The 144179-nt window shown below is 44.7% G+C and overlaps 2 protein-coding genes and 1 pseudogene across 3 annotated transcripts in view; all 3 read right to left on the minus strand.

The window, feature by feature from the left end:
* The window catches only part of LOC308530602 (cell adhesion molecule CEACAM1-like), a gene marked incomplete at its 5' end in the record, with an annotated part of 19882 nt that extends 6337 nt beyond the window's left edge, over window positions 1-13545 (minus strand). The window contains 3 exons of the mRNA XM_081107312.1: window positions 3188-3547; window positions 11106-11242; window positions 13310-13545. Coding sequence (XP_080963438.1) covers window positions 3188-3547; window positions 11106-11242; window positions 13310-13545 — 733 coding nt within the window. The remainder of the gene's footprint in view (window positions 1-3187; window positions 3548-11105; window positions 11243-13309) is intronic.
* Window positions 13546-22466: 8921 nt separating this feature from the next.
* On the minus strand, window positions 22467-31596 carry LOC308530603 (cell adhesion molecule CEACAM8-like; the record flags this gene model as incomplete). Its single annotated transcript, XM_081107313.1, has 6 exons — window positions 22467-22642; window positions 23603-23881; window positions 25296-25550; window positions 25956-26234; window positions 30303-30662; window positions 31533-31596. The coding sequence occupies 6 exons, from the start codon at window positions 31594-31596 to the stop codon at window positions 22467-22469; spliced, it is 1413 nt and encodes a 470-aa protein (XP_080963439.1).
* Window positions 31597-39186: 7590 nt separating this feature from the next.
* On the minus strand, window positions 39187-104828 carry LOC308530604 (E3 ubiquitin-protein ligase RNF14-like; annotated as a pseudogene). The gene is made up of 3 exons: window positions 104675-104828; window positions 40277-40511; window positions 39187-40055 (listed from the first exon to the last, which is right to left on the minus strand). The product of its transcript is annotated as an E3 ubiquitin-protein ligase RNF14-like (transcript).
* Window positions 104829-144179: the final 39351 nt, after the last annotated feature.

Here is a 144179-nt window from a genome sequence, read left to right on the forward strand (position 1 = left end):
GGTTAACATGCATTTCCACTGAAGCCTCACAGTCCAGGGTTAACCTAGGGATGAGTAATGATGGGCCTCCCCATAGTCCTTATACCCTGAGAGGACTGGTCAGGGTAGCCCGGAATGGGGTGTCTGAGCAGAAACAATACACAGGAGACCAGAAACAAGTCTGGTGGTGAGTTTAGTACCCAGGCTGCAGAGCCATGAGGTGTGGCCATCTTCCCAGGAGCTCACTGGTGACTGCCATGAGACAGGAACCCCAGAAAGATGTAGAAAATAGTGAGGGACGGCGGGAGCTGGCTGGCAGTGGCAGCAGAGCCATGTTCTCTGCTTTTGGATCTTTAATGTCCTTTCTGCCACTGCAGAGGGCAGGGATCCTTCCTCAACATGCAGGCAATAGCACGTACAGAAGGGGGCCTTGTGGAAGGTGGGGGAGCATGAACTTGCTGAAGATATGGCCCTCATGGGCCATTTTTGTTTGGCAGTGATGAGACAGATTCTGTGTTAAATTGTGAAAGAGTATGTGGAAATCACTCATGCCCCAAAGTTCTAAAGCCAGTTTTTGGAGGATTCTCTGTTAGAGAGCATGAAGGTCATAGACCAAGTTCTTCCATCCTATCAGGTCACATTGTGACCAAAGGATGAAACCACAGTGGGCTTGAAATGAGGGACTCCCTGGGATAGAGAGAAGGTGAGTTCTTCTAAGAGAATAGATGTGATGGAGGGATGGGAGGGGGTGAGTCCAGGTGTATCTGCTGTATAAAGGGAGGGATGACACCAGATTGGTAAAAAGGACATGTGTCATGTTAGTAAAGTTAGGGAGAAAGTCCCTCCCTGTTTCTATGGACAGTCAGGCAGATGGGGAGGAGCCCCCACACTGCATGTAGCATGTGTTTTTCCTTGTCTTTCTGTCAGGAAACAACTGGAATTTAGTCAAATTCATTCATATTAGGCAGCATAAAGAGAAAGTAGAGTGGCTGGTGGATCTCACAGTCTGAGAGAATCCCAACCTGTGGTCAGGGTATCTTCATAAGGACACACGTGTGTGAAACAGGCATTGAACCAGTCAGATGGTGCAGGGTCACCAGGCCCATCTTGGGAAGGTCTCGGGAGCCAGTGGAGGAATGGGAGCCTCACACCAGGACAAGAGTGTGAGTCACCAGTCAGGGGTGAAGTGAACCCATGAGCTTTGGGGACAGAGCCCTGTCCTTCTGCCTTTGACTCTCTGGTTGAGTCATATAGAGAGTAGGTCAATGGTTTATATGTCCCTGTCATGTGCCTGTTCTTCTCCTTGTCCTCAGGGGTGGAAGGAGCCCTGGATGGGGACCAGCAAAAGCTCTTTCACCTGTTGACCTGGGAAACTGGCTCATGATGGAGCCAAGGCTGTTGCTCCCACTGATTTCTGTGTCCTTTCCTATTTTCCAGAAGGGTGGGCCTGGACACAGTTGTTATCAGGACAATCTGGGGAGACTGCATGGTTGTGGAAGTAGAGTAGAGCAGGGCAGTGTGTCTGCAGTGAAAGAGGAGGCAGATAAGGGACACAGAAGGAGCAGAGAGAGCCAGAATGTCCTTGGAGAGCAGTGGGGGTCACAGGTGACTTCTAAAGACCCCAGGGACCAAGAGCCCACAGCTGCCCCTGGGCAGGAGCAGTGAAGCCTGGAAAACCTTCCCCAGTGGAACAGCCCCACAGTCACCAAGGGACTTGGCTCCTGAGGAGGCTTCAGGGACAGATGGTCAGAGGGATGGACATGGCTCTCAGCACCTGCAGGGACAGGGAACAGGTGTGGCCAAAACCTTTTAGGACTCTGCATCCAGGTTCCATTTTCTGTAGCAATTATGCATCATTCATTCATTCATTCATTCATTCTGTCATCATTCACCATCATTCCTTCCCTCCTTCATGAAAGAGCAAGTGAGTGCTGGTCCCTGAGCCCGTAGCAGGTGCAGGGTGGAGAGTGAGAAGCCAAAGTCCTTTCCTTCATAGCTAGTGGGAGTGACTCCAACACAACAGGAAACAAATATGTGGTTTCAAGTCCAGTGCAGGGAGGGGTGGATCAGTAACCTGAGAGGTGGGCCTGGGCATTCCTAGCAGTGACTCTGAATGTTATTGTAGGTAATTTGATTCTAGAGTAAAATTAATTTTGCATTTGCTTAATCACCAGACCAGAAAATCTAACTCAAGCTGGGGCCTGCTAAGAACAAGCACTGAACCAATGGATGGTCTCAGGGTCCACAGACACCTCAGACCCTCGTGGTGGAGGAGAGGATGGGCTGTGGCTGTGCATGGACCTTGCTGTGTCTGTGGGAGCCTGATTCAGTTAATGTATCACACTGTGCCTCCGTTTCCCCTGAATAAAAACAGAACAAATGGTAAATGGAGTCTGGATTACCATGTTGTCTGTGAATTGACTTTAAAACATCCCTGAATACTTGACCTCAAGCCCAGTATAGAGGCGACACTGACTTAAATGGCCACTGCCATTATTTGCCTCCATGAGAGAGAATTCCTGGGCTGAGCCCTGGTGGACAAGGAGCTGTCAGGAGCATCTTCTCTCCTCTGTCCCTTCCTGGAGACCTGACCTCCCTCTGGAGTCTCCTAAGTCCCTCAGAAGAGTCAGTTAATGATATGGGGTAATTTGTTCATCTGTGCTCTCCTGACACCGCCTTAGCTGAAGGACTAGGCGCTGTCTCTGTCCTGATGTGATCTTGGGTCTGAGCCCTGGCTGGTGAGCAGTAGAGCCACTGCTCCCACCCAGCCCTTCCAGGAGGGCTCACCAGATTCCCTGGAGTCAGGAGCCCTGGGACAGGTGTCTGGTAGGAGTTCCCAGGCTGAGCTTCTCTGTGAGGATTCCAGGGTCCCCTCAGACCAGGGTGTGACCAAGCTCTGCAGGGTTTTCTCAGTGTCATGGTCATGGGGAGGGGCCCAGGGGCTGGACTGAGACTCTGCTGAGTCTCCCTCTGCTGAGTCACTCCCATCAGACTTCTCTCTGTGGAGAATGTCTGCAGGGCTGGGATCTGGGAAGGGAACTCTGATCTTAGGAAGTTTGTTTACACTGTGTGTGACCTGCACTAAATGTTCAAATCCATCCTGGAACATGATGCAGAGGGGGATGGAGGCAGAGTCCAGGGCTGTCAGTCCTGTGTGTGAACTAGAATTCACCTACCCGAACCCAGAGGTCAGAGAGCAATCACTCACGGTATACACGGAGCTGTCCAGTTACTGGTTTGCTCAGAAAATTTTTGTCTATGGCTAGTAGGATATAGTATCCTGTGTCCTTCCGGGTGACGTTCTGAAACAGCAGGGATCCATTGGGATATATTTTCTCTCGATCACTGTATGCAGGTCCGTAGGTAATTTTTTGAGTGTCTATTACATATGATACAATTTGATGGTTGCTGTCCACTATTTCTCCTTTGTACCAAGCATAGCCTCCAAGATTCCCAGGCAGGTTGTGGACACGGAGAAGCACATCCTTCCCTTCGGCAGCATTGGGCGGCACTGATTCAATAGTGAGCTGGGCAGTGGTGGGCAGGCTCCAGAAGGTGAAGAGTGTGGCTAGGAGGGAAGAGAGAAATTGATCAAGATTTGGAGCTATGTATTGGGATGGAGAGATGAAGCTTTGGGTCTTCAGCTGGTCTCTTCATCTTTCAGCCTTGGTCAGAGCATGTGTGTGTGTCTCCTGTGGTCAAAGTCAGCTGTGTGACCACCAATACTTCAGCACCTCTGCCCTTATTTCCTCTGTTTTGAAAACTGTTACCCAGGTGTCTGCCTTCAAACTTCCTGTTGACACTCAGGGATGACCTTAGAAGATACCTTTGCTAACCATATTCTCTACCAACCTCTGTCTTCACTTTCTGGCCTGTCCCTGGGCTGTTCCCTGCACGGCATTGTGGGGACCTGACATCACATCTACATCTTCCCTTGTCTGCTTCCTCCCCATAGAACATGAGCTTCATTGGGGCAGGGGCTTGTCTGATCTTATTGCACCCCCAGTGCCTGCAACAGGCTGCAAGTACCTATGAGTGATTGTTCCAGGATCCTGCACCTCCTGGATGTATCTGCCCATTTCTCAGCTTGGTGGTAAAGACAATGTTTACTGCTCCTGGTTAAATTTTCTGTCTCCTCACATAAATTGTTATTATCAAAAGTTTTTAGCCCTAGCCAGTTTGGCTCAGTGGATAGAGCATTGGTCTCTGGACTGAAGGATCTCGGTGTGTTATTGGTCAAGGGCACATGCCGGGGTTGTGGGCTCAATCCCCAGTGGGGGGCGTGCAGGAGGCAGTCAATCAGTGATTCTCTCTCATCATTGATGTTTCTCTCTCCCTCTCCCTTCCTCTCTGTAATCAATACAAATACATTCTTTAAAAAAGTTTTCAGCATTTAATTCTCAGTGATGAGTAAGTTGGGAAATGAGCAGCCATTAAGGTTTTCCTGTCCCTCACCACTTCCACATGATTTTCCTGTTGTGGAGTCCCCTCCCCCATCCTACTCTGCTCCCCTGTCTTCTCCCCTAAAGTCCAAACAGAAGCCTTCCCCCTCCCCCCTGTTTTCTCTGAGAGCCTGTGCTCCTCAGGAGTCACCAGCTAGCCTGTGCCTCTCCTCCTCCCACCCACCACCAGGTAGTTGTCCCCTCTCACCAGCCAGCAGGAGCCCCTGCCTGGGGACAAGTCCTCTGTGGGCAGGGGCTGAGGAGGACTCCATGGTGTCTGATGCCTGCTCTGTCCCTCGTTCTGTGGGGAGATCTTGGATTCCAGAAATGCTCACAAGCACCGCTGTCCTGGTGAGTGGGTTGTGCTGTTCCTCCTCCAAGTGCACTGAGCCTCCTCCTGGGCCAAGATCACTTCCCTGGTCACATGAGCCAGGGGCGGGGTCTGTACCCAGGTTCCTCCCTGCCCTCCCATTATTCCTGCCTCCCCGTTTCTTTCCTCTATGTTTGCATTCCCTGTAACTGCTGAGGCTTCTACCTTCTTCCGCAGTGACTCCTCCTTATACACACACACACACACACACACACACACACACACACACAAACACACACACTCACACACACCTTGTTTGTGTAGTAGGCAGTTAGGCCTGAGCAGAGAAGGACAATAGGCCAGTAGGGAAGGTCACCAGAATGGTCACCAGAAGGTCACCAGGTACCTAGCAATGTGCAAAACTGGACTTGGACCTTGCCCCCTTGGTAACCTTTCCTCCCTGAGCATACCCTGGTTTTGCAGTTTAGACCCTCTGACCTTTCATATCACTGGTTATGTGGTTCAGGCCCTCCCCTGACCTTTCCTCCCCTGGCATGTTCTTAGTCATGTGGGTTAGATGCCCTTAGAGGGGGAAGAAACTAGAGGACATAAGAATAGCCCTTGAGCATTAAGCCCCCAGGACAATGAGGTTCTGACTGGCATCAAATACATCTCAGCTTCAGTTGTATTTCAGCTCCAGACCCAGAAAAGCAGCAAAATCGGAAAGTCTGGACATAGCTGACGTCAGGATCTATTGCATTGACTAATGACCTTCGACCCAAAAGGACACACCTGGAAAGCTGATGAATATTTTATTGGGATCCTCCCCTGAGACCTCCAGACAACTACACTTATGAAGAAGGACCCAGTGTGGCTCTTTCTCTCTGGAACACATCGTGGCTGTCCCCACTGCTTCTTTCCTCAAGGCTCTTATATTTGTTCTTTGTCCTAAGCTCCATGGGTCCTTCTTTTGCTTCAGTGACTAGTTTCCTGAGCCCATTTCTGCTACATCTCAATACTACCCCTGTGACTTTCTAAATAAACTCTCTCTTATAATTTGAGTTCTTGACTCTGAATTCTTCTCTTAGCTGAACTCAAGAACAGAGGTTGCTGAACTGAGAACACATCTAACTCTGCAGGTTAACACCTGGTGCCATGCCACCGCTCACAATTGGACAAACAGAAGCTTGGGGTGTATGTATCCAGGGTGTCTCCCACAGCTCTGTGTGGATAGCACAGTAGCCTTCCCACCACCTTCTCTCATCTCCATTTGGCTCTTAACTTCAGAGCAGAAGCCTGGGGTGACATCATGAATTCTTGTCACAGGGATGTGACCCCGTTGTGTATCATATTGTCTATGGAACTTTCTAAAGATTCAATGCCCAGGGGACATCTTAGAAATGCTGCTTTGGCAGCTGCCCAGCTATAGTAGATGCCCAGCCAGAATGAGAACCCATGATGTGGGGATGGGAACTCCCCTCCCCATCTCCTGTGCATTGGGAGGGACTGCAGGTCCTGCTAAAAATGCAGATTTTAACTCATGTGGATGAAAGGGGCCACATGTTAACATGAGAAGCTCAGGGAAGGCCTGCATGGTGGTTTTGCAAACTCAGAGACCTAAAGTAATCACAAAAGATGGTCTGAAATTAAACTTTAACTAAAAGCAGTTTTGGTGGGTAGTTACATCCTAGGTTGGTATCTTCACCGACAAGGTCTACCGTTATCTTAACTGAGCCTATCTGTCTTTTTTGCATCTATGATGACATATCCTTGAAATGTCAGAGTAACTTGTAACTTCCCTTTTCCCCGACACCCTGGGGCACAACCTAATGTGCCTGGGCACCAGGACAGATACCGGAAATTTCTTCATTGTTATTGTTATCATGTTAGTTGTTGACTATTAACTATTAACTATCCTGCACCATCTAAGTACGTGTCTATCGTTTTACTTTTTATCCAATTCCAGAGGTTTCTCCACTTTGCTTTCTCCTGCCTCTCTAATCTTTCACCAATGGATTGTGTTTTTTTTTTTTCACCAATGGATTTTATGTAACCCACCTACGTCCCCTCCTATGTTTGCAACATATAAAAATAGGTGAAAAAAACTGCCATTCTCTGGAGCACTATCCCAACTTGTTGAGATACTGCTTCCCGGCCATTGTCGACAGTTTGTCTTAAATAAACCCACACAAAATTCTTTACAGGTTCACATGTCTTTATGTTAACATTACTTGGCGTATTCTTGGCAGGATTGCAAAGAAACCCACCCAGGACCTTCCAACAGACCCAGACCCCGTGCTAGGACCCAGCAAAGGGCCCATTGAGCCTGCTGGTTCCTGTGCAAGTGCTTCACAGAAATGGGAAGATTTAACTAGAAAATATCAACTTAGAAATGGCCAAAATGCAGTTGTTTTGGGGTACCTACATTAATATTTTGCATGCAGAAATTAGAAAAATGCTGGCTCTGAAGTGAAACTGAAAGACTATATGGGAAGCATATCTTGATTTGGAAATTAGAAGCTTCTAAGGAGAAGCACAGAAAAAATAATTCTTCCAGTAGAAGGAAGGAAATTAATAAGAAATTTTAGAGACTGTCTCAGAACTGTTTGGAAGTTAATAAATGCCTACACCCCATTTCCCCCCCTTCCTTTCCAACCTTCCTTGTCTGGACTTGCCCTTTCCTCTTCCTTCTTTCTTCCCCTCCCCTCTCCTCTGTTACCACTGACTTGAAGGAAAATGAGAACAGGAATTCTAACAGCTCCCTTTGGCAAAAGCTGGTCTCAGCTAGAGAGGAACTAGCAATTATTCCCGACTTTATCTGGGACCCTGATGGATTCACAAAAATTTCACTGCTAGAACAATCCTGTCTATTCTGACCTAGTCCAACTAATACAGCCACTGGTTTCTGAGAGCAAGGCAACAGGATTACTAAATAAGGTCTGCTGTGCAACCGGAGAGGAGTCTTTTGCAATAAAAAGCAAGGTCACCATGAGAAAGACTGTTTAACAAAGAAATCTGAAATGTGATTTACAAAGAGGAAACAGAAGGAAACATAGGGTGGCTCCAGGACTATGAGAGGGTATTTTCCCCTTCTCCTTACTAATATGTTAGGAGAAATTGAAATTATCTTAAAAGGGGACATTACTAAGGCCCTTGGAGTTATTGGGGCTACCTTATCTGTTCTTAACCCTACCCGTCTACCTTTCCCACTCCCTCAGAGTAAAGCTTCTGTACAAATGGTAGGGGTGTCTAAGCAACCAATGGCTGTTTTAAAATCAGAACCTGTCCCCTTTCATTTAAGGCCCTGGTTGGCAAACTGCGGCTCAGGAGCCACAAGCGGCTCTTTGGCCCCTTGAGTGTGGCTCTTCCTAAGCCTTAGGCGGACCCTAATTAATTTAATAACACTGTACCTAACTATATAGTTTAAGTTTAAAAAATTTGGTTTTCAAAAAAAATTTCAATCGTTGTACTGTTGATATTTGGCTCTGTTGACTAATGAGTTTGCCGACCACTGAATTAGGGCATGTTAAGGGGCAACATAATTTATTGGTCAATTCGGTCCCAATTCACCTGATAGAGATTTTAAAATCAGTGATGCCCACATGTCCCCCCCCCCCAACTCCCCATCCCCCCCTCCCCCACCGGCCCAGAAAGCTAATATGTATTTAGAACTAAATTAAACAGATTCTGAAACAAAAAGGGAAAATGATTTTAAGGGAACCCCCAAGAGGAAACTCATCTTGAGACTGACCGAATGTTTGCTAACCATCTCTTCATTATTAACTTCCATGAGAGTCAGAGAGAATGCTTAACAGGAGACCTGCCCTACTCAGAATGGCCCAAACAGCCAAGCCGAGAGACTTGCAGAGATGTTTAACCTCGGCTTGCTGCACATGCCTCTGTAGATGGGGAACCAGGCACAGTGCCGTGAGAGTCCCCTTTTCTTTTGGGGTACAAACGCTTAACTGGGAGAAATTTGACTCAGGTCCCCCAAAGGGAAAAAAAAGGCTAATCTTCTTTTGCAACATAGCCTGGCCCCACTATAAAGTGGACAATGAAGAGGTTTGGCCAGTTAATGGCACCATTAAGTTTAATGCTACCCTGCCTGCAGCTAGACCTGTTTTCACATTCCCAGGGAGGTGAATGGAGAATGAGGCCTACTTAGATCAATGTGTCTTTTCCATTCCTGTAAGCAGTTATGAGTCAGAAATGGCACTCAGCTATATGCTACCTGTAAACCAGATCTCTCTGTAATTGCTACAGAACCTCAGAGAAAAATATACTCAAATAAAAAGAAATATTTCAAAATGGATGAATTAGCTCGTCCTTTTGCCAACATTTGCCAATCCTTGAGGGATTAAAGTACTGTCCTTGTTTTACTGTGCCCTGTTTTCATCGTCAGATGTGTGGTTCCAGAATATTAAAGTCCACTAAATCATTTTCCATTCCCCTATTCAGCTCAAAATGCTATAATTGGCTTTCCAAATCCAAAGTCCCAGGACCTTTGAGATGCAAGTATCAGGAACTCTGGTCTGGGTCATTTTAAAAATAAAAATCTCTATAAGCTGGAATTACAACTGAAATACAGAAAGACTTCCTGAATAATGAATGGAAAACTCACAGGAGAGAATCCTGATACCCAACGACCGAAGGTGGAGACTGCATATCAAGGGACAGTTAATAGAGATTGGTAGGAGGGGCAGAGGCCCAAAAGGACTGGCAGGACACCCACAAACAGCAACTGAAGTCCTGGAGAGATATCTCAGCTGTGTGTGTGTGTGTGTGTGTGTGTGTGTGTGTGTGTGTGTGTGTAGGGGGGCTGGAGGTGGGTCGGATGCCACTATGAACTCTGGGATCTAATCCCCAAGCTGGGATCCCCAGCAGAGAGCACCAAATCTGAGGGTACCCACATAACATCTAGCTGTGAAAACCAGTGGGGTGCTGTCTGCCAGGGAGTGGCAGCTGAAAGTTTGGGCACCTTCTTGAAGGGCCAATGCACAAAAATTCCCTGTGGAGTCACCCACCTTGTGCTCTGGCAGAGGACAGTGAAGAGGACTGGAGCTGTGAGAGCAGAACCCAGGACTGGGGGCTCTGGGGATAGAGCTCAGAAGGCAGATACCCCAATTTTCCTCAGCTGAGTCATTCTCTCATGCAGTGGAGGACATCTTTCCCACATACACATTTGTCTTGTGTAGGGGGAAGACAGTCGACACACCATATTGGAAAACACCTTCCCCTGCGGCCACTTAAGACTTGCAAATAAAAAACAATAATGAGGTGCCATCTCACACCTGTCAGAATGGCTATCATCAACAAATCAACAAATGACAAAAGCTGGTGAGGATGCAGAGAAAAAGGAATCCTCATGCACTGCTGATGGGAATGCAGACTGGTGCAGCCACTGTGGAGAACAGTATGGAGTTTTCTCAAAAAATTACAAATGGAACTCCCATTTGACCCAATAATCCCACTTCTAGGAATATATCCCAAGAAATCAGAAACACCAATCAGAAAGGATATATGAACCCCTATGTTCATAGTAACACGTTTACAATAGCTAAGGTTTGAAAACAGCCTAAGTGCCCATCAGCAGATGAATGGATTAGAAAACTGTGGTACAGCTACACAATGGAATACAATGCTGCTGTAAAAAAGAAGGAACGCCTACCATTTGCAACAGCATGGATGGATGTAGAGAGCATCACTGTAAGCGAAATAAGTCAGTCAGAGAAAGATAAGTATCACATGATCTCACTCATTTATGGAATATAACGAACAACATAAACTAATGAACAGAAATAGAGCCAGAATGGGAAAAGTATTTTAGAATATAATATCAGTAATCTTGTTATTTGCAGATTTTTAATATTTCCTACAACTTTTGTGATATGATACTATGTTAGTACAGTTTTGATAATATTATTATACTTAAAATTGTTTTTTTTGAAATATTGTTTACTGCATGCAATGTTATAATATTTAAAATAATTTTTCTTGAATAATTAGTGTTGATTGGACTTAACATTATTATATTTAAAATTGTTTTTCTTGAGATATAAAATAAAATAAAATTTAAAATGTCTGGAAGATAGCCACCTAAAGAAATAACTTTTAACTTATTTCAACTATTCTTTTCTAAATTAGTAAATTTTAATTAAGGTTATTGAATTTCTAGATATTTTGAAATAATATGAAATACTGAAACATTGATTGCTAAATAAGCCTTTAAATTTGCCTGCTTTTGTCTTTATTGCCTAAAGTCGGACTGACAGCTTAGGCCCTCTCCCCACTGGGAGTAGGCCTAAGCCAGCAGTAGGACAACCTTAGTGCTGCTGCAGAGGCAGGAGAGGCTCCTGCCACCCTGCTGCACTCACCAGCAGGTGACTCTGGGGGTGAGAAGGGGTCCTCTGAGTGATGACTGGTGATGGGGTCCACCTTCTCTCTTCGGGTGTCACCAGCCTGGTTTCTGCTTCCAGGGACAGAGTCCCAGGACCAACAGTCTCGGTAGGACCTTCAGTGAAGGGGGTAGAGGGTGTCTTGCGTGTCAGATGGGGGGCGGGACTATGGTAGGAAGTCCTGTGGCTGTGAGCTCCCTGGTTCTTGAGGTAAGTGATTTTGTTTTTAATAAATAATATTCACTTATTTATAGTTATTGTTAAGTAAAGTTCTTTTTTAAACAGGAACAAAAACACAGTAGGGCTTTGCACAAGTGGAATTTCGAAACAGTTGGTTTGTATACATGTCAAAATAAGTTAGAATGGAATTCATTCAGGAGTTTCCAAGTCCCCTGAGAAGCCTCACACCTCTTTTGCAAAGTTTGGGGTTGAGGGGCGAAGATAGGAGCCTTTGCAAGACCACCCTCCCCCACCCCCGTCTCAAATTGTGAGTTGTGCTGTCCCTTTCCTTAGCTTTGCCCAGGTCCAATGCACAGGGTAGGGGGGTTCAAGTATCAAACTCACTGAAGGTCAGCTGATGGTGGGGCTGCAGGTGGGAAGGAGAGCCCCACCCTGGGGTCCTGAACCTTCTCCCTTGGGTTTCCAAGACTAAGGCCACTGCACTGGCTGGAGGAGGAGGAGGAGGAGGAGGAGGCGGCGGAGGAGGAACAGGGTTCTTTTTGGTACCAGGGAAGAGAGACGTGTTGGAAGAGGTAATTGTCAGGGATGATGCTCTGAGCAGGAGAAAATGTCTTCTACAGTGACAAGATCACTTCCACCTGAGGGTCATTGTGGCGGGTTCCTGGGCGCTGGGGGGCGTGGGGTCTGTACAGCACACTTTGGGTGAGGCTCTGTGGGCCCCAGCCCTCTCATCTGTTGCTTAGTGTGAGCTGTAGCAGAGAAGGAGGGGCCCTGGCTGCCTGATCCCATGCCACCGTGTCCTCCCCTCAGTCTTGATCACAGCCAACCTGAGGCCGGGCTTGGCCCTTCACTAAGGTACTGCCTTGGAGGAGCTGCGTTGCAAAGTGGTCCCCCACCCCCAGCTGTCCCCGCACTTGGTTCCTGGGCTGAAGTTGGTGGCTTCACCTCCTTCTGTGCCTTTGGGGACAGCTCTGCCCGCCCCTCCCCACGGAGGCCTCAGGAGGCCGGTGGGCAGGAGTCTGGGCCCCTGGGTCCTGAATGTGCTATTTCCCTGTCTGGGGCCTGCGGCATCCAGTTCCAGGGGCAGGAGCCAGCTGGGGACAGGTGAGGAGGGTGGCTGCCCAGGGAGCTCTGGCCTCTGGTGGGTGATGCAGAGAGAGTCACTGGCAAGTTCCTGGGAGGGAGTTGAGGGCCTGCCCCACTGCCTCCTCCTGATTCCCACCTGCCTCTTGAGCCTCCCTGCCATCATTGGCCCCCAAGACCAGAGCACAACCCCTGGAGTTTCCCGGGCCAGGCAGATCTACGTTAGGGGGCACACAAAGCACACATGAAAGCTTCCCTTGGCAAAAAGAAAACAGTCTCCATCAGAAAAGGTTATGGGCAACACAGTGTTGAAAAGGAAAAATCTACACTAATAAAAGAGAAACATGCAATTTGGTGTCACTCCACTACATCCACCAGCCAATCAGAGCGACTATGCAAATTAACCCAACAAAGATGGTAGAAGGCAGAGGCCCTGCCTGCTCTGGGCCTGGGCTGTTCCCAGCCGGGGCCTCGTGGGTGGGAGTGGGCAGTGCTGAGCAGCTAGGGCTCCAACACATCTACAGGCAGGCAGGGGAGAAACAAGGCCTGGCCAGAGTGATCCCTTCTTCAGTGTCAGGGCCCCTGAGCAGCCATCACGCGGCCCTGCCCACACTGGCTGCCCCAGCACTGCTGTGCCTGCAGACACCTGAGAATCTGAGCCCTTGTGACCTGTCCCTTCCCCACCCTCCTACAGCAACAGGCCCAGGAGATGCAGACCTGGATCCCCAAAAGCCTGTGGGCTGGGCCCGGTTCACAGCTGAGGCCAGTGTTACCATCCATTTGGTCTACAAGCCCCTAGTGGTGGGAAGAACTCAGTGTCGGGGGAGGGCTCTGCACAGTGGGGCAGTAGCTCATTTCTCAGTTGCAGGAGCACAGCCCTCAGCTCACAGGTCTCACCCCCATGCCCAGGACCCCCTCACCTGGTTCTCAGCAGCCAAGCTTTGCTATAGCACGTGGCAGTAGGCTCCATCATGGCCTGCTCGGTGAGGACGCTGGCCACAGTGCTGCCGTCCATGTCCGCGTATGCATAGGCATTCTCCTCGAAGCCCTCCATCTCCTGCTGGCTATCAAGGTCCAAGGAGGTGGTCCCTGTCAGCTGCATCATGGGGTCTTGGCTGTCTAGGCCGATGTCCATTATGCTCTGCTTGACCGTCATGGCTGGCTCAGGTTGCCTTGAGGTTAAACTTGCTGGAGCAGTAGGGACACTGGAAGGGCTTGCTGCCCCCATGCAGGTGCATGTGGCCCTTGAGGGTCAGGATTTTAGAGAAACCTCCCCTCTCTGCGTCTGTTGGCTGAGCCTGTCCATGTGCTCCCTGACCCTTGGTGCAGCCTCTGTCCTCTGCCTGGGGGACTTGCTTGTGGTCCCCCTGCCTTCCCCATGGTGGTACAAGGCAGGGATGGGGAGATGCACAAGGTCCCTGAGAGAGCAGGTGCTCCTAGCCCCCTAGAAGGAGCCTGTGGGACAAAGGGGACACATGGGAGGAGCCCAGAAGGGTCTGTGTATGGAAATCAGTCTCCTTTCCCATCTACTTCATCAAAGCTAAGTTCCTATGTTAATTTAATGTTGTCTGTGTGTTCTAATGTCGCCCCCTGGAGGGCGTAAGGTGACCTGCCGCTGCATCAGGGATGCTGACCAGGCTCCAGAGGGTGGGAGCTGACCCTGAGCCCTGGGCAGGGGTGGGCTCTGACCTCCAGGCTGAGTGGCCAGTCACTGTGGGTTCAGGCTGCATGACTTCACCCAGGACAGGGTGAGAGCAGGGAGAGGGTGATGGTTGTCCAGGGGACTCAGGGTTCAGTGTCAGGAGAACTATACACCCAGGAGGAGCTACCTGTCCCTGAGGTTTCAAGGAAGGGCCTGGTGAGGGCTCCTGTGGGGCTTCCAGGAGAGAGTGCTAGCCTGGGGCTCTTGATGTCCAGGATGCCCTGTGTGTCCCCATCACAGAACTGGGCACTGCATCTAAGTCACCTGTGTGTGGGACTGTCATCTGCTCTAGGCCTCCCCACGGGCCCAGGATCTGGAGCAGCTCCACATGGACACTCAGCAGGGGATCCTGAGGGTCCCTCTCTTAGGGGAGAGGAGGACCTCCTGGACCCTCAGCCCCTCAAAGGTGGAAGCACCCCAGATGCTAGGTTCTCCTGACCCATCCTGCTCGGGAAGTTCCCAAGGACATCATAGGCTGGTGAGATGTTTTCAGAGACACAGTCAGGTGACCCCACAGATCAGGGCCTTTGGGCACAGGGATTTGCCCCCAGACTTTCTTAGAGGTGAAGGTTGGCTCCTTCCTCCTGTGGTAGTAACTCCATCTGGGTCTAGAGTTCAGAATTTGTGCCAGGTCAGGTGTCACTGAGAAGAGGAAGGACACAGGCTGTCACCAAGACCCAGCCTGGGGAGATGAGATGTCACTCACCAGGTAGAGGTGGGGAGGGCTGTGATTTTGGAGGAATGAATGGGGGTCTGACTCCTCACTGTTAGGAGACCCCTGCCCTCCCTTTTTGGGACAAACAAGGGCACTTGCTGTCTTCCTCCCATGCTGACAACCAGGCCCTGGCCTCTGGGGAAATGCTCTGACCACAGATGTCACACGTGGTAGGATAAGAGGGCAGATTCCAGGCTTTAATTGTGTGGTTTCTATCATTTACTTAATGGTGTCTGTGAAGCAATGTGAGGGTGCAGACAGGCAGAGCTGGGTATCCATATGGCTTCTGTCTCATCCTCACTGAGACTGTCGCTCGAATGAGGCTTCTGTTCGGAGTCCCTGCCTGGGCACAAGGACTGACCTTCCCATCTGTCATCAGGGGTTATCTTAGATGCCAGCGCCCTGACTCCGCCTCCCGCTCTCACTGAAGGGAATGCCCAGACTCCTGATTCCCTCCTTCCTCAGCACGGCCTCTGTGGCACAAGGTCCATGCACTCAAAGTGACAAGTGACCAAATCACAGGCCTCAGCAACCCTCCGGACTTCAGAGGCAGGTGCTGGGATCAGGGCCGCCCCAAGGGAAAGGGCCTTCAGGTCTGAGTAACCACCACCTGTGGGGACTGGCAGGTGCTATCATGGTGGGTGGGATGTGGTCTCAGGGAGCACCCAGGAGCTTCCCTGAGAGCTGAGAGCCTGTGGGTGCTTTCATGCAGTGATTCGGTTTCCAGAGCTTCCTGCTGTCTGTGGACAGGCCTGAAGGCCCCGACTGAGCCATAAAGAGGGGCTGGACTCTTCCAGCCTCGGGCCAGACCCAGCAATCAGTGCCGGTGGATGCAGGGACATCAGGGCTCAGGGACAGCATGCAGGGCACACACCTCTGTCTTGAGGGCCAGGGGAGCTTAGCAGTTACCTCGCCCTTCTGCTGGTGGGAGGTGCTGGGATCTGGGTGAGTGCCCAGAATCCTCCTCTCATTTTGCTTTACAGATTTAAAGTGATAAAGAGTAATAATTCCCACTGACAAACAAAATAAGTGCAGAAGCATGGATACATGGACCAGATCTCAGAGGGAAGGGAGTGGGGGCAACTGGAAGAGATCAACCAAAAACCATATATGCGTAGCCGATGGACACAGGCAATAATGGGGTGAAGGCCTGTGGAGAGGTGGGGGCCAGTGGAAGGAGAGAAAGGGTGAAGTGGGGGACATCTGTACTACTGTCAACAATGAAAATTGTTTTAAAAAATGTAGGTAGCCTCTTGATAGAAGGGAACTCTTACATCATTGTAAAATGAAAATAATGCACTGGAATATTCTTTAGAGGAAAGCCAATAACAATTTTCCATTTATCAGTAACTGTGATGCAGGTTAAAATTTTCAAATTCATCATCGATAACGCTTTTTGTAGTTTAGCTCTTAGGAAATGGTGAAAGCCTCCCATGATCCATGTTTTAGTTCAAGAATGTGAACTTTATGTGGACCCTCCTGTGATTTTAAGCATTCATATAGGTCACCTTCTGTGAACACTAATGCCATTTCCCTCTGTCCGTTTGTTACTCATCCCTGTACAGACAGAGTCACATTCTGCCTTGAAAGCATCTGACCACCATTGAAAAGAAAGTGTCCAGATGCTTCTGGTTGATGATGATGCCCCTGAAGGTGGAGGTCTGTTCAGGGTGGGCCAAGGCAACAGTTTTTGAGAACTTTCCCCTCAAAATTACCAGCAGAAGGTACCTGCCACATGTTGGGATGGAGGAAGGACAGAAATAGAGGTCTGTAATTTAGGTATCACACCCTAGAGTGGAAAACAGATTCTGCCCAGAGTGTGAGAGGTGGTGGGAGGAATGGTGACACTACACAGAACCCCATCCAACCCCTTAATGAGGGAACATTAAAGGTCTTGTAGTTCAGAGAGGAGCCCAGAGATTGGGACAAGGGTTGTCAGCCCACAGGTGCTGGGAATGAGACCTGACACTGTCCATTTTGGGGGCATAAATTCATTTTGAAGTTATGATGTCACAGTGTATGATTCTGAAAATATAGATAAACTCCTATGATATAGTTTTTCTCTTAATAAGATGTTTCTTCCTAATGATATAAATGACTGAATTTACTGCTAAGATGCATGAGATGGTAAGAACTTCAGAGTAGGCTGTCTAATGGCATGACATATAGATTTGTTATGATTATTTTCTCTTCCCAGTGTCTACAGAATTTTCCTCACCCGACTTTCCAGTACAACCCACTGGTGTCATTCTGATTTATGGGCATACCCTTTCACAACCCAGTCTTCCAGCCGGTGAGCTAAGGCAGCCATCAGTCATCACCTCTAACTATGCCTCCTTCTGAACATGAATGTGCCCTCTGTCCAAGGTCAGCCCCAGTCTGTCAACTCTCCTGCCCCTTTCTCTCCTCTTCTAGCAGGAACAAGCCACTAGAGGGCACCCACACTCCTCCTTGAGCTCCTGGGGACCTTTTCCATCACCTGAGACAAATAAATGCATGTGTTTTTACTGCAACAGCCCCACCCTTCAAATACTCTTTAGATTTGTTCAAGGTGTAGCTCGTGCTTCAGACATTAGGGTCTCCAGGGGAGCCCCTCACATTGAGGTGTGGCAGCATGGTCTGGTGTCCTGGAACCATTCCCAGGGCCTAATTTATTGTAGAGGGAGATGGTTCAGAGGCAGTGGGTAATATAGGATAGACACCAGGGCCCAGATGTTCCTGCACGAGGGGTGGTCACAGGGGACAGTGGTCGTGAGCCTGTGGCTCTGAAGGCCTTGCCACTTACTACCTGTGCACATGGGCCTTGGCTGGGCTGCTGTGAAATATTTCAGACTGGGCCTTCCTCAGTGGGCAGTGGTTCCTCCTGGGTATTTCAAGATCCTTCCTATTGAAGAATGAGAAGAGATGTGTTATTGGCCTTAGAGAGTCACATTTTTTCCTAGAGCTGGAAAGCATCTGACCAGCATTAAAAAGAAAATGTCCAAATGCTATTCATTGATGATAATGGCACTCACGGTGGAGGTCTGCTCACCGTGGGTGAGGTAGGTCTCTCAGCACCTGAGGGAGCAGGTGGTGTCGGGCTTCATTATCAACTTCAGATCAGGACCCAGGAGGTGGGAGGGTGAGGACCTCCCTGCCCCCCTGCACCCTCAGGACACCACTGCTGGGCTGTCTGTGGGGAACTCAGCCTCCCCTACCCCTCCCTGCAGTGCAGGACAGGGACCCAGAGCACCTTCATGTAGAGTGGACCATGAGGAGCCCAGGTGAGGGCGGGCAGGTGGACATTAGGAGAGAGTCTTATTCCTGGAGGTGGGAGCTGTGAGATGAGGGCCAGCAGGAGGCACACAGCCTGCTTAGCGCCTGCAGCTGAGTCAGTGCGCCAGAGCGTTTTCTCTGCAGAATCCAGCCTTTTCCCTGCGAACATTCCATTACCTCCCCTTCAGTGCTCCCAGCTGAGGCCTCAGTGCTTCCCCATTCAGTCCTGCATCAACTCTTTGTCCCCCTCACCCTTGGGCAGCTCTGTCTGCCCAACTACCCAGTCCCCCCAGGGCTGCAGAATGGTCATTGCTGCCCCTGACCCCCCAGTCTGGAGGTGCAGTCCTGCCTTCGTGCTCAGCTGTGGGACCAGGCTCTCAGGCTCCATGTCCTGATTACCATCACCTGCTAGGAGGTGGCAGCAGCTGAACAAGGGAGAGATGCAGGGACAATTGTTATCACCTTGTGTGTCTGCAAGTGGACATGAGGGGAAGGGTGCTGCGGCAGGGGAGAGGGGAGGCTGCACCAAGGAAATGATGGAATTTCCTGCTAATTTAGATGCTGGTAGTGTGTGCCTTGGGAATTTAACAGACAGTTCATGGATATTTTCTTGGAGATAGATAAGAAGGTAGTTGTAAATCAATATATGGGTCCTCTCTCTTTGTTTCTTGATGAGTATGGCTAATGGTTTATCAATTTTGTTTATCCTTTCAAAGAACCTTCGTTTTAGTGATTTTTTTGTATTGTTTTTCAGTCTCTAATGGTATTTATTTCTGCTCTACTGTTTATTATTTCCTTTCTTCTACCTACTTTGGGCTTTTCTTGTTGTTCTCGTTCTAATTCTTTAAGTTTTAGGGTTAAGTAGTTTATTGCTTTTTTTTTTCTTCTTTTTTTTTTTTCTCTGTGTGTGGTTTTTTTTTTAGGTATGCCTGTAGTGCTATGAACTTCCCTCTCAGGACTGCTTTTGTTATGTACTGGAAATTTTGGGTTATTGTGTGTTCATTTTCATTTGTTTCCAAGAAGTTTTTGAGTTCTTTCTTGATCTCGTTGGTAACCCATTTAGTGTTAAATAACATGCTATTTAGCTTCCAGGTGTTTGGATGTTTTGGGGTGCTTTTACTGTAGTTGATTTCTAATTTCATTTTACTGTGATCTGAGAAGATGCTTGATATGATTTCAGTCTTCTTGACCTTGTAGAGACTTGTTTTGTGTCCTAACATGTGGTTTATTTTTTTGAATGTTCCACATGCACTTGAGAAGAATGTATATTCTGCTTTGTTGGTTAAAATGTTCTATAAATGTCTGTTAAATCCATCTGATCTAGTGTGTCCTTTAGAGTCTCTGTTTCCTTGTTAAGTTTTTGTCTGGAAGATCTGTCCAGTGATGTCAGAGGGGTGTTAATGTCCCCTACTATGACTGTATTGTTGTCAATCTCTCCGTTAAAGTCCTCTAGAAGATTTCTTATAAATTGAGGTGCACCTATATTGGGTGCATATATGTTTATCAGGGTTATATACTCTTGTTAGATTGATCTTTTTATTATTATGCAGTTACCTTTGTTGTTCCTTGAGTTGGCCTTCATTTTGAAGTCTATTTTGTCAGATATGAGTATTGTTCCTCCAGCTTTTTTTTCTTTTCCATTTGCATGGAAAAAATTTTTCCATCCTTTCACTTTCATCCTGTGTCTGTCTTTTGTTTTGAGGTGGGTCTCTTGTAAACAGCATATAGTTTGGTCATATTTTTGTATCCATTCAGCTACCCTATGCGTTTTGATTGGAGTATTTAATCCATTTACAGGTAGGGTTATTATTGAGAGGTACTTATTTATAGCTATTTTAATTCTGTATGGCTAGGTTTCTCTCTCTGTTTCTTGTTCTAAGCAATCCCTTATAGCATTTTATTCTTTTTTAATCTCAAGGGAAACTCTTTTTAATATAATAATGTTAAATGCAATAAACATAAATTATTCAAGAAAATGATCTTAAGTATAATAATATTACATGAAATAAACATTAATATTTCCAGAAAATAGGATTTTAAGTATAATAATATTATCTATAATGTATAACATAGTATGATATCACAAACATTGTAGGAAATATTAAAAATCTGCCAATAACAGGAGGACTACTATTATATTCTAAAATATTTCCCCCCCACCAGGCTCTATTTTTGTTCATCAGTTTATGTTGTTCATTATATTCCACAAATGAGTGAGTTCATGTGCTGTTTATCTTTCTTCCACTGGCTTCTTTCGCTTAGCATGATGCTCAGAGCTGGTTCTCTGGCGCAGGCCATATCCAGGGTCTGGGGTCTCAGGTCCTGGAGGAACTAAGAAGCCACGTCTGCTCTGGGGACGATGCGGCAGTACACCTCTGTGTTGGGGTGGAGTAATTCCTGTCACAGAAAGAAGAGATCTCTGAGCCCTCAGCCTCCTCAGAACCAGTGCTGTGGGGCTCTATGGGGCTGACTGTGCTGGGGTGTCTGTCCCCGGGCACCTCCCTCCCCCCACCCTCTGTTTTCACTTTTTATGCCCTTTTCTGAGGCTGGAAGCACAGCCAGGGCTGGGCTGGGGGCAGCTCCTGGGGCCCCTGGGATCTGCAGAACAGAATGTTCATAACCCAAACTCACCTCGTAGATGGGGCCTGTTGTCCTGAGGTCGGGTAGGGGGCCCTGTGCAGTAGGGAGAGAGGGCATCAGAGGACAGGGAGGGAGGGTTTTTCTCCGCAGGACTGACAGCTCTGCCTCCTGAGCAGCTGTCTTCCCACCTGTAGCCCAGCACCCCAATTCAGCCCACACTGCACGCCCTCACCCTCGTTAGTCTGGGACCCAGACTGTTGTTCCTGGTGCCAATTCTGCTCCATGCTGGACTCCAGGGTTCCCCTCAGACTCCATCCTATCCTGTCTACCCCTGATGTGAGGGCCCCACTAGGCCAGGGTGGGGCTCCCTTTGTGCTGGCTGTTCTGGGGAAGGGGTTCTGTGCTGTGTTGAGAGTTTGGATGATGCCCCTGCCTGGAGGGTGGGTCGTTGAGGCCCTGGGTGGGGGAACAGGGAGGAGATGGACTTACCGGGAAGGCAGAGGTTCCAGAGGGACCCTGGCCTGGGAGCAGAGACAGCAGGCGTTAGTACCCAGAGGGGAGGAAGCTTTGGCCTGTTCTCCCAGGAGGGGATGGTTCTTTAGCTCCCAAGTGCCAGGGGTGGAAGGTCATCTCCTAGGGTGAGACCCTCTGGCCATTTCAGGGTCCAGTGAGGGAGAGGTGGTGAGACATGCCACAGCCTAAAGGTCAGGGTTGACTGGTGATACGGGGTCCCCTGTTCAGAGTGGTGATGAGAATCCCCCTTGAAGCCCTGGGAAGGGTCAGAGGCTGAGAGACAAGGGCAGGGTGGACACTGTGGGGCAGGCCTGGGGGCTCCAGGCTGAACAGACACTCACCAGGGGTGGCCGCTGGAGGTGGGTGCTCTCGGAGGCCATGCGGGTCACTGGCCCTGGGAAAGGTCAGACTTACTTGTGAGGGGTGCAGGGGAACTTTGGTGTCACAACAGGGGGCAAGGAGGGTCTCCTTTCCCAGCAGAGGGTGGAGGCCTCTCTCCACTGTTTAGGGGGGATGGGCCCAGGAGAGGGGAACTGAGGCAAGGTGTTAAGGACCCACGTTGACCTGGGCCCACAGGGGAAGGACCCACAGGCAGATAGCGGTCTGCGAGGAGTTACCAGGGAAGGGACTGAGGACCCAGGACAGGAATCTACCCTGAGGGTCTGACTTAGTGGAAAGGTCAAGGTTGCAGGTGGCAGCAGTGCCAGCCTCATGTAGCATCTGGATGAGTGTGGTACCATGCTGTGGCCAGACCTGCCCCTCGGGCTTACAGAGCTACACTGTGACAGTGGCCTGTCCTGTCTCCATCCACCTGAACTAGAGGCAAAAACCACAGCACAGTCTCTGCTGTCCTGTCCAGGCCAGGCTTCCCATCTCACAGATCAGGATTGTGGTTACCAAACTGGCTTCATGGGGGCATTTGACCCACTCAGTCTGTCCAGGCTCTTCCACCCTCAGCTGTGTGGCCTTGGCCAGGATGACTTTCAGACCCTGAGGCAGCCCATCCCCTCACCTGGGAGGGTGGACTTAGATAAACAACAGGAGGTGCTTTACTGAGCACTTACTACCTGCCGGCACCCCTGCAGGTGTGTGGAGGGAACCAGGACAGTCCAGAGGGCACAGTTCCTTAATTTTGCCTCATTTATAGGTGAGGAAGCTGTTGAGGAAACCACCCTGGTCAGCAGCTGGTGAGGGAGGAGCTGGATGGAGGGAGTTAGGGGCCTCCATGGGGAAGCTGGGAGGCCACAGGGAGCCGGCCCAGAACCCTCTGAGGACGGGGTCTTTGTCCTTCTTGCCTGGGCGCCGCTGGGGGTCAGCCTGGGTCAGGGGACAGGATTAGGGTGATGGTGAAGGAAATGCCATGGTACCTCCTCGTCCTCCTGAGGTACAGGAGATAGCCCAGGGAGGCCCCCAGAGCCACCACGACGAGGACCCCGATCACGCTGCCAACGATGGTCCCCACAGAGTAGCCTGTATCCTTTTGTTCTGCTGAAAGGAGAAGGGAAAGGGGGAGGGGTGAAGGCCCAAGTCCACTCGGGGGAAACCAGGAGGGGCCTTGCAGGGGGTAGCCTGGTGAGGGAGGAAGGAACTGCCCCTCAGTTTGTGTTGTTTGGCAGTGTCAGTCCTCCTGACATCCTACTTCTGGCGGTTGCATCATTCTCTGGTTTGCACATTTGAAACCTTCCATTTGCTCTACCTTTTCATGTACTCTCACACCCACCATTCCCATGTCCTGGTAATTATCCTCTTAACTCCTCTTTCCCTCACATATTCTGTCTCTTACTCCTGTTTCTTCTTTTCCATCACTAAGGACAGTTTTAGCGGGCATCTTACCTGCCAACTCAGTGCTAACGAGTAATAAAAATGTGCTGAGTGTTTTCAATGGTCCAGTAGGGTGGGAAATACTCTACTTTCATGTCATCTGATCCTTCCACCTCCACCAGGGACGGGGGTGTCACCCCTTGAGCACAAACAAAATCAGGGATGGGAGGTGCTTAATAAATTGCTGGAGTCACAGAACCGGTGAGTGATAAATGACATTTTCACCAAGTTCTGCTTGACTTACAGCTACTGACAACAGTGTTTATAAAAATAACAATAATAATTGGTACACTGACTGAGTCCTGACTGAGCCTGACCCTGTCTGAGGGCTTTATTCTCATTAACCTCACAAGAATTATCCTAACAACGGTGTTTAGGTCCAGCTGTTTTATTCCAGTTTAGAGATGAGGAAACTGAGGCTCAGGTGGGTGAGAGACTTCCCCGTGGTCAGACAGTTTATACTCATAGAACTGAGGCAATGATGAGATTAGTCTAATTCTAGGGTCCGTACCCATGTGCTCTATAGGCTCTGAAGGAGGGCTCCCACCTCCTCAAGGCTTTCATCCATCTCACCCGCTGCCCGTGAAATATACAAAGAGCAAGTCAGAGAGGTGGAGAGTCACTTACATTGCACATCCAACCTGAGGGGCTCACTTATGCTGGAACTGACGGGGTTGAAGACCTCACACTGATAATCCCCAGCGTCCTCCCTCCTGACGGGGTCTATGGTGAGGGTGCTGTTGTCCTGGGACAGCTTCATCCTGTCCGTGAGCAGGAGACTCTGGTTCTTGAAGAGCCACCAGATGGAGATGCCCCTGTCATTTGTGAGGCAGGTCAGGACCACGGCGTCCTTATGCTCTGTGACTGTGGCATTGCTGGCTCGGATGGAGGGCTTCCCCACGGGCTCTGTGGAGAAACAGAGGAGGTGACTGACTGAGAGTGGGCTCCTTCCCCAGAGATCTCAGCCAATCACAGGCCACAGTGATCTCTGTAAAGGTCACCAGAGGAGGACTCTGACCTCTGCAGGGTGAGGATCTTTGTTCAGGTGACAGTCTGTAAGGAGAGGGCTGTACCTCCCTCATCCCTCCAGATCACCTCAGGATGACCCCTGACCTTTCTCCCTGGACATCTGAGGTATTAGCACTGGGAGCCGTAGACCGTGTGTCCAGCATCTTCATCACCAGGTGGCATTTTCCACCCATTGACTTTTGTGTGACTCTTTCCATAGTAGTCTGTGACTTTCTAAATAATCACATCCCCTCTCTGGTATGGTGGCTATACATAGAGATGGGAAGGCATTTCCTTTTGTTAAATAATTTATTAGAGAATATAGCCCAGCCAGTCTTCATGACCTTAGGACCGGGAGAAGTTTCAATCTAAAGGATTTCTCAGTCTGAATAGGACTTTCACTTTCTGGCCTGTGGATTGAATATCACAAAGAAGGAAATTCCTATAGAGAAGTCGTCAGTTTTAACATCAGGCTGGTACTCTTAGCTTACCCAGTAAAGTACACACTTTGTGGCACTGTTCCTATTGTCCGAGGAATCTACCTACTTGAGAAGGAAGCACCACCGTTTACTGCTCTCCATAGGAATGTCACATAGGCTCATGTCGCACAGTGTTGTACAGCTGGTGACTTCAGAGCCAGGACACACCTCAGAGGGGTCTCCCTTGTGGCTCACTCTCTCCCCATTTCCATGCAGCCTGGTCTGAGGGAGGCCATGGTGTCGATGGGTGACATGATTTGGCCAGTCAGAGGACAGGCCGCCCATGCACCTTCACCACAAACCCATGTCCCACCACAGAGGGCACAGAGCAGCCAGTCACCAGGTGAGCCTGGAGCAGAGCAGGGAGTAGGGGTCTGTCTTGCTCTCCCCCTCCTCAGAGGTGCTTTCCTCCTTTAGTTTTGGGGGGAAACGAAGTGAGCTTGTTCAAAGCCTTGTATGTTCCTTGTAGCACATGGAGCAGGTAGCAGACAGGAGGTGAAAGAAGGAAAGTGTTAGTGCCAGAAGAAGCAACTTGACCTTAAGGACCCTTGTTTTTCCAGGTGGAAAGCTCCCTCCCTCCACCACTTGACTCTTTCTGGGGCTGAGAGAACCCCCTCTTCACTTTCCTAGGCTGGACCCTGGCTCTGCCATGAGAGATCAGAATAGCAAGGGAGGAGAGTCTACAGAGATGCAGTGGGAGGGTTCGGGGGAAGACTGTGATTTGCTTGTATCCATGGCCACTGGGTGGGAGACAACACCCTCTAAACTCCTTTCTAAAAACCAGACAGACCTGCACCCCACAGCCTGGTTCCAATGGTCCAGGAGGCACTTACCAGAGACTGTGATAGTCTTGACCGTGGTCCTATTGAAGCCAGTGACAGAGTTGTGGGCGAGGCAGGTATAGGATCCACTGTCATGTGCAGTGATGTTGGGGATAAAGAGCTCCTGTGCGGGGTGCTGGGAACTCCCATTGATAAGCCAAGAATACTGTGCAGGTGGGTTAGAGGCTGCCTGGCAGGAGAGGCTGAGGTTTGTCCCACGTAGGTAATGGGAGTCTGAGGGGAAAATGGTGGGGGCGTCCGGGCCATCTGGAGCAAAGAGAACAAAGCCACACATGATGTAATCAGAGGGAAGGGGAAGGTCTGGTCTGTGTAAGGGCCACACTGTCCCTCTGAAATGGGTCACAGCCTTGTTTTAAAATGTCCCACCCATAGCCCCCTGTGCTCACTGAGCCTAAGTCAGAGACATTAACCTGTTTGTACCATGAAAGCTTGTTAACCCTGAGCCTCTCCAAATAGGAGTATCCTATCCCTTCTCCGTCTTCGCTCAAGGCCAAGCCTGCCCATATGTGCCTGGGACAGGAAGTTATGGTCACCCTGGGTGTTCAGAGTGTGGTGAGTGTACATGGACCTGGGAGGGATGGATGTAGCCTGGCCTCTGGCAGTGTGGATTTGGTGAGTAGCCTGGCCCAGGCAGGGACAGAAGTTACTCACAGACAACATTCAGGGTGAATGGGTCACTGTGGCCAGCACTCACAGGGTTCCGGGTTTCACACTCATAGGGTCCTGTGTCTTTCCTTGTGACAGGGAGTATAGTGAGAGTCCTGTTGTCCTTGGACAGCTGCAGCCTGGCACTGGCCGGAAGACTCTGACTGCTGATCAACCACAGGTAGGTGGTGTCCTGAGTCTGAGGTTCACACGTTAACAGGACAGCTTCCTTGTGCTCCACGGGGAGGGAGTTGTTGCTTGTGATGCTGGGTTTGGGTAACTCCACTGTGCAGATAACAGAGAGAACATTGCCCATTGAGTCCTCCAAATGCTTCTTCAATCAGAATTGGTGCCTCTCAGCTAACTTGAGTTCTTAAAGAAATAAGGCAGCTCTTTGCATCACAAGACAAACAAATGCTGAGGATCTGAGCGCTCAGAGATTGCAAGGCTGCCTGCTCTATGTCTGGGAGAAAAATCACAGACTTTCTCAGGTGTCAGATAACGAGCAGAGTTTGATCACAGAGAGACACAGGACTGGGAGTCAGAGACCACCCGGCACCTGCCCTGGTTCCTCACTAACCAGCTGACTGTCTAGCCCAGTGGTCAGCAAACTCATTAGTCAACAGAGCCAAATATCAATAGTACAATGATTGAAATTTCTTTTGAGAGCCAAATTTTTTAAAACTATATAGGTAGGTACATTGTTATTAACTTAATTAGGGTTCTCCTAAACTGGCCTTTGCTAAAAACGTCCTCAATCTGACTGAGGTACATTCACTGAGGTCGACCCCTTCCAACTCTCCCATCCCCACTGGTCTTGTATACTTGTTTCGTCTATCTCCTTTTGTTCATCCTCTCTATATGTCCAAACCATCTCACATACATTTCTCAATCATCGACACTACATCTTCTTTTACTCCACAACATTCCCTAACATTACCTTAATAAACTTTACTTAAAGTTTTAAGTCAACTTTGCACTGTACGTGTGTGCCCGCATGTGGTATTTTGTGGAAGAGCCACACTCAAGGGGCCAAAGAGCCGCTTGTGTCTCGCGAGCCGCGATTTGCTCACCACTGGTCTAGTCGACCTTGGGTCTCACCTGGATGTGCAGGAGCTGAGTCCCCTCCAGCTACACAGACCTACATTGCTGGGTCGAGATGTGTTTCCACTGAAGCCTCACAGTCCAGCGTTATCCTAGAGATGAGTAATGATGGGGACCCCACAGTCCTTAAACCCAGAGAGGACTGGGCAGTGTGGCCTGGAACTGGGTGTCTGAGCAGAAATAGTACATGGGAGACCACAAGCAAGTCTGACAGTGAGTTTAGTACCCAGGCTGCAGGACCACGAAGTGTGGCCATCTGCCCAGGTGTTCAGTGCTGTCTGACATGAGACAGTGACCCGAGAAAGGGCAGAGCAGAGTCTAGGAATGATTTAGAAAAGAGTGAGGGACGGTGGGAACTGGCTGGCGGTGGCAGCAGAGCCAGGCTCTCTGCCCTTGGTCTGTAATGTCCTTTCTGCCACTGCAGAGGGTAGGGATCCTTCCTCAACACTCAGACAACAGCACGTACAGAAGAAGGATTTGGGGAAGGAGAAGGAACATGAACTTGCTGAAAATATGGTCCATTTGTGTTTGGCAGTTATGAGATAGATTTTGAGTTAAATTGTGAAAGAATTTGTGAAAATCATTATTCATGCCCCAAAGTTCTAATACCCGTTTTTGGAGGAATTTCTGTCTAGAGAGCACGAAGGTCATAGACCAAGTTCTGAAGTTCAACCAGATCACACTGTGACCAAAGGAGATGCCACAGTGGGTTTGAAATCAAGGACTCCCTGGGATAGAGAGAAGGTGAGTTCTGCTAAGAGAACAGAAGTGACGGGGGATGGAGGGAGGGCGAGTCCAGGTGTCTCTGCTGTGTACAGGGAGGGATGACACCAAATTAGGAGAAAGGACATGTGCCTGTTAGTAAAGTTAGGGACAAGGTTTCTATGGACAGTCAGGCAGGTGGGGAGGAGCCCCCACCTGGGCCTATGGCATGTGCTCTTCCTTGTCTTTCTAACTCATGAAACAACTGGAGTTTAGTCAAATTCATTCAAATTGGGCAGCATCTGAGAGAAAGGAGAGTGGCTGGTGAATCTCACAGTTTGAGAGGATCCCAACCTGTGGTCAAGGTGTCATCATAATGACACACGTGTGTGAAACAGGCAGTGAACCAGTCAGATGGTGCAGGGTCACCAGGTCCACCCTGGGAAGGTCTCGGGAGCCAGTGGGAAGAATGGAGCCTCACACCAGGACAAGGGTGTGAATCACTAGTCAGGAGTGAAGGGAGCCTGTGAGCTTTGAGGAATGAGACTTGTCCTTCTGCCTTTGACTCCCTGATTGAGTCATAGAGAATAGGTCAAAGGTTTACATGCCCATGTAACGTGGCCTGTTCCTCTTGTTGGCCTCGGGAGGAAGGAACCCTGGATGGCGGCCAAGCAGAAGCTCTTTCTCCTGGTGACCTGAGAAACTGGCTCATGATGGAGCTTGGGCTGCTGCTCCTACTGATTTCTTTGTCCTCTCCTATTGCCTGGGAGGGTGGTCCTGGACACAGGTGTTAGCAGGACAATCTGCACAGTGGGGGAAGCAGAGCAGAGCAGGCCAGTGTGTCTGGAGTGAAGGAGGAGGCAGATAAGGGACATGGAAGGAGCAGATAGAGGCAGAATGTCCTTGGTGACCAGTGGGGATCACAGGTGACTTCAAAGACCCCAGGTACCAAGAGCCCAGAGCTGCCCCAGGGCAGGAGTAGTGCAGCCTGGAAAACCTTCCCACAATGGAACAACCCCAAGTCACCAAGGGACTTGGTTCCTGTGGGGGCTTCAGAGACAGGTGATCAGGGGGATGGACATTGCTCTCAGCTCTTGTAGAGACAGGAAACAGGTGTGGCTAAAACCTTTTGGGACTCTGCATCCAGGTTCCAGTCTCTGTAGCAATTATGCATCATTCATCCATTCATTCATTCTGTCATCATTCACCATCATTCTTTCCCTCCTTCATGAAAGAGCAAGTGAGTGCTGGACCCTGAGCTGGTAGCAGGTGTAGGGTGGAGAGTGAGAAGGCAAAGTCCTTTCCTTCATAGCTAGTGGGAGTGATGCCAACACATCAGGAAACAAATAAATGGTTTCAACTCCAGTGCAGGGAGGTGTGGATGGGTAACCTGAGGGGAAGGCCTGGGCATTCCCAGCAGTGACTCTGAATGTTATTGTAGGTAATATTATTCTAGAGTAAAAATTAATTCTCCATTTGCTTAATCACCAGACCAGAAAATCTATCTTGAGCTGGGGACAGCTAAGAACAAGCACTGAACCAATGGCTGGTCTCAGGGTCCACAGACACCTAAGACCCTCGTGGTGGAGGAGAGTATGGGGCTGTGGCTGTGCAAGGACCTTGCTGTGTCTGTGGGAGCCTGATTCAGTGACTGTATCACACTGTGCCTCCGTTTCCCCTGAATAAAAGCAGAACAAATGGTAAATGGACTCTGGATTACCATGTTGTCTGTGAATTGACCTTAAAACACCCCTGAATACTTGACCTCAAGCCCAGTATAGAGGAGACACTGACTTAAATGGCCACTGCCATTATTTGCCTCCATGAGAGAGAATTCCTGGGCTGAGCCCTGGTGGACAAGGAGCTGTCAGGAGCATCTTCTCTCCTCTGTTCCTTCCTGGAGAACCTATCTCCCTCCAGAGTCTCCTAAGTCCCTCAGAAGAGTCAGCTAATGATACAGGGTATTTTGTCTACCTGTGTTCTCCTGACACCACCTTAGGTGAAGACAAGGCTCTGTTTCTGTCCTGATGTGGCTCTTGGGGTTGAGCCCTGGCTGGTGAGCAGGAGTAGTGCCACTGCTTCCACCCAGTCCTTCCAGGAGGTCAAACCCAAACTGACACAGGCTCCCCAGGTTCCCTGGAATCAGGAGCCCTGGGACAGGGGTCTGGGAGGGGTTCCCAGGCTGAGCTTCTCTGTGAGGATTCCAGGGTCCCCTCAGACCAGGGTGTGACCAAGCTCTGCAGGGTTTTCTCAGTGTCATGGTCATGGGGAGGGGCTAGGGGCTGGACTGAGACTCTGTTGAGTCTCCTTCTGCTGGGTGATTCCCATCAGACTTCTCTCTGTGGAGAATGTCTGCAGGGCTGGGATCTGGGAAGGGACTCTGATCTTAGGAAGTTTGTCTCCACTGTGTGTGTCCTGCACTAAATGCCCAAACCCAACTTGGAACATGATGCAGAGGGGGATTGAGGCAGAGTCCAGGGCTGTCAGTCCTGGGTGTGAAGTAGAATTCACCTACCCGAACCCAGAGGCCAGAGAACAATCACTCACCGTATACACGGAGTTGTCCAGTTACTGGTTTGGTCTGAAAATCTTTTTCTGTGACTAGTAGGGTGTAGAATCCTGTGTCGTTCAAGGTGACGTTCTGGAACAGCAGGGACCCATTGTGGTATATTGTCTCTCGATCACTGTATGCAGGTCCATGGGTAATTATTTGAGTGTATATTACATATGACACAATTTTATGGTCGCTGTTGTCTGTTTCCCCTTTGTACCATGTATAGCCTCTAAGATTCCCAGGCAGGTTGTGGACACTGAGAAGCACATCCTTCCCTTCGGCAACATTGGGCGGCACTGATTCAATAGTGAGCTGGGCAGTGGTGGGCAGGCTCCAGAAGGTTAAGAGTGAGGCTAGGAGGGAAGAGAGAAATTGATCAAGATTTGGAGTGATGTATTGGGATGGAGAGATGAGGCTTTGGGTCTTCAACTGGTCTCTTCATCTTTCAGCCTTTGTGTGTGTGTGTGTGTGTGTGTGTGTGTGTGTGTGTGTGTGTGTCCTGTGGTCAAGGTCAGCAGCATGGCCAGTTATACTTCAGCACCTCTGACCTTATTTCCTCTGTTTAGAATACTGTTACCCAGGTGTCTGCCCTCAGACCCCTGCTGACACTTACGGGTGTCCTTAGGAGATACCTTTGCTAATCATCTTCTCTGAAGACCTGTGTCTTCACTTTCTGACCTGTCACTGCTCTGTTTCCTGCATGGCACTAGGGATACCCGACATCACATCTAGATCTTTCCTTGTCTGCCTCCTCCCCATAGGACATGATCTTTATGGGGGAAGGGGCTTATATGATCTTGTTGCACCCCAGCAACAGGCTGTAAGTACCTGTGGGTGAATGAGTGAGTGTTGCAGGGTCCTGGGCCTCCTCCATTTCTGAGCTTGGTGGTAAGGACAATGTTTAGTGCCCTTGGTAAAATTTCCTATCTCCTCACATAAATTCTTATTATCTAAAGTTTTCAGCATTCATCTCTCAGTGATGAGTAAGTTGGGAAATGAGCAGCTATTGAGGTTTTCCTGCCCCTCACCACTTCCACATCATTTTCCTGTTGCCGGTCCCCTCCCCCATCCTACTCTGCTCCCCTGTCTTCTCCCCTAAAGTCCTAACAGAAGCCTGCCCCCTCCCCCTTGCTTTCTCTGAGAACCCTGTGCTTCCCAGGCATCCCCAGCTAGCCTGTGTCTCTCCTTCTCCTATCTACCACCAGGTAGTTGTCCCCTCTCACCAGCCAGCAGGAGCCCCTGCCTGGGGACAAGTCCTCTGTGAGTAGGGGCTGAGGGGAACTCCATGGTGTCTGCTGCCTGCTCTGTCCCTCCGTCTGTGGGAAGAGCTTGGATTCCAGAAATGCTCACAAGCACTGCTGTCCTGCTGGGTGGGATATGCTGTTCCTCCTCCTATGCACTGAGCCTCCTCCTGGGCCAAGATCACTTCCCTGGTCACATGGGCCAGGGGTGGGGTGTGTACCCAGGTTCCTCCCTGCCCTCCCCTTATTCCTGCCTCCCCCTTTTTTTCCTCTACATTTGCTTTCCCTGTAACTGATTAGACTTCTACCTTCTTCCCCAGTGACTCCTCCCCATGTACACACACACACACACACACACACACACACACACACACACACTCACACACACACACCTTGCTTGTGTAGGAGGCAGTTAGGCCTGAGCAGAGTAGGACGATAGGCCAGTAGGGAAAGTCACCAGAGTGGAAAGCCCCAGGTACCTAGCAATGTGAAAAACTGGACTGGGGCCTTGCCCCCTGAGTAACCTTTCCTCCCTGAGCATACTCTGGTTTTGTAGTTTAGGCCCTCTGACCTTTCATATCACTGGTCATGTGGTTCAGGCCCTCCCCTGACCTTTCCTCTCCTGGCATGCTGTTAGCCATGTGGGTTTAGACACCCTTAGAGGGGAAATGAACAAGGGGACCAAAGAATAGCCCTTCAGCATTAAGCCCCCAGGACAATGGGGTTCTGACTGGCATCAAATACATCTAGGTCGCAGTTGTGTTTCAGCTCCAGGCCCAGGAAATCAGCAAAACCAGATGAGTGGGGACATAGATGACATCAGGATCTACTGAATTGACTAATGACCTTCGGCCCAAAAGGACACACCTGGAAACCTGATAAATATTTCATTGGGATCCTCCCCTGAGTCCTCCAGACAACTGCCCTCAAGAAGTAGGACCTTCTTCCAAAGTAAGAAGGAATTTGGCTTCTGAGGCTTATGTCTTAGTAAGAAAGGCTCTTCTCCAATAGTTCCAAGAGGGAATTTTTGGTTTACTGATGGTTCCAAATGCTCCCCAAGTGACAAATCCTAAGTGAAATCTAGTTAGGGGAGTCACACTTTTACAACTTTATCCTAATTCACAATATAGGAGTTTAGACTTGCAAAAGCATCGTTTTGCAAGTATCTTAGATAATTACTAGTATAGAATCAGCATTTTAGAGCTCAAGGGTTAAAAATCCTCTTGTAGGAGTCACACTACATAAATAGGAATGCTACTGAGGGGACCTGCCCGAGATGGGTTCCAAGGCCTTATTTCCTCCCACCCCCTTAGTTCCATGATAAAGTATGGAAAGTTAACCACTGCTTGACCTACCTAAGGTAAGTTAACGCTCAGGGAACCTTTTCCTGGTTCTTGACCTTACACAAAGGAAAGAACCTATGGGGCCTTGAAAGTTAAATCCCTTTGGACCTGGAAACTAGAAACATTTTATTTCAACAATGTAGTTTAAGTACTTGAATGTCACAATGTATGACCAAGGTTGGAGAAAATGTTCTTCTCCCAACTTTTATAGGGTGTGATTCTTAAATACTTTTATAATGTTCAAGGTATATACAAGGATATGTATTGTAACAATTATGGGTGTGAATTTTCTTGCAAAGATTATAGTTTCTGTGTTGTGTGTTTCCTTCCTACGTCCCACGTGGGTCGGGGTTCAGGAACTGGTAGCAGAGCTGCACACAAATGAAAATGAAAAGACAAGAGATAATTTGAAATATTGGGGGACCAGGCGGGCAAGTCCAACTCAAGGGGAAGGACTTCCTCCTGTGCTCAGGCCTCACCAAGCTTTTATTGATCTGGGATGCACCCATAGCATAGCCCTTAGGCAGGCGACCGCTGGCAACAGGCAGACCAGCCCATCAGGAGGATTTACATAATAATAAATGGGGGAGTAGTTTCAGCTACCACTGTCTGGACAAACGGAGGTGACGCCTAGCTCTGAACTTTGCTAGGGCTTCAAAGGCAACCTGCCTTCTGGGGGTTCTCTGTCTATGCTTATCAGATAGTGAAGGCAATAAACAGTTTCCCACATTTCTGTATCTTGAGAAGGGAAATATTTTCATAAATTGTTTTAATTTTATAGGTACTAATAAAGTGAAAGAACCCTCCCCAACCCCCCTCCCCCCAAAAAAAACACACACAAAAAAACAAGAAGACGGAGAAGTAGAACACATTGCAGCTCTTTCTCTCTAGAGCACACCTGTGCCTTTCCCTACCCCCTTATTTCCTCAAGGCACTTATCTTTGTTTTCTTTCTCCTAAGCTCCAACGGTCCTTCTTTTGCCGCTGTAACTAGTTTCCTGAACCCATTTCTTCTACAGCTCACTTCTTCTACCTCTGTGACTTTCTAAATAAACTCTCTCTTATAATTTGAGTTCTTGACTCTGAATTCTTCTCTTAGCTGAACTCAAGTACCGAGGCTGCTGAACTGAAGGCCTAACTCTGCAGGTTAACACCTGGTGCCATGCCACCGCTCACAAATGGACAAGCAGAAGCTTGGGGTGTATGTATCCAGAGCGTCTCCCACAGCTCTGTGTGGAGTGCACAGTAGCCTTCCCACCGCCTTCTCTCATCCCCATTTGTCTCTTATCTTCAGAGCAGAAGCCTGGGGCGACATCAGGAATTCTGGTCGCAGGGATGCCACCCCTTTGTGTATGGTATCATCTATGGAACTTTCTAAAGATTTCAATGTCCAGGTGACACCTTAGAAATGCTGCTTTGGCAGCTGCCCAGCCAGGTGGATGCCCTGCCAGAATGAGATCCCATGATGTGAGGATGGGGAAGCCCCCTTTCCCCCTCTCCTGTGCACAGGGAGGATCTGCAGATTCTGACTCAGAAGGTGTTTGGTGGACCCGGCAGTCTCCATCTAACAAGCTGTCAGGAGATGCTGATCATACTGGCCTGCAGAGCACTTTCAATGGCAAGGTTGATGGGGACCCCTGCTCCCTAAAAGGACAACCTACCCACTTAATCCCAACCTTGGACTGTGCTGTGTCCTGGCCATTGGTCTGTCAGGACCACACAGAGAGCCCCAGGGATTCCCAAACCCAGGGGATTATTTATTTGTGTGACACAGAAACCCAGCTGGGCACCACACCTTCCCCGAGTTCTCAAACTGCTGGGAAGGTTGGATTTCCTCCCAGCAGGAAGGTCAGAGAGGTGACTCTGGGGGTGAGAAGGGGTCCTCTGAATGATGACTGGTGAGGGGATCCACCTTTTGTCTTTGGGTGCCACCAGCCTGGTTTCTGCTTCCAGGGACAAAGTCCCAGGACCAAGAGTCTTGGTAGGCCCTTCAGTGTGTGTGTGTGTGTGTGTGTGTGTGTTTGGGGAGGGGGGTGTTGGGGGGGGGGCAGAGAGTCTGCGTGTCCTGGGAGGAGCGGACTGTGGTGAGAAGAGGGGACTGTGGTGGGAGGTCCTGTGGTTGTGAGCTCCCTGACTCTTGAGGGCCATGATTTTAGGGAAATCTTCCCTCTCCGTGTCTGTTGGCTAAGCCGGTCCATATGCTCCCTGACCCTTGGGGCAGCCTCTGTACTCCACCTGAGGAATTTGTGGTCAGCCTGCCTTCCACATGATGGTAAGAAGCAGGAAGTGGGGAGCTGCACAAGGTCCCCACTCTCCCTGAGAGCAGGTGCTCCTAGTCCCCTAGAAGGAGCCTGTGAGACAAAGTGGACACATGGGAGGGTCCCAGAAGGGTCTGTGATATGGAAATCAGGCTCCTTTCCCATCTCCTTCATCAAAGACAGGTTCCTATGTTAATTTCCTGTTGTCTGTGTGTCCCAATGTCGCCCCCTGGAGGGCATAAGGTGACCTGTGTCTGCATCAGGGATGCTGACCTGGCTCTAGAGGGTGGGAGCTGACCCTGAGCCCTGGATAGGGTGGGCTCTGACCTCCAGGCTGAGTGACCAGTCACTGTGGGTCCCAGGATACCCGACTTCACCCAGGACAGGGTGAGCACAGGGAGAGGGTGGTGGTTGTCCAGAGGACTCTGGATCCAGTGTCAGGAGAACTACCCACCCAGGAGGAGCTCCCTGTCCCTGAGGTTTCAAGGAAGGGCCTGGTGATGGCTCCTGTGGGGCTTCCAGGAGAGGGTGCTGGCCTGGGGCTCTGATGCCCAGGATGCCCTGTGTGTTCCCATCACAGCACTGGGCACTGCATCCAAGTCACCTGTGTCCCTGACTATCATCTGCTCTAGGCCTCTCCATTGGGCCCAGGATCTGGAGCAGCTCCACGTGGAGACTCAGCAGATGACCCTGAGGGTCCCTCTATTAGGGCATAGGAGGCCCCTCTGGAACCCTCAGCCCCTCTGAGGTGGAAGCACCCCAGTTGCATGGTTCTCCTGACCCATCCTGCATAGGAAGTTCCCCTGGACACCATGGGCTGGTGAGATGTTTTCAGAGACACAGCCAGGTGACCCCACAGATCAGGGCCTTTGGGCACAGAGATTTGCCCCTTGACTTCCTTTGATGTAAAGGTTGGCTCCTTCCTTCCATGGTAGTAACTCCACCTGGGTCCAGAGTCCAGAGTTTGTGCCAGGTCAGGTGTCACTGAGAAGAGGAAGGACACAGGCTGTCACCAAAACCCACCCTGGGGAGATGAGATGTCACTCACAAGGTAGGTGTGGGGAGGGCTGTGATTTTGGAGGAATGAATGGGGGTCTGACCCCTCACTGTTAGAGACCCCTGCTCTCCATTTTTGGGACAAACAAGGGCGCTTGCTGTCTTCCTCCCACACTGACACCAGGCCCTGGTCTCCAGGGAACATTCTCTGACCACAGATGTCACAGGTGGTAGGATTAGAGGGCAGGTGCCAGGCTTTAATTGTGTGGTTTCCTTCATTTACTTAATGGTGTCTTTGAAGCAATGTGAGGGTGCAGACAGGCAGAGCTGGGTATCGATCTGGCCTCTGTCTCATCCTGACATTGTTGCTGGAATGAGGCTTCTGTTCAGAGTCTTTACCTGGCACAAGGACTGGACCTTCCCATCTGTCACCAGGGGTTATCTTTGATGCCAGTGCCTTGGCTCTGCCTCCCGCTCTCACTGCAAGTTTCCTCATCCTCAGACTCCTGATTCCCTCTTTGCTCAGCATGGCCTCTCTGGCACAAGGTCCAGGCACTCAAAGTGACAAGTGACCAAACCATATGCCTCAGTAACCCTCTGGACATCGGAGGCAGGTGCTGGGATTAGGGCAGCCTCATGGGAAAGGGCTTCCAGGTCTGAGTAACCACCATCTGTGCGGACTGGCAGGTTCTATCATGGTGGGTGGCATGTGTTCTCAGGGTGCACCCGGGAGCACCCAGGAGCTGTCCTGAGAGCTGAGAGCCCTGTGGGTGTTTCATGCAGTGATTCAGTTTCCAGAGCTTCCTGCTTTCTGTGCACTGGCCCCAAGGCCCCAACTGAACCATAAAGAAGGGCTGGACTCTTCCAGCCTCAGGCCAGACCCACCAATCAGTGCTGATGGATGCAGGGACATCAGAGCTCAGGGAAAGCATGCAGGGCACACACCTCTGTCTTGAGGGCCAGGGGAGCTTAGCAGTTACTTCATCCTTCTGCTGGTGGGAGGTGGTGGGATCTGGGTGAGTGCCTGGAAGCCTCCTCTACTTTTGCTTTTCAGATTTAAAGGGCTAAGGGTAATAATTCCTACTGACAAACAATATAGGTGCATAGGCATGGATACATGGACTAGATCTCAGAGGGGAGGGAGTGGGGGCGACTGGAAGAGATTAACCAAAACACATATATGCATAGCCCATGGACACAAGCAATAATGGCGTGAAGGCCTGTGGTGGGGTGGAGGCTGGTTGGAAGGGGGGGGGGTGTCGCTGAATGGGGGACATCTACTGTCAACAATAAAAAATGTTTTAATAATTGTATCTAGCTTCTTGATAGAAGGAACTCTTAAATCATTGTAAAATGAAAACAATGCACTGGAATATTCTTTAAAGGAAAACAACCATTTTTAATTTATTAGTAACTGTGATGCAGGTTTTATTTTTCTAGTTCTTTCTTTTTTTTATAAAGCAATTTAAAAATTATTTTCATTTTTAAGATTAAGCATCCTCATTGAGAATCCAGAAACAGTCACTGCTGACCCTTTGGACACACATACATAACATGGTTAAAATAATTCCCCAATTTTCAGTGACCAGGTAGGAAAAAAGAACATTTTCATAGCTGAAGCTGAGTTCTGCCCCTTTTCAAAAAAATGTTATTTTGCTACCAAACCACTCAAACCAAAAGGAAAGACAATTTTTTAAAAAGCCAACAAAACCGTGAAATAGGGATCTAGGCAAGCCAAAATAATCCTCCAAAACAGTGCTGTTGCAAAAATAGGGGGAAAACCAAATTCCCAATGCACACTAGAGAAGACCTATAAAAGGAGTTTAGAAAGTTAGAACTGAACTACAATAGTGCGGAGTTTAGAAAGCCCCTAATTGGAAACTCAGCTTGTTCAGCTTGGGAATATATAGGCTTTCCCTTACTCAAGCAATAGAAATAAAAATATGAGCTGATGGTGTTCATATTAAAATTGTCCTTACCAACAGGTTGGGTGAGGGTAAAAGAGAATGTAGAATGAAAGGTGTCAAAGACTGTTTTGAATCTAGGCTCTATTGCTCAGGAAAGCTGAACAGGGCTGAAATTCTTCTGAGCCAGTATCTATACTAATAAAAGGGTAATATGCTAACTAGACTGGATAGACTGGGCAAAGTCGAGGTCCCAGGTGCCTGTGGCTGCCAGAGGGAGGAAAGCCTGGGTCCTTGTTGCCTGCAGCTGGCCGGAGGAGGGAAGCCTGGTTCCTGGGTGCAGGGTCCAAGGCAGAGGCGGTTAGGAGTGATCAGGCAGGCAGGTGAGCGGTTAGGAGCCAGCAGTCCTGGATTGTGAGAGGGATGTCCCGGATTGCGAGAGGATGCAGGCCAGGCTGAGGGATCCCCGCCCCCGTGCATGAATTTCAGTGAACTACTTACCACCTGGTATATCTGTGACCCATATTGTTTGTGGTATTAAAGAATATTTTTTAAATTATAAATTTCTATTCTGAAAAGCAGTAGACCAAAAAGATACTGGGCCATCCAATCAGCTATAAAGGGCTCCCTCCAAAAAGAACTTAGCAGAAATTTAGGTTGGAAGAAATGTAACATGGAGTAGGTGAGATCCGGCTCTTGGTACAATTTTAATAAGGCTTCTAACCACCCCAGCCGTAAGGAGACTCCCACAGAAGTTTAGAGGGATGCTTCTCAGAGATAAAAAGGTCTACAAGTTGAACTCTTGACCTCTCTCCTTACCTAAAGCTTGGGGAAGAAAATAAATATTTAAATTTTTAACTATTCAGTTTTGGGAACATAGTAATATTTAATATTCTTTAGTTTTCATTTTCTGAACCTTTGGCTTATAATTTTCTCAATTATGTTACATTGAAAAATGTATGAATGTGCCTTAGTCAGTAGTGCCACATGAAAATGTAAACCGCGTTCTTCCTTATCTTTTACATTGGAAGAGTGAATGAATGGTAACCCTAAATATCCTGTGAAGTTAGTTGATATATTCAGCAAAAGATCAGGGCAAACCATTTCACTTCCATGTCTTGAGCAGGAGGAATGAACTAGTCTTCTTCAATCTCATCTTCCCAAATATATTCATCAACATCCGCAGCATAGAACAACCAGTTAAAACACCGGGAAGCAGGATCAGTGAAATGTTTATAAGGGTTTGTGTTAGGTGGAGAGAACCCATGCAAATCCAGCAGAAATATTGCATACAAGCAGCACATGTCATCATGTTACATCCATCTAATTTCTGCAGTGAGCTTACATGGAGAGATGCCATGGTAGACCACTCTACATAAGGTACAGAAGGCAAAATTGCAGTGGGAGCAGATGCTCATTGGTACAGCCAGGCTCCTGCATCAAAGGCAATTGGCAGCATGGGTGGGGGCAGTACACCACATCTGCCATCAGGTCCAAGGTAGACTGCAGAAGAAGCCGATCATAATGGGCAAATAACTCTGCTTCTACTAGCTCGTTGACCTGACCACTGAAGGACACTTGGGTTCTGGACAATGGAGGCACTGAACTTGACCATCTTTGATCTGGATTTCAAAGTACGAGTAGTCCTTCAGACAGGCCTTGCAGTACACACGCCTGCACTCCAAAAAATGCATGCATTCACTACTCAGCTTCTCACGGAAACAGATATTGCACAGGAACAATTCACTATTAAAGCATTTTATCTGCTGAGCTTGATCAAAGTCCAAGATTTCCTGGATCAGATTTGACAATGATTCCACGTCCTGCACGGCTCTCTCATCCTCAACTTCCTCTTGGTCTACAGCAGAGCCAGCTGCTCCTCTACAATCTAGCTCTGTGTTGCCAGAGGCTTGAGCCGTCCTTCTCTGCAATTTTTTTCTGAGAACCAATTCTGAGCTCGAAAGGAGAGACAATATTCAGGCACTCTAGGGCAGTGATGGCGAACCTATGACACGCGTGTCAGAGGTGACATGTGAACTCACTTTTTGGGTTAATTTTTCTTTGTTAAATGGCATTTAAATATATAAAATAAATATCAAAAAAGAGAAATCTTTGTTTTACTATGGTTGCAAATATCAAAAAAATTTCTATATGTGACACGGCACCAGAGTTGAGTTAGGGTTTTTCAAAATGCTGACACGCCGAGCTCAGAAGGTTCGCCATCACTGCCCTAGGGTCTCTTCCTTAAGAAACTGCATGCAGGCAAACAGGACCCATCGCCACGGTGTTCTTCCCACAAGTTGCCTAAGTGCTTGCAGAGAGCAGCCAGCGCTCACAAATACCTTGAAATTTTGTGGCAAGTCCAAGTAGATCCTGGTTTCTCCACCTTGGACAGACTCTGCTTTTCTAAATTCATCTCCATCATAAATACTCGCCAGGCCCAGCAATGCATCCTCCTGAGCTTCTCATCTTCTGCCATTTAATTTTCTGAGGAGCTGTTAGTAATAACAAGAAGAAAATAATACGAACACTGCAGTCTATTTCAGTTCAGAGTCTGGAATTCATGCAAATATACCATTTATTCCCCAGACGGTGGAGATGAGACTGCTGAAGTTGATAAGAGGGCAAGATATGGAAGTCATACTGGATATACTATAGAAATGCTGCCATCTACACCGGGGAGCAGGCCCAAGCCTCGCTACCTGCCCCAGCGCTGGGACACGGTGCTGTGCCGCCTTGTGAGGTCCCAAAGGAGCAGGGCCTGGACTGGGGCGGGGCGCTGTCTGGGGGGCTGAAGCCCACTGAGCTGCCCGGACCTGGCCTCCCTTCTCGGTCTCCCTTGCCTGGAGCGCTGGCCCCACTGTTCCTTCCGGTCTCACTGTTCCTTCTGGTGACCCCACCATCCCGGCCCGAGGGTTCCGCCCTCTGTCCTAGCCCCGAGGCCCCTCCAAGCCTCTGGCCCCACCGGTCCAGAGATGCCCCGCTCAACCTGCGCAGCGCCTCTTCCCTCTAGTTCATTATTATCACTTTTGTAGTTTAGCTCTTAGGAAATGGTGAAAGCCGCCCACGATCCATATTTTAGTTCAAGAATGTGGATTTCATGTGGACTCTCCTGTGATTTTAAGCGTTCATATAGGTCACCCTCTGTGAACACTAATGCCGTTTCCCTCTGTCCGTTTGTTACTCATCCCTGTACAGAGAGAGTCACATTTTCCCTGGAAAGCATCTGACCACCATTAAAAAGAAAGTGTCCAGATGCGTCTCGGTGATGATGATGGCACTGAAGGTGGAGGTCTGTTCAGGGTGGGCCAAGGCAACAGTTTTTGAGAACTTTCCCCTCAAAATTACCTGCAGAAGGCACCTGTCACATGCTGGGGTGGAGGAAGGATAGAAATAGAGGTTGGTAATCTAGGTATCACACCCAAGAGTGGACAACAGATTCTGCCCAGAGTCTGAGAGGTGGAGGGAGGAATGGTGAGGACACTACATAGACCTCACCCAACCCCTTAATGAGGGAACATTAAAGGTACTGTAGTTCAGAGAGGGGCACAGGGATTGGGACAGGGGCTAACAGCCCACAGGTGCTGGGAATGAGACCTGACACTGTCCATTTTGGGGGCATAAATGCATTTTTATTATTATTATTTAAAATTATATATATATATTTTTAATATATTTTATTGATTTTTCACAGAGAGGAAGGGAGAGAGATAGAGAGTTAGAAACATCGATGAGAGAGAAACATCGATCAGCTGCCTCCTGCACATCTCCTACTGGGGATGTGCCCGCAACCCAGGTACATGCCCTTGACCGGAATCGAATCTGGGACCTTTCAGTCCGCAGGCCGACGCTCTATCCACTGAGCCAAACTGGTTTCGGCTTAAAATTATATTTTTTATTGATTTCAGAGATGAAGGGAGAGGGAGAGAGAGATAGAAACCTCAATGATGAGAATCACTGATTGGCTGCCTCTTTCCCCTCCCCATACCCCTACTAGGTATTGAGCCTGCAACCTGAGCATGTGTCCTGACAGAATTGAACCTGGCACCCTTCAGTCTGCAGGCCAAAATCTATCCATTGAGTCAAACCAGCTAGGGCCATAAATTCATTTTTAAGTCAGACTTGACAATGATTTCACATCCTGCATGGCTCTCTCATCCATAACTTCCTCTTGGTCTACATCAGATCCAGCTGCTCCTCTACAATCTAGGTCTGTGTTGGCATAGTGTATGATTCTGAAAATATAGATGAACTCCTATGATATAGTTTTCTTCTTAATAAGATGTTTCTTCCTAATGATAGAAATGACTGCGTTTACTGCTAAGATGCTTGAGATGGTAAGAACATTAGAGTAGGTTGTCTAATGGTATGGCATATAGATTTGTTATGACGTTTTTTCTTTTCTTAGTGTCTACAGAATTTTCCCCACCTGACTTTGCAGTACAACCCACTGGTGTCATTCTGATTTGTGGGCACACCCTTTCACAACCCAGTCTTCCAGCCGGTGAGCTAAGGCAGCCATCAGTCATCACCTCTAACTATGCCTCCTTCGGAACCTGAATGTGCCCTCTGTCCAAGGTCAGCCCCAGTCTCTCAACTCTCCTGCCCCTTTCTCTCCGCTTGTAGCAGGAACAAGCCACTAGAGGGCACCCACACTCCTCCTTGAGCTCCTGGGGACCTTTTCCATCACCTGAGACAAATAAATGCATGTTTTTACTGCAACAGCCCCCACTTTTCAAATACTCTTTAGATTTGTTCAGGGTGTAGCTCCTGATTCAGACATCAGGGTTCCCAGGGGAGCCCCTCACATTGGGGTGTGGCAGCATGGACTGGGGACCTGGAACCATCCCTAGGGCCTAAGTCAGTGATGGCGAACCTTTTGAGCTCCGCGTGTCAGCATTTTGAAAAACCCTAACTTAACTCTGGTTCCATGTCACATATAGAAATTTTTTGATACTTGCAACCATAGTAAAACAAAGATTTCTATTTTTGATATTTATTTTATATATTTAAATGCCATTTAACAAAGAAAAATCAACCAAAAAAATGAATTCGTGTGTCACCTCTGACACGCGTGTCATAGGTTCGCCATCACTGGCCTAAGTCATTGTAGAGGGAGATGGTTCAGGGCATTGGGTAATATAGGATAGACACCCAGGGCCCAGATGTTCCTGTACGAGGGGTGGTCACAGGGGACAATGGTCATGAGCCTGTGGCTCTGAAGGCCCTGCCACTTAGCATCTGTACACATGGGCCTTGGCTGAGCTGCTGTGAAATATTTCAGACTGGGCCTTCCTCAGTGGGTGGTAGGTTCTTCTGGGTATTTCAAGAACCTTCCTATTGAAGAATGAGGGGAGATGTGTTATTGGCCTTAGAGAGTCACATTTCCCCTATGGCTGGAAAGCATCTGACCACCATTAAAAAGAAAGTGTCCAAATGCTGTTGGTTGATGATAATGGCAGTCAAGGTGGAGGTCTGCTCAGGGTGGGCAAGGGAGGGTCTCTCAGACCCAGGAAGTGGGAAGGTGCGGACCTCCCTGACTCCCTGCCCTCTTCAGGACACCACTGCTGGGTTGACTGTGGGGAACTGAGCCTCCCCTCCCCTTCCCTGCAGTGCAAAATAGGGACCAAGAGTCCCTTCATGTAGAGTGAACCATGAAGGAGCCCAGGTGAGGGAGGGCAGGTGGATGTGAGGAGAGAGCCTTACTCCTGGAGGTGGGAGCTGTGAGATGAGGGCCAGCAGGAGGCACACAGCCTGCTTAGTGGCTGCAGCTGAGTAAGTGCGCCAGAGTGTTTCCTCTGCAGAATCCAGCCTTTTCCCTGCGAACATTCCATTACCTCCCCTTCAGTGCTTCCAGCTGAGGCCTCAGTCCTTCCCCACTCAGTTCTGCATCAACTCTTTGTCCCCCTCACCCTCAGGCAGCTCTGTATGCCCAACTGCCCAGTCCCCCCAGGGCTGCAGAATGGTCATTGCTGCCACTGACCCCACCAGTGTGGAGGCCCAGTCCTGCCTCCCTGGTCAGCTGTGGGACCAGGCTCTCAGGCTCCATGTCCTGATTACCATCACCTGCCAGGAGGTGGCAGCAGCTGAACAAAGGAGAGATTCAGGGACAATTGTTATCACCCTGTGAGTCTGCAAGTGGACATGTGGGGTGAGTCCTGGGTTGGGGGGCACCAAGGAAATGTTGGAATTTCCTGCTAATTTAGATGCTAGTAGTGTGTGTCTTGGGAATTTAACAGAGAATGCAAAATATTTTCTTATTTTGGAGGACAGGCGTTTGTGTTTGGAATTACTCAATACAACCCACTGCAAATTCAGCATCCTGAATCAGGGCTGGTGCTGGATGAGGCAAGGACAGCCAGGCCCAGGACCCTCTGTATCCATAGGGCTGCAGAGAGATGTGTTCTGTGTTGGGAATAGTGCTCCTTCCTGGTGAGCAGTCCCCAGTCCCATGGTACCCTCTCCACTTCCTGCAGGTCCTGTCTCTTCCCCAGCCCCATCTCAGCCCTCAGAGCAGATTCTGACCTGACTGCCCCAGGGACATCTTGGGTGCCATTAATTCTCTTTGCTCTGCTCCTGTTGGCTGCCTGGTGTTGTCCATGAAGGTTCCCTGAGTGTTGTGTGTGTGTGCATGTGTGCGCGCATGTGTGTGTGTGTGTGTGTGTGATGTACCTCTGCACACTTGTGAATCTCAAGGTAAGGAGATTTGAGAGCCATTTAACGAATAGTTATTTTATTTTTATAGTTCTTTATTGTTGAAAGTATTACATATGTCTCCTTTTCTACCCCATTACTCCCCCCAGTCTGCCCTGCCCCCAGCCCCAGGGCCTCACTGCCCATTTTATATGTCCATGGGCCATGCATATATGCATATGAGGTCCTTGGTTGATTACCTCTCACCCTCCCACCCTCTCCCACCTTTCCTCCAAGATTCCACACTCTGTTCCATGTTTTGAGTCTCTGGATCCACTCTATCAGTTTATTTTGTTACTTAGAGTCCACTTATGAGTGTCATCATGTGATACTTGTCTTTCTCTGACTCACTTATTTCACTTAGCATGATACTCTCCAGGTCCCTCCATGCTGTCTCAAAGGGTAAGAGATTGTTCTTTATTACTGCTGCATAGTATTCCATGGTCTAAATGTAACATGGCTTTTTTTTTTATCCACACATCTACTGATGGGCACTTAGGCTTTTTCCAGATCTTAGCTATTGCAAATTGTGCTGTTATGAACATAGGGGTGCATACACTCTTTCTGATTTGTATTTCAGGTTTCTTAGGAAGTATTTCTAGAAGTAGGAACATGGGGTCAAATGGCAATTCCATAGTTAATTTTTTAAGAAAACTCCATATTATTTTCCATAATGGTTGCACCAATTTGCATTTCAACCAGCAGTGCATTAGGGTTCCATTTTCTCCACATCCTCGCCAGCACTTGTTGATGGTAGCTATTCTGACAGATGTGAGGTAATACCTCGTTGTTGTTTTAATTTGCATCTCTCTGATGATCAGTGACTGTGAGTATTTTTTCATATGTCTCTTAGCCATCTGTATGTCCTCTTTGCAGAAGTGTCTATCTAGGTCTTTTGCCCAGATCTCCTAGACCAGTGATGGTGAACCTATGACATGCGTATCAGAGGTGACACGTGAACTCATTTTTTTGGTTGATTTTTCTTTGTTAAATGGCATTTAAATATATAAAATAAATACCAAAAATATAAATCTTTTTTTACTATGGCTGCAAATATCAAAAAATTTCTATATGTGACATGGCACCAGAGTTAAGTTAGGGTTTTTCAAAATGCTGACACGCCGAGCTCAAAAGGTTCGCCATCACTGCTCTAGACAGTAGAGCAGTGGTCGGCAAACTGCGGCTCGCAAGCCACCTGTGGCTCTTTGGCCCCTTGATTGTGGCTCTTCCACAAAATACCATGTGCAGGTGTGCACTTACAGTGTGATTGAAACTTTGTGGCCCATGCACAGAAGTCGGTTTTCGGCCTGGGTGAGTCTATTTTGAAGAAGTGATTTGGAAGTGGGGGGTGTTGGTTGGTTGGGTGACAGGGAGAGGCACAGGCAGGACTCAGGATACTCAGCACGGGGGAGGCGCGCGCGATTCATGCAGGAGTTGAGTGAGCAAGTCAGTCAGCAGTCTCATTGTGCAGTGGTTAGTGCTAGTCGCGTCCGCATATCGCACGCAGGTGACAAAAGTACCTGCTCGAAGCATAAAGTTACTTGTATTTTTCCAACCAGCTGCAAATCCTACAGGTATTTTTGTCATCAATTTAAGAATTGTAATTATTTTGTGTTGGTGGCTTTATTATTAGAAAATGAAACATTTTTTTAGGTGCTCTGTTTGACATGGCTACAAAGAAGAAGCAGAGAAAAATGGAAGACGAAAACCATGAATTTAAAGTTGAATGGACTGAGACTTTCACGTTTATTCAAAACTTAAATGGCCTTCCGACCTGTCTTACTTATCAGGAAAAATTGGTGCATAACAAGAAATCGAATTTGGAGAAACACTTTACAACTAAACACGTGTCATTTAGTACTAAATATCCTGTCGGTGATGCAAGGAAGAAAGCAGTTGAGGAACTTCAGAAGAGTCAAGAAAAATCAAGTTCTGTATTTAATTACTGGATGCAATCTTCCAACAATGTTAATATTGCAAGTTTTGAGGTTAGTCAAGAGATTGCTAAGAGAGGAAAACCATATACAGACGGCGAATACATAAAAAGTTGTTTTATAAATGCATCTGAAGAACTATTTCGGGATTTTAAGAACAAAGCAGATATTCTAAAAAAATTTAAAGAGTTACCATTGTCTGATAAAACAGTGAAAGATAGAACAGTCAAAATGTCTTCGAATATAACCAACCAGCAAGTCGAAGATCTTAAATTGATTTCAGCTTTATCAATAGCAGTTGACGAGTCTTGTGACATAAATCATACAGCGCAAGTTTCACCTTTTGTATGATTTATTTCATCTACAGTTCCTAAAGAAGAACTTTTAGGATTATTGCCACTCAAAGGTCAAACACGTGGAGAGGATATAGCAAATGCTGTAATTGAGTGCATTGAAAAACATCATATTCCACTCGATAAAATTGTCTCAATTTCAACAGACGGGTCGAAAAGTATGACCAGCATAAGAAACAGGTTTGTTGCTATTTTGAAAGAAAAAATTAATCACGAGATACTTACTTACCATTGCATCATTCATCAAGAAGTGCTTTGTGCACAGACATTTCCAGAAGAAATTTGCAAAGTTATGGAATTGGTGATTAAGATTATCAACTCCATTGTAGCTAAAGCTCTTAATTATCGCCAATTTAAAGAATTTTTAGTTGAAATGGAGAGTGAGTAAGCAGATCTGCTGCATAACAAGGTACATTGTTTATCAAAAGGAAATGTTTTGAAATGCTTCACTTCCTTATTAACAGAAATTAAAGCATTTCTCCTTGAAAAGGGTGTTCACTATCCAGAACTAACAAACTATCAGTGGATCCAAAAATTTTATTTCATGGTAGACATTATGTCTCATCTAAATCAGCTTAATCGTAAACTACAGGGGGAAGGAAACCCAGTTTTTTCGCTGTTAGAAGAAGTTATTTCATTCGAAAACAAATTATCTCTTTTTGCTCAAGATTTTGAAAGAGAAACTTTGATTCACTTTCCAAGCCTGTTGAAACATTGCCAAGAAAATAATTCTCATATTGACATTTGCTATTTCAAAACAACACTTTTAAATATGAGGGAAGCTTTTCTCAGCAGGTTTCAGGAATTCAGAAACAGCAAAGCGACGTTAGCCTTTGTCAAAAAACCTCTCAATGCTACTGTAACAGAATTAAATTTTTCTCCCTTTAATATTGACATTGGCAACTTTGAAATGCAATTGCTGGATTTAAAAAACAAAGAACTGTGGAGCTCAAAATTTGAATGTCTTTGTGCTGACATAGAAATATTGGAGAAACACAAATGTGAACTTAGTTCACAGCACAAGTGGTCTGCTTTGAAAGGCCTGGAGAAGGAAGATATGTTGATTTTTAACACCTGGAATAGTATTCCTGACTCATATAATCAACTGAAAAAACTAGCATTTGCTGTTCTTTCCTTATTCAGTTCTACATATTTATGCGAACAATCATTTTCAAGCATGGACCTTATCAAGAGTAAATTGAGAAGTCATCTTATTGAGAACCTGGAATCGTGCCTAAAATTAAAAACAACATACAAACCTGACTTACCCAAACTTTCCAAGGAGATGCAAGGCCATTGTTCACATTAGTGTTTGTCAGTCATTTCATGATTTAATTTTATGGATATTGTAAGGTAAATTGTAAGGAATTTAATTTTATCAATAAATAATATTGTTATTAAGTATGATATCAAGTTTTTTCAATGTACCTATAGTTTAACTAAGACTTAAAACTTTAAGTAAAGTTTATTAAGTTAATTTTAGGGAACGTTGTGGAGTGAAAGAAGATGTAGTGTTGAGGATTGAGAAAGGTATGTTGAGATCGTTTGGACATATAGAGAGGATGAACGAAAGGAGATAGACGAAACAAGTATACAAGACGAGTGTGGATGGGAGAGTTGGAAGGGGTCGACCTCAGCGAACGTACCTCAATCAGATGGAGGACGTTTTTAGCAAAGGCCAGTTTAGGAGTACCCTAATTAAGTTAATAACAATGTACCTACCTATATAGTTTAAGTTTTAAAAATTTGGCTCTCAAAGGAAATTTCAATCGTTGTACTGGCGATATTTGGCTCTGTTGACTAAAGAGTTTGCCAACCACTGTCCTAGACACTAGAGCAAAGTGATGCTGGAGCAAGTTACTGTTGCAGTGGGGGATGGAGGGAAAGCAAAGGTGAGAGGTATAAGTAAAATCAGGGTGTCTAGGAAAAATTAAAGGGAAGATATCCTAAAACTTCCAGGAAATCTCCACCAAGGAAGCAAAGAAAAAAAAAAAAGCCTCTATTATTCTGTGAGCAACAAACGGAACTGGGTTACGGGTCTCAGACAATTCGTTAATATGATTGCAAAGACAGATAGAAACTCCTGGATTGGAGAGGGCTCCCCTGAGGGCTTCCAGATTGGAGAGGGTGTAGGTCGGGCTGAGGGACCCACCCCCCATGCATGAATCTTCATGCACTGGGCCCCTAGTTCTATTATAAACACCTGTGGCCAGGTATTCTCAGGATCTTTGCTGGGCAGCTATGTCCCTGGCAATGTGATCTGCAATGCCTCTAAGAGTTAGGAGGGGATTCTGATCATATTCCCATTGGTATATATTCCTCGTCAAATACTTTTTCTGCATCTATGGACATGATCATATAATTTTTATCCTTCATTTTGTTAATGTGGCATATCAGATTGATTGATTTGCTGGAGACTCCTTGTACCACCTGAACAAACCTCACTAGATCTTTTTAACATACTGTTGCATTCAATTTGCTAGTATTTTGTTTAGAATTTATGCATCTGTATTAATCATAGATATTGTTCCGTAATCTGTGTGTGTGTGTGTGTGTGTGTGTGTGTGTGTTATCCTTGCCAGGTTTTGGTATCAAGGTATGTGGACCTCATAAATTGAGTTAGGAAGTCTTGCCTCTTTTTCAGTTTTTTTTTTGTTGTTGTTGTTTTTTTTTGGCAGGGGGAGGGTTTCAGGAAGATAGGTGTCAAATCTTCTTTGCATATTAAGTAGAATTCACTATTGAAGTCATCTCTCCTGGGCTTTTACTTTGGGGGATGCTTTTGATGATTGTTTCAATTTCCTTACTATTGACCAGTCTATTTCAATTTTCCTTTTCTTCATGGACTCAGTCTAGGGAGATTATATATTTCTAGGAACCTGTTCATTTCTTCTAGGTTATTAAATTTGGTGGCATATAGTCTTTCATCGTATTCTTGAATGACCCTTTGTATTTCTGTGGTGTCTGTTGTAACGTCTCTTTTGTTTTTGATTTTGTTTGAATCTTTTCTCTTTTTTCCTTAGTAAGTCTAGCCAGAGATTTGTCAATTTTATTTATCTTTTCAAAGAACTAGCTCTTTGTTGCATTATTTCTTTCTATTGTCTTTTTGTTCCTTATTTTGTTAATTCTGCTCTGATATTTATACTTAGTTTCTTTCTGCTGACTTTGGGCTGCATTTGTTCTTTTTCTAGTTCATTAAGGCGAAATGTTAGGTTGTTTACTTGGGATTTCTTTTGTTTCTTGAGATAGGCCTGTAATCATATGAACTTCCCTCTTATTACTGCTTTTGCTGCATGCCAAAAGTTTTGACATGTTGTATTATCATTCCCATATCTTCATCTATCTTTTGATCTCTCCTTTATTTTTTCTTTAACCCAGTCATCGTTTAGTAGCATATTGTTTAATCTCCATATTTTTGTGTTTTTTTCTTACTTTCCTTTTGCAGTTGATCTCCAATTTCAAAGCATTGGAGTTGAGGCTAGTTTTGTGACCCAACATATGGTCTATCTTTGAGAATGTTCCGTGTGCACTAGAGAAGAATGGGTAATTTGCTGTTTTGCATTGAAAGGCTCTGTGAATGTTGATTATGTCCATTTGTTCTTATGTGTTATTTAAAGCTGATATTTCTTTATTAATTTTTTTGGATGATCTATCCTTAGCTGTCAATGGGGTATTTAGGTTCTGTCTACTATAATTATGAGTTTGGTGAGTTTCTCCCTTTAGTTATTAGCAGCTGCTTTATATATTTTGGTCTTCACAGATTGGGTGCATATAATTGATAAATGTTATGTCTTTTTGATGTATTATTCTTTTGATAATTATAAAATGTCCACCTTTTCTCTTGTTACCCTTTTATCTTGAAATCTATTTTGTCAGATATAAGTATGGCTACATCTGCTTTTCTCTGGATGCCATTTGCTTGGGGAATCACTTTTCACCCTTTCACTTTGTGTCTATATTTGTCTTTGAGGCTGAGCTGTATCTCCTAAAGGAGTCATATAGTTGGGTTTTTAAAATTTATTATCCATCTGCTACTCTGTGACTTTTTATTGATGAGTTCAATCCATTGACATCTATGGTGATTAAATTATTGATGTATAAGAATTTCCTATTACTATTTTTATTTTTTTAAAAAATCTTCACTGAGGAGGAGATTAAATATGGTGGCAGAGTAGGAGGATGCTTCATGGACATGCTCCCAGGAACAAGCTGAAATTACAACTGAAATATGAAAAGGCTTCCTGAGTAATCAATGGAAAACTCACAGGAGAGAACCTTGATACCCAAGGACCAAAGGTGGAGATGGCATACAGACTGGTAGGAGGGGTGGATGCGTGAAAGGGCTTTCCGGGCACCCACAGATAGCAACGGAAATCCCGGAGAGATATCTCAGCTGTGGGGATGGGGTGGGGGCTCCACTGAAAACTCTGGAATCTAATCCCAAAGCTGGGATCCCCAGCAAAGAGTACCAAACTGAGGAGAGTACCCACATAGCATCTAGCTATGAAAAGCAGAGGGGTGCTGTCTGCCAGGGAGTGGCAGCTGAAAGTTTGGGCACCCTCTTGAAGGGGCAATGCACAAAAATTCCCTGCAGAGCCACCCACCTTGTGCTCTGGCAGAGGGAGGGTGAAGTGGACTGGAGTTATGAGAGTAGAACCCAGGACTGGGGCTTGGCGGATAGAGCGCAGAAGGAAGACACCCCCAAATTTCCTGGGCTGAGTCATTTTCTCAAGCAGTGGAGGACATCTTTCCCACATAGACATCTGCCTTGTCTGGGGGGAAAACAGTCAACACACCACATTGGAAAACACCTTGCCCTGAGGCCACTTAAGAGATTAAAAGTAGCAATTAGCCTCCAGGCAGAAGCAACTGCCCCAACCTGTTGAAAAAACTCCCTACACCTGAGGACAATTGACTGGGGACAATTCAAGTCAGAATCCTATTACTCCAGTGGTTCTCAACCTTGGCTGCACATTAGAATCACCTGGGAATCTTGTTAAAATCCTGACTTCTGGGCCTCATCACTAGTAACAAAGAAACAGAATTTCTGGAGGATGCAGAGCAGATCTCTGGTCTGCTGTCAGGAGTCTGTAGAATATTCGTTATTTCAGTCCGTGTATGCTTAATTTCTAGTTGGTTCCCCAATATAACATCGAGGGTCTCATTAGTTTTCTTGTAGATCTCATTAACAAAAAGCTGGAGGAACAATACTCATATTCGACAAAATAGAGTTTAAAAGCATCTTGCTAAGCGAAATAAGCAAGTTGGAGAAAGATAAATATCATATGATCTCACTCATTTGTGGAATATAATGAACAACACAAACTGATGAACAAAAATAGAGCCAGAGGGAAAAAATATTCTAGAATATAATAGAAGTAATCCTGTTATTTGCAGATTTTTAATATTTCCTACATCTTTTGTGATATCATACTATGTAAGCACAGTTTTGGTAATATTATTATACTTAAAATCCTTTTATTCTTTAAATATTAATGTTTATTGCATGTAATATTATTATATGTAAGATCATTTTTCTTGAATAATTGGTGTTTATTGCATGTAACATTATTGTATTTAAAATAGTTTTTCTTGAAGTATTAATGTTTATTGCATGTAACATTATTATATTTAAAATTGTTTTTCTTGAAATAAAAAAAAACCTGAAAAAAAAATCTTCACTGAGGTTTTTCCCCCCATTGATTTTTAGAGAAAGTGGAGGGTGAGAGGGATGGTGAGAGAGAGAGAAACATGGATGTGAGAGAGACACATTGATTAATTGGCTCCTGAGGCAGGGGATCAAACCTGCAACCCAGGTACCTGTTCTTTTTTTTTTTTTTAATTAAATCTTTATTGTTCAGATTATTACATTTGTTCCTCTTCCCCCCCCCCCCCATAACTCCCCTCCTCCCAGTTCCCGCCCCACCCTCCACCCTCACTCCCCACCCACTGTCCTCATCCATAGGTGCACGATTTTTGTCCAGTCTCTTCCCGCATCTCCCACACCCCTTTCCCCCCCAAGAATAGTCAGTACATTCCCTTTCTATGTCCCTGATTCTATTATAATCAACAGTTCATTCTGTTCATCAGATTATTTATTCACTTGATTCTTAGATTCACTTGTTGATAGATGCATATTTGTTGTTCATAATTTGTATCTTTACCTTTTTCTTCCTCTTCCTCTTCTTAAAGGATACCTTTCAGCATTTCATATAATCCTGGTTTGGTGGTGATGAACTCCTTTAGCTTTTCCTTATCTGTGAAGCTCTTTATCTGACCTTCAATTCTGAATGATAGCTTTGCTGGATAAAGTAATCTTGGTTGTAGGTTCTTGGTATTCATCACTTTGAATATTTCTTGCCACTCCCTTCTGGCCTGCAAAGTTTCTGTTGAGAAATCAGCTGACAGTCGTATGGGTATTCCCTTGTAGGTAACTGAGTTTCTTTCTCTTGCTGTTTTTAAGATTCTCTCTTTATCTTTTGCTCTTGGCATTTTAATGATGATGTGTCTTGGTGTGGTCCTCTTTGGATTCCTTTTGTTTGGGGTTCTCTGCGCTTCTTGGACCTGTAAGTCCATTTCTTTCACCGGGTGGGGGAAGTTTTCTGTCATTATTTCTTCAAATAGGTTTTCAATATCTTGCTCTCTCTCATCTTCTGGCACCCCTATAATTCTGATGTTGGTACGCTTGAAGCTGTCCCAGAGGCTCCTTACACTATCCTCGCATTTTTGGATTCTTTTTTCATTTTGCTTTTCCGGTTGGGTGTTTTTTGCTTCCTCGCATTTCAAATCATTGACTTGATTCTTGCGCTCCTCTGGTCTGCTGTCAGGAGTCTGTAGAATATTCGTTATTTCAGTCCGTGTATGCTTAATTTCTAGTTGGTTCCCCAATATAACATCGAGGGTCTCATTAGTTTTCTTGTAGATCTCATTAAGTTTGTCGGCGGCTTCTAAACAGTTCTTGAGAGACCTTAAAAGTGTGGTTCTGAACTCTATATCTTCCATTGACAATTTTGTCCTGTTTCTTTGTCTCCGCATTTTGTTATGCTTCCTTGGTGCACCCCCTAGTGGTCTTTGTTCGTGGTCTTATAGTTAAATCTTGATTGTTGTAGCTAATTCCAGGGAGGGTTTGACCTCCAGGCCAAGTGGCTATGAGAATCAGCTGTGTCTGCAGTGAGAGAACTTCTGTCCTCTAGGGAGGTGCTAATCTAGCCTTTGCCTGAGGCTATCCGGCAAATGCCTCTGTGCAGGGCTTGGGCGGGGCGGGTCGCACAGGATCAACAGGGTGGGCCGGAGAGAGCAGTTATGGCGGCTCTCAGTCCTGTCCCCAGGGGCTCTGCCTCTCTGAGTCCCAGCAACGGCTGCAATCCTCGGAGAGAAAGCTGCACTCGCTCTGACCGGAGCCAGACAGTCCTGCTTCTCCCGTTTGAGTCTGGGTCCCTAAAGACTCACCTGTATCTGGAGCTCAGAGTCTGCGACTCCCTCCCGATTGAAAACGCCAACCGCGCCCTCCGCCGCCAGCCCGCTCCGTGCACTCCGCACCTCAGAATTCGACTTCAGCACTGCGCCTCCTCTGAGTGTCCGTATGCGTTTCTCTTCCCTCCTAGTTGTAGGACTTCCACTCAGCCAGCGTTCCTGTGGTTCTGGGTGATGTCCCTTCCATTTTTTCGTTTCACTTTTGAAGTAGTTGTTCAAAGCAGCAAACTCCGGCGTTAACTTGTGCCGCCATCTTGGTTCTCCTTCAGGTACCTGTTCTTGACTGGGAATTGAACTTGGGACTCTTCCATGCATGGGCCAATGCTCTAACCACTGAGGAACACTGACCAAGGCTTCTATCAGGATTTTTATCTTTTTTTTTTCTGGCAGCTCTGTGTTTCCATTGTTTCTTTTTCCTTGTATATCTGTTATTTTAGTTTGGTGGTAGTTTATGATTTTTCTCCTGTTTTCTCTTTTTTATGTTATGTGTCTCAGTTCTAGTTTGTGTGTGTGTATATGTGTGTGTGTGTGTGTGTGTGTGTTTACCCTTAGGTTTATGTAAAAAGATGTTTCATATATATATCCTTTTTCTTCTGATTGCCATTTTATTCATTTGTGCAAATTCAGACGTTTACCCCTCCCTTTTTATGTTTTTGTTGTCACAAATGATCTTTTTTTATGCTAGGTTCATTTCCAAGTTGTAGTAACTATTGTCTTCTATTCTTTTTTAATATGTTTTAGTAAATTGATTTCAGAGAGAGGAAGGGAGAGGGAGAAAGGGATAGAAACATCAATGATGAGAGGGAATCATTGATTGGCTGTCTCTTGCATGCCCCCACTGGGGATCAAGCCTGAAACCAGAGGATTTGGCCTGACCAGGATTCGAACAGTGACCTCCTGGTTCATGGGTTGATGCTCAAACACTGAGCCACCCTGGCCAGGCTACTGTCTTCCATTAAAAAAAATTTTTTTTTTACTTCCTTTAACTTTTATGTGATATTTAAGTGTATAGCACCCTATTCTGAACTAGGGCTACAATTTCCTCCTTCTGTCTGTGAGTCATCTTACTCATAGTCTTGTATCTTTGTGTATTTTTGTTTCAGGAAGAATAACACCCTTTAGTATTTCCTGTTATTCAGGTCTTGTCATGACAAATTCCCTCAGTTTTTGTATGTCTGGAAAACTCTTTATTTCTCCTTCCTATCTAAAGGATAACTGTGCTGGACATATTGGTTTTGACTGATAATTTCCTCTTTCAATAGTTTGAATATTGGGTTCCTTTCTCTCCTAGCTTGTAAAGTTTCTGCTGAAAAATTTGGGATTTTTTTTTTTTTTTATAGACTACCATATTGTTTTCCCTGGCTATCTTGATAATTTTTTTGTCATTATTTTTTTGTCATTAATTGCTGACTGTTTTAATACAATGTTCCTTGGAGAAAGTCTCTTTGGATTGAAATAATTAGATGCTCTGTTTGCTTCTTGGTTGAGAGGATTCAATTCTTTCCAAAGGTTTTTGAAACTTCTTATTGACTATTTGTTTGAATAAGCTGTCTGTTCCCTTGCCCCTCTCTTTTCCTTCTGGTATGCCTATTATTCTTATACTAGAGGCCCGGTGCATGAAATTTGTGCATGTGAGGGGGGTGGTCCCCTCAGCCCAGCCTGCACCCTCTCCAATCCAGGACCCCTTGGGGGATGTCTGGCTGCCAATTAAGACCCGATCCTGGGGATCAGTCCTAAACCGGCAGTTGGACACCCCTCTCACAATCCTGGACCGCTGGCTCCTATTCGCTCACCTGCCTGCCTGGTTGCCCCCAACTGCCCCTCCTGCTGTCCTGGTCGCCCCTCACCCCCCCTCCACTGGCCTGGTTGCCCCACGCAGCCTGCTGTTCAGTCATTTGGTTGTCTCCCACTAACCCTCCTGCCGGCCTGGTCATAGGAAGCCATCTTGTGAGGGCGTGAGGGTTAATTTGTATATCACCTCTTTATTATATAGCATTGCTCTTTCCAATGGAGTCAGATAGTTCTTGTAGAGGTGTTGTTGTTTTTTTAACTTTCAAATCCCTCTCTTCTGCCATCTGCATCGTATTCAGGTTTCTATCTTTGATATCACTCATTTTTTTCTTCATCTGGCCAGCTCTATTTCCTACCAAAGGTCCTCAAACTTTTTAAACAGGGGGCCAGTTCACTGTCCCTCAGACATTCCACACATGCACACTGTGGGCCCGGGATGAGTCGGCTGCTAAGCAGGACAGGCAGCGTCGGCAAAAACACCTGGCAGGCTGGATAAATGTTTTCGACGGGCCGCATGTGGCCCGCGGGCTGTAGTTTGAGGACCCTTGTCTAGACTCTTTAGTTCATTCTTCATCTCTTTCATTGAGTTCTTTAGTTCCAGAATTTCTGTTTGGTTTTTTTAAAAATAATTTTAATCTCTTTCATAAAATACTCTTATTGTTCATTGATTTTATTTCTGAACTTACTTAACTGCCTTTATGAGTTTTCTTGTATCTTGCTGAGTTTTTTTCAGAACTGCACTATTGAGTCCTCTGTCATTTAAATCACATATGTTTATGTCTTTACGTTTATTTTATGGAGAATTTTCATTTTCTATCTGAGGTATTTTGTTACCTTGGTTATTCATGATACTCGATGAATTATTTCTCTGCCTGGACCATTGTGGGAATGGACAATCTACTTTTTACAAGCGTTTAGCTTTCAGTATTTGGCAGGTTGCTAAGGAGAGGTCTTTCTTTTGTTGTCCAGTAGGTGGCAGTGAAGAGTCAGTTTTTATTTTCTTTTACTTGCACTGCTGAGGCTTTGGTGTGGTCTCAGCATGGAAAATGCCCTGTATTCTCTGGGAATGTTGGCATCCTCTCCTTGACAAGGTATCCTTGGACTCGGCACCACCCCTGTGGGGGGATGTGGTGGGCGATAGAGTTCCAGGCTCAGGAAATCCCAGCGCTGCCTCTTGCGACTAGATGCTGCCAGCAGTGCTATCCTGTTGAGGTGTCCCAGGTGCCTCCACGGGGTTCCACTTCAATGGGTCGGAGGTCCTGTGCTGGGAGAGGCGGGCTCATGGTTTTATTCTCCTCCCAGCCAGATCTCAGCGGCCACACCTCTGTATTTCCCCCCCCCTTGCCACTGGGATTAGTCACAGTATGTACCCGTTACTCAGGAAACACTCTGCTTCCCCAGTCTCAGGGCTGCAAAGGGTGCTCTGTAACCTCACACTGACTGCCCCAGCTTCTGTTTGGGCCCACTGTGAGCTCCAGGAGGGTGAGGGGAGAAGGCTAGGCATCTGTGATTTGTTTTCTGCCTGGTAATGGCAGCTGCCAGACCACAGCTGTCCCATCACCGTGCTCCATCTCTGTCCCTGTCCCTGGGTTCAGCCACAGTATGTGCTGACCGCTTAGGCAGGAATGTTGCTTATATGCATCTGCTCCTCAGGCCTGCAGAGTGTGTTCTCTGTCACATGATTTCTCCCTGCTCCCGAGTCCCACAATGAGCTCCTGGCTTCACCTATGGCCCCTGTCTCTGTTCTCCATTTCCTCCTCCCCAGCTTGCTCTGACTTGCCCACCTTCAGATGATTCAACATGTGGATCAGAGGTGTTGGTGTGTTCAGCGGGGAATCCTCTGTTGAATTATAAGCTGCCCAACTTGTAACTTCAAGGGGAGAGACCGAGATGACCTCTCAGGCTGCCATGCAGCTTGTGTCATTTCCTAACCAGGGAAACAAGGCCCTGCCAAAATGGGCAAACCCCGAATCATGGAAAGCTTCCTTGCTTTTTTTCTAGAACAGGTAAGGACACAAATAATCTAAAAGGCATTGCTCATCAGTGCAACGTAGTCATTCGTAGGTCCAAGGAGAAAGATAACCCGCTACATTCAGGGATAGATCCTGTCAGGCCAGGGGCTGGTGAGGTCTTTTTCTAGCCTGAAGTAAAATGTTACTCTAAATTCCAGAGGTTAACCCCTTAGCAATGGCCTGGGAGATACGGATGATGGTATTATCTTTCCGGACCAGAGCCAGAGTGAAGAAAGAAAAAGAAAAGAAGAAGGGATTTGTGGATAAAAAAAAAAATGGGGCTCTATAATAAATATGAGAAGTCCAGTGACCAAAAGTAACCTCACAGGGTGATCTGACTATAAATTCCCAACTGGGTGTAGTCACAACCCAGGCATATAACTTTCTAGAAAAAGGTTTATCTTTGCCTGAAGCAAGACCTGCCCATTGTTTCGGTGCACCTTGGTTAGTACACCTTTGAAATGCCTTTTTCTCAGAGTCCTTAAAAGTGTAACCACTCACAGAGAGAGCACATAATCTTTTTTTTTTTTAAGAAGGCTGTATTTAAAGTACGTTTTGATTGATTTTTCAGAGAGGAAAAGAGAGGGAGAAAGAGAGAGAGAGAGAGAGAGAGAGAGAGAGAGAGAGAGAGAATGAGAATCATTGATCAGCTGCCTACTGCATGCCTCCTACTGGAGATTGAGCCCACAACCCCGCAAGTGCCCTTGACTGGAATCAAACCCAGGACCCTTCTGTTCGCAGGTCTGAGCAAACCGGCCAGGGCGAGAACACATAATCTTGTTAACTATCCTGAAATCCAACCCCACCTTCATATAATCTTCCTTACATCCCCTCCTTAATTCCAAGTGGGTAAAAGAAACTGCACAAGTCTTTGGGGCTGAACTGAGATAGCAGCTCTTGCACCCTCCTGCACATCTGGTCTCTTTTCTATAACTAGATCCCCCCCATCTCCTCACTGACAGCTCACATTCTTCCAGGGACTGACAGGGATACAGTGCCTTGGGACACTCCAGTGTGCACAGACTTCAGGAGAGAGAAAGGAAGATAATTTTTGTCCTCAGGGAAGGGAGGGTCTAACTGCCAAGGAGAGAGAAATGACGGTATTGGGCATGTGTGTGGAGCTGCTCAGAAACTGTAAATTGCCAACTAGCTTATGTGCACAGTTTGGCACAGCATGCGCTGAACAAAGAAGTTAAGTAGAACTGATATAAACTAGGACTTGTTTTTCTTTCTCTTAAGAAGACAAAATGTTTCTGGATTACTGGTCAACTCTTAAGATATTTTAAAAAGTCTTCTCTAGCCCTAGCCAGTTTGGCTCAGTGGCTAGAGCGTCAGTCTGCAGACTGAAGTGTCCTGTGTTCAATTCCAGTCAAGGGCACATGCCCAGGTTGTGGGCTCAATCCCCAGTAAGGGGCGTGCAGGAGGCAGCCAATCAACAATCCCCTTTCATCACTGATGTTTCTCTCTCTCTCTCTCTCTCTCTCTCTCTCTCTCTCTCTCTCTCTCCCACTCCCGAAACAGCCAATCAATGATTCCCTCTCATAATTGCTATTTCTATCTCTCGCTCCCTCTTCCTTCCTCTCTGAAATCAATAAAAAAAATACTTTAAAAATATTATACCTACTGAGCAATATTAAAATACTTTAAAACTTAAGCCAACAGAAGCAGATACATTTTTACAAATTTTTAACTTAACAAATAAATATTGCAAAATATTTGAACAGGTACAGGTCAGGCCCTTTCAGGGTATAAATGCACACAGCAAGTCTGTCACAACAGCTGTAATTTATTTTAAAATATAGGAACAAACTTCAATAAAAATGGCTATTAAAATAATTAAAAGAAATATAAATATTTTTAAATAAATAAAATCCATGATAAAATGAAATATAAATATAAAACATATAAAATTTCAAAACTGAAATAAAACCTAAAGATTCATGATAGAAAATAATAAGACATAAATAACAAAAAGAAAGTATAAATTAAAGGAATAAAGTAAAAATAAAATAAACAACTATGAATCAAGTCATGATTAATTAGTCAGTATAAGTTGAAAATAGTAAAATAAATGAAAAATTAACTCAAAACTGGAAAGATCTAAAATGGATAGAGGATTTAAAATTATTACTACTAATACTATTAATAGTGATACTATTACAATTATGAATACTACTACTGCTATTACTATTGTCTGTGTCCATAAATTTGTTCATTTGTTGCTTTCAGTTTTATATCTCACAGATGAGTGAAATCTATGGTTCTTGACTTTTTCTGACTGACTTATTCTGCTTAGCCTGATATTCTCAAGATCCACCCATGTTTCCTACCCTAACAGAGGCTCACTGTTTGATAACGTGTAGAAACTCATCTGACTGGACTTTTTTCAGACAGATCTTCAAGACCTATTTCCACCCTGGTCCATCACCTCTTGCACAAGGGTGTGGTAGTTGTTTCTTTTGTGCCATTTTGGGGTGGAGAAGGTGGATGTGACAAGGCCAATAATTCAAAACCTAATTCCCTCCCAGGTTGTGGGCTTTTGCCCTTGCACCAGAATATGAAATAGCTTCTAAGAGCTCCAGCTGTACGCTGGGAAGAGTCTGTGACTGTAAGCACATGGTGACAATACTCAGAACCTGAACTAGACTTCTGTTATATTCTCGCCACTCAGTTTATTTTTTAGCAGTTTAATGAGTCTTCCATTGTGTAGAATTAGATCCTCCCTTTCAAATGTTGTCATTAACATCACTTAAAATAAAACTTGAGTAAAATATTGGAACAAAAACATCCATCTATGTTGTCACAAACAGAATATTTTATCTTATCTTTTGGCTGAGTGATATTCCATTGGACATATGTACCACATCCTTTTCGTCCAATCATCTAGTGAAGGACACCTTAGTTGTGTCCATGTCTTAGCCCAGGGGTGGGCAAACTTTTTGACTCGAGGGTCACAATGGGTTCTTAAACTGGACCGGAGGGCCGGAACAAAAGCATGGATGGAGTGTTTGTGTGAACTAATATAAATTCAAAGTAAACATCATTACATAAAAGGGTACGGTCTTTTTTTTTTTAGTTTTATTCATTTCAAAGGGGCCGGATCCGGCCCGTGGGCCATAGTTTGCCCATGGCTGTCTTAGCCACTGTGAATAATGCTGCAATGTACACAGGGGTGCATGCATCTTTATGAATAAATGTTTTCTAGTTTCTTGAGTAGATACCCAAAAGAAGGGTTGGCTGAGTCATATAGTAAATCTATTCTTGATTTTTTGAGGAACCTCCACACTGCTTTCCACAGTGGCTGTACCAGTTACATTCCCACCAGTAATGAATGAGGTTCCTGTTTCTCCACAGCCTTCAACACCTGTTACTTGTCTTGTTGGTGATAGCCACTCTAACAGGTGTGAGGTGGTATCTCATTGTGGTTTTTATTTGAAGTCCCCTATAGCTAGTGAAGTTGATCATCTTTATATCTGTTGGCCATTTATTTGTATGTCTTCTTGGGAGAAGTGTCCATTCAGGTCCTCTGCCCATTTTTTAACTGGAACAATAGTCACTATTAATAAAGTCTTTCCTCACTAGTGCCTTGACTGACATAGATTTGCCTTTTTGTTTTTCTTGACAGACATCATCTGTCTGGTTCACTACTACATCCACAACACTTTGAATAAGGCCTTGAACATACTAAGTGTTCAATAAATAATTGATGCATCAATAATGGGAAAAACACAGGCTGTAATATCTACACAAAAATAAAGGTTTTCTTTTTTCCTCCTGCACTCTTTTAGAAGGAAATTGATAGTTTGTATTACTTTTCAATTTGATTTTTTTTTTCACTCAAGAATTTGCCTTGGGCTTTTTCTGCATCAATTTATAGAGATCAGCCTCATTTGGTTGCCACCAATTCAGAGCCTCTAGGAATGTTTATGACGACAGGATGAGTTCAGACAGAGAAAGATGTATATGGCCCCTCCGGTTCTACATGTCTGGAATGGAATCCCTCCAACTGGCATGTGTTCTCACCTGCCTGTTATGTGAAATTTCCATAGACTGAGAGACTATAGAGAGAGGCTGACGACTCCATCATTATATTAAGAGTGTATGAAGGTGCTAGCACACCTAGGGAATAAAACTATCTGATTAAAAAAATATGTCATTAAGGGAATTTACATTTGAGGAGCATCTTGGGCAACATAAAGATGACATGGATATCATACCTCCACCCACGTGGCAGGCATTAAAGGATTATATAGGAGAGGGCAAGATGGATAGGGGTACTGGGGGGAAATTGTCTTACATACTTGCCCAGGGCAGGGAGAAGATCTGTTCTAAGAGCCAGCACAAACCAGCACACCTAGGGCATAGGGGAGGGTCCACTAGAAGATCTCTGTTCTGGACCAGATCTTGCCCAATCTACCTTAGAAGTCCCGCAGAGGTCATGTCATGGAGAAGTCTCTCCTCCACACCTTCTTTAGTTTGTTTTTAATCCCCTCCCATCTCTCCTGTTTCAACTCCCTGGCCATCCCTAAAATAAGAAAAACCTCATGATTGAGTTACAAGTGAGTTGGCATTATTCTCCCTCCTGAGAAGCCATCTCCTTTATCAATAAACAATACATCTCTCTTCCATTTGGGGGCAATAAAGGATCTTCAGGTTGGTACCTTAATTTAGTCACCACCTTTGTCCTCCTAAGTGTGTGTAAGATACTATTTTCCTCATATTAGAAATATGAAAATGGGCTCCAGTGAAAGAGATTTGGGGTGATTTGGGGAAGTAACAAATGTGGAGCTGGTTTTGAATCCTGCAGCATCTCCAAAACCATAGCAGGAGTGGTATCCAGGGACTTGAGCCCTAATCCTCCACCCAAGGGTGCTGGGTCTGTTTTGTTAGATGAAGAATTCTATTAAAAATGTGCCCTGATTGTATGATTTCTTCTTCCCATGTTTCTCTCCAACCTTCACAGCTATCACATGCCCAGTCACAAAACCAAAAGCAGACCAAAGCATGAGTTTGACATAAATTTAAAACTTCTTGACAGCAAAGGCTCCATAAATAAAATTAAAAGGTGAAAGTTAAGGGGTGTAAAAATGTTTTAAGTCTATCTACCCATTATGTCATCCTTAAAATATAAAAAGGCCTTCCACATTTATAAGAATTAAATGCCACAAGAGAAAAATAAGCAAAGATATATGAAAACAATTCATAAGAGAAGACGCACAAATACCCAAAGGTCATATGCAAAGATTCTTATTTTCAATAATAGACAGTAATTACAAAGTTAAACTATATATATTACACCAGAATAAATTATTTTTTAACCTATCAGATAGCCAAAAATTTATAAGCTCTGTTTTGAATGAAGAGGCTGAAGAGCCAGAGCAGTGTAGGCCCACTGCCCATAGCAGCCCCAGGAGCCCTGGATTTCCATGATGGAGGTTGTTCCCCTCACACTCTTCCCCCAACCCTTCCCTCCATGGAGGTCTCTCTTTACCCATCCAGAGGCAACTGTGCACCTCCTGAGTTTCACCTACAGGCCCACAACACCCCAACTTGGTCTCCTGGAACATGGGTTTGCTGGGCTCCATTCCACCCCCAGATCAGTCCTCAATGCTGCTCTCTCTATTCTGACCAAGTTTGAGGTACCTGCCCTGCAACTGCAAAGTGCAAATTCAACCCACTGTTGATTTATATTTCTCCTACCTGGAGCCTCCCTTATGGAGACAAGACATTCCCAACGCCTTCTTGGGATACTTAGCCCAAGAATTTCAGCCTTTCAAGCCCCACCACCCCTTATTCCGTGAACCCCATCCAAGCTGCCAACCCTAGGTACCTGTGGCCCCCATGGACATCTCTTCTCCATCAGAAAAGTCTTCCCCAGGTAGAAATCCCCCTTCTCCCCTTGGGGGCAGGCCACAGACCCTGAGCTTCACAGGAGAGAAAAGTAGCCTAAGAAACTGCACAGAGATTTCTGAAGATAGCGGCGATATAGGCAGACGCGACCCAGGTGGTGTCCCGGAGCAAATGGAGTGAGCAGCTGAAACTAGTAACACCCACCCCGAATTGGCGAAATTGCTCAGCTGGTGAGACGGTTTGCAGCCAGGAAGGGCAGAACTCCCCTGCAAAGGTAAAAAAAAAACCAGGGATTTGGGCAGGAAAGTTTGCCAGACCTCTGAGCCCAGAGGGTTGGAGGGAGATGCGTGGCAGACAGCCGCGTCCCTTGGGACAGGCACAGTCCCTGACAGGGGAAAGGAGAACTGCGGGATTCCTGGCGCAACTGGGGATTTGAGAGCTGGGTTCTGTGATCACGGAGGACTGAGCCTAAAGGGGGCAGCCTGAAGAGCTGACCAGACCATGCAGTGCCGGTAAGAGAAGAGCTTACAGAAACCAAGCCTTCCCCATATCCGCGGCCGGCGTTTGTTTGTTTTCACTGAATCCTGTTCATGGGACATTTCGGATACAGACACTCACCTGTGCTGAAGAGAGGGAGAGGGTGCGGAGGAGTGGAATCTGGGGAGAGAATGAGGAGAGAAGGGGGGCCGGGAGAGGTGGCAGCGAATTGAGTGCTGAGACACCCCTGAGCCCAGGACTGGGGCAGCCATTCTCTCCAGAGAGTGAGACTCCTCCCCCCAGCCCCCAGGCAAGGAGCACAGCCACACCCAGATTCCACCCTGAACGAGATCAAGGATTAAAATAATAACTCCCTGGGAGTTAACAGGGTCTGGCCTATAGAGGGATTTTCAATACCAGCAACAACACAGAGCAGGTAACTATTAAGGAAACAGCTCTGAATAGTTGACCTCTCCAAATCAGTTTTAAGTTCGATAGAGAAGCCATATAGCCTCAGAGGCCAACCCCAGAACACTGCCACCCAGAGGCTGAGCCACAAACTGACTCTTTGCTAAACACAAAATAAGGCAGTCTGGGAAACAAATACGACCTGCTTTCAAATAAGGACTGTGGTTTACAACACAGAGGAACAGTGTATCGCAGGGAAACTCAACACTCTCCTGAATACCTGGCAGGACTAAAGGTGAGCCAGACTGAAGAATAGAAGAACCGAAGGACCTTCACTACTGCAAATTTTTTTTTTCTTTTTTCACCTTTTAACTAAGAAACCATTTTTTTTCTTTTATTGCTTTCTTTTTTCTTCTTTTTTTCTCTCTCTTTTTTTTCTTCTTTTTCCATCACCCGATTTTACCCTTTTATTTACTACCTTCTTATTTTTAACCAGTATTATTACTGCTACCATTTTTTAAAGTGCCATTTTATTTTTTCTTTATTTTATTTTGAGATTAGTGTCCTCCATTCTATTTTCATTATTATATTATTAGTTGTTTCTAGGTTGCATCCATCTCCAGGGAGCTGTTGCTGGAATTTGTTGGGATTAGTGGCGGTTCTATAGGAGTATTCTCCGCATATAAAAAGTCTCTTCCCCTCTTCCACTTCATTCTCTCTTTTCGCTCTTTTTTTTTTCTTTTTTTTTCTCGCTTTTATTTTCCCCACTCCTTTTTCCCAATTTCATTTCTGCCCTCCTTTTTTTGGTCCCTACTTTTCTTTTCTTTTTTCTCTTTTATCTTTTTCTCTTCCTTCTTCCTTATCCCCTAATTCTCTTAATTCGGGTGGTCACCTTTATTTGGGGTTATTAATATCGTGAATATATTTGTGTTTAGTGCCTGGTACGTGGTGCCTTGTTGTGTTGTATTTGGTGCCTTTAAATCAATGCAGCAGATCCAAGCAACAGCAGCCTCCTGAGCACCACACCCTCTGCTGAGGAACAGCAGCTGTACGTGAAGCCTCCCCCCACCAGCCAGAAGAGCCACCACAGCTGTGAACAGCACCCACCAGAGGAGCTGCTGCCAACTGAGGAGCAGCTGCTACCGCAACCGCCCAAAGAACAACCACAGATCAAGGAGTCACTGCCACCCAGGGAGTTGCCACTGAACGACTCAACATCTAGATATGTCAGTGAGATCAAACATGGGTAGACAAAGAAACCCCCAAAAGAAAGAGAAGGAGGACTCACCAGAAAAGCAGCTAAGTAATACAGAGGCATGCAACATGACAGAAAAAGAATTCAGAATAAGGGTCCTAGAGTGCATAAACTGGATGGAGGAAAAAATCAACAACTTCTACAAGAAGCAAGAAGAAACAGATGAAAAAGTCAACTACCTATGCAAGAAGCAAGAAGAAACAGATGAAAAAATCAATAACATATGGAAGAAGCTAGAAGAAACAGATGAAAAAATCAACAACTTAAGTAAGACCCAAGAAGAAATGAAGAGTGATATAGCTGCAATAAAAAGCACCATTGAAAGTATCAACAGTAGACTAGGAGAAGCGGAGGCCCGAATTAGTGAATTAGAAGACAAGGAAGCAAAACACACCCAAAATGTACTGCAATTGGAGAAAAAAATTAAAAGACAGGAGGAGAGCCTAAGGGAGCTTTGGGACAACATGAAATGAAACAACATACAAATAATAGGGGTGCCAGAACAACAGAAAGATGGACAAGGATTAGAAAACCTATTCGAAGAAATAATATCAGAAAACTTCCCTGAGGTGGGGAAGAAAAAAGTCACACAAGCCCAGAGAGTCCCAAACAAGGTGAACCCGAAAAGACCCACACCAAGACACATCATCATTACCATGGCAAATGTTCAGGACAAAGAGAGAATCTTACAGGCTGCAAGAGAGAGATGGAAAGTTACATACAAGGGATCTCCCATTAGATTATCAAATGATTTCTCAACAGAAACACATCAGGCCAGAAAAGAATGGACGGAAATTTACAAAGTGATGCAAAGCAAAGGACTGAATCCAAGAATACTCTATCCAGCAAGGCTATCATTCAAACCTGAAGGGGAAATAAGAAGCTTCACAGACATAAAAAGGCTAAGGGAGTTTATCACCACCAAGCCAGCAATGCAAGGAATGCTAAAGGGACTGGTATAAAAAGAAGAAATAAAAAGCTCAGAAAGAAAACAGCCACACACAAAAAGAAATGGCTACAAACAAGTACCTTTCAATAATAACTTTAAACGTAAATGGACTAAATGCTCCAACCAAAAGACATCAAGTGGCTGAATGGATAAAAAAAACATGACCCATACATCTGCTGTCTACAAGAAACCCATCTCATTAGAAGGGACTCACACAGACTGAAAGTGAAAGGATGGAAAAATATCTTTCAGGCAAATGGAAAGGAAAAGAAAGCTGGGGTAGCAATACTTATATCAGACAAAATAGACCTCAAAGTGAAGGCCATAACAAGAGATAAGGAAGGCCACTTCATAATACTAAAGGGATCAATACAACAAGAAGATATAACCCTGGTAAACATATATGCACCCAATGCAGGAGCACACAAATTCATAAAAAAATTCCTGGAAGATATCAAAGGAGAGATCGACAACAATACAATCATAGTAGGGGACTTTAATACACCACTGACAGCACTGGATAAGTCCTCTAGACAAACAATCAGCAAAGATACAGCAATCCTAAATGATTCACTAGATCAGATGGACTTAATAGACATCTTCAGAACACTTCACCCCAAAGCCAGGGAATATACATTCTACTCAAGTGCTCATAAGACATATTCAAAAATAGACCATATATTGGGTCACAAGCAAAGTATCCCCAAATTCAAGAAGATTGAAATCATAAAAAGCATCTTCGCAGACCACGATGGCATAATATTAGAAATAAACTACAATAAAAACAGCCCAAAATACTCCAACACCTGGAAGCTGCATAGCATGCTATTAAATATTGATTAGGTTACCAATGAGATCAAAGAAGAAATTCAAAACATCCTGGAAACTAATGACAATGAAAACACAACAATCCAAAACCTATGGGACACAATGAAAGCAGTCCTGAGAGGGAAGATTATAGTTCTACAGGCCTATCTCAAAAAACAAGAAAAAATGGTTGTAAATCATCTAACTCTACAACTCAAAGAATTAGAAAGAGAGCAACAAGAAAACCCCAGAGTGAGCAGAAGGAAGGAGATAATAAAGATTAGAGCAGAAATAAATGACATAGAGACCAAAAAAACAATACAGAAAATCAATGAAACCAAGAGCTGGTTCTTAGAAAGGATAAACAAGATTGACAAACCTCTAGCCAGACTCACCAAGAAGCAAAGAGAGAGGACCCAAATAAACAAAATCAGAAACGATAGAGGCAAAATAACAACAGACCCCACAGAAATACAAATGATTGTTAAAAAATACTATGGACAGCTCTACTCCAACAAACTAGACAACCTGGAGGAAATGGACAAATTCTTAGAAAAATACAACATTCCAAAACTCAATCAGGAAGAATCAAAAAATCTCAACAGGCCAATAACTATGGAAGAAATTGAAGCAGTCATCAAAAAGCTTCCATCAAACAAAAGCCCAGGACCAGACGGCTTCACAGGGGAGTTTTACCAAACATTCAAGGAAGAACTAAAACCTATCCTCCTCAGACTACTACAAAAAATTCAAGAGGAAGGAACACTTCCAAGCTCATTCTATGAAGACAGCATCACCCTAATACCAAAACCAGGTAAAGACAACACAATGAAAGAGAATTACAGCTCAATATCCCTCATGAACATAGATGCCAAAATCCTCAACAAAATCTTAGCAAATCGGATCCAGCAGTACATCAGAAAGATCATACACCATGACCAAGTAGGATTTATCCCAGGGATGCAAGGATGGTACAATATCCGCAAATCAATAAACGTGATACATCACATAAACAAATTGAAAGAAAAAAAACCACATGGTCATATCAGTTGATGCAGAAAAAGCATTTGACAAAATTCAACACCCATTTTTTTTTTTTTTATGACAGGAGGACACCCATTTTTGAGAAAAAATCTCAGTAAGGCGGGAGTAGAAGGATCATACCTCAACATAATAAAAGCCATATATGACAGGCCCACAGCCAACATCATACTCAATGGACAAAAACTAACAGCATTTCCCCTAAGAACAGGAACAAGACAGGGATGCCCCCTCTCACCACTCCTGTTCAACATAGTACTGGAAGTGTTAGCCATTGCAATTCGGCAAGAAGAAGAAATAAAAAGCATCCAAATTGGAAAAGAGGAAGTAAAACTGTCCTTATTTGCAGACGACATGATATTATACATACAAAACCCTAGAGACTCCATCAAAAAGCTACTAGACTTAATACATGAATTTGGCAATGTAGCAGGATACAAAATTAACTCCAAGAAATCTGAGGCATTTCTATACACCAATAGTGAACTTTCAGAAAGAGAGATTATAAAAACAATCCCGTTTACCATCGCACCAAAAAAATTAAGCTACCTAGGAATAAACTTAACTAAAGAGGTAAAAGACCTCTACTCAGAAAACTACAGGACGTTGAAAAAAGATATAGAGGAAGACTTAAACAGATGGAAGAACATACCATGTTCATGGATTGGTAGAATCAACATCATTAAAATTTCCATACTACCCAAAGCAATCTATAAATTGAACGCACTTCCCATTAAAATACCAACGGCATACTTCAGAGATCTAGAACGAACTCTCCAAAAATTCATCTGGAATAAAAAAAGACCCCGAATAGCTGCAGCAATCCTGAAAAAGAACAAAGTAGGTGGGATCTCAATACCAGATATCAAGATGTATTACAAAGCCACTGTTCTCAAAACTGCCTGGTACTGGCACAAGAATAGGCATATAGATCAATGGAATAGAATGGAGAGCCCAGAAATTGGCCCGAACCAATATGCTCAATTAATATTTGACAAAGGAGGCAAGAACATACAATGGAGCCAAGATAGTCTCTTCAATAAATGGTGTTGGGAAAATTGGACAGAAACATGCAAGAAAATGAAACTAGACCACCAACTTACACCATACACAAAAATAAACTCAAAATGGATAAAGGACTTAAATGTACGACAGGAAACCATAAAAATTCTAAAAGAATCCAAAGGCAACAAAATCTCAGACATATGCCAAAGCAATTTCTTCACTGATACAGCTCCTAGGGCACTTGAAACTAAAGAGAAAATGAACAAATGGGACTACATCAAAATAAAAAGCTTCTGCACAGCAAAAGAAACCATCAACAAAACAATGAGAAAACCCACTGTGTGGGAAAACATATGTGCCAATGTCATATCTGATAAGGGCCTAATCTCCAAAATTTATAGGGAACTCATACAACGTAACAAAAGGAAGATAAACAATCCAGTCAAAAAATGGGCAAAGGACCTAAATAGACACCTTTCAAAAGAGGACATTCAGAAAGCCAAGAGACATATGAAAACATGCTCAAAGTCACTAATCATCTGAGAGATGCAAATCAAAACAACAATGAGGTACCATCTCACACCTGTCAGACTGGCTATCATCAACAAATCAACAAATGACAAGTGCTGGAGAGGATGAGGAGAAAAAGGAACACTTGTGCACTGCTGGTGGGAATGCAGACTGGTGCAGCCACTATGGAAGACAGTATGGAGTTTCCTCAAGAAACTGAAAATGGAACTCCCATTTGACCCTGTGATCCCACTTCTAGGAATATAACCCAAGAAACCAGAAACACCAATCAGAAAGGATATATGCACCCATATGTTCATAGCAGCACAATTCACCATAGCTAAGACCTGGAAACAGCCTAAGTGCCCATCAGCAGATGAATGGATTAGAAAACTGTGGTACATCTACACGATGGAATACTCTGCTGCTCTAAAAAGGAAGAAACTCTTACCATTTGCAACGGCATGGAGGGAACTGGAGAGCATTATGCTAAGTGAAATAAGCCAGTCAATGAAGGAAAAATACCACATGATCTCACTCATTCATGGATAATAGAGACCATTATAAACTTCTGAACAATAATAGATACAGAGGCAGAGCTGCCTCAAACAGATTGTCAAACTGCAGCGGGAAGGCCGGGGAGGGTTGGGGGGTAAGAGATCAACCAAAGGACTTGTATGCATGCATATAAGCATAACCAATGGACATAAGACACGGGGGGATAGGGGAGGCTAGGGGACTGTCTAGGGCGGGGGGGGGGGGGAAATGGACACATATGTAATACCCTTTGTATTACTTTAAGCAATAAAAAAAAAAAAAAGAAAGGAAGACACAACATCCACCATCAATTCTGCACTACTCTCTTTCACACAGGACGTGATTGTGTTCTCAAAGAACATAGTGAGTGTAGTAGTCTTCTCCAGTGTAATCATGATCGAGTGTAGAGAGGTAGCCAGGTAGAGTGGCTTTATAGAGAAAAGAGGGTGAGTTTATAACCTGAAAAGCATGAATAATTCATGACTACAACAGCAGAGGTCATCCTTACACAGAGTTAGGGCTTTGAGACTAATCTGAGGTGACGTTTGGCGATTCAAAACTGCTGTTTATTTGGCAGCACTTCTGCTGCCATTCTTCATGTTTTTAAAGAATACTGCACACATTTTCATATAACATTCGTTTGGTGGTGATCTTTGTCTTGTTTGAATGAGGACGATTACCACGCACAAATTGGAGAAGTTGGACAATAGGATGACTCATGTTGTGGGTGGCATCGAGCAAGGTATATCAGCAATAATTAAACAACAACCACAAGTGTCGTATTTGGAAATGTCTTCTTTCTAAAACTGTACAAGATATTTCGTAAAAATTTATCCACAATCAGAGTGTAAGTAGCAGGAGCAAGACTATCCACGATAAAACCAAGTGTCTCCTTCAACAGTAACTTGCACATTTTTTTGACACACCACAGATAGTGGAAATCTGTCAATTTCATGAACCGTTCTGGGAGAGACAAGCTTATCTCATCCACAAGAGAGGAAGACACAACATCCACCATCAATTCTGCACAACTCTCTTTCACACAGGACGTGATTGTGTTCTCAGAGAACATAGTGAGTGCAGTAGTCTTCTCCAGTGTAAGCATGATTGAGTGTAGAGATGTAGTCAGGTAGAGTGGCTTTATAGACAGAAGAGGGTGAGTTTATAACCCAAAAAGCATGAGTAATTCATGACTACAACAGCAGAGGTCATACTTACACAGAGTTAGCGCTTTGAGACTGATTTGAGGTGAATTTTGGCGATTCAAAACTTCTCTTTATTCTTACAGCACTTCTTCTGCCATTCCTCATCTTTTTAAAGAATACTGACCACGCTTTCATATACTACTGGTTTGGTGGTGATAGCTTTGTCTTCTTTGAATAAGAGCGATTAGCACCGACAAGTTGGTGAAGCTGGACAATGGGATGATTCATCTTTTGGATGTGATTTAGCAAGCCTCAACAAAATTTCATCACCCTACTCTGAACACCACCCAAGACATCTTGCATTGTTTCTTTCTGGAAATGTCTATTTAACGCACTTGGTTTGAGGAAGCAAAAACAGGAGAGTTGAAAACTCCAGATAAAGCTCTTAATCTGATCTTCTATTCTAAAGCAGTAAACTGGCTTGTTGTCTTTGGTATTCATCATTTGAGTATTTCTTGCCACTCCCTTCTGGCCTGCAAAGTTTCTGTTTAGAAATCGTGTGATTTTTGTATGAGCACTGCCCTGTAGGGCACTAACTGAGTGATTTCTTATCAGAAAAGCAGGTGTAGTTCATTTCCATAAAGGCACAAGTAGTCCTTACACAAACTTAGAGTTTTTGAGAATATTCTTATGTCACTTTTGGTGATTTAAAACTGCTATTCATAGATCAGTTATTATGTGAAACAGTATAGAAGTTTCTCAAAACTCATAACTGAATTACTGTATGATCCAGCAATTTCACTACAGCATAGGGGTGTGGATTAAATAGGTGAAGGGGGTTAAAAGGTAAAAACTTTCCGTTGTAAAAGAAATGTCAAGTGGATGTAATGTACAGCATGGTGACTATAGTTAATATTACTGTAATGTATATTTGAAAGTAGCTAAAAGAGTAGGTCTTAATATTTCATCACAAAGGAAAAATTTGTAGCTATTTATGGTGGTGGATGTTAAGTAGACTTGTGGTGGGCATCATATATCTATATATCTATATATCTATATATCTATATATCTATATATCTATATATCTATATATCTATATATCTATATATCTATATATCTATATATCTATATATCTATATATCTATATATCTATATATCTATATATCTATATATCTATATATCTATATATCTATATATCTATATATCTATATATCTATATATCTATATATCTATATATCTATATATCTATATATCTATATATCTATATATCTATATATCTATATATCTATATATCTATATATCTATATATATATCTATATATCTATATAATCATTATGTTGTACAATTAAAGCCAATATAATTTTATATCTAAAGAACAAAATAAATGAGCAAGCAAAATGGAAACAGATTCATAGATACAGAAAACAAACTGATGGTTGCTAGAGGAAATGGGGTTTGAGGGAGTGGGTGAAAAATGTGAAGGGATTAAGAAGTACAAATTGGTAGTTACAAAATTGTCACGGGGGTGTAACATACAGCATAGGGGAAAATAGTGTGATAACTATGTATAGTTGTAGATGGGTACTAGACTTATCGGGGGAATCATTTTATAAATCACATACATGTCTAACCACGATGCTGTTCACCTGAAAGTAATATAAAATAATATTGAATGTCCACTGTATGTGGGTAAAAAGCATCCCTTAACTTTCTCTGTCTCTGACAGTTGTAATATTTGTCCTGTCTTTGAAATGTAAACACCCAGGAACTAACTAAAATATTGCCCACAGAGAATGAAGGGGAAAAAGAGGCCCTTCTAAAATACAGATTGTTTTATAAGTTCCCTTGCCAAAATTGCTTTATAAAAAAGCTATTTTTTTCCTACAAAACTACTAGTATCTAAATATATAAAAGGCTAAGTGACCATCTGACCATCCAACCGGCTAGTAGGTATGATGTGCACTGACCATCAAGGGGCAGACGCTTAATACAGGAACTGCTGAGCTGCAGTGACTTGGCAGCAGCGGTTCTCAGGTGATGCACCCTGGAACTAGAGAAGAGGGAGCCTGATTCCTCGCGGGGTCATGCGATTTCACCTTCTGCCATGAGTTATGTTGTTGCTGGGGCACTGTTGGCCCCAAATCTGGTTTACTGCCCAGCTGTGGTGACTGCAGATGCCCTTTGAGCCGCGGCACTGCCCCAGGTGCAGCTGGCTGGGGACAGACTGCTGGAGGTTGGCTCCAGGGTGTGTCCAGCCCATCTTGCCCAGACCTGTCCTGCTGGCCACCTTCTAATTAATTTTCTTTCAATGTACCCAAATCTGTGCACTGAGCCACTAGTCCTATATAATAAAACCCTGATATACAAATTGACCAAAAGGCGAAACAACTGGTGGAACGACTGGTCGCTATGACATGCACTGACCACCAGGGGGAAGATGCTCAACGCAGGAGCTGCCCCCGGCCTGTAGGCCCAGACAGGCCATGGCAGTGGGAGGCGGGGCCAGCGAGCAGGCGGCACTAAGCCAGCCAAGGCAGGTGTGAGGGGGGGCGGGGGCCTGGTCTCCACGCTGGTAGCTCCACAGATCAGCCCTGATCACCAGCCAGGCCTAGGGGCCCTACCTGTGCATGAATATCATGCACCAGGCCTCTAGTATATATGGACTGTATATGGAAAATAGGGAAAATGAAGCATGGAGATACATTTTTGTTGAGATAAAGGAAAATAGAAAGTCGTTTTGGATATGGAAAGATATAAAGGAGATGGTTGTTGTTTTAGTAAAGGAAGAAAAAGAAAATGAATTTGTCCTAAAATAAAAATGATTGTTTCAAAATAAGAAAGGAAAAGATAGGACAAAAACTGAAAGGTACATGAAAGTTGCAGAACATTCTTGAAAGAGGGATCTTGAGAAAAGAATTTTATATATGGTCAAGCTAACTAATATTGGAATGAATAATTAAGTCAATCGAGTTTTTTGTGTGTATATGTATATGAACTCTCACTAGATCTTTAACAATGGCCATTATTTTAAGTCTTTTGACAGTTATTGTTATACTCTAATACTTTGGGAAAAATGTTCTTACAAATACAGGGTGGGGCAAAAGTAGGTTTTCATTTATGACTACATAAAAATAGTTTATTTTTGTATTATGATTTATTATTATTGTATTATTTTTCATATGAACAATTGTGAACCTACTTTTGCCTCACCAGTATGCTTCATCTTCAACAACATTTATATAAAAACAAAGAAATCACTGACAAGTACTCTAAAATGAAGGTTTCAGATAACTTTAAAAACATAATACTAAGCTGAATACATAAAGAAACTGCAATTTAAAAACAACAAAGCCAAACTACCTAATTAAAAAATAAGCAAAAAACTTAAAAAGACATTTTTTACAGACATATAAGGGCCACCAAGCTTATACCAAGATACACAACCTCACTAAATTTTAGAGAAGTGCCAATCCAAACAACAATGAGATACCATCTTATATCCACAAGCAAAGTCACTATTACAAAAACAGAAAGTAACCTGTGTGGCAGGAGCAATTGCAATCCCAAGCCCACCTAGTGTGCTGGCTCACTGTGTACACAGCCCTAGGCAGACCCAACTGTCTAGGCCAGTGGTCGGCAAACTCATTAGTCAACAGAGCCAAATATCAACAGTACAATGATTGAAATTTCTTTTGAGAGCCAAATTTTTAAAACTTAAACTATATAGGTAGGTACATTGTTATTAACTTAATTAGGGTACACCTGCACTGTGTCTCCTGTCGCCAGACCGACCGATACCTCCCACTTCTTCTAATGCCACTTCTTCAAAATAAACTCACCCAGGCCGAAAACCGGCTTCTGTGCATGGGCCACGGAGTTTCAATCGCACTGTACATGCACACCCGCACGTGGTATTTTGTGGAAGAGCCACACTAAAGGGGCCAAAGAGCCGCATGTGGCTCGCGAGCCCCAGTTTGCCGACGGCTGCTCTAGGCTCTTGCTTATTGACCAACACTCATTGCTGCCTCTATTGCCCTGGCCCTGTAGGCCAGAGATGCCCAGGGACAAACATGGCTATCTCTGTTCATCCTAGGAATTCCTGAGCCCAGACATCTCCCAGGCTCCCAAGCTCAGGGACTGACTGAGCCTCTTGGCTCTCCCATGGACGGGCCACTGGAAGAGGTGGATGTGCCCAGGAAGGAGGGGCCATTCACACCACCAGCCTGCCAGGATGTCTGGCAGTCTTCCTGGGCAGGAAGCCAGCCAGGATGCTGTCCCATCACTAGATGAGTGGATAAAAAAGCTGTGGTACATATATACACTGGAATCTTTCCCAGCCATAAAAAAGAATGAAATCTTACCGTTTGCAACAGATTTGATAGACATAGAGGGTATTATGCTAAAAGAAACAAGTCAGTCAGAGAAAGGGAAATACTATATGATTTCACTCATAGGTGGAATCTAAAGAACAATGTAAACGAACAAACCGAACAGAGACTCATAGATACAGAGAACAGAGTGATGGTTGCCAGATGGGAGGGTGTTTGGGTGACTGGGTGAAGAAGGGGAAGGCATTCAGAAGTACACATTGGTAGTTATAAAATAGTCATGGGGATGTAAAGTACATCATAGGAAATATATTTAATAATATTGTAACAACTATGCATGTTGCTAGGAGGGAAATGAAGATATCCAAGGGAGCACTTTGGAAAGTATACAACTATCTAACCCAGCCGTGGGCAAACTATGGCCCGCGGGCCAGATCCAGCCCATTTGAAATGAATAAAACTATTGAAAAAAAAGACCGTAACCTTTTATGTAATGATGTTTACTTTGAATTTATATTAGTTCACACAAACACTCCATCCATGCTTTTGTTCCGGCCCTCCGGTCCAGTTTAAGAACCCATTGTGGCCCTCGAGTCAAAAAGTTTGCCCACCCCTGAACCACTGTGCTATGCACCTGAAACTAACACAAAGTAGTGTTGAAAGTAACCTACATTGAAAAGGAAAGACCTTGGTTGTGCTTCATGCAGGGCTTCCAGGTCTCTCTCTAGAATTCTCTGCTCCTGAGGTCACAATGACAGGCAGATTCCAGAGCCCTGTGGATGGGTCCAGTTTTCACTCTGTGCATTGGCAGCTATGAGGAAAAAGCCTTTCTGTTTTCCTACTGTCCCCAGCCCACCCTCGCCCCCTCCTTCCTCCTCCTCACCTGGTTTCCCACACTGCCTTTGGCAGGCCCCCACTCTGGGCTCTCAGCCTGGCCCTCCCCCTACTCCCTCACCTCACCAAACCAAGTTACCACCTCTCACCAATGGGCACCCTCCGCACTTGGTGGCTCAAAAGGCTTGCAGCCTCCACAGGTCCCCTGGGGTCCCCTGCTCCCACTGCCCAGCCCATCCCCCTTCCTCTCCTTCCCTCCACCCTGTCCAGCTGGCCTCCCTCTCTGCTCTTCACTCTTCCTTTGCCCCACAACCCCCTTCTGGACCTTCACTGGCCTCTAGACATCTGAGCAGACAGCTCACCTGCCTCTATTCCCCTCCTTCCCAGTCACCTCCTCCCACCATCTCCCCTCTGTTGGGCCATCCTGGAAACTCTCCCCAGGACCTGGAGTCCCCGCCAATGGGTACCCAGACGTCTCCATGCTTCAGGAGTCAAGCAGATGAGTGGATAAATGTTGGGTGCAGGGAGCAGGACATGGTGGGCAGCAGCTACAGGTAATCCTGGTGGGCCCTCCAGCACCCCAGAAAGAGCCATCTCTGCAGTGAGTTCTCTGCCATCTGGGCATCTGGCCTGAGTCTCCGGGAGGATGTCCCACCTGTGGATTGGTCCATAGGCCAAAGAAAATGTAACAAGCTCCTGGGTATCCACACATGGGCCCCACCAGGCTCTCGGAGATGCCATTTGAAGGGGGTGTCAGGGCTTGGACTCAGAGCACCTTTCCCTGCAGGCCCTTCCCCTCCACGTGGCCAAGCACAGTCTCCTCATTCAGAAGGGGCAACTGTGTCCTGTGCCTGGTACATACTCCACCCCCCAACCAGCCTTCCCAAGAGACCATGACTAGGGGCCCTCTGGCAAAACAAAGACTGCCTGGGTGGGGCACAGTGGCAGTGGGAAGAGAGGTGCATCCCTGCTGTAAGGTATGGGGGCCCCGAGGCTGGGGGAGGCCTGGGACCCCTCTAGGGTAAAGCGTCCTGTCCACTGTGGTACTGGGCACTCAGAGGGCAGTTGGTGAGCTCTGCAGCTATGGCTGGCCATCAGCGTAGCTGGGTCAGAACCATATTTCTGCAGCCTCCCTGGGGACAGCTGTAGGCTTCTGGGTGGGTGGGTGGGTGGGGGTGTTGTGGGAAAAAGTTGCAGCTAGAGAGGCTTATCTGGGGCCTTGGGGCCTCCACACCCTACTTCCTTCCCCCCATGCAGGCCCCAGGGCAGCCAGGGCTACTCCCGCTTCCCACCTGTGACAGAAGCAAGGAAAGGCCGGACTGGCCCAAAATGGGGGAACCCACATTTAAACTCTGCTGTCTGCCCAGCTGGGCCAGCCAGCTCCAGATTGGGCCACCGAAAATCAGCAGCACGCCCCCTTCTTCCCCACCGAAAGGTGAGTCTTGGGAGTGCTGACTGAAAACTCACAAACCACACAGCTGTGGGCTTTCCTGACCACAGCCTGGGGTGCACAGGATCCAGGACTTAACTTTCCTTTTGCCCCCACAGAAGTCTCAGCCTTGACAACTGCCTTCCTGTGGGGTGGTCATGCTCTGAAGACACCTGCCACTGGACCCCTTCTCCTGGTCCCACTCTCTTCTTGATGGAGTAAAGGGACAGTTTGAGTGGGTGTCACTACCAGAGACCTGCAGACACTTGTATTTTGGGGTCAAGAAGCCCTTGGTCTCCTGCTCAGTGGCCTAGAAGATACTGCTATGAATGACTTTGGAGCCAGTGGTATGATGCCCAGACCTCTGCAGGCTCCGGGAGCTGGGCAGCCTGGAGGGTACATAGAGTCTTTTTAGGACAAGAGAAGTGGACTGCTCCCATGAACACCACCCTGGACCACACACACCCTTTTTGGTTTGGAAACTTTTCTGGGAAACATCTGGGACCCCAACTAGCCCCAGTTCTGAGCCCCTCCCTTCTCTTCACGACCTGTGGTCCCCCAGGCACCAGCATCTCAGACAGGACTGACCATGGAGAGAGCTGTGCAATGTCCACCCAAGGAAGGAAACCAATGACCCAGCTCCTTGGGGCCACGGGACAGCAGTCCTTTTCCCTAGAGCTCCCCAGCCCTCTACCCAGGGCAAAGGTAAGACTGGGTTCTCTGAGGCTCAACCCAGACCCCAAGGGGTAGGGCAATGCAGAGACCTGGGGAGGAAGCCTGTGAGACAGGTTCATGGTTGGCTAGTCCCATCGCTCTCCTCTCCATCTTGCCAACTTGCCCTCTTAGAAGATGCGTCTGACCCCTAGGTGGGGAGGTGGGATCCATGATGTAGCTTATTTTCCTTCCCAAGTGCTACCTGGGGCAGCGTTTAAGCAGCTCTTCAGAAAGGCCAGGCCCTCCTACTGACCCTGGAAGCTGTTGACTGAGACCTGGAGGAGATGCAGCTGGAGTCAGGTTCCCAGGAACACACTGCGGGACTTGGAGGCTTTATTTCTTCCCACTCAGAAGGGCGTCCTTCAATTTCCTGAGGGAAATGAACAGAGGCAAGGTCACAGGACCTCATGGAGAGCTTCTGACTGCCCCAGGGCCTCGGAAGGAGGGGGCTGGTGTGAGGGCCCAGAGCCCCCTCGGAGCCCTGCCCTTGGCCTGCTGCTTGGGGTCCCCGAGAGATTCATATTTTCCAGAGCTGGTAGAATTAAGATGACCGGCAATCTTCACTGACCTTCTCCTTACTCCAGTGTCCCAGCACCAGTCAATCTCCCCTTGTCTGTCCTTTAGCAGCACATATTTCTTATAACAATAGAAAATATGTTAAAATCATTTCACAGAAACACAGGCCAAAATGCAGGGAGGGCTTGGCTTAACCAGTTTTGGGTTATCTGGTTACAGAAAATTTTGATTTTTCTTCTTATGTATTTTATAATGAATAAATGTCAATTAAATATGTTTTTCATAAAAATATTATTTGTGTGAATATTTTCAGATTTTGTTTTAGTTTCTAATATAGTGGATACTGAAGATATGATCTACATCACTAAAAGTTTGGGGATCCTTACCAAAGGACTTGTATGCATGCATATTAGCATAACCAATGGACACAGACACTGGAGGCTTGCCCGGTGTGGGAATGGCTGGGGGGGGGGGGGAGGGGGATGGGAGGACGGGGTCAATTGGGGAAAAAGGAGACATATGTAAAACTTCAGACAGTAAAATAAAATAAAATAAAAAAGTTTGGGGATCCTTGCCCTAGCTGGTTTGGCTCAGTGGATGGAGTGTGGGCCTATGGACCAAAGGGTCCCAGGCCAAGGGCAAGTACCTTGGTTTCAGGCTTCTCCCCAGCCCAGGCCCTAGTCAGGGCCCATGCTGGAGGCAACCAAACTGATGTGTTTCTTTCACATCGATGTTTCTCTCTGTCTTTCCCTCTCTCTTCCACTCTCCCTAAAAACCAATGGAAAAATATCCTCAGGTAAGGATTAACAACAACAAAGAACAAATGAATAAAGAAGAAAGATTTTGGGAGCCTTAATAAATTTTAATAGTGTGCAGCATTCTGAGGTCACACAGTTTGAGAACTGCTGGCCTGGACATGAGTGGCAGAGTGGAGGGTCAGCTGAACAGGGCTATTTCCACCATCACCTACTAGCCTGACTCCCAGGCAAGACACCTGGGACAAATGCAGAGCAATTCTTCATTTTTTCCCCCTCTTTTCTCCTGCTTTTATTTCTTCTTCTCTTTCCCTCTTCTTAGCTTTTCTCTTGTTTTTCTTCTTTTGCTTCTCCCAGCCTCAACTCTCATAATAAAAGTTGCCCACAACACTACCTTCCCTTGACATTTTTCTCATATCTAAATAGAGACATAGTAACATTTGAAATAGGCTTTTTCTTACTGTTCATCCCATTCAGAAGAGGCAATGTGCATGTTTGAAAACACATATTATTCATCTGTAGTCACAGAACTGAAAATGAAATTCTTCATGGACCCCTGTCCCACCACAGAGGGCACAGAGCAGAGTCAGTCGCCAGGTGAGCCTGGAGCAGCGCAGGGAGCAGGAGTCTGTCCTGCTCACCCCTCCTCGGAAGTGGTTTCATCCTTTAGTTTGGGGCAAAAGAGGTGAGCTTGTTCAAAGCCTTGTATGTTCCTTGTAGCACATGGAGCAGGTAGCAGAAAGGAAAGAGGTGACAGAAGAAATGTGTTAGTGACAGAAGAAGCAACTTGACCTTGAGGATCCTTGTTTTTCCACTCTGGGAAGCTCCCTCCACCACATGGGGCTTTCTGGGGTTACGGGAACCCTCTCCTCATCTTCCAAGGCTGGACCCCAGCTCTGCCCTGAGAAATCACAGGAGCAAGGAAGAAGAGAGACTACAGAGATGTAGTGGGAGGGCTCAGGGAAGAATTTGTGATTTGCTTGTGTCCATGGCCAGAGGATGGGAGAGAACATCCTATAGGGAGTGTAGGCTCTTTGGGTTGCAGGCTCCTGTCCCGCCGGGGCCCTGGCCAGGGCTCTTGCAGGAGGCAACCAATTGATGTATTTCTCTCACATCAATGTTTCTGTCTTTCCCTCTCTCTTCTACTCTCCCAAAAAAATCAACGGAAAACTATCCTCAGGTGAGGATTAACAAAAACAAAAACAAAAACAAAAAAACCCCTTCCTTTGAGACCTCGAAATTCTTCCCACTAGAGAGGAGTGTGCTCCCCTCCCCCATTTGTCCCCAGGCTCGCTCAGGCTCGCTCAGGCTGATGGGCTGCAGGAGGAGAGGTCTGGGTCAGTTCCGGCCATGTTTTCTCCCAATCTGCTGCAAGAAGTGTGCCTGCCGGGCGACTAGGATGGAGAAGGACCCTCTGAAGATGGACTGGGGACAGTAATTGTCCAAACTAGGATCCAGACACCTGTAAAACATGGGGGAGTGTCCCCTTGCATCCCCTTTAGCAGTCCTGAAGATAAGATTTCTCTTTTTTTGTTTTTATTGAATTTATTGGGGTGACATTAATGAAATTATATAGGTTTCAAGTGTACAACTCTATGATACATCATGTGTATATTGTATTGTGTGTTCACCACCCAAAGTCAAGTCTCCTTCTATCACCAATTATCCCCCTTTATCCTCTTCTAATCTTGCACCCGGTTCCTCTGTGAAATCCACCGTACTGTTGTCTGTTTTTTCTTAATCCCTTTATCTTTTTCACCAAGCCCCCCAACCCCTGACCCACTTGACAGCTGTCAGTCTGTTCTCTGTATCTGAGTCTGTTTCTATTTTGTTTAATTTGTTTATTAGATTCCATATACTAGTACAAGTGAAATCATATGGTATTTATCTTTCTCTGATTGTCCTATTTTATTAGCATAATATCTGCCAGGTCCATTTATGCTGTTGCAAAAAAATAAAATTTAATTTTTAATGTCTGAGTAGTATTCTGTGGCGTAAATGTACCACAGCTTTTGTTATCCATTCATCTACTGATGAGCACTTGGGCTGCTTCTAAATCTTGGCTATTGTAAATAATGCTGCAATGAACATAAGGAGTGCATATATTCTTTTGAATTAGTGTTTCATGTTTCTTTGGATATATTCCCGGAAGTGGAATTGCTAGGTCATAATGCAGTTCCATTTTTAATTTTTGAGTTTTCCACAGTGGCCGCACCAACCTGCATTCCCACCAACAGTACAAGAGGGTTTCCCTTTCTCCACATCCTCGCCAACACTTGTTTTATTCATGATAGCCATTCTGACAGGTGTGAGGAGATCTCTCACCGAGGTTTTAATTTGCAGTTCTTTGGTGATTAGTGACATTGAGCATATTTTCATATGTCTATTGGCCCTCTGTGTGTCCTCTTCGGAGAAGTGTTTATTCAGGTCCTTTGCTCATGTTTCAATTAGATTTTTTTTTTTTTTGTGAGGGTCACTTTCTGGTAAATCTGTCAGACATGCTTGTCAGGGATTCAGCTCCTCCAAACTTAAGTCATAGAAGGGCCTGGCCATGCCAGGGCTTGAGAGGGACATAGAGGGTGGTCTGAGCAGGGCAGGCAGGGGCCAGTCAGCACCCAGGGCCAGGATGAGGCAAAGTCACCTCCCCTTGAGCAGTGTCCCCAGGACATGCCCTTGGAGGAGAGGCCTGACAGGGCCCCAGATGGACTCTGTGCAGCCACTTCCCTCAGAGCTCAATGTCCCCATGGCCTTTGAGATGAGGGGGCAGCTTGTTCAATCTCCCTTGCTTCTCTCTTTGCTCCTATCCATCCCTCACACCAGGTCCTGCACTGTCCTCGGCTTCTCTCCATCCCACTGAGCACCTTCCACAGCCACCTCCCTGCATCAGAACCTCCCAACCTCCTGCTCCCCCTCCTCCCCCAAGGGCCCTCCTCAGAGATGTGGTTTGATTGCTGGTCCTCTCTGGGGAAACCTGAGGGACTGAGTGAGAGCTCAGTCACCAGTCACCTGCCTGAATGGAAACATCATGTGCTCCTCTCCTGGGGACCCCAGCCCTGTCTCTTTTCTGGATGAGGCCCCTCAGCTGGCCTGTGGGAGCAGGCCCCACCCTGTGCTCAGACTGGCATTGCAGAGGTAGGCCAGCTGCTCCCTATGAACAGGTGTGGAAAGAGGGTTTGGAGCTCTCTAGGATGACTGAGTTGTGAGTGGAGCTGAGGCCAGTACCACTGGCCTGTCCCATAGTGCTGCCCATCCCATAGGCACTGGATATTGTATTCTAGGTGAGGATGCACCTTGGAGTTGTGCAGTCTTTGCCCACCTGTGCGCAGCTGTCCACATAGAATCAGGAAGAGTGTAGGGGCAGCTTCTTTCCAATTAAGGTTCAGGGCTGCACAGTTTCCTGAATCCCTGAGGAGGAGGAGATTTCAGAAGGAGAGTCTCCTGGGCCCTGGAAGGTTCAGGGAGAACAAGGAAATGACCCATATGGCTAACCTGTGGACTCCTCTGCAGGAACATCTGGGTGTTCAGGAATCCCTGCAGCTTAGTGAGGTGAAAGCCATTTCCTGAAAACTGTAGTTTGGAGTTGCAGGCCCAGGAGGGCAAAGCCTGCAGGAGCTGGAATAGGCATGGAGGGTGTGAGATGCCCCATGACTTTGGGGTTTACCTCTAGCATGAGTCAGCCTGGGCTGCTGTCCCCTGTGAGAAGGTGTGACTTGGTGCATCTTTCTATGGTGATGGTAGAACCTCATATGAAGAGGCCTCGTCCTGCATGAGCCCCCCCTATCATTGAGTCTCAGCACAGGAGTCCGTGTCCCTACAGAAGAACCATGTCCCTGATTCACACATTGCTATTTAGGAGGCACCTCTCAGGTAGGCTGACATGTGGTGGGGTCTGTAGATGGGGGTGGAACCTGCCTGGAGACTGTTATTTCCCTCCGGGCTTCATCTTTTCCCAGCTTGAGACTTGGATTTTCTGATCCTCTTCCCTCCCACCTCTGAGAAGGAAGATATGGACAAACTGCTTTCTGTTGAGTGCATTTCATCTCGATCTTATGTCCTGTCTATTCCCATTGTCCATGTCAGAGTCCAGGCGCCATCCACATGACCCCCTGGAGGCAGGAAAGAGCTCAGATTCCTGTGAGCTAATCACGTGCTCCCACTGGTCATTTCATATCCACTGCTCATCCTCTGAGGAACTCGGTGTTGCCTCCACTGTCAAGATGGTGCAACTGAGCCAACACCGGTTTGGCTCAGTGGATAGAGCGTCGGCCTGCGGACTGAGGGGTCCCAGGTTCGATTCCGGTCAAGGGCATGTACCTGGGTTGCGAGCACATCCCCAGTAGGGGGCGTGCAGGAGGCAGCTGATCGATGTTTCTCTCTCATCGATGTTTCTAACTCTCTATCCCTGTCCCTTCCTCTCTGTAAAAAATCAATAAAATATATTAAAAAAAAAAAAAGATGGTGCAACTGAGACCAACCAGAGGTGGGTTCTAGTGTGGAATGTGACTCTGAGTCAACAATAACGACAATGTCAGTTCATATATTGACTCAATGCAAGTCTACTAAAGACTTTCTACCTTTATCATTGACTATTCACAAGAAACCTATTTAGAAAGTGCATCGTAGCCATCATTTTCAGATAAGAAAAAATTTATTCAGAGTTTAATAACATAGAGGAGAAGAGGAGGGCCACTCATATTTTACATCCAGCCTGAGAGGATCACTTTTGCCAGAACTGACAAGGTTGAAGTCCTCACTCTGATAGCCCCAGGTACCATGCTCCATAAGAGGTCAATGTTGAAGGTGCTGATGCCCTGGGACTGCTCCATCCTCTCCAGATATAGGAGCTTGTGATTATTGAAGAACCACCAGATGGGTCATGTTTTCCCAGGTGAATATCATTGACGTGAACCAGTGAATCAATAAATGATAGAACAGAGCCTAAGGACTGAACTAGAAAAGAGTGAAGGGAACAGGCAGAAGCTGACTGTGGCTACAGAGCCATGGCTCTGCCCTTGGTCAATAATGTCAATCTCCCTCTGCCGAGTGCAGGGGAGGACTTGTGCAGATACAGAAGGGGTGATGGGCAGCAAGAGGGGAGCATGGATTGCTGACATTCTGGCCCTTGTGGGCCATTTGTGTTTCGTGTTTGGTGGTTATGAGAGAAACTTGAAAGGAATTTAAAATCTTCTGTATGTGAAAATGACTCGTAATACCTTAGGACCTAAGACCAAATGCGGGAATGACTATTTCTCTAGAGAGCAGCAAAGGGTCTCTCTGAGACACTGCTCTAGCCCCTGGAAGGGTTGGGAGTTTATCCCATGTGGCCAGAATTTCAAGGACTCTGAATCCAGTCTCTGAAGAGATTTGCATAGAGCATTCATTCATTCATTCCTTCAATCACCACTTATTTCTTCCTAATAAATCAAAAGCAACTGGGTGTATATAAAATACCTGGTACAGTGACTGGCATATAGTATGGACTCCAAAAAAGAGCAACCGTTTCTAATACTGACCAGTGGATGTACAGTCAGAAGGCTTTAAGCTGGGAGATTGTAGTGAGAAATTTAAAAAGCAATGCATACACCTATCAGGCTAGAATAAAAAAACAGCAACACCACCAAATGTTGGCAAGGATAAAAATTTTTCATACATTGCTGGTAGCAATACAAAATGACCATTCTGGAAAAGTTTGGCAGTTTCTTAGGAAACCAAACATGCAAATACCAAACGATGCAGCAATTAATTGTACCATTGCTCATTTCTTCCAGAGACATGGAAACACATTTCACAAAAACCTGTACAGGAGTGCTCACAACAACTTTACTCTTAAATGCCAACCACTGGGAAGAACCGAGATGTCCTTCCATGAGCAAACGGTTAAACAAACTGTGGTATCTCCACACCGTGGAATGCTACTCAGCAATAAAAAAGAAAACCAATTGATATATGCAGCAACCTGGATGCATCTCAAGGCGATTATGCTGTTTTCAAAAAGTTTATTTCAAAAGGAATTGAAAGGTGAACACGGTGGATGGTTAGCATGGTGGTGCACTGGTAGGCTAGACAACCATCTCAGATGATGATTTAAGAAAATTGACTTTCTTTAAGGAAAGGGGTGGGATACCCAAAGGGAAGGGCTGCACAGCACCGAACCAAGGGGACTTTGGGTCAATGATGGCAGCACCCAGGAGCTGGAGTTCCATCCTTATATGCAGTCACTGTTGGGAAATTTGTTGTTAGTGGGTCTGAGGGCTGAGCACCTGGGCTTGGAATGTGGAGGGAATGCAGGTGCGTCATCAGGTGCCTTAGGGACAGTTTCCATTCCTTGTATGTCTGACTCCTGGTGTCCAGGGAGTTTTCCTGGTCTTTTGTTCTCCTGTGGCGGGAAGCTTAGAAATGGCCATTAAGGATTATATTGCCTGATAGTCCCAACAGGCATAATACATGATATGTAAGTCTATTTATGTAATTTTTGAAATAACAAAACTATAAAGAATGAGAACAGATTGCCAAAAGTTACCGGGTTGCCAGAGGGTGTGGCAGAGGCAGTGGGTGGGGAGAAAGGCGGGCATGGTTATAACAGGCTGGGAGGGATCCTGGTGGTGCTGGAACTGTTTTGTATCTTGAGTCTGGTGATAGACACATAAGCCTACACCAGTGACGAAATTTCATAGAACTAAACACACACACACACACACACACACACACACACACACACACACACCTGCAAAACTGGTGAGATCTGAATCACATGAGTGGACCTCATCAATGTCAATTTCCTCCTGTGGTATCCTACCATAGTTTAGTACCAAGTTAGGGGAAACTGGTTGGAGGATACACGGGATGTCTCTGCATTATTTCTTATAACTGGTTATGATTCTGTAATTATCTCACAGTAAAATACTTAATTTAAAAAATAAGTTTATGATTTTTACTTTCCACAAGAAGACTCAAAATAGCTGTTTTCTTGTGTTTCAGACAATATCAGCCTTTCTAGTGATAGCTAACAATTTCCCATTTATTAACTCATATTCATCCCAAAAATCCTATGATGTTCGCAATACCTTCACCCCCATTTTGCAGGTAAGGAAACTGAATTACAGAGAAGGTAAGTGACTAGTCATTTTCACACACCCAGCTAGTGGCTGGGAAGGAATTTGCATCCTAATAGACAGGCTACTGAGCCAGTCTACTACTTCTCTAACCCAAAAGCCTGCAAGAATTCTCTCTAATAAAATAGAACCCACCAAGCCCTGGCTGGATTTTCTCCATGGTTAGAGCATCAGCCCTTGGACCTAAGTTCGCAGGTTTGATTGCTTGTCAAGGGCAACCAGTCAATGTGTCTCTCTCACATCAATGTTTCTCTCTCTCAAAAATAAACAAGTGGGACTACATCACAATGAAAAGCTTACGCACAGCAAAGAAACCATCAACAAAATGAGAAGGAAGCCCACTGTACAGGAGAACATATTTGGCAATGACACATCTGATAAAGGTTATATATCCAAAACATATAAGGGACTCCAAAGGAAGACAAATAACCCAATAAAAAATGAGCAAAGGACCTAAATAGACACTTCTCCACAGTGGATAGAGACATTGCTAAAAGACATACGAAATAATGTTCAAAGTCACTGATCCCCAGAGAGATGCAAATTAAAACAACAATGAGTTCACATCACCTCACATCTGTCAGAATGGCTACCATTAACAAGTCAACAAAAAACAAGTGCTGGAGAGGATGTGGACAAAAGGGAACCCTAACACACTGCTGATGGGAATGCAGACTGGTGCAGCCATTATGAAAAACAGTATGGAGTTTCTCAAAAAATTATATATGGAACTGCCATTTGACCAGTGATCCCACTTCTAGGAATATATCCTAAGAAACCTGAAATACCAATCAGAAAGAATGTATGCACCACTATGTTCATAACAGCACAATTTACAATAGCTAAGATCTGGAAACAGCCCAGGTGCCCATCAGTAGATGAGTGGATCAATGCTGTGGTACATATACACCATGGAATACTATGGAACAGTAAAAACGAAGGATCTCTTACCCTTTGAGGCAGAATGGAGGGACCTGGAGAACATCATGCTAAGTGAAATATGTGAGTCAGAGAAACACAAGCATCACATGATTGCACTCATATGTGGATTCTAGGTAACAATAAATGAACTGATGAACGGAGTGGACCCAGAGATATAGAAGCATGGAACAGAGTGTGGAATCTCAGAGGGAAGGCAGGGGAAGGTGGGTGGGTAGGAGGTAATCAACCAAAGATCTTGTGTGCATATATGGACACAGACAATAAGGTGGTGAAGGCCTTGGGTGGAAGTGGGGAGTGGGGTGGGCTAGAGTGGTCAATGGGGGGCAAAGGAGGACATATGTAATACTTTCAACAATAAAGAATTATTTAAAAAGTGTTTATCTCCCTCTTCTCCACACTCTTTCTCCCCCCCCCCCCCCTTCCATTCTCTCTAAAAATCAAAGGAAAAAATATCCTCAGGTGAGGCTTTAAAAAAATGGAACCATCAAGAGTTATTTAGTTACTATTGAGTAGAACAGCATATTGAATTTCCCTTACCTTTTATTTAGTAAACTTGCTGTCCAAAGGCAAAATGAAGAGTTTACGGTATCACTCCAGTGTGGGGCAATCTGATGTAACTTTGTAGCACAGTGTTCCTAGGACGTGGTTGTACAAATCAGTCTTTGAGTATTTGCTGAAATTGGTTTTTTAGGGTGGTATTTGGCACATATTCATAAATGTGTTCTGAGTGCTCAAAAAAGTGTATTATGTTATGATTTTATATTCAAGATGTAACAGAGAAAGGGAATGGCACACAAATGATAAATGAGAGTGAGCAAAAAGGGAAGAATGTAGAGGAAATTCATTTTTAAAATTTTCAGTCTGTGATAATTTTCACTTATTTTAATATTTTTTAACTATACTACTATTGTTTTATTATTTGGTTAATATTTATTTTTGTTCTCTGTTTTTGTTTTACTATGTGTTTTTGTTTTACTATTATGTTTACTATAATTTTTATTGTAGTTTATTTTATCTACTTATATAAAAACCATGGGTGGTGTTCATCACACACAGAGGTACAGCCAACGAGGGATCAGAAGGAAGTTAGTCCTACGGGGGTCTTCTTGGCACTGGCTGCAACATCCCCCTAGCTGTTTCCTGGAGCTGTTTCCTGTAAGGGCGGAGTTTGAGGCAGGAACCCGCCCTGGTAGCATGGAGTCAGATCTTTCTAAAGTGTGCTGAGCCAGCACGGGGTGAACCTGAGTGGGGCGGCTGAAAGGCTTAGAAAAGACAGACAAGAGAATGAAAGCTGGGTCTCGGTGGGATGCTGCTCCTCTGAGAGACAGAGACCACGCCCACAGCCATGCCTTTATTTTATAGAAGATGCTACGAGGCAAAGTAAGGGCTTGACCAAGATGTTTACAAACATTCTCCTGGGTTTCAATCCTACTCAACTACATGCACCTGAACTCTATCAAGCCCACATCACTCAGGCACGTGGGGCCACCTGTTCGGACCATGGGTTCAAGCTTACAACTACAGCTGTTGCTATAATTGTGCTGGGAGAGCCCTGCCCTCCAAGCTGGGACTTGCACATGGCAATGTGCAGACTGTACCCTCTCATCAGTCCAAGGCTTGAACCTGTCCAAGACTATGTAGCGGCTCCCCACAATAAAGTTATAATTCTGTTTCTTTGTTACTAATGTTGTGGCCCCACCCCATAACAAAGAAACAAAGGAAAATTTCCCCATCGAATTTCTGAGTAGTATTACTCCTTCGGGAATGCTGTGTCATAAATTAAAATTGAAAGTGGGTGCAATCACCATGCTATTGAGAAATCTCAAGAGTAAATGGGGTCTTTGTAATGGTACCAGATTTATTATCAAAAGATTACGACCTAACATTATAGAAGCTGAAGTATTAACAGGATCAGCAGAGGGAGAGGCTGTTCTGATTCCAAGAATTAATTTGTCCCCATCTGACACTGGCCTCCCATTTAAATTGATTCGACGACGGTTTCCCGAGATGCCAGCATTTGCGATGACTATTAATAAATCACAAGGACAAACTCTAGACAGAGTAGGCATGTTCCTACCTGAACCCGTTTTTGCACATGGTCAGTTATATGTTGCTTTCTTTCGAATTTGAAGAACATGTAACATTAAAGTTCTAAATACTTCATCACAAGGGAAATTAGTCAAGCACTCTGAAAGTGTTTTCACTCTTCATGTGGTGTACATGGAGATATTAGAATAAGTTAAATCACTTTATCAGTCATTGTTTGCATCACTGTTTTTTGTTTTTGTTTTTGTTTTTTTTTTCAGGGGAGAGCGCGAACGCAGTCCCCCACTACCACAAATTATGCAGTCGAGTTTCCCACATTTGGGGAAATCGCAGGAGTCAGCACATCCGGAGTGCAATGGATAAGCCTCGCCCTGGGAAAACTACCTTCGTGATCATGGTATCTCCCCTGCCAGGTAAGTATCACTGTTGTTTTTATATCATGTTTTTGTTGTTTTCATATCATGCCTCTGTTGTTGTTATATCCATTGGTAATGTTTAGTTATTAATAAATTTATATATTATTTTCATATACATTTTACTAATTTCCTTTCATCTCTCACACTTCTATTATAGATAAAGGGCAAATAGCAATACTAAAATATCTCTGCTAATTAATTCCCTTTTTAAAAAAATATATTGTATTGATTTTTTACAGAGAGAAAGGGAGAGGGATAGAGAGTTAGAAACATCAATGAGAGAGAAACATCGATCAGCTGTGTCCTGCACACTCCTCACTGGGGATGTGCCAGCAACCAAGGTACATGCCATTGACCGGGATCGAACCTGGGACCCTTGAGTCCACAGGCCGGTGCTCTATCCACTGAGCCAAACTGGTTAGGGCATTGATTTGAAATTTTAAAACAAAGTAGTGGTCTGGCTCTGAGTTATATTTTATATATTTTCACATGACTGGCTGTCCAACTCCTACAGACAGTGAATTAGTACTTGAGAGCCGGATTCTCATATGCCAGCTAACTAGCTCCTTATATTTAAAAAAGGCTTTATAACATTTATGAGAGTTGTGAGAATAGACAAATATTCTTTTCTGTCAATGAAAGGAGTTTTAAGCAGCCAACATTTTGGCTCCATGACTTCCACTCTCCTGGAGGCCATCTTCAAAAGCTCAAATGTCAACCCCTCCCGTCCTTTGAGTTAGACAATCCTGCAGGAATATGAACTCAACCTGTGACCCATCGAGAGTGAGGGACAGACTGTTGCATCAGAAATAAAACCCCAGCAGCCCTCCCACTTTATGTGGGTGCTGACCACACCGTGTGTTGGTTGCCCACCTTCTGCAGAAATAAAGCTATTTGCCTTGTTGTCTGGCTCCAGAGTATCCTGTGTGTTCTACCAGGGCCCCTGGTTTTGTGGGTCATTTTTTTCTCACATACTTCATAGTTTCACTGTCTAAAATGAACATCTATCTATTTTATAATTAGAAAAATCAAATGTTATTACGTGTTAAATTTTATTGAGGCACAAGAACCCCCAATTTATCTCCCACACCAAGGAGATGTTTCCTGACAGGCTCACCGCGGTTTGTCTGTCAGATCACACAATGCTAAACCGTTTGCTTCTGGAGCCCTTTCTGGGAAATCACACAATCACTGCTCAGGTTTAGCCCCGCCCCTTGTATTTATCTGTGAGTAACCTTCCCCAAATCTGGCACAGAGCAAGTGACAACAGGTTTGAAGTCAAAGGTGAGACTGAAGTACCTGCTCATCATGTTTGCCAAAGGTATGATAATTTCACTTATTCAATTCCAGCTCATGAAACATCTAGTCGACATATGTAGTCTATTTATAATGGATACGATGATGCTATTTTTACCAGTGAAATTAATAACCTATCCAAATAACATGCTAATGATGGTCTTAAACCCAGTACTTAAATTTGCAACTGAGAGTATCCCTACGTTTGTAATGAGAGAGATTGCTCTTACTACTCAAACCATCTTTGTTAAACTTATGAGAAATATCACTTATTTCTTCAAGAAGAAGAATCTTCGTGAACCAATCTGCACTTACGTTGTTTAAGAAAAAATACTAAATGATGATGTGAAACAATTATCAATACTGAATGAACAGCATCAAGCTTTCCTGGATGAGGCACAACTAAACTAATTGATTCATTTATAATCACAAATAAAAACTTCTCTGATTGAAACTATTTCTTCGGAGCATTTTATCGTCCATTTGCCTTCATAATTTTATTGAATCTAATTGTCTGACTAAAGAGACGGATTTGAAACTGAATAAAATATTTGTGAACAGAATCCAGTGTAAAGCCTGTGTCTTTGTTGAGGTCTGTCTCACACGCACACGAGATCACGCATGGGAGAGCAGGGAGACCTGGGAGAGAAGAAGATCTTCCTGGGTAATGGGGGCTGCCCGCTAAGGAGCTTGAGGCTGACTTGGGTTTACGGTGGGAAATGCAATTCCAAAGGCTAACATTGTGCAGCTGAGGGTTCTGAGTGGCTTTGCTGACCACCTGCTTCATAGGAGAAACTCTATGGAGGCTGAGTCCACACTGTGGGAGGATTGAGGGGCAATCTCCTATCTCAGCAAGCGACTTGAAAAGAGACCAAAGGAGAAATGAGAGTCTAGAGAGGCTAAAATGACAGGAAGAAAGGGGCACAGAGAAACCTGCCAACGGCTTCCTGATGTCATGTTTTTGGTCTCTGGGACCCAAGCGGCTCAGGTCCTCCCCTTCTTCAGGTATTGTCAGCACCTCCTCAGGTGGCTGGAAGAGCCATGAGCTTCATGCTCCTGGTGGGGAAACGTCTTCACAACTGGACAGATCTGTGCAGGTTCCTTTGCATACACACTTTTGGGAAAACAATGCCGCATTGGGCCATTTTGATGACAAGCGCACATTTCGCTGCAGAGATCCTTCAGGTAAGAAGAAAGAAAACCTTACAGATGGCTCTTATCCCTGGAGAGGCCTTAACCCCGTGTTTACCACAGACATCTAAGGTCCAGGGCCCCAAATCCTCTCTCACCCTTTCCTCAATCCCTTGGGCTCAGCAAGCTGCAAAGACACCCTGCCTCTCAGTCCTCTTCCTTCAGGCGCCCCAAAAACCACTGCCTGGCTGCTCCTCAGCCTCCACTCGGTGCCTCCTTTGTGGGCACTTCTTCCCAATTGCAGTCTCAGGATTACAGGTCTTGGGTCACTGGCAAGTTGACATTTTGTGTTTGTATGGTGCTTGGAGGGAAAGTTGAAACTGCCAGATCCAAACCCACCTTGGGAAATGTGTAGAGTCAATGTTACTCTGACCAATGCCGGACACTGGAAACCCTGGCCCTCACTCTGAACACTGTGATCTCCTGTGTGTTCCTGCCAACGCCTGCCCACCTGTCTTATCTACCCTTCTGCAGGCTGGAGTCTTCAGCCTCTGCCTGACCCCTCCCAAGTCCTCCTACATTCTCTTCCTCCTAAACCAAGACTAATGTCACCAAAGCACAGGTTAGGTTACCTGATACAACAAAAGCTAAACTCTTCTGATGGTTGCTGGTGCAAAAGGAAAGAGGTTTATTTAGGTTCCAGGTCTTGGAGAATGATGGACTGTCCTCTTAAAGAGCATCCCTTCTCCCTGCTCAAACCTGGAGTTCCAATCGCGATATGGAGGGAAGGGCTTCTCTCCAATTCTATCTAATACACTTGCCAGCTCTTAGCCTTCCTGCTTGGACCCTATGCATTCATCATTCTAGCTTTCGGTGCACTTGGTGTATGAAACTCCCCTTTAGCCATCTTGGGCAATGGGTGAGAATTTCTAGTGGTCCTGACTATCCACGGTATCAGGGTCAGTGGGCAGAAGGGTGCTTCAGGACTGGAACGCAGGAACTCTGCAAATGGCACAAACCTCAGCCCACCTTCTGATGGGGGAGACAGCACCCAGACATCCCAGAGATCTGGTTGGAGCCTGGAGCATCAGGGAATCCTGGCACAGCCTGCATGGTCCTGCCCTGTGAAGTGGGTAGCTGGGTTGTGCTCACCCTGCTGCTGTCTGCCCTGTGCTCCCACTGACTGTATTACCATAACACTTACGCCCCATACCTTTCTCTCTTTCCTGCTTCCCCAGTTGTTATAGTTCTGATCCCTACTGTGTCCAGGACCTCACCCTTTCTGCAAACCATGACAGTGCCTGGTTTCTAAAGGCCATCTGACCCCCAGGTCTCTCTAGGTTTCTGCTCTATGCTCAGAGGCCAACCCAAGGTAACAGGGCCAAACAGAACCCAGAGCATAGATTTTATTTCCCATTTTCCTGTATCCTGTGTGTGGACTCACATTGGGACAGGCAAGTGGAGTTTGTGAAGAATACAAAGAAAACCAACAGATGAGGACAGAAATATTCGCAGTGTTGTGTGTGCTTCCCTGGATTGAGCTGGGTGATCACAGGGCATTGAAGGTATTGGGGTGGAGGGCGCTTGTCCGGGTTGGCAACTGTTTGTCTAGTAGCATTCGGGCTCCATTCCATTGCTTTTTAAAGGTGTTTTACACCTCATACACCATCAAGGTGCTATGACAGAAGATCTTTGAAAGATTTGTGCATCTTCTCCCTTACATGTGAGGTGAAAATTCATGTGGAATTGCAACAATGTTGGAGGTTAGGGTCCTTGCAGCTCTCTAGCATGTCATCAGTCACCTATCACACATGTAATTTGGTCAGTGTTTCTCCCAATATCAGTGAGGAGACCTTAAAGTTTTCCTTTGTCCTGATGTGCCAACCTATAGAGGCTGTGCAGGATCTTTCAGACAGGGGATTAGGGAGGGAGTAAGTGATCACCTGAGTGTCTCCAAAGTGTATCTGAGTGGATAAGACATCCAGCCTGTTTACACCATCTCTAACAGTCCAGGAGACTAGAAGCTGGAAATGGGTGTCACTGTGCTGGAATCTTGTGTGTGTGTGCAGGACCCTGTTCCCCTCCCAGACTCTCTGGAAGAACCTCTTTTTGCCTTTTCAAGTTTCTGGAGCCTTTTCTCAGTCCTGGCTCATGTCCCTATATCACATGCCTTCCTTCCCTGCTCCCATTGCCATATCTGCTTTTGCCTTCTCTTTTTTAATCCCTCTCTCTCTCTCTCTCTCTCTCTCTCTCTCTCTCTCTCTCTCTCTCTCCTTTCTCTCAAAGACAAACTTGATATTACATGGAGGGAGTAGTCTTTCCATGAAACCACCTCTAACTTTATCCCAGGTGCAAAGTGCCTTCTGTCAGAGAATGCAACACAGTTTCCAGGGATAAAGCTCAGCATATCTTTAGAGGACAATGACTGCCCCTACCACAGTATTCATAGAACTTCAAAATGGTTTTTCTTCATTTCATAAAAAGCTCTTTAAAACTACCTGTTTCATTCCTGTGTTCTTGAATGGGGAAGTGTTGTCCCCACAGTTGGAGCTCTTCCTTGTCCCGGCCCTAGAGACGGGTCTCATTGCTCCCCACCCCCTTGGACATTTGTGTTCTCAGACATCCTTTCAGACAATCTGGTTCCAGGGTGGTGACATTGGAATGAAAATGGGGCTGGGCACTGGTGCACAGGCTCCTTGGCCAGGATACTCCTTAAGGGTGTTGGGTTGGCTTATATCAGATCTGTGACTCGGTAAAAAGCCAGCCTTCCAGGTCTGAGATTATTCCTGGGTCTGAAGGGCACAGACATGGTCATGGTGTTTTCCAAAGATTCAGTTACTCCATTAATGAAAGACAAAGCTTTAGAATTTCTAATGGACAAGTAGTGGGGTTATAGGTGATTTCAAAACCCCAGGACCAAGAGCCCACATCTGCCCCAGGGAAGGACCAGTGCAGCCTGGAAAACCCTCCCACAGTGGAACAGCCCCATAGTCACCATGGGACTTGGCCCCTGGGGTCATGGGTTCAGAGGGATGAACATGGCTCTCAGCCCCTTAGGACAGGGAACAGTTGTGACCAAAACCTCCTAGTACTCTGCATCCAGGTGCCAGTCTGTACAGAGGTTATGTATCATTCATTCATTCATTCATTCATTCATTCATTCATCATAATGTTCCCCTCCTTTTTGAAGGAGGATTTGAGTGCTGGTTCCTAAGTTGGTTGCAATTGTAGATTGAGGAGTGAGAAGGCAAAGTTCTTTCCTTTCTATCCAGTGGCAGTGACACTCACACATCAGGAAACAAATAAGTGGTTTCAAGTACAGTGCAAGGAGGTCTGGATCAGCCACCTGAGGGCTCTGCTGGGCGTTCACAGCACTGACTCTGATTGTTCATGAAGGTAATTTCCTTCTTGAGATAAAACAGTCAATCCCAACTAGCTTTCACTACCCAGACCAGAGAAATCTACCTTGAAATGGAGACTGCTAAGAAGATAGGACCTGGTTTCAGGGTCCACAGACACCTAAGACCCTCCTGGTGGAGGAGAGGGCAGAGCTGTGGCTGTGCAAGGACCTTGCTGTGTCTGATCTGCTGCTCATGGTCTGTGTGAGCCTGACTCAATGACTGTATCATTCGGTGCCTCCTTTTCCCCTGAATAAAAATTGAATAAATGGTAAGTGAACTCTGGAATACCATGTTGTCTGTGAATTAACCTCAAAACATCCCTGAATACTTGATCCCAAGCCTAGTAGAGAGGAGCCTCCCAAATAAATGGCAACTACCATTATTTGCCTCTATGAAAGAGAAACCCTTGGCTGACCCCTGGTGGACAAGGAGCTTCCAGGAGCATTTTCTCTCCTCTTTCTCTTCCTCCCTGGGGACCTGACCATCCTCTGGAGTCTCCTAAGTCCCCAGGAGCAGTGGGTTAATGGCATGGGAACCTTATCTGTCTGTGCCATCCACACAGTCTCAGGTGAAGGACCAGGCTCCACCCCTGCCTGGATGTGGCTGCTGGGGCTGAACCATGGCTGGTGACCACAACAGGAGACTTGATTCTCAGGCACCTGGGATTGAGAGAGAATCCAGAGTTGTGCCAGGTCAGGTCTCTGTGAGAAGAGCAAGGACACAGGCTGCTCCCGATGTCCTCCAGCGAGAGGAGATGACACTCACAAGATGGGGAGGGCTGTCTGGTTTCTGGGAATGAAGGGAGATCCTAAACCTGACGGTTCGGAGGCCAAGTCCTCCCTCCTGACTTTTTGTTGCACAGCTGTGGGGACTTGCTGCCCTCCACGCATGCTGACACCAGGTCCTGATCTACAGGGAACATACTTTGACCCCAGTGTCATACAAGGTGATATGCTTCTGTGGCGTAGTGTCCCTCACGTTTATTAAGCACCTGCCAGGGTGCAGACAGCAGAACTGGATGTTGTCCTGGCTTCTGTCTCATCCTCACAGACATTGTGCCCAGGCAGGGACTGTTGTTCACAGTCCCTGCCTGGGCACAGGACTAGTCTGCCCATTTCTCACCAGGAGTTAATCTCAGATGCTGTGTCCTGGGTCATCCTCCTTCTCTCATTGTGGGTTCCTAGTCAACTTCTGATTCCCTCCTTGCACTGCCTGACGCCTGTGCAATGCCTCCCCCACACACAGGGTGTTGGTACTAAATGTACAGTGACCAAACGAGGTGCCTCACATCATTCTCCAGGCGTAGGAGGGAAGGGCCAGGTGATGGGATCAGGATGCTTAGTGGGAAAGTCCTTCCAGGTCTCAGTAACCGCCACCTGCCAGGACTGGTAGTCCTTTCAATGGGTATCCTAGGGGGTGCTCCCTGTGTCTGAGTGTGCCAGGAGCTCCCCTTAGTGCTGTGTGCAGCCTAGGTACTTCCTGTAGCGACTCGGCTTCCAGAGCTTTGTTCAGTTTGTCGACAGGCTTGATGGTCCAGATAGAAGCATAGAGTGTATCAGACTCTTCCAGGTGCCAGAGGACCCACCGATCAGCACACGGTGGATGCGGAGACATCAGGGCATGGGAACATTAGGGCCCAGGGATAGTGCTCAGGTCACTCCCCACCGTCTGAGGACCAGGGGAGCTCTGGATGTAGCTCATTCTGCTGCTGGTATGAGGCATGAGTTCAGGATGAGGGTCTGGGAGACAACTCCAGTTTTTGTATTTGAGATTTAAATGGGGAAGGGGATCATTTCTACCAGGTCTCAACATTGTAGATAGCCAACTGACAGAAGGGAACTCCATTAATCATTTAAAAATGAAAATAATATACTGGAATGTTCCTTTATGGAAAACAACCATTTTCAATTTATCAGTAACTGTGACGCACGCTTGGTTTTCCTAGTTTATTATTAACATCCCTGTTTGTAGTTTAGTTCTTAGGAAATGCTGAAAGCCTCCCATGACCCTTGTTTCATCAATAAATGTGGATTTTATGTAGACTCTGCTTTGGTTTTTTTCAGTTCATGAACTCTCATGAATTCAGAGTCCATATGTGAAGTTCAAGATTATCTGTGAACACTCATGAGATTTCTCTCTGTCCATTTCTCTTACTCATCCCTATAGAAAGAGTAGGGAGTCACGTTTTCCCATAAAGTTGGAAAGCATCTGACTTCTAAGAAAAACAAAGTGCCCAAATGGTGCTGGGTGGGGGAAGGAAACTGTTTTTGAGATCATTTCCCTCAAAATTCCATGGAGAAGGCACCTGCTCGGCCTGCCACATGTGGGGATGAATGAAGTACAGAAATAGAGGTTGATAATTTAAGTGTCACACCAAAGATTGGGCAACTAATTCTGCCCAGAGTCTGAGAGGTGGAGGAAGGAATGGTGAGGACATTATAAAAACCTCCTCTTAGGTGTCCCTGCCCTTCCTAAGATAGAATTACACAGCAACACCCTTCCTTTGAGACCTCAAATCCTCCCACTAGAGAGGACCGTGTCCATTCCTACCCTATTTGTCTCCAGGTGAGATACAGACTCTTACTGACTAATGGGCTGCAGGAGGAAAGGTCTGGGTCACTTCCAACCATGTTTCTTCCAATCTGCTACAAGAAGTGTGCCTGCTGGGTGACTGGGATGGAGGTGGGTCCTCTGGAGATGGACTGGGGACAGTAATCATCCAACCCAACATGAGGGAGCTGTCCCCCTGTCCCTGCTTTAGCAGTCCTGGAGGTAAGGGTTGCTCTTTTGTTGTTGTTGTTTTAATTTTACTGAATTTATTAGGGTGACATCCTAATATATATAAAGAGCTGGGTGTTGTCACGACCCAATAGGCAATCAGTCACCATGAATTGCATGGAGCACCTCTGTGTCCCCCTGCCCCCAGTCCCTGAGCTGCTCACCATGAGGGGGTGCTGGCTGCACGGCAGGACTGGGGACCATTGATCAGTGGTGGTGGATTGCTTTGAGGGTTGGCCATGAGCTTAGAGGAGCAGTCTCCCTGGCAGCAAGGAGTTTTTTGAAGCAGTCGCGGGGCAGGGGAGTTGCGCAGAACAGTCTCGGGGTGGGAGGAACCTCCCAGAGCAGTCTGGGCAGGGGGAGTTAAGCGGAGTGTCCAGCAGCGAGCTTCCCGGGGTAGCAGCAAGCTTCACAGAGCAGTGAAGTCCCGGGAGGCAGCTCATGGTGCAGTCGAGGGGCCATGAGCATCATGGAGCATCCCAGAGCAGGGAGCTTTTCATAGGATCATAGGTCGGCAGAGGCCATGCGATGGAGGCCAGGCTAGGACTGGGGACCCTAACCACGCAGGGTTTGTGAGCGTTGGGCCTCTAGTGGAGTTATAAAATTATATAGAGTTCAAGTGTACCATTCTATTATACATCGTCTCTATATGGTATTGTGTGTTCACCACCCCAAATCAAGTCTCTTTCCATCACCAATTATCCCCCTTAACCCTCTTCTAACCTCATGCCTCTGTTTTCCGTGCTAATCCACCATACTGCTGAGTGTGATTTTTTTTCTTAATCTCTTTCCTTTTTCACCCAGTCCCCCACCCCTACCTCTCTGACAGCTGTCAGTCTGTTCTCTGTATCTGAGTCTGTATGTATTTTGTTTGTTTAATTTGTTTGTCAGATTCTACATACAAGTGAAATCATATGGCATTTATCGTTCTCTGACTGTCCCATTTTACTTAGCATAAAGCTCTCCATGTCCTTTTATGCTATTAGAAAACTGTGGTACATCTACACGATGGAATACTATGCTGCTGTAAAAAAGAAGGAATTCTTACCATTTGCAACGGCATGGATGGAACTGGAGAGCATTATGCTAAGTGAAATAAGCCAGTCAATGAAGGAAAAATACCACATGATCTCACTCATTCAGGGATAATAAAGACCATTATAAACTTATGAACAATAATAGATACAGAGGCAGAGCTGCCTCAAATTGATTGTCAAACTGCAGCAGGAAGGTCGGGGAGGGCTGGGGGGCAGTAGAGAGGGGGGTAAGAGATCAACCGAAGGACTTGTATGCATGCATATAAGCATAACCAATGGACATAAGACACTGGGGGGTACGGGAGGCCAGGGGATTGTCAAGGGCGGGGGAAAAAAAGGACACATATGTAATACCCTTTGTAAACCTTTAAGCAATAAAAAAATAAAAAATAAATAAATAAAAGATTGTCTGTTACTGCAATTACCTGCTTGCCTAAGGGCTAGATGTATATCCAAATTTGAGTAAAAGGATGGTGAAGCCTGGGCACCAGTGGAAGCCCTGCCCCTTGAGTTGGGCTTGCCCGCTTAGCCCCCCAATAGTTCCAAATTATTATTTCTTGTCTTATCTCTTTCATTTGTGTGTGGTGCCTCTTCCAGATCCTGAACCCTGAACCCCGTGAGATGTGGGGAAACATACACATCTGGTGCCTCAATGGGACCACCTGGAGGAGAAGACGTTGCCTAGAGCAGTGGTTCTTAACCTGTGGGTCGCGACCCCTTTGGGGTTGAATGACCCTTTCACAGGGGTCGCCTAAAACCATCATAAAACACATACATAATTATATATCGTTTTTTTATTAATCACTATGCTTTAATTATGTTCAATTTGTAACAATGAAATTGGGGGTCACTACAACATGAGGAACTGTATTAAAGAGTCGCTGCATTAGAAAGGTTGAGAACCACTGGCCTAGAGTGAGAAAACAATGTTTCACCTGCAAAGTGGGGAATAATTCAGCTTGTAGGTGGGAGATATTTCACCGCTCGCAAAGCCCATGATCAGCTGCAGCAATTGCGATCTGTAAGTAGGGTGGGAACGTGTTCCACCCTGTGTTCCTGCCCTGTGTTCCAACTGACTGTCTTACCATAACACTAACACCCCATACCTTTGCGATCAGTAAGTAGGGTGGGAACACAAGGCTATTGGGGCAGAATTTGGTTAGAAAGTAAAAAAAATAATAATTATAGACTTTTTGCTTGCATACTTAAAGGAATTGAAGTCTTAGAAAGTAATCTCTTACAGTTTTTGTATGTTTTTATAGAACATAACCCTTGATTTCCTGAAGAAGGTACATTAGATCTTGAATGGTGGGAAAGAGTTGGCCAGAATTTGAAAAAAGCTCAGCAGCAGGAGAAAAATGTGCCTCCCAATTGTTTCTCCTTGTGGAACACGGTATTTCATTTACTAGAGCCTTTTAGAGAGACTAGGGAGGACAAATCTCTTCCCCCTGCACCCTCTGCTCCTTAAGAGAAGCAAAAAGAAAAATTGGAGGAATGGCCTTCATGGCCTCCTCCACCTCCATGTCCTAATCCTGGAACATTTAATTCGCCGTTAATAGAATCACCTGTGCAAAGAGCTATCCAAGAAGGATTAAATAATTCTGAAGCATTCTTAGCTCCTTATGATTGGTATCCTCAGGCTCGTGCAACTCTGGATGGAGGAGATTATTTACTATGGAAGGGAGAATTTTTTGAGAAATGTCAGGAGCAAGCCCACGCAAACCGCGGGTTGAATGCTCAAATAACTTATGAAATGATGGCAGGACTGGGACAGTATAATAACGTGCAAAATCAGCTAAGTTGTGTGCAGAAAGCTTATAAGCAAATTAGACTTTGTGGAAAAACAGGACATTTTAAAAAAGAAAGTTGGCAACCAAGAAGGACGCAAGGTGGCGCTCTAGGGAAAGGCGCGAGCAATCCGCCTCCCCATTCGATCAATGCAGATCCCAATGCAGATCCAACCTCTTTAATGTCCTAGATATTTTAAAGGAAATTATTGGGTACTTATCTTTTATCTGTCCTTGTTGTTTACTGTTAGTTTATTAAGCTTGACTTTAATTTAATAAGAAAGAAATGATAGATGGCCAGGCCATTGCCCAGTTTCCCCAGAACAAACAGATTGCGGGAAACAGAAGAGAGAGAGAATATGAGTGGTTCTAGGAAAATTCCCTAGATAAGTGGTCGGCAAACCACGGCTTGTGAGCCACATGCGGCTCTTTGGCCCCTTGAGTGTGGCTCTTCCACAAAATACCACGTGCAGGCGCACACGTACGGTGTGAAGTTGACTTAAAACTTTAAGTAAGTTTATTAAGTTAATTTTAGAGATGTAGTCCCATTTGTTTATTTTCTCTTTAGTTTCCAATGCCCTAGGAACTGTATCAGTGAAGAAATTGCTTCGGCATATGTCTGAGATTTTGTTGCCTTTGGATTCCTCTAGTATTTTTATGGTTTCCCGTCTTACATTTAAGTCCTTTATCCATTTTGAGTTTATTTTTGTGTATGGTGTAAGTTGGTGGTCTAGTTTCATTTTTTTGCATGTATCTGTCCAATTTTCCCAACACCAGTTATTGAAGAGACTGTCTTGACTCCATTGTATGTTCTATATCAAAATAAAAAGCTTCTGCACAGCAAAAGAAACCATCAACAAAACAACAAGAAAGCCCACTGCATGGGAGAACATATTTGCCAATGTTATCACCGATAAGCGTTTAATCTCCAACATTTATAGGGAACTCATACAACTTAACAAAAGGAAGATAAACAATCCAATCAAAAAAATGGGCAAAGGACCTAAATACAGTGGTGCCTTGACTTACGAGTTTAATTCGTTCTGTGACGGAGCTCGTAACTCAAATTACTCGTATGTCAAATCAATTTTCACCATTACAATGAATTGAAATGCCATCAATCTATTCTGGACACCCAAAAAACATCGCAATTGTTTTGTTAAATGTTTTTAAATAAGAAAAATGTATTTTAAAATAACGAATATTGTATAAAAACACAATACTGAACAATAGAATGTAGTGCAATAAACTTGTTTTATTAAGTGTAATGTACAGCATTTACCTTGGAGATCAAACGACTTAAAGATGCTGATGGAGTTGGAGGAGAAAGGCTGAACTGAATAACTGAATAACTGAATCTTATTTGCTGATTTTTGCCCTTTTCGCCACGCTTTCATCACTTTCATCTACAGGAGTTTTCGATAAAAACCTGTCCAAAGAGATCTGTTTCATCCTCCCTTTCAGAATATTTCTGAAATGAGTTAGGCAAGTGTCATTAAATAGCTCCATCGCACGCCCAGTTGCAATTTTTTCTGGGTGTTTCTTTTGAATAAAGTCTGAAAGTTTCTCCCACATTCCCAACATTTCCTGTATCTCACCATGTCTGACAACGGAGTGAATGCCAGTCATCTTTTTAAAATTTTCGAACCAGCCCTGACTGGCTTTAAACAGCTTGCCCAATGCCTTGTCCATTGAAGTGCGTGGGGTCTGCTGCAGCAAATCAGCGTAAATAGCTCGTGCCTTCTCGCAGATTGTAGCCTTCGTCACGGTATCTCCTGCAAGCTGCTTCTTCGTTAACCACACCATTAGCAGCTTCTCCATATTTTCATGGATAGATGTCCGCTGTTTAGAAATTATTTTAACGCCCTTGGCTGGAGTTGTAGCCCGTATCGACTCCTTCTGCTTCAGGATGGTGCAGATCGTAGAAGTGCTACTCTCGTACTGCTTCACCAAGTCGATTACACGCACACCGTGGTCATGTTTTTCAATAATTTCTTTCTTTAATTCAATGGACGTCATCCGCTTCTTCTTCTCAGCACTGTCCTTCGCACTTACTTTCTTCAGATCCATGGTTGAAAAAACGAAGTTTTGCAAAATAACTGCAAGCACAAATGCGAACACAACACTGATGCTTCAACTAAGAGCTAACTGCTTAAAGTGAACCAGTGAGACAGGTAATGCTGGGCTGATGTTGAGGCGTTCACTGTGATGTTCGCTGCGCCAACTAGCGGTGGGGTATCTGAAGCTGGCTCGTAACCCGAATTTTAGCTCGCAACTCAAAGCAAAAAATCGGCCGAGAGACGGCTCATATCTCGAAAAACTCATTAGTCGGGACTCTAGTAAGTCAAGGCATTACCGTAGACACTTTTCAAAAGAGGACATTCAGAAAGCCAAGAGACATATGAAAACATGCTCAAAGTCACTAATCATCCAAGAGATGCAAATCAAAACAACAATGAGGTACCATCTCACACCTGTCAGAATGGCTATCATCAACAAATCAACAAATGACAAGTGCTGGAGAGGATGCAGGGAAAAGGGAACACTTGTGCACTGCTTGTGGGAATGCAGACTGGTGCAGCCACTATGAAGACAGTATGGAGTTTTCTCAAAAAGTTAATAACGGAACTCCCATTTGACCCAGTGATCCCACTTCTAGGAATATATCCCAAGAAAACAGAAACACCAATCAGAAAGGGTATATGCATCCCTATGTTCATAGCAACATAATTTACCATAGCGAAGATCTGGAAACAGCCTAAGTGCCCATCAGCAGATGAATGGATTAGAAAACTGTGGTACATCTACATGATGGAATACTATGCTGTTGTAAAAAAGAAGGAATTCTTACCATTTGCAACAGCATGGATGGAACTGGAAAGCATTATGCTAAGTGAAATAAGCCAGTCAATGAAAGAAAAATACCACATGATCTCACTCATTTATAGATAATAAAGACCATTAGAAACTGATGAACAAAAATAGATACAGAGGCAGAGCAGCATCTAACAGACTGTCAAACTACAGCGGGAAGGCTGGGAGGGTTGCGGGGCGGAAAGGGGGGTGGTAAGAGATCAACCGAAGGACTTGTATGCATGTATATAAGCTTAACCAATGGACATAAGGCACTGGGGGGTAGGGAAGGCCAGGGGAATGTCAAAGGGCGGGGGGGCGGGGAGGAAGAAGGAGACATATGTAATACTCTTTGTAATACTTTAAGCAATAAAAAAAAGTGGAAAAAAATAAAAACTATGAACTAAAAAGAAAAGTTAATTTTAGGGAACATTGTGGAGTGAAAGAAGATGTTGTGTTGAGGATTGAGAAAGGTATGTTGAGATGGTTTGGACATATAGAGAGGATGAACGAAAGGAGATAGACGAAACAAGTATACAAGACGAGTGTGGATGGGAGAGTGGGAAGGGGTCGAACTCAGCGAACGTACCTCAATCAGAGTGAGGACGTTTTTAGCAAAGGCCAGCTTAGGAGTACCCTAATTAAGTTAATAACAATGTACCTACCTATATAGTTTAAGTTTTAAAAATTTGGCTCTCAAAAGAAATTTCAATCGTACTGTTTATATTTGGCTCTGTTGACTAATGAGTTTGCCGACCACTGCCCTAGACAAAGGAAATTAAAAAATTACTAGGTCTTTTGGCGATCCTGTAAAATAGGTGCCCACTCTCAAGAGTGTTATTTAAAGTCTCATTTTTGATATGTTTTTATTTCGCAGTCCGTCATTTGAAATTTAAACAAATGAAACATTTCCCAGAATTTGGAGATGCATCTGGGATTTCTGTAACCATGAATAGAAAAGCAAGCTTCAGAAAACGCATGCACTCTGCCCTAATTTGGGTGACTTCTTGAGCCCAATCTTTTCATGGATGCTACAGAATAAACCCAAGAATGTTTTGTTTTTTTAAAAAGATGGCAAAAAATGACACAAAGAAAATGTATAGGCTATATTTGGACAATAGGATTAATGTTTCAAAAATAATGATAGTTCTTGAATAATAATGTACTGCATTCCAAGATTGCCTCCCAAATCTTGGGGGCACTCCCGTTTTTATAAAATAAAATAATAGCATTGAAGCCACTGAAAGTCAATAAGTTACCTCTGTTACAAAATTTACCAAAAGAAAATGCCTTGGACAGTAATTGGCTTTGAAATCCTAAAGTTGTTAGAACATAAACAATGAAAATAACTAAATAAAGAATTTGTGGTAAAGCTTTTCAGTAATAATATATTAATGAGAAAGGGCCAGTAGTTGTTCTCCCGGTAAAAGCAGAGAAGCCTGCTGTGGCAACAGAAACCTTACCTGTTATTTCTAAGAAAAAAAAAAGGTGGCGGTTTTAAATATCCCCTCCTCCTGCCTTCTTGCCAGAAACTGTAACTTCAGACTTTAGAACATTGCTGAATTAAATAATAAACATTATTAAATATCTAGGTATTTTAAAATGACAAATATACTAAAATATTAATCTAAATTTGCCTCATATGAAAAATCTAGATAGAATTGAATCTATTAAATATGCTTTGTATTTTATTTGAAATATTACTCTTAAAAATGTAAAAATATTACTAATTTGAGAAATGCTAAGTATTTAACTTGCTACCTAAAATTTAAAGCTTCTAAGAATTTAAATTAAGTTGGGAGAAATTACAAAGTTTAGAAGTTCATTTTTGAGAAAAATAATTCTTCATTAAAAAAGAGGACTAATTCCATGTTCTGAACCAAATTTTTTAATATCAAAACCAGTTTAAATTTAATTGCTATCTTTTACAATAAATACAAAAGGTATGTAGATAAATGTCAATCTAATTATCATTGCAAAATTAAGGTTTAAATAGTGTATAGTTTTAATAATTAAAGGTATATATAAATTAATGACAAAAAGAAAAACTATTAGAGTAAAAATGCATTTTTGAAGAGCATAAAAAGAAGATTTGAAGAATAAATTGAAAGTATAAAATTTATGAAGTTTATGTATATAATGAGAAGAGAAAAAGGAGAAATTTTAAAATCTCTTCTGCTTCTATTTACAAAGTACACTAAAAATTATTGTTCAAGCATTAAGTCTCACCACTAATGAGGCACCATAAATAAAAAGAAGGTTACTTTTACTTGGAACGTATGCATGGCAGCACTGGAGCAACAAAGTCTGTTGCTCCGTTTAAAAGAAAGAAAAAAGTTTTGAAAATAAAATCTCCCTAAATGCAGCTCAAAGATCATTCTGGGAGGAAAAAAAGAGAAATGCCCTTCAGGTATTTAGAAACTGTGATTAAAAGTCAATATATTAGGCCTTAAAAAGTAAATATACAAAAAGAATTTTCTTAAAGCCTTAAATGACTTTTTAGAAGTTATTAAAGGACATTAATTTATTTCAGATTTTTCATTGGATGGAATTAATATTTATTTATTTTTCCTTTTTTTTTATATTTTACCTTATGCGTTCTTTGTCATTTGACCCATCTTCATCAAGAATTTCTAGTGCCCATTTTCATTTGCTGTATTTTAATTTTGAAAAATTGTCTTTCTTTATATTTTATGTTAAACCCTTTGCTTCTGTAGCCCTTCCTCAGAAATCACACAATCACAGCTCAGACTTAGCCCCAACCCTTGTATTTAACTCTGAGAAACTTCCCCCAAATTTGTCAGTCTTGCTGGGTCTCAGCTGGGTGAGCGTATGGCTCCTGGCCTGGGGAACTGAGAAGCCAATCACTTTTATATTCATGTCATGGGCCTCCCTGTTAAGTCCCAGCACAGAACAAGTGGCACCAGGTTTGAAGTCACAGCTGAGACTGAAGTACCTACTCACCATGTTTTCCAAAGGGATGATCATTTCATTTCTTCAAGGCCTGATCATCAAATATCTGGTCGACATATGTAGTCCATTTATAATGGACAAGGTGATGCTATTTTTACTAGAGAAATTAATAACGTATCGAAACAAGATGTTAATGGAAGTCTTACACAAGAACTTAAGTTGGCAATTGAGACTATTCTTAAGTTTGTAATGAGGAAGATTGCTGCTGTTACTGGAACCCAGTGTGTTAAATGTATGAAAAATATCACTTATTTCTTTAAGAAGAAAAATCTTTGTGAACCATTCTGCACCAGTGTGGTTTAAGAAAAAATAGTAAATGATGATGGAAAACAATTATCACTACTTAATGAACAATATCTTTCCTTCCTGGATGAATCACAACTGAACTAATTTATTGATTTATAATCACAATATAAAAATATCTCTTATTGAAAATATTTCTGCAGCAAGTTTTGTCAGCCTTTTGCCTTCATAATTTTATTGAGTCAGATTGCCTGACTAAAGAGACAGATTTGAAACTGAAAACAAAAACCTAGATAAAAAGAAAATGTAGCAACTCCTTTAGTGATAAGGTTAAAGGAGAGAAATTTATAAGATCAAAACTTACAAATTAGAGAAACAAAACATGGATATAAAAATAACATATTGAACACCTGATTCACTGAAAAGATCAATAACAATGCCAGACCTAGGAAGAAGAAAAAAGGAAGAAGTGCTAGACAAACAAAATGCATATAAGAGGAGGAGGACAAAGTTAGAGTTAGGGGAAGTTAACAGGACAACAGAAGACTATACTGCTTAAATACATGCTCAACCTGGACCAAATTGGTATGTTTATATGTTCTGCTAAATGTATAAAATACCAAAGTTGGTGCAAGAAAAAATAGACAGTGTGTTCTTTTATATTTTACCTGGTGCGTTCTCCCTTATTTGTTCTTACTCATCTTTATCCAATACTTTAATTTCAGAGTTTTCATTTGGCATGTTTTATTTTTACATCTTATGATTTAGCATGTTCCTATAGATTTTTCTCTTATGCTTTCTCCTTTTCATTTGACATATCTATCTTCATCTAAAATTTTCATTTTGTTTTTTTTTTACTGGACAAATGTTCTTTTTATGTCTTTTGTTTTATCATATTGTTTTGTGTTTTATACTTTCTTTTGGTTTGTTGTCTTATCATTGATCTTTATAAGAATGTTTATTTCAGGTTTTTCACTGGATGTAATTAATATTTATGTATTTTTCTTTGTTCTTATATTTTACCTTATGCTTTTCTTTGTCATTTGACCCATCTTCATTAATAATTTCTGTCACACATTTTCATTTGCTGTATTTTAATTTTTAAAAATTGTGTTTCTTTATATATTATCTTCTGCTTCTCTTTCTCATTCCTTTTATTAATCACTAGTAGCCCAGTGCACAAAAATTTGTGCACTCGGGGGGGGGGTCCCTCAGTTATTAAACATTTATCGGCACAACACTGACCACATTGGTGGTGGTGGTGGTCTTGTCAGAATGTGTTATATTATGCAGATGAAAATCTATTTAAACAGATTTGATGTAGATACTTTCAAAGATGGAAGAATTGTCCTTGTCAACTATTTTAGTTGATTCCTATCTTCAGTAATTGTCATCATTGCAAAGTTTTCAGTCCCCATATGGATTGCTGGATATAATAGGTCATGCACTGTCCCTGTCCTTTGTAGCCTTTGTGACCTTAGGGAGGACTCTAGTTTTCCATTTATATGTTTAAATACCAACCTTACCAGCTTAAGAAAGTAAGCTTTTAATACTGCTCTCTCTGTTCCGTATCCTTCCGATGAAAAGTGGAGTTGGGTTGCAGCACAGGAGAGAAATTCAGAAGGGGAATATTGAAGTAATGACTGCAGTAGGAGAAGAGGGAACCTATTTCCCTGGCCACAGGCGCTGGCGCCCTGGACAACAGGGCTGGCAGCTTCTCTGGGTGGCTGCAGCCTGGGACCTCAGGCGGGTGGCTTGTCAGTCTCCTGGGTTGCAGCCAGCCACAGGCGCTGGTGCCTGGACCAAAGGTGGGCGGCTTCTTCTTCTGGCAGCTTCTTCTTCTTCTGTGCTTCCAGGGAGGGCAGTCAGTTATGTGTATATGTGTGTGCATGCAAACATAGGCATGTACATGTGTGTATGTGGAAATCTGCTGGGCAAGTCAAAACCATAGAAGAGTTGCCCCCTATCTCTTGAATCTTCCAGAGATATCCCCCACTTTTTTATTCCATCACTACTGCAGACTCAGTATTTGCAGCCAGCAAGCCAGTAACTCTCTCAGTGTCTATGACTTCTTCTTTCCCTGTCTGTCTTCCAACCCCTAATCATATTTCCACCTGGATACATCATATTTACTCCCAATATGCAGCATAGAGAAAGAGTCAGGATGCTGTCTTCCCATGAATAGTACTCAGTAACAAACCAATTCTATTTAGAGTTGGGCAATGCCCCTACCCACCCTTCAAATCCCTTCCACCATGCATTTCTGTTTCCCTTTTTGTTTGTTGGATTTTTCCGCTGCTCCTTCTCCTCACCCCACCACCCTTGGATCATAATGTAAAATTATTTTACATTGTCAAGAAATTATTAAAAATACAGGTACTTTGAAAAAAAAAATACAGGTACTTTTCCGATCACTGGCGGGGGATGGGAGGGGGGAGGCAGAGAAGAGGTGGCTGCTGGCCCCCCAAAATCTACGTGGCAGCAGATAGAAGCCAGGACCCATTCTCACGGGTTTTACCCACGCAGTTTGAAAGGTGCTCACGATCTATGTGGCGGCCAGGACCCGGTCTCATGGGGTTTGCAGTTTGAAAGGTGCTTGCGATCTACGTGGCGGCCAGGCCCTGCCTTAGGGGGTTTTACCTGTGCAGTTTGAAAGGTGCTCGAGATCTACTTGGTGGTAAGGACCCGGTCTCATGGGGTTTGCAGTTTGAAAGGTGCTCGGGATCTACGTGGCGACCAGGACCCAGTCTCATGGGGTTTGCGGTTTGAAAGGTGCTCCCGATTTACCTGGCGGTCAGGACTCGTTCTCATGTGGTTTTACCCACGCAGTTGTAAAGGTGCTCGCAATCCACATGGTGGCCAGGACCCGGTTTCAGGGGTTTGCAGTTTTAAAGGTGCTCCCAATCTACTTAGGTGTCAGTGCCGCCTCTTCCCTGCCCCTCAGGACTTCTCCTATATGGCTGGTGGGCAGGGCAAAGGCCTCCTGTTCTCTGATCATGGCTGGGATGGGGGGGGGGGGGAAGGCCACTGCTTCTCCCATCATGGCTGGGGGTCTGGAAAAAGGCCCAAACTTCTCTGATCACCGCTGTGGGGTGGGCAAAGGCCTCCGCTTCTCCCATCATGGCTGGGGGTCGGGCAAATGCCCCTGCTTCTCCGATTGTGGCTGAGGGGCAGGGCAAATGCCCCAGCTTCTCCGATTGTGGCTGGGGGGCAGGGCAAAGGTCCCTGCTTCTGCGATCACAGCTGGGAGTACCTGGGGGATAGGGCAAAGGTGGCCGTTTCTTTCCTGCTGCCTGGGATTCCAATCACCAACAGTCCGACAGCCGCAGGCAGCTTCTTCAATCCTTCCCCATTCGCCTCCCAGCATTGCGCCTACATATGCAAATTTGCTGCCATCGCTGTTGGCGGTTAACTGCCATCTTTGTTGGCAGTTAATTTGCATATCTCCCTGATTAGCCAATGGGAAGCATGTTGGAGGCACGGTTAATTACCATGTTTGTCTATTATTAGATAGGATTATCAAAAACTTTCTTTTTTTCTTTTATTGGGCATATTTAATTTTTGTTTATTTTTTGTGTGTTCCCCTATATTTTAAGTTTTTTTTTAAAATATATTTTATTGATTTTTTACAGAGAGGAAGGGAGAGAGATAGAGAGTTAGAAACATCGATGAGAGAGAAACATCGATCAGCTGCCTCCTGCACATCTCCCACTGGGGACGTGCCCGCAACCCAGGTACATGCCCTTGACCGGAATCGAACCTGGGACCCTTCAGTCCGCAGGCTGACGCTCTATCCACTGAGCCAAACCGGTTTTGGCCTTATATTTTAAGTTTTACTTTCTCTTTGTCATTTGTCTTATTAATCACTATCAAAATTTTTTATTTTATCCTTTTGTTGGGCATATTTTATTTTTACCTATTTCATTTGACCTGTGTTGTTCAAGTAAATTTTGGAATATATATATGCAGTTGTTCAAATATATATTTTACAAGGAATATAGACTTGTTTCTGTTAGTTTAATATTTTTAAATTCATAACTACTTTTTTTACTTTAAATGCATAAGACTGTCTTAATGTTGTCCCAAAGATGTATAGTTACATTTTAATATATATATGAAATGTAGTAATTTAGTCTGTTAATTTGAAGAGAAACTTAATATTTGTTAAAACATGGTCACTTGATTTGAATTTGTCAAGCAAAGTACTGGTCTGGCTCCTTACATTTAAAAAAGACTTTATAATAATTATGAGAGTTGTGAGAATAAATAAATATTCTTTTCTGTCAATGAAGGGAATTTCAAGCAGCCACCATTTTGGTTCCATGACTTGCACTCCCCTGGGGGCCGCCATCTTAAAACCTCAAATGTCAACCCCTCCTGTCCTTTGAATTAGCCAATCCTGCAAGAATATGAACTCAAGCTGAGACCAATAAAGAGTGAGGGACAGACTGTTGCATCAGAAGTAAAACCCCAGCAGCTCTCCATGTGGGTTCTGACCACACTGTGTGTTGGTTGCCCACCTTCTGCAGAAATAAAGCTATTTGCCTTGTTGTCTGGCTCCAGAGTATCCTGTGTTCTACCAGGGCCCCTGGTTTCATGGCTGACTTCTTTCTAAGATACCTCATAGTTTCACTATCTAAAATGAACATCTATCCTATCTAATAAAAGACAAAAAGGGTAATTATCTGTACCTCTGCTACACTTCCCATTGGCTAATCATGGAGATATTTAAATTAACCACCAACAAAGATGGTGGTTAATTTGCATTTACCTGCTGGGAGTGAAGACTGAAGACAACATGGAAGCGAAGAGCTACAGAAGGGAGCTAAGTAGAGGCGGCTGGGAGATGGGAGGGGAAACCCAGCCACAGTGGCTGGGGGCGGGAGGGGAAACCCAGCGGGAGGGGAAAACCAGCCACTGTGGCTGGGAGCAGGAGGAGAAACCCAGCCAGAGCAGCTGGGAGCGGGAGGGGAAACCCAGCAGGAGGGGAAACTCAGCCAGAGCGGCTGGGAGCGGGAGGGGAAACCCAGGCAGAGTGGTTGGGAGCAAGAGGGGAAACCCAGCCAGAGCGGCTGGGAGCGGGAGGGGAAACCCAGCCAGAGCAGTTGGGAGCGGGAGGGGAGACCCAGCCACTGTGGCTGGGAGCGGGAGGGGAAACCCAGCCAGAGAGGCTAGGAACTGGAGGGGAAACCCAGCAGGAGGGGAAACCCAGCCAGAGCGGCTGGGAGTGGGAGGGGAAACTCAGCTGGGAGGCAGGAGGGGAAACCCAGCTGGAGTGGCTGAGGATGGAGGGGAAACCCAGCTGGAGTGGCTGGGGATGGAGGGGAAACCCAGCTGGGAGGGGAAACCCAGCTGGAGTGGCTGGGGGTGGGAGTGGAAACCCAGCCAGAGGGGCTGGGAGGAGGAAGTGAAGCTCCCCTCAGCGGGTTTCGCTCCCTTCTCTGCTTTGCTCCAGCAGCAGGAAGCCCTATTCTTGCAGGAATCCTCCTGCAACGGGCCTCTAGTATATTTTATAATTAGAAACATCAAATGTTATTATGTGTTCAACGGCCTCATTCATATACACCGTGTCTGACTTAGTCATATATACCGTGACGGCCTCGTTCATATACACCATGTCTGACTTAGTCATATATACCGTGACGGCCTCGTTCAAATACACCGTGTCTGACTCAGTCATATACACCGTGTCTGACTTAGTCATATATACCGTGACGGCCTCGTTCAAATACACCGTGTCTGACTTAGTCATATATACCGTGACGGCCTCGTTCAAATACACTGTGTCTGACTCAGTCATATACACCGTGTCTGACTTAGTCATATATACCGTGACGGCCTCGTTCAAATACACCGTGTCTGACTTAGTCATATATACCGTGACGGCCTCGTTCAAATACACCGTGTCTGACTTAGTCATATATACTGTGACGGCCTCGTTCAAATACACCGTGTCTGACTTAGTCATATATACTGTGATGGCCTCGTTCAAATACACCGTGTCTGACTCAGTCATATACACCGTGTCTGACTTAGTCATATATACCGTGACGGCCTCGTTCAAATACACTGTGTCTGACTTAGTCATATATACCGTGACGGCCTCGTTCAAATACACCGTGTCTGACTCAGTCATATACACCGTGTCTGACTCAGTCATATACACTGTGTCGGACTCAGTCATATGTACCGTGACAGCCTCGTTCATATACACCGTGTCTGACTCAGTCATATGTACTGTGTCTGACTCAGTCATATGTACTCTGTCGGCCTCGTTCATATATATCGTGTCGGACTCGTTTGTATATACCGTGATGGCCTCGTTCATATGTGGATGCTCAACCACTGAGCCATGCTGGACAGGCAATCTTCACTTCCGAGTAAACAATATCTTCCTTTCCTGGATGAATCACAACTAAACTAATTGATTACTTTATAATTACAAAATAAAGACTTCTCTGATCGAAAATATATCTTTGGAGCGTTATATTGTCTTTTGCCTTCATAATTTTACTGAATCTAATTGTCTGCCTAAAGAGACAGTTTTGAAACTGAATAAAATATTTATAAACAGAATCCAGTGTAAAGTCTGTGTCTTTGTCGAGGTCTGTCTCACACACACAAGGGATTACGCAGGCAGAGCAGAGAGACCTGGGAGAGAAGAAGTCCTTCATGGGTAATGGGGGCTGCCTGCTAAGGAGCTTGATACTGCTTTGGGTTTACGTTGGGAAATGCAATTCCAAAGGCTAACATTGTGCAGCTGAGGGTTCTGAGTGGCTTTGCTGACCACCTGCATCATAGGAGAAACTCTAAGGAGGCTGAGTCCACACTGCGGGTGGACTGAGGGGCAATCTTGAAAAGAGCAAGGGACTTGAAAAGAGACCAAGGTAGAAATGAGAGTCTAGGCTAAAATGACAGGAAGAATGGGGCACAGAGAAACCTGCCAAAGGCTTCTTGATGTCATGGTTTTGATCACGGGCACCCAAGCGGCCCAGGTCCTCCCCTTCTCCAGCTGGACCCTGACAACCCTGGCCCTCACTCTGGACACTGTGATTCCTGGACTATTGCCTGTGTGTTCCTCCCAATACGAACCCACCCGCCTTTTCCACCCCTCTGCAGGCTGGAGTCCTCAGCCTGGGCCTGACGACCTGAACCCTCCCTAGTCCTCCTACATTCTCTTCATCCTAAACCAAGAGTAATGCGACCAAAACATAGATTCGGGTGCCTGCTGCAACAAAAGCCAAACTCGTGAGACAGGTGCTGGTGCAAAAGGAAAGAGGCTAATTTAGGTTCCAGGCCTGGGAGAATGATGGACTGACCTCTCAAAGAGCATCATTGTCCCTGCTCAAATCTGGGGTTCCAATAGTGATATGGATGGAAGGGCTCCCCCTCCCCTCCCCCCCGCCCTTCTATCTAATTAACTTGCCAGCTTTTTACCTTTCTGCTTGGGCCCTATACATTCATCTTTCTAGCTTTTGGTGTAAGAAATTCTTTCTTAGCAATCTTGGCCAATGGGTGGGAATCCCTAGTGTTCCCAGACTATCTAGGGTATTAGGGTCAGTGGGCAGAGGGGTGCTTCAGTGCCTGCAGTCAGGAACCCTGAAGATGGCACAAACCTCAGCTCACCTTCTGATGGGGGACCAGTGGATCTCTGTGCAGCCCCTTCATGCCCACCCCTCTGAAGTGGCCAGCTAGGATGTACTCACCCTGCTTTTGGCTGTCCTGTGCTCCAATTGACGGTCTTACCATAACACTAACATCCGGTATGTTTCTCTCCTCCCTGCTTCCCCAATGGTTACAGTTTCCCATCCCTACTCTGTCCAGGACCTCACCCCTTCCTGCCACCCCTGGCAGCCCCTGGTTTCTAAAGGACTTTTGACCCACAGGTCTCTCTAGGTTTCTGCTTTATGCTCAGAGGCTAACCTAACAGAACACAGAAGATAGATTTTTGTTTCCCATTTCCCTGTACTCTGTGTGTGTGCTCTCAATGGGACAGGCAAATGGAGTTTGTGAAGAATACAAAGAAAACCAACAGATGAGAACAGAAATAGTTGCACTGCTGTGTGTGCCTCCCTGGAGGGCCTTGGGTGATCACAGGGAGCTGAAGGCATTGGGTTGGAGGGTGCATGTCCAGGTTGGCATCTGTTCGTCTACCAGTATTGGGGCTCCATTACATTGCATTTTCGAAGGAGTTTTTATACCTCATGTACCATCAAGGTTCTATAACAGAATATCTTTGAAAAATCTCTGAGATCTCTTCCCTAACTTGTCAGGTGAAATTGTATGTGCAATTACAACGATTTTGGTGTTAGGATACTTCCAGCTTCTAGCAAGTTATTGGTCATGTATGACACATGCAATTTGCTCAGTGTTTCTGCCAATATTAGTGAGGAGACCTTAAGATTTCCTTTTTCCTGATGTGCCAACAGCCTGTTTACACAATCTCTAACAGTCCTTTTTGGAGACCAGAAGCTGGAAATGGGTGTCACTGAGCTGGAATCTTGTGTGTATCCGCGGGACACTGCTCCCTTCCCAGACTCTCTGGGAGAATCTATTTTTTACTTTTTTTCAAGCTTCTGGAGCCTTTTCTCATTCTTAGCTCATGCTCCTACATCACATGCCTTCCCTCCCTTTCTCCCATGGTTATTTCTGCTTTTTATTTTGTTGTTTAATCTCTCTATCTCTATCTCTACCTCAATCTCATAAGAAAACTTGAGATTACATGGAGGGACCACCCAAAAATCCAGAGTAGTCTTTCCATCAAATCACCTATAACACTTGCAAAGTGTCTTCTGTAAGGAAATGTAACAGTCATAGTATCCAGGGCTAAACCTCAGCATATCTTTATGGGACAATGATTGCCCCTACCACTGTATTCATAGAACATCAAAATGTCTTTATTCATATTATAAAATGCCTTTTAAAACGACTTATTTCATTCCTGTGTTCTTGAATGGGGTAAGTGTTGTCCCCGCAGTTGAAGCTCTTCAGGGCACAGACATGCTCATGATGTCTTCCAAAGATTCAGTTACTTCATTTATGAAAGACAAAGCTTTAGAATGCCTACTGGACAATTTGAGTACATTTCTCATGAATGTATTTCAAGTATTTCTGACAAATTAATGATGTGTCCAATGAACCAGTCACCACTTTCATAAATCAGAAGTTGTTTATTTTTATTTATTTCTGATTAAATTTATTGTGGTGACATTGGTTTGCCAAACCATACTGGTTTCAATAAAACACCATCTGTGAACTGCATTTTTGCCCATTGCCCCAAGGAAAGTCTCCTTTTGTCATCCAGAAGTTTCCTGTTGAATAAGAACCTCATTTTTAACAGAGAATATTGTTCCATTTGAGCCTGTACTGACTGAAGAAATGAGGATGGATTACAGAATAACGTCACCCATAGCATTAACAGATAGAGAGAAAAAATGGGAAAAGCAGGGAGAGAGTCAGCTTGCTTAATCTCACACAGCCTGTGGGCCTGAAGCTTGGATCCCCTGTCCCTGTCCTCACCTCAGGGAGTCACCGAGTAAGGTTGGGAGAGTTGCATGAACCCCCTCAGAGGGTTGAGTGCAAACAGATACCAGAGAAAGGACTAGAGCAACAGCTTCTTTGAAAATCCATCCTCATTAGCAACGAAACTATGAATTGAAAGATTTAATTTTGTTAAGCTGTCCATGATATCCAAAGCAATCTAGAGTTTCCATGTAATGTATTATAATCCCAATGGCATTTTATTAAAGAAATAGAAAATCTCATTCTCAATTTATATGAGACCTCAAGGGAACCCAAGGAGCCAAAACAATCTTCAAAAAAAGTTAGAGGCCTGCATTTCCTGATTTCAAAAAACATTACAAAGCTAAGCTAAAAATACAGTGGTAGAGGAATAAAGCCAGACATATAGACCAATGGGACCAAATAGAGAGCCCAGAAATAAACCCTCCTATGTATATATATGGTCAAGTGATCTCCAACAAGGGTGCCAAGACCAGTCAATGGGGGAAAAGACAGAGTTCAACAAAAGGTGTTGGGAAAACAGGATATTCACATGTAAACGAATCTTGTCCCACATACAAAAATTAACACAAAATAGACTAAAGATCTAAATGTATGACCCAAAATTGTAACGCTCATATGTGGATAGCCATGTGCAAAGCTTCCCAATGGATTTGGCTATGGTTTCTTAGATAGGATACCAAATGCTCAGGGAACAAAGGCAAATAGAAAATGGGCCTAGATCAAGATTAAAATGTATTGCTCATCAAAAGGAACAATCAAGTGAGAAAAAGTGAATCAAAAGAATGGGAAAACGAATTTGCAAATCACATATATCTTTTAATGGTTAACATCTAGGGTACATAAAGAAACTTTATAATTCAACAACAACAAATAGAGCCCAAGGATCTGATTTTTTTTAAAAAGACAGTTCTCCAAAGAAGACTTACAAATGGCCAACAAGCTTGTGAAAAAATGCCTAATATTATTATCAGTAATCACTAGAGAAATCCAATCCAAACAACAGTGGAATATCACAGCACACCAATTAGGATGGTCACTATCAGAAACACAGAAAGTAGCCTGTGTTGGCACAATTTGGAGAAATTAGAGTGTGGCCCACTATTTGTGGAAATGGAAAATAGTGCAGCTGCTACAGAAAACAGTTTGTGGGATCCTCTAGAAAAGAGAAATAGACTTGTCAAGTGGTCCTGCAATCCGAAAAGAATTGAAAGCAGAATTTTGACAAGATATCCATTTTCATTGCAACATTATGCACAAAAGCCAAGAGGACCCTGTCAGGGTGACCATCTAAGGAGAGGGAAACTGGGACACAGACACCTGGGAGGACGCCCTGTGACAAGGACAGAGGTGGAGGTGCTGCAGCCGCCAGCTGGGGGACTGAGGGCCACCACCAGCAGCTGGAGGAGGCAGGAAGGTCCCAGGGGCCAGAGGGAGCCCGCCCTGAGGCACCTGGACTTCTGACCTCAGAATGGGAGAGACCCAACAGTGTAGCCCTGTGTTTGAGCCTTGACTTATAAACCAGGAGGTCAGGGCCCGATTCTGGTCAGGGCACATGCCCAGGTTGTGTGCTCAATCGCCAGTGGGCTGTGTGCAGGAGGCAGCCGATCCATGATTCTCTCTCATCATTGTTGTTTCTATCTCTGTCTCCTCCCGTCCTCTCTGAAATCAATACAAATATATATATAGACCAACCCAGTGGCTAAGGACCAGCCCATTGGACCTCAGTGTCTGGGTGAGAGAGGCAGTCGGGCTGACAGGGACCAGAATACCTGGCGCAGGACCTGCTCAGGTGAGGCTCCCGCACCTTGAAGAGACATTGAACCTCTGGCCCAGACCCTGGCCTGCCCTGTCAGGAGGCATCAGAATGGCCTAGCAACCAGGGCCATGGTCTTCACCATCCCCACCCTCCCGCCCCCCTGCCACCTGCCCATGTGCCTTTCGGAGAACACAGGCAAGGAGAGGCCTGGTCTTAGGGGCACAGCATTGGTGGAAGAGGACATGGTTTCACTCTGCATCATCACAGCTGTGAGGGTGCTCCAGAGCCCCAGTGAAATGGAGTCTGAAGTGCCCAGGGCACTGTACAGGCCCCCAGCGGTGCGCCTGCCACCTCGGAGCTGTGCCCATTCCCCCTGGTGTTTCTGAAAGGGGGTGTTCTTAGAGTAGCCGCTCAGAGGGGACAGGACGGGGGTGGGAGGGCAGGTGCTCCTGGTGAGGAGAGCCCAGGGCAGCAGAGAACAGAGGTCACCCTGAGAGGGGCTTGTTTGCAGAGTATGGAAGAGGGGGGAGGGGGAGTTTAGGGAGGAGAAGGAATTGTGGAAGGGCAGCATTAGGAAGCGAACAGTGTGATCAAGGAGGCCATGAGAGGCGTCCATCCATCCAACCCCCTCCTATGCACCCGCCTATGCATGAGGGCCAGGCTGTAAGGTAAAAAGCAGCAAAGTAAGGCTCAAAGCCCCAAAAGTGAGGCTTAAAATCAGCCAAGTGAGGCTAAAAGCAAAATTTTTTAATATCAAAACCAGTTTAAATTTAATTACTGTCTTTTAAAATAAATTCCAAGGGTATGTTGATAAATGTCAATAAAATTATCATTAGAAAATTAAGGTTTAAATAGTGTATAGTTTTTTTAAAAAAATACATTTTATTGATTTTTACAGAGAGGAAGGGAGAGGGATAGAGAGCCAGAAACATCTATGAGAGAGAAACATCGATCAGCTGCCACCTGCACGCCCCCCACTGGGGATGTGCCCGCAACCAAGGTACATGCCCTTGACCGGAATAGAACCTGGGACCTTTCAGTCCGCAGGCCGACGCTCTATCCACTGAGCCAAACCGGTTCTGGCATAAATAGTGTATAGTTTTAATAATTAAAGGTATATACAAATTAATGACAGAAAGAAAAACTATTAGAGTAAAAATGCATTTTTGAAAGAGCATAAAAAGAAGGTTTGAAGAATAAATTGAAAGTATAAAATTTATGAAGGTTATGTATATAATGAGAAGAGAAAAAGGAGAAATTTTAAAATCTCTTCCGCTTCTGTTTACATGGTAAACTAAATATTATTGTTCAAGAATTAAGTCTCACCACTAATGAGGCACCATAAATAAAAAGAAGGTTACTTTTACTCGGAACGTATGCATGGCAGCACAAGCCAGCATCCAAGCAGCAACAAAGTTTGTTGCTTCTTTTAAAAGAAGGAAAATTTTTCAAAAGAATCTCCCTAAATGCAGCTCACAAATCACTCTGGGAGGACAAAAAGGGAAATGCCCTCCCGGTATTGCCTTAAAGCCTTAAAGGACTTTTTAGAAGTAATTAAAGGACATTAATTTATTTCAGATTTTTCATTGGATGGAAATAATATTTTTGTTTTTCTCTTTTGTTCTTCGTTTTACCTTATGCATTCTTTGTCATTTGACCCATCTTCATCAAGCGTTTCTATAACACATTTTCATTTGCTGTATTTTAATTTTTACAAATTGTCTTTCCTTAAATTGTACGTTAAACATTTTGTGTATGGAGCCATTCAGGGGAAATGAAAAGTATCCGCTATCCAACTCCCACACCAAGCAGATGTTTCCTGCCAAGCCCAGTTCAACATTTGTGTTGTAAGACCACACATGTTAACCCAAGCTTTACAGAGCCCTTTCTGGGAAATGACACAGTCACTGCTCAGGCTTAGACCCGCCCCTTGCCTTTATCTTTGAGCAAACTTCCCCAAATCTGGCAGTCCAGTTTGTTGCAGCTGGCTTAGCAGAGTGGCTCCTGTCCTGGGGAACAGAGAACCCCATCGCTTTCATATTCCTAGAATTGGCCTCCCAGTCGAAGACACTTAGAAAATTTAAATCCCAGCACAGAACAAGTGGCACCAGGTTTGACTTACAGCTGAGACTGAAGTACCAACTCATCATGTCTTTGAACGGGATGATCATTTCATTTCTACAAGGCCTGCTCATGAGATATGTGGTGGACATATCTTGTGCATTTACAATCGATACAATGCTAATGCTATTTTTGCCAGAAAAATTAATAACTTATGGAAACAATAGGTTAACCAAACAAGTTATTAAATTGGCAATTGAAACTATTCTTAAGTTTGTAGCAAGGAAGATTGCTGCTGTTACTGAAACCCAGTTTGTTAAACATATGGAGATTACAAATTATTTCTTGAAGGAGAAGAATCTTCATAAACCACCCAGCACTCATGTGGTTTAAGAAAAAAATATGACCTTTTTTTCGATTTTTTCCACTTGTTTCTTTTTTTTTTTTTAAATATATTTTATTGATTTTTTACAGAGAGGAAGGGAGAGAGATAGAGAGTTAGAAACATGGATGAGAGAGAAACATCGATCAGCTGCCTCCTGCACATCTCCCACTGGGGATGTGCCCGCAACCCAGGTACATGCCCTTGACCGGAATCGAACCTGGGACCTCTCAGTCCGCAAGCTGACGCTCCATCCACTGAGCCAAACCGGTTTCAGCCACTTGTTTCTTTTTGAAAAAATATTTAGAAATCCTCTCTGTAATCGGCCATCTACAAATGCTAAATTACCATCTACAAATGCTAAATTACATCTACAAATACTAAATTACCATCTACAAATGCTACATTACCATCTACAAATGCTAAAATTACCATCTACAAATGCAAAATTACATCTACAAATGCAAAATTATATCTAAAAATGCTAATACCATCTACAAATGCCAAATTACATCTACAAATGGTAAATTACATCTACAAATGCTAAATCACCATCTACAAATGCTAAATTACCATCTACAAATGCTACATTACCATCTACAAATGCTAAATTACATCTACAAATGCTAAATTACCATCTACAAATGGTAAATTACATCTACAAATGCTAAATTACCATCTACAAATGCTAAATTATTTCTACAAAACCTAAATTACCATCTACAAATGCTAAATTACCATCTACAAATGCTAAATTATTTCTACAAAAGCTAAATTACCATCTACAAATGCTAAATTACAATCTACAAATGTTAAATTACCATCTACAAATGCTAATTTACATCTACAAATGCTAACTTACATCTACAAATGCTAAATTACCATCTACAAATGCTACATTACCATCTACAAATGCTAAAATTACCATCTACAAATGCAAAATTACATCTACAAATGCAAAATTACATCTAGGAATGCTAAATTACCATTTACAAATGTTAAATTACATCTACAAATGCTAAATCACCATCTACAAATGCTAAATTACCATCAACAAATGCTAAATTATATCTACAAATGCTAAATCACCATCTACAAATTCTAAATTCCATCTACAAATGCTAAATTACCATCTACAAATGCTACATTACCATCTACAAATGCTAAATTACATCTAAAAATGCTAAATTACCATCTACAAATGCTAAATTACATCTACAAATGCTAAATTACCATCTACAAATGCTAAATTATTTCTACAAAACCTAAATTACCATCTACAAATGCTAAATTACATCTACAAATGCTAAATCACCATGTACAAATGCTAAATCACCATCTACAAATGCTAAATTACCATCAACAAATGCTAAATTACATCTACAAATGCTAAATTACCATCTACAAATTCTAAATTACCATCTAAAAATGCTAAATTACCATCTACAAATTCTAAATTACATCTACAAATGCTAAATTACCATCTACAAATGCTAAATTATTTCTATGAAAGCTATATTACCATCTACAAATGCTAAATTACCATCTACAAATGCTAAATTACCATCTACAAATGCTATATTACATCTACAAATGCTAAATTACCATCTACAAATACTAAGTTACATCTACAAATGCTAAATTACATTTACAAATGCTAAATTATTTCTACAAATGATAAATAACCATCTACAAATGCTAAATTACATCTACAAATGCTAAATTACCATCTACAAATGCTAAATTACCATCTACAAATACTAAGTTACATCTACAAATGCTAAATTACATTTACAAATGCTAAATTATTTCTACAAATGATAAATAACCATCTACAAATGCTAAATTACATCTACAAATGCTAAATTATTTCTACACAAGCTAAATTACATCTACAAATGCTAAATTACCATCTACAAATGCTAAATTATTTCTACAAATGATAAATAACCATCTACAAATGCTAAATTACATCTACAAATGCTAAATTACCATCTACAAATGCTAAATTACCATCTACAAATACTAAGTTACATCTACAAATGCTAAATTACATTTACAAATGCTAAATTATTTCTACAAATGATAAATAACCATCTACAAATAATAAATTACATCTACAAATGCTAAATTACCATCTACAAATGCTAATTTACATCTACAAATGCTAAATTACCATCTACAAATGCTAAATTATTTCTATGAAAGCTATATTACCATCTACAAATGCTAAATTACCATCTACAAATGCTAAATTACCATCTACAAATGCTATATTACATCTACAAATGCTAAATTACCATCTACAAATACTAAGTTACATCTACAAATGCTAAATTACATTTACAAATGCTAAATTATTTCTACAAATGACAAATAACCATCTACAAATGCTAAATTACATCTACAAATGCTAAATTACCATCTACAAATGCTAAATTACCATCTACAAATACTAAGTTACATCTACAAATGCTAAATTACATTTACAAATGCTAAATTATTTCTACAAATGATAAATAACCATCTACAAATGCTAAATTACATCTACAAATGCTAAATTATTTCTACACAAGCTAAATTACATCTACAAATGCTAAATTACCATCTACAAATGCTAAATTATTTCTACAAATGATAAATAACCATCTACAAATGCTAAATTACATCTACAAATTTTAAATTACCATCTACAAATGCTAAATTACCATCTACAAATACTAAGTTACATCTACAAATGCTAAATTACATTTACAAATGCTAAATTATTTCTACAAATGATAAATAACCATCTACAAATAATAAATTACATCTACAAATGCTAAATTACCATCTACAAATGCTAATTTACATCTACAAATGCTAAATTACATCTACAAATGCTAAATTACCATCAACAAATGCGAAATTACATCTACAAATGCTGAATTACCATCTACAAATGCAAAATTACATCTACCAATGCTAAATTACCATCTACAAATGCTAACTTACCATCTACAAATGTGAAATTACATCTACAAATGCTAAATTACCATATACAAATGCTAAATTACAAGGAACTGGCAAGACACTTGATGTTATGTTTGGTTACATAAAGGCTTTGGAAAAGAAACTAGAAATCTTGAAGAGGGGTGTGGGTACTGTGGGATCTAGATATTTCTAAAACCTGAGAAGGCACGTCAAAGACCTACAAAAGATGACAGAACAGACTATCAAAGTCTTCAGAAGCTGTTTTTAAACATCATCGAGTCAACTACTGAGCAGTTCTCAAGATTTACGAAATTTAGAAAACTGGAAGAGACAGCAAAACTGGAAGAGAGAGCTAAAACAACAAGTGTTTTCATGGATAGACATGGCTGACTTTGAAAAGCAGTTGAATGAATTTCAGAGTAGCTCAATTTGGAAACAGAAATTTACTGACCTTAGAGCTGACTGGGCATATTCCCTGACTGGGATTCTAACCGTGACTTCCTCATTCATACATACCTTGGCAGCCTCCCTCATATATACCATGACTTCCTCATTCATATATACCATGTCGCCCTCGTTCATATACACTGAGGGGCCACATTATTATGACCACCCCTCATTCGCCTACAAAATTTGTGCAGTGGTGTAGGGTGTCCCACAGCCCAGCCTGCACCCTCTACAATGTGGGACCCCTCAGGGGATGTCAGATTGCAGGTTCAGGCCTTATCCTAAATTCCTACATTTTTCTACATGGGCACATCCCTCTCACAATCCGGGACTGCTGGCTTCCAATCGCTCACCTACCTGCCTGCCTGATCACCCCTTTAGCACTCTCTTGCCAGCCTAATGGACGCCTCACTGCAGCCCTGCAGGCCCAATTGTCGCAAACTGTCCTCCCCTGCAGCCCCCAACAACCCTACCCTGCCAGCCTGGATGAATCACAGCTAAACTAACCGATTCATTTATAATCACCATATACACGTCACTGACTGAAAGTATTTCTTCAGAGCGTTATAGGTTCTGTTTGCCTTCATAATTTTACTGAATCTAATTGTCTTGACTAAAGAGACAGTTTTAAAATGAATAAAATATTTATAAACAGAATCCAGAGTAAAGCCTGTGTCTTTGTCGAGGTCTGTCTCACATGCACACGGGATTACGAGGGGCAGAGCAGAGAGACCTGGGAGAGAAGAAATCCTTCATGGATAATGGGAGCTGCCTGCTAAGGAGCTTGATGCTGCATTGGGTTTACGGTGGGAAATGCAAATCCAAGGGCCACCATTGTGCAGCTCATGGTTCTGAGTGGCTTTGCTGATCGCCTGCCTCATAGGAGAAACTCTAAGGAGGCTGAGTCCACACTGTGGGTGGATTGAGGGGCAATCTCTATCTCAGCAAGGTGCTTGAAAAGAGGCCAAAGTAGAAATGGGAGTCCAGAGGCTAAATTGACAGGAAGAATGGGGCACAGAAAAACTGCCAAAGGCTCAAAAGCAACCAAACACACACGAGTAATGCTAAAAGCCGAAAGAAAGGCTCAACAGCAACCAAACACACACGAGTCAGGCTGAAAACAGAAGGAAAGGCTCAACAGCAACCAAACACACACGAGTCAGGCTGAAAACAGAAGGAAAGGCTCAACAGCAACCAAACACAAATCAGGCTAAGAGCCGGGAGGAAGGTTAAAAGCGAACAATTAAGGCTAAAAAGCTAAAAGTTAGGCTAAAAGCAGAGAGTAAGGCTGAAAGCAAAAAGTCAGCTAAGAGTCTCTGGCCAGATCCACAGGCCATGCCCTGGGCTGCTGACTGCACTAAGTTCCCTGGTGCTCCGAGGGGAGAAGAGGGGGGAAGGGAACAGACCTAAGGAGGCCGCTGCCCAGCGTCTTGACTCTCCTGTCTGCCTTCTGGTGGAGCCCACAGGGGAATCCTGTTTCCCCTTTGGATTCAGAAGGGTGACTTTGGCCTGCACCCCCTCGCCAAGCGCAGCCGTGACTTGCTGTGTGCTGGTGCGGGATCTGCGCCCCTCCCCCCAGCGCCTGGGGAAGGCATCCTCCAGGCTGGGCGGAGGCAGCTTCCTGCTGCAGAGACAGAGCTTCCGCTGGGTGGGGCCGCAGCCACAATGGGCAAGGGGCCTGGCACTGTTCCTGCAAGCTCAGCCTGATCCTGAGCCATCCCTGGCTCCTTGGAGTCCATCGCTGCTTACAGGGATTGGAGGGGGTTCTCTGCTGGGTCCCCGCCCCTCGCCCCGCAAGCTGCTGCACTGAGTCCTCTGCCTCAGCAATGAGACCAGATCCAGTCCGCAGGAGGCTGTCAGGGACACAGCCTGAAACTGGGACACAGACACCTGGGAGGACGCCATGTGACAAGGACAGAGGTGGAGGTGCAGCAGCTGCCAGCTGGGGGACTGAGGGCCACCACCCGCAGCTGGAGGAGGCAGCAAGGTCCCGGAGCCCAGAGGGAGCCCGTCCTGGGGCACCTGGACTTCTGACCTCAGAATGGGAGAGACCCACCAGCATGGTTGAGCCTTGACTTATAAACCAGGAGGTCAGGGCCCGATTCGGTCAGGGCACATGCCCAGGTTGTGGGCTCAATCGCCAGTGGGGTGTGTGCAGGAGGCAGCCGATCCATGATTCTCTCTCATCATTGTTGTTTCTATCTCTGTCTCCTCCCGTCCTCTCTGAAATCAATACAAATATATATATATAGACCAACCCAGTGGCTAAGGACCAGCCCATTGGACCTCAGTGTCTGGGTGAGAGAGGCAGTTGGGCTGACAGGGACCAGAATACCTGGCGCAGGACCTGCTCAGGTGAGGCTCCCGCACCCTGAAGAGACATTGAACCTTCGGCCTAGACCCTGCCCTGCCCTGTCAGGAGGCATCAGAACGACCTAGCAACCAGGGCCATGGTCTACACCACCACCCCCCCCCCCCCGCCCCCTTGCCACCTTCCCATGTGCAGGAGGCCTTTCGGGGAACACAGGCCTGGCCTTAGGGTCACAGCGCTGGTGGGAGAGGACATGGTTTCACTCCGCATCATCACAGCTGTGAGGGTGCTCCAGAGCCCCAGTGAAATGGAGTCTGAAGTGCCCAGGGCACTGTACAGGCCCCCAGCCGTGCGCCTGCCACCTCAGAGCTGTGCCCACTCCCCCTGGTGTTTCTGAAAGGGGGTGTTCTTAGAGTAGCTGCTCAGAGGGGACAGGACAGGGGAGGGGGGGCAGGTGCTCCTGGTGAGGAGAGCCCAGGGCAGCAGAGAACAGAGGTCACCCTGAGAGGGGCTTGTTTGCAGAGGTTGGATGAGGGGGGAGGGGGAGTTTAGGGAGGAGAGGGAATTGTGGAAGGGCAGCATTAGGAAGCGAACAGTGTGGTCCAGGAGGCCATGAGAGGCGTCCATCCATCCAACCCCCTCCTATGCACCCTCCTATGCATGAGGGCCAGGTTGTAAGGTAAAATGCAGCAAAGTAAGGCTCAAAGCCAAAAGTAAGGGTGAAAAGCAACCAAGTGAGGCTAAAAGCAAAATTTTTTAATATCAAAACCAGTTAAAATTTAATTACTGTCTTTTGAAATAAATTCCAAGGGTATGTTGATAAATGTCAATATAATTATCATTAGAAAATTAAGGTTTAAATAGTGTATAGTTTTGTGTTTTTTTAAAATACATTTTATTGATTTTTACAGAGAGGAAGGGAGAGGGATAGAGAGCATGAAACATCCATGAGAGAGAAACATTGATCAGCTGCCTCCTGCACGCCCCCCACTGGGGATGTGCCTGCAACCAAGGTACATGCCCTTCACCGGAATCGAACCTGGGACCTTTCAGTCTGCAGGCCAACGCTCTATCCACTGAGCCAAAGCGGTTCTGGCGTAAATAATGTATAGTTTTAATAATTAAAGGTATATACAAATTAATGACAGAAAGAAAAACTATTAGAGTAAAAATGCATTTTTGAAAGAGCATAAAAAGGTTTGAAGAATAAATTGAAAGCATAAAATTTATGAAGGTGTGTGTATAATGAGAAGAGAAAAGGAGAAATTTTAAAATCTCTTCCGCTTCTGTTTACATGGTAAACTAAATATTATTGTTCAAGCATTAAGTCTCACCACTAATGAGGCATCATAAATAAAAAGAAGGTAACTTTTACTTGGAACGCATGCATGGTAGCACTGGCCAGCATCCAAGCAGCAACAAAGTTTGTTGCTTCGTTTAAAAGAAAGAAAATTTTTCAAAAGAAAATCTCCCTAAATGCAGCTCACACATCACTCTGGGAGGAAAAAAAGGGAAATGCCCTCAGGGTATTGTCTTAAAGCCTTAAAGGACTTTTTAGAAGTGATTAAAGGACTTTAATTTATTTCAGATTTTTCATTGGATGGAATTAACATTTATGTTTTTCTCTTTTGTTCTTCTGTTTTACCTTATGCGTTCTTTGTCATTTGACCAACATTCTTCAAGAGTTTCTATGACACATTTTCATTTGCTGTATTTTAATTTTTAAAAATTGTCTTTCCTTAAATTGTACGTTAAACACTTTGTGTCTGGAGCCATTCAGGGGAAATGACAAGTACCTGCTACCCAACTCACACACCAAGCAGATGTTTCCTGCCAAGCCCAGTTCAACATTTGTGTTGTAGGATCACACATTGTTAATCCAAGGTTTTACAGACCCCTTTGGGGAATGGCCTAATCACTGCTCAGGCTTAGACCCGCCCCTTGCCTTTATCTTTGAGCAACCTTCCCCAAATCTGGCAGTCCAGTTTGTTTCAGCTGGCTTAGCTGTGTCGCTCCTCTCCTGGGGAACAGAGAACCCCATCGCTTTCATATTCCTAGAATTGGCCTCCTGGTCGAAGACACTTAGAAAATGTAAATCCCAGCACAGAACAAGTGGCACCAGGTTTGACTTACAGCTGAGACTGAAGCACCTACTCATCATGTCTTTGAACGGGATGATCATTTCATTTCTACAAGGCCTGCTCATGAGATATCTGGTGGACATATCTTGTGCATTTACAATCGATGCAATGCTAATGCTATTTTTGCCAGAAAAATTAATAACTTACGGAAACAACAGGTTAACCAAACAAGTTATTAACTTGGCAATTGAAACTATTCTTAAGTTTGTAGCAAGGAAGATTGCTGCTGTTACTGAAACCCAGTTTGTTAAACATATGGAGATTACAAATTATTTCTTGAAGGAGAAGAATCTTCTTAAACCACCCAGCACTCATGTCGTTTAAGAAAAAAATATTACTTATTTTCGATTTTTTCCACGTTTTTTTTTGAAAAAATATTTAGAAATCCTCTCTATAATCTGCCATCTACAAATGCTAAATTACATCTACAAATGCTAAATCAGCATCTACAAATGCTAAATCACCATCTACAAATGCTAAATTACATCTACAAATGCTAAATTACATCTACTAATGCTAAACTACATCTACTATTGCTAAATTGCATCTACAAATGCTAAACTACCATCTACAAATGCTAAATTACCATCTACACATGCTAAGTTACTATATACAAATGCTAAATTACATCTACAAATGCTAAATTACATCTACAAATGCTAAACTACCATCTACAAATGCTAAATTACCATCTACAAATGCTAAATTACATCAACAAATGCTAAATTACATCTACAAATGCTAAATTACCATCTACAAATGCTAAATTACAAGGAACTGGCAAGACACTTGATGTTATGTTTGGTTACATAAAAGCTTTTGAAAAGAAACTAGAAATCTTGAAGAGGGATGTGGGTGCTGAGTGTCTAGATATTTCTAAAACCTCAGGAGGCACATCAAAGACCTACAAAAGACGACAGAACAGACTGTCAAAGTCTTCAAAAGCTGTTTTTAAACATCATCGAGTCAACTACTGAGCAGTTCTCTAGATTTACGAAATTTAGAAAACTGGAAGAGACAGCAAAACTGGAAGAGAGAGCTAAAACAACAAGTGTTTTCATGGATAGACATGGCTGACTTTGAAATGCAGTTGAATGAATTTCAGAGTAGCTCAATTTGGAAACAGAAATTTACTGACCTTAGAGCTGACTGGGCATATTCCCTGACTGGGATTCTAACCGTGACTTCCTCATTCATACATACCGTGGCAGCCTCCCTCATATATACCATGACTTCCTCATTCATATATACCATGTCGCCCTCGTTCATATACACTGAGTGGCCACATTATTATGACCACCCCTCATTCACCTACAAAATTTGTGCAGTGGGGTAGGGGTGTCCCACAGCCCTGCCTGCACCCTCTACAATCTGGGACCCCTCGGGGGATGTCAGACTGCAGGTTCAGGCCTGATCCTAAATTCCTACATTTTTCTACATGGGCACATCCCTCTCACAATCCGGGACTGCTGGCTTCCAATCGCTCACCTACCTGCCTGCCTGATCACCCCTTTAGCACTCTCATGCCAGCCTGATGGACGCCTCACTGCAGCCCTGAGGGCCCAATTGCTCACTACTGCCCTCCCCTGCATGCAAATGTCAGGTGATCATAATAATCTGGCCACTCAATATATACCATGAGGCCTCCTTCATATACTATGTATGATGACTTCCTCATTCATATGTACCATGATGGCCTCGTTTATATGTACCGTGACAACCTCATTCATATGTGGATGCTCAACTACTGAGCCGTGTCGGGGAGTCAATCTTCATTTATGAGTATACAATATCTTCCTTTCCTGGATGAATCACAACTAAACTAATTGATTCATTTATAATCACCATATACACTTCACTGATTGAAAATATTTCTTCAGAGCGTTATAGCGTCTATTTGCCTTCACAATTTTACTGAATCTAATTGTCTGACTAAAGAGACAGTTTTAAAACTGAATAAAATATTTGTAAACAGAATCCAGAGTAAAGCCTGTGTCTTTGTTGAGGTCTGTCTCACATGCACACGGGATTACGCGGGGCAGAGTAGAGAGACCTGGGAGAGAAGAAATCCTTCATGGGTAATGGGGGCTGCCTGCTAAGGAGCTTGATACTGCATTGGGTATACGGTGGGAAATGCAAATCCAAAGGCCACCATTGTGCAGCTGACAGTTCTGAGTGGCGTTGCTGACCGCCTGCCTCATAGGAGAAACTCTGAGGAGGCTGATTCCACACTATGGGTGGATTGAGGGGCAATCTCTATCTGAGCAAGGGACTTAAAAAGAGAACAAAGTAGAAATGGGAGACAGGCTAAAATGACTGGAAGAATGGGGCACAGAGAAACCTGCCAAGGCTTACTAACGTCATGGTTTTGATCACGGGGACCCAAGCGGCCCAGGTCCTCCCCTTCTTCAGGTCTTGTCAGCACCTCCTCAGGTGGCTGGAAGAGCCATGAGCTTCATGCTCCTGGTGGGGAAAAGTCTTCACAACTGGACTGATCTGTGCAGTTTCCTTTGAATACATACTTTGAAAACAGTTGGTGTCGTACCCCACCAGCTCTTTTGGGAAAACAATGCAGCAATGGGCCTGCTTAGATGACAAGAGCACATTTCACTGCAGAGATCCTTTAGGTAAGAAGAAAGAAACCCTTGCAGATGGCTCTTACCCCTGGAGAGGCCTTAACCCCACCTTTACCACAGACATCTAAGGTCCTGGACCTCCAAGTCTCAATCACCCCTTTCCTCAATCACTTGGGCTCATCAAGCTGCAAAGACACACTGCCTCTCTATCCTCTATCACCAGGCACCCCAAAACTCACTGCCAGGGTGCTCCTCAGCCTCCACTTGGTGCCTCCTTTGTGGGCACTTTTTTCCAATTGCAGTCTCTGTATTACAGGTCTTGGGGCTCTGGCAAGTTGACATTTTGTGTTTCTATGGTGCTTGGAGGGAAAGTTGTAAATGCCAGATCCAGACCCACCTTAGGAAACATGTAGAGCCAAATTTGCCCTGGCCAAAGCTGGACCCTGACAACCCTGGCCCTCACTCTGGACACTGTGATTCCTGGACTATCGCCTGTGTGTTCATCCGAACTCCAGCCCAATCGTCTTTTCTACCCTTCTGCAGGCTGGAGTCCTCAGCCTGTTCCTGAGGACCTGAACCCTCCCTAATCTTCCTACATTCTCTTCATCCTAAACCAAGGTTACTGTGACCAAAGCACAGGTTCAGGTACCTGCTGCAACAAAATCCTAACTGGTGAAACCGGTGCTGGTGCGAAAGGAAAGAGGCTTATTTAGGTTCCAGGTCTGGGAGAATGATGGACTGACCTCTCAAAGAGCATCCCTTCTCCCTGCTCAAACCTGGAGTTCCAATAGCAATATGGAAGGAAGGGCTCCCTCCCCCGCTTTCTATCTAAGTAACTTGCCAGCTTTTGGCCTTCCTTCTTGGGCCCTATCCATTCATCTTTCTAGCTTTTGGTGCACTTGGTGTGCGCCAAAAGATACTCCCCCTTTGCCATCTTGGCCATTGGTGAGAATTCCTAGTGTTCCCTTACTATCTAGGGCAGGGGTTGGCAAACTGCTGCTCGCGAGCCACACACGGCTCTTTGGCCCCTTGAGTGTGGCTCTTCCACAAAATACCCACTTCTGCGCATGGGCTGCGAAGTTTCAATCGTACTGTATGCGCGGCAACACATGGATTCATCAAGGGGCCAAAGAGCCGCATGTGGCTCGCGAGCCGCAGTTTTCCGACCACTGATCTAGAGTCAGCGGGCAGAGTGTTGCCTCAGGACCCACAGACAGGAAGCCTGGAGATGGCACAAACCTCATTCCACCTTCTGATGCGGGACACAGCACCCAGACATGACTGGGCTCTGTATGAGGACCAGGGGATCCCGGTGCAGCCCCTGCATGGCCCACCCCTTTGAAGTGGCCAGCTAGGCTGTACTCACCCTGCTTCTGGCTGCCTTGTGCTCCAACTGACTGTCTTACCATAACGCTAACACCCTGTATGCTTCTCTTCTCCCTGCTTTTCCAATGGTTACAGTTTCCCATCCCTCTTCTGTCCAGGTCCTCACCCCTTTCTTCCACCCTTGGCAGCCCTTGGTTTTTAAAGGATATTTGACCCACAGGTCTTTCTAGGTTTCTGCTTATGCTCAGAGGCCAACTCAAGGTAACAGTGCCCAACAGAACACAGAAGATAGATTTATTTCCCATTTCTCTGTACCCTGTGTCTGTACTCCATTGGGAAAGGCAAATGGCAACATATGAGGACAGAAATATTTGCACTGTTGTGTGTGTCTCCCTGGAGGGCCCTGGGTGATCACAGGGCACTGAAGGCATTGGGTATTGGGGCGCATATACGGTTTGGCATCTGTTTGTCTACCAGCATTGGGGCTCCATCTCATTGCCTTTAAGGAGTTTGACACCTCATGTACCATCAAGGTTCTACAACAGAAGATCTTTGAAAAATCTCTGGGATCTCTTCCCTACTTGTGAGGTGAAATTGCATGTGGAATTGCAACAATATTGGTGGTTAGGATCCTTCCAGGTTCTAGCAAGTTGTTGGTCATGTAGGATACATGCAATTTGTTCAGTGTTTCTGTCAGTATTAGTGAGGAGACCTTAAAGATTTCCTTTGTCCTGATTTGCCAATAGTTTATTTACACAATCTCTAACAGTCCTGGAGACCAGAAGCTGGAAATGCGTATCACTGAGCTGGAATCTTGTGTGTGTCTGCAGGACACTGCTCCCTTCCCAGACTCCCTGGGAGAATTTATTCTTGCCTTTTCAAGTTTCTGGAGCTTTTTTTCATTCTTAGCTCATGTCTCTTCATCACATGCCTTCCCCCCCTTTCTCCCATGGTCATATCAGCTTTATATTTTGTTGTTTAATCTCTCTCTCTCTCTCTCTCTCTCTCTCTCTCTCTCTCTCTCTCTCTCTTCTCTCTCTCTCTCTCTCTCTCTCTCTCTCTCTCTCTCTCTCTCTCTCTCTCTCTCCTCTCCCTCTCTCTCAAGAAAACGTGAGATTACACGGAGGGACCACCCAAAAATCCAGAGTAGTCTTTCCATCAAATCACCTATAACTTCATCACGGTTGCAAAGTGCCTTCTGCAAGGAAATGTAACAGTTATAGGTTCCAGGGCCAAACCTCAGCATATTTTTACAGGACAATGATTAGTCCTACCACTGTAATCATAGAACTTCAAAATGTCTTTATTCATATTATAAAACGCTTTTAAAATGACCTGTTCCATTCCTGTGTTCTTGAATGGGGTAAGTGTTGTCACCTCAGTTGAAGCTCTTCATGGTACCAGCTCTAGAGGAGGGTACCATGGCTTCCCACCCCCTTGGACATTTGTGTTGTCAGACATCCTTCCAGACAATCTGGTTCCATTGGAATGGAAATGGGGCTCTGCACTGGTGCACAGGCTCCTTGGCCTGGAGCACTCCCCAAGGGTATGGCATTTTATTCATGTCAGATCTGTGACTCTATAAGAAGCCAGCCTTCCAGGTCTGAAATCATTCCTGGGACTGAAGGGCACAGACATGCTCATGATGTTTCCAAAGATTCAGTTACTTCATTTATGAAAGACAAAATTTTAGAATGTCTAATGGACAATTTGACTACATTTCTTGTGAATGGATTTCAAGTGTTTCTGACAAATTAATGATGTGTCCAATGAACCAGTCACCAACTTTCATAAATCAGAAGTTGTCTATTTTTATTTATTTCTGATTAAATTTATTGTGGTGATATTGGTTTGCCAAACCATACTGGTTTCAATAAAACACCATCTGTGAACTGCATTTTTGCCCATTGCCCCAAGGAAAGTCTCCTTTTGTCATCCAGAAGTTTCCTGTTGAATAAGAATCTTATTTTTAAAAGAGAATATTGTTCCATTTGAGCTTGCATTGACTGAAGAAATGAGAATGGATTACAGAATAGCGTCACCCATAGCATTAACAGATAGTTAAACCAGAGAGAAAAAAAAAAATGGGAAAAGCAGGGAGAGAGTCAGCTTGCTTAATCTTCTCACACAGCCTGTGGACCTATAGCCTTGGGACCCCTTTCCCTGTCCTCACCTTAGGGAGTCACCAAGTAAGGTGGGAGAGTTGCATGAACCCTCTCAGAGGGTTGAGTGCAAAGAGCTACCAGGGAAGGGACCAGAGCAACAGCTTCTTTGAAAATCCATCCTCATTAGCAACAAAACAATGGATTTGATTGGAAGATTTGATTTTGTTAAGATGTCTATGATATCCAAAGCAATCTAGAGTTTCAATGTAATGTATTATAATCCCAATGGCATTTTATTAAAGAAATAGAAAATCTAATTCTCAATTTATAGGAGACCACAAGGGAACCCGAGGAGCCAAAACAATCTTCAAAAAGGCCTGCATTTCCTGATTTCAAAATACATTACAAAGCTAAGCTAAAAATACAGTGGTACAGGAATAAAACCAGACATATAGACCAATGGAACCAAATAGAGAGACCAGAAATAAACCCTCCTATCTACACTAATAAAAGAGAAACATGGTAATTGGCGTACGACCACTACCCTTTTCATTGGCTAATCAGCGAGATATGCAAATTAACTGTCAGCCAAGATGGCGGCCGGCAGCCAGGCAGCTTGAAACTAACATGAGGCTTGGTTGCCTCAGTGACAGAGGAAACCAACGTTCCCCACCTGTGGCTGTAGACCTCTGAGCCTGCAGTTTAAGAAACTCTGTAACAAATACCGCCATACTTCAGCCAGCAGATTCGCAACATTGTAAGCAAAGGCCAGAAACCTACTTTCAGCCGCGGAGGCCTAAGAGCTGGGGCCAAGCCTCAAAGCTAAAGCTGGCCCAGAATAAAAAAAAAAGAAAAAAGAAAAAAGGAGCAGTTGGGAGCTTCAGTCACCCCCAACCTGAAAACAGCCCTCAGCCCCTCACCCAGACTGGCCAGGCACACCAGTGGGGACCCCACCCTGACGGATGTGTGACCAGCTGCAAACAACCATCATCCCCTCACCCAGGCTGGCCAGGCACCCCAGTGGGGACCCCCACCCTGATCCAGGACACCCTTCAGGGCAAACCAGCTGGCCCCACCCTTGCACCAGGCCTCTACCCTATATAGTAAAAGGGTAATATGCTTCCCAGCACTGGGATCAGCGGAGCCGTGAGGCCTCCCGGCACCGGGATAAGCGTGTAGGGGGCAGCGCCCAAACCCCCTGATCGCCCTGCGGCTCTGTGTGTGACAGGGGGTGGGGCCACAACCTCCCTATCCACCCTGCTCTGTTCGTCACAGGGGAAGGCGCCCCAACCCCCTGATCAGCCCTGCTCTGTGCCTGATAGGGGGGAGCTCCCCAACCCCCCCCCCCCATGGGCCCTGCTCTGTGTGTGATGGGGTAGAGCCATAACCTGCCCATTGGCCCTGCCCTGAGTGTGAGAGTGGCAGCGCCCCAACCCCCTGATCGACCCTGCTCTGTGGGTGATAGAGGGCAGTGCCCCAAACCCCTGATGGGCTCTGCTCTGTGTGTGACGGGGGCAGCGCCCCAACCCCCTGATTGGCCCTGCTCTGTGCATGACAGCGGGTGGCGCCGCAACCTCCCCATCAACCCTGCCTTGAGTGTGACAGGGGACGGTGCCCAAACCCCCAATCGGCCCTACCCTGAGCATTACTGAGGGTGGCATCACAACCTCCCAATCTCCCTGCTCTGTGCATGACAGGGGGCGGCACCCCAACTCCCCAATCGGCCCTGCTCTGAGCCCGACCAGGGGCTGCACCTAGGGATTGGGCCTGCCCTCTGCCACCCGGGAGCAGGCCTAAGCCAGCAGGTCGTTATCTCCCGAGGGGTCCCAGACTGCGAGAGGGCACAGGCCGGGCTGAGGGACCCCCCCGCCCCGAATGCACAAATTTTTGTGCACCGGGCCTCTAGTGTATATATATGGTCAAGTGATCTCCAACAAGGGTGCCAAGTCTGGTCAATGGGGAAAAGACAGAGTTTAACAAAAGGTGTTGGGAAAATGGTATATTTACATGTAAACGAACCTTATACCATATACAAATATTAACACAAAATAGACTAAAGTTCTTAATGTATGACCCAAAACTGTAACTCTCACATGTGGATAGCCATGTGCAAAGCTTTCCAACAGATTTGGCTATGGTTTCTTAGATAGGATACCAAATGCTCAGGGAACAAAGGCAAATAGAAAATGGGCCTAGATCAAGATTAAAATGTATTGCTCATCAAAAGGAACAATCAAGTGAGTAAAAGTGAATCAAAAGAATGAGAAAATGAATTTGCAAATCGCATATATCTTTTAATGGTTAACATCTAGGGTACATAAAGAAACCTTACAATTCAACAACAACAAAAAGAGCCCAAATGATCTGATTTTTTTTAAAAAGACATTTCTCCAAAGAAGACTTACAAATGGCCAACAAGCTTGTGAAAAAAATGCCCAATATTATTATCAGTAATCACTAGAGAAATCCAATCCAAACAACAGTGGAGTATCACAGCACACCCATTAGGATCAGAAACACAGAAAGTAACCTGTGTTGGCACAATTTGGAGAAATTAGAGTCTGGCCCATTGTTTGTGGAAATGCAAAATAGTGCAGCTGCTACAGAAAACAGTTTGTAGGTTCCTCTAGAAATAAGAAATAGACTTACTATGTGGTCCAGCAATCCAAAAAGAATTGAAAGCAGAATTATCCATTTTCATTGCAACATTATGCACAAAAGCCAAGTGGTGGAAGCAATCCAATTGTCCATGGACAGATTAATGGAAAAGAAAATGTAGTATATGCATATTCAATGGAATATTACACAGTCTTAGAACAAAAGGTAATTCTGGATATTATGCTATGTGAAACAAGCCAGTCACAAGAATACAGAAATGACATGATCCCACTTCATGTAAGGTGTCTCAAGTATTCAAATTTTAGGAAATAAAAGAGGATTGGTCATTGCAGTTTAGGCAGGAGGAGAGAATGGGGACTTTCATTCAATGGGTATAGACTTTCAGTTGCACTGATGATAAAGTGCCAGAGATCTGTTTTACAACGATGAAAAAAAAATACATACATATATATATATATATATATATATACCACTACTGAACTGTACACTGGCTTTTGGTTCATGATGGTAAATTTAATGTTATGTATTTTTAAATACTTTTGTATAAAGATTTTTAAGGACAACTTTGGGGTTAAAAACCTTGAGGCTTGTGGAAACATTCTGCCTCAACAGGGGAAGTTCTATCTGAGTGTGATCAGTGTAACGTGTGTGTGGTTTGTGGGGTTCATTTCCTGTTTCCAACTGCTTTTTTTCAGTCCCAAGCAGTTGGTCTTGGTGTCTCTGAGCCCCTCCAGAGCCTGAGATGGTGGAGAGGACTCAAAGCTCCAATGTTTCTCAGTATCTGCGGGCCCAGGTGGGAGGGGAAAGGTTTGGCAGCGCTGGGAACACTGGTCAAGGAGATTGAGTCTGGAGGGCTGGACAGATCAAATGTTCCAGAGAGCTGAAGAGTGTCAGGTGTAAAATAAAGGGCCAAAGAGGACAGGTATAAGGAGGTGGGAGGCATCTGAGATGAGCCGTGTTGGGGACTTTCCATCTCAGTTGTTCTGTGTGATCATTGAAGCTTTCCTTTGTTTAAGAAACTTTTGCCTTTTCTGAAGATATTAAAATTGAGTTAGTTCCCTAATGTTGAAGCATGTAGTCTATGGCAGAAGAGGGGGAGGAGGAGACTTTCCCATGGCATTACAGGTGGTTAAGGCAAAGGGAAAGATTTTAAGGGGCACAAACAATGTTTCTCAGTAGGTTAACTTCTTTCCCATGAACAAGCTTCAGATAAGGGGAGCACTAAACCCTCTTAGAACATCTGAGAGCTGTAAAGTCACAGAAAGGAAACCAGGCAACTGTGTTTTTGGAAAAGCAACCGCCCTAACCACAAAGAGAACCAAATGGCCCACTTAGGACTGCCTTCATTCTTTTAACATTTATTTATTTATTTAATTTTTGTAGTCCTCACTCAAGGATATTTTTCCATTGATTTTGTTTGTTTGTTAGAGAGAGTAGAGGAGAGGGAGGGGAGAGAGAGATAGAGATAAAGGGGAGGGAGAAACATTGATGTAGAGAGTCACATCAATTGGTTGCCTCCTGCACGTGGGTCCTGCCCTTGACCATGAATCTAACCTGAGATCCTTGTGTCCAGATGTTGCTTCAACCACTAAACCTAACCAGACAGGGCTAGGACTGTTTTCATTCTGTATTCAGGTATACTGTTGGCATTTGCATTCAGAGACATACATTAAAAATAATTTTTTTGATGGCAAATACACATGTAAATTTACTATCTTAACTATTTTAAGGTACCATTTAATGGTATTAAATACATTCACATTGTGCAAACATCACCACCATCCATCTCCATAACTCTTTTCATCTCATAATACTGCAACACTACTTTTTAAACAAAAAATCCCCATTTCCTCCTCTCCCAGCCCCTGACAACCACCATTATACCTTGTGTCTTTTGGATTTTGATTAATGTAAGCCCTGAATAATTAGAATCATAAAGTATTTTTTTTTGTTTTGTGCCTTATTTCACTTAACATTACATCCTGAAGTTTTATCCATGTTGTAGCATATTACAGAATTTCCCTTTTTAAAGGCTGAGCAATATTCCATTGTTTATGTATACCACATTTTGCTGACCCATTCATCCATGCATGGACACTAGGGTTATTAGGTCTGATCAAATAGTTGAATTGATACCCCTCCCCTGGGAACTGACCTTCACAATGGACATTCCACTTGCTAAGACCATCATCTCTCCCCTCCAGAGTTTCCCAGAATCCGGACCTGCACAGAGAATTCTCCACCCAGAAAAAGCCCATCTAGGGTCCTTTAAAAACCTCTGACTCCCCATCTTTGGAGGCTAGTGTGGTTTTGGGGCTCAGCCCATCTAGTATTTAGATGACCTAATCCTATAAATAAAAGGGTAATATGCAAATTGACCTTAATGGTGGAACAACAAAAATGACTGCTTGACCAGTCACTATGAGGTGCACTGACCACCTCTCAGTCCATTCCCCTGGCCAACAGGTTCCCATCACCTGATGGCAAATGGAGACCTGGGGGTGGGTGGCAGGGGATGCAGGCAGCATCAGGCCAAGTCCCCCACCCTGCTGGTTGCCCCCCACACAGAGGGTGACCTGTGGTGGGGGCGGAGCTGGCAAGTAGGTGGGAACGGCCTACCTCTTGGTTTCTCCCCCAGCCAGAAGGCTTCAATCACCCATTGGCAAATGAGAAACCGGGGGTGGGTGGCAATGGGGGGAGGGCGGTCCAGCTGCCGGCAGCTAGGAAAAATGGCCCTGATCACAGGCCAGGCCTAGGGACCCTACCTGTGCATGAATTTCATGTGCTGGGCCTCGAGTCTCTCTCTCTCCCTCAATATATATATATATATATATATATATATATATATATATATATATATATATATCTGAGCAACCTACGCAACTTACAGCCTAAGCAACCGTTACAGCAGAACAAGTGGAACTACTGGAACAACCAGTCGTTATGATGGGCACTGAGCAGGTGAGTAGTTAGGGGCAAGCAGGCAGGTGAGCAGTTAGTGGCGAGGGGACCCAGATTGCGAGAGGGATGTCTTACTGCCAGATGTCTGATTACAGAGATTGGGCCTAAATTGGCAGTCAGACATCCCTCCAGGGGTCCCAGATTGTGAGAGGGTGCAGGCCAGGCTGAGGGACTTCCCCCCCATGCACAAATTTCATGCACCAGGCCTCTAGTAAATTTATAATCCCTTACCACTTTGGCCTTGTGCGTTCCTCCTTCAGCAACCCTAACATTTGGTGCTAAAATCCAAGGTGGTTCTATTGAGGAACAATTGCCCCAGCTTCGGTCACCTTGAGTTTGCTACTCATAGAACAGTAGACAGCAGCAGCTGGACCTGAGCTTACCTCCAAATCCTACACTGGTGACATGATAGCCAGCCTCAATTAGGCCTCCTCCCTTATGGGCCCACCTGAACCAGCCAAGGAGGATGCTGGATTGGGAATCTCTCCTTCTTCCTTGCTGACCCTCCATCCCACACTGGCCAATCTTCTCTAGGTGAGTGATGTTTCACAATTTCCCTCATCTGGTGTCTTCTGCCCATTCTCTCTCACTGACTTCTCAAAAGTCTCTAGTCTCAAAAGTCCTAGTGTTAGGCCAGAAGACTCCTCAGCCATTTGGCTTTGGGTCCTTCTGGATTGGGGATGCCCAGTCCAGAGGGTCAACTCTCAATTCTCATGGTGATTTGTTTAGCAGCGGGGATGCCTGCCCTAAACAACCACCTTTGGATTTGTGGTCTGTCACTCACTCTTCTCTCATAGGCTACACTACACTCCCTCTGCACACTCATGGGGGAGATCATGCCCAAGCACCTCATTTTCTTTTGTAACACTGTTTGACCACAATATAAACTGAATAATAAGTCTCAGTGGCCTGAAAAGGGTACTTTCAATTTTAGCACATTGCACAATTTAGATAATTGCTGTCAGCGCAATGGAAAATGGTCAGATTCCCTATGTCCAGGCCTTTTTCACCCTTTGGTCCTGACCTTCTCTCTGTCAGTCATGCTGTACCCATCAGATCCTTCTCCTTCACACAAAACATCATACCCCTAACATTTCTGATTCTGAATCTACTTTTTACCCAGCAGACCACCGACCTCCACCCTTTTACACATCCCAGCTCTCATCTGCAATAGATTCTCAAAACCCAGATTCTCCTAACCAGCAACCACCTTCTCCACCAGCCCCCAGAGCCCAAATCTCAAGAACGCAAGCCCAAAACAGCCCTTTCCCTCCTAACACTTGCTCTCGGGCCACCGAAAGACTACCCTTCTCACAGCCTCTTCTATCCCACATCCATTTTACCTCTGAGTGAGGTAGTAGGAACTGAGGGTATTGTGGTCAATTATTACAAAGTTAATGAAATCACTCAAGGCCCTGATGAAAGCCCAGCTCTTTTTATCTTCCACCTCACAAAGGCCTTACAGAAATTTACCACCTTAGACTCCACCTCCCCAGAGGGAGCCCTTCTTCCAAACACCCATTCAGCCACCGACATAATCCACAAACTTCGAAAATAGACACAGGTCCACAAACCCCTCAAAAGGACCTCGTTAATCTGACCTTTAAAGTCATTAATAATAGAGATGAGGAGACCCAAATCAAAAAAGAAAGGAGAGGTCAGGCCAAGGCTGAGGCACAGATGAAGGCCTTCTAGCTCCTAGCCACCACTCTCATGAACCCCAAACAAAGTGCCGGTCCTCCTACCGAGGATAAGTCAGAGGCTAAGCTTCCTCTAGGCCAGTGGTTCTCAACCTTCCTAATGCCGTGACCCTTTAATACAGTTCCTCATGTTGTGGTGACCCCCAACCATAACATTATTTTCCTTGCTACTTCATAACTGTAATTTTGCTACTGTTATGCATTGTAATGTAAATATCTGATATACAGAATGTATTTTCATTGTTCGCAACCCACAGGTTGAGAATGGCTGCTAGGCCCATGCTCCAAATACAATAAGGAAGGACACAGCCAAGTGCTGCTCAAACCCAAGACCCAAGCCTGGACCCTGCCCAAGGGGAGGAAGGAAAGGCCACTGGAAATCAGATTTTAGTCCAGTTTCTCCAGGTCAGACCTCAGC

This window comes from Myotis nattereri, assembly GCF_964212035.1.
Source record: "Myotis nattereri genome assembly, chromosome: 15".
NCBI lineage: Eukaryota > Metazoa > Chordata > Mammalia > Chiroptera > Vespertilionidae > Myotis > Myotis nattereri.